This window comes from Pelmatolapia mariae, linkage group LG20 (assembly GCF_036321145.2).
Source record: "Pelmatolapia mariae isolate MD_Pm_ZW linkage group LG20, Pm_UMD_F_2, whole genome shotgun sequence".
Lineage (NCBI taxonomy): Eukaryota > Metazoa > Chordata > Actinopteri > Cichliformes > Cichlidae > Pelmatolapia > Pelmatolapia mariae.
This window is the reverse complement of record NC_086244.1, coordinates 9457041-9568063: the sequence shown is the minus strand read 5'-3', so window position 1 is coordinate 9568063 and position 111023 is coordinate 9457041. Positions and strand designations below refer to the sequence as shown.

The 111023-nt window shown below is 39.5% G+C and overlaps 9 protein-coding genes across 12 annotated transcripts; 6 read left to right on the top strand and 3 right to left on the bottom strand.

Annotated features, from left to right (window-relative positions):
- Positions 1-329: 329 nt before the first annotated feature.
- LOC134618932 (inactive dipeptidyl peptidase 10) lies at positions 330-28088 on the bottom strand. The gene is made up of 25 exons (XM_063464554.1): positions 27966-28088; positions 22365-22479; positions 20935-21030; positions 20661-20755; positions 19053-19124; positions 15107-15159; positions 14446-14527; positions 13863-13983; positions 13608-13762; positions 13211-13308; positions 12917-13040; positions 8014-8055; positions 7829-7933; positions 7111-7202; positions 6245-6292; positions 4311-4429; positions 4171-4218; positions 3775-3873; positions 3424-3490; positions 3093-3287; positions 2939-2993; positions 2745-2844; positions 2577-2635; positions 1757-1829; positions 330-1659 (listed from the first exon to the last, which is right to left on the bottom strand). The coding sequence occupies exons 1-25, from the start codon at positions 28002-28004 to the stop codon at positions 1442-1444; spliced, it is 2370 nt and encodes a 789-aa protein (XP_063320624.1). The 5' UTR covers positions 28005-28088; the 3' UTR covers positions 330-1441.
- A 1627-nt stretch (positions 28089-29715) lies between these two features.
- racgap1 (Rac GTPase activating protein 1) lies at positions 29716-39547 on the top strand. Its single transcript, XM_063465123.1, has 17 exons — positions 29716-29816; positions 30140-30247; positions 30354-30556; positions 30675-30817; positions 31059-31128; positions 32200-32253; positions 32347-32424; positions 32615-32732; positions 33088-33230; positions 33799-33963; positions 34066-34161; positions 35261-35459; positions 35809-35914; positions 37186-37318; positions 38389-38524; positions 38639-38738; positions 38986-39547. The coding sequence occupies exons 2-17, from the start codon at positions 30163-30165 to the stop codon at positions 39059-39061; spliced, it is 1905 nt and encodes a 634-aa protein (XP_063321193.1). The 5' UTR covers positions 29716-29816; positions 30140-30162; the 3' UTR covers positions 39062-39547.
- A 1098-nt stretch (positions 39548-40645) lies between these two features.
- Positions 40646-43454, bottom strand: si:ch211-210c8.6 (uncharacterized). Its single transcript, XM_063465124.1, has 5 exons — positions 43222-43454; positions 41920-42025; positions 41565-41671; positions 41170-41342; positions 40646-41083 (listed from the first exon to the last, which is right to left on the bottom strand). Exons 1-5 carry the CDS (start codon positions 43376-43378, stop codon positions 40805-40807), a joined length of 822 nt encoding a protein of 273 aa, XP_063321194.1. The 5' UTR covers positions 43379-43454; the 3' UTR covers positions 40646-40804.
- Positions 43455-45997: 2543 nt separating this feature from the next.
- On the top strand, positions 45998-48878 carry bin2a (bridging integrator 2a). Its single transcript, XM_063463810.1, has 11 exons — positions 45998-46081; positions 46190-46270; positions 46477-46531; positions 46619-46713; positions 46869-46964; positions 47130-47237; positions 47328-47413; positions 47550-47625; positions 47708-47790; positions 48143-48731; positions 48825-48878. Exons 1-11 carry the CDS (start codon positions 45998-46000, stop codon positions 48876-48878), a joined length of 1407 nt encoding a protein of 468 aa, XP_063319880.1.
- A 2345-nt stretch (positions 48879-51223) lies between these two features.
- On the top strand, positions 51224-56122 carry LOC134618901 (glycophorin-C-like). The gene is made up of 6 exons (XM_063464516.1): positions 51224-51438; positions 51801-51835; positions 52827-52886; positions 53045-53104; positions 55164-55211; positions 55309-56122. Exons 2-6 carry the CDS (start codon positions 51829-51831, stop codon positions 55479-55481), a joined length of 348 nt encoding a protein of 115 aa, XP_063320586.1. The 5' UTR covers positions 51224-51438; positions 51801-51828; the 3' UTR covers positions 55482-56122.
- Positions 56123-57435: 1313 nt separating this feature from the next.
- dazap2 (DAZ associated protein 2) lies at positions 57436-62471 on the bottom strand. The gene is made up of 4 exons (XM_063464685.1): positions 62316-62471; positions 60700-60818; positions 60350-60598; positions 57436-60248 (listed from the first exon to the last, which is right to left on the bottom strand). Exons 1-4 carry the CDS (start codon positions 62326-62328, stop codon positions 60120-60122), a joined length of 510 nt encoding a protein of 169 aa, XP_063320755.1. The 5' UTR covers positions 62329-62471; the 3' UTR covers positions 57436-60119.
- Positions 62472-64402: 1931 nt separating this feature from the next.
- Positions 64403-75088, top strand: pou6f1 (POU class 6 homeobox 1). 4 transcript variants are annotated; one of them, XM_063464919.1, is made up of 12 exons: positions 64403-64761; positions 65431-65530; positions 66033-66112; positions 66448-66640; positions 66808-66944; positions 67499-67724; positions 69112-69371; positions 69458-69586; positions 70304-70537; positions 70679-70814; positions 70898-71066; positions 72552-75088. In XM_063464919.1, exons 2-12 carry the CDS (start codon positions 65470-65472, stop codon positions 72895-72897), a joined length of 1971 nt encoding a protein of 656 aa, XP_063320989.1. In that variant the 5' UTR covers positions 64403-64761; positions 65431-65469; the 3' UTR covers positions 72898-75088. The 4 variants fall into 4 exon arrangements, with proteins under 4 accessions (XP_063320989.1, XP_063320990.1, XP_063320992.1 ...); XM_063464920.1 differs by lacking the exon at positions 66033-66112 and having other exon boundaries at positions 64404-64761; positions 65431-65523; XM_063464921.2 differs by lacking the exon at positions 64403-64761 and having other exon boundaries at positions 65496-65523.
- A 2627-nt stretch (positions 75089-77715) lies between these two features.
- On the top strand, positions 77716-92156 carry tfcp2 (transcription factor CP2). The gene is made up of 16 exons (XM_063463911.1): positions 77716-78067; positions 78374-78570; positions 79521-79672; positions 80009-80085; positions 84103-84208; positions 85521-85627; positions 85903-86055; positions 86193-86303; positions 86811-86899; positions 87053-87104; positions 87575-87668; positions 87949-88039; positions 88158-88264; positions 89004-89146; positions 91812-91863; positions 91999-92156. The coding sequence occupies exons 2-16, from the start codon at positions 78449-78451 to the stop codon at positions 92034-92036; spliced, it is 1494 nt and encodes a 497-aa protein (XP_063319981.1). The 5' UTR covers positions 77716-78067; positions 78374-78448; the 3' UTR covers positions 92037-92156.
- A 1458-nt stretch (positions 92157-93614) lies between these two features.
- csrnp2 (cysteine-serine-rich nuclear protein 2) lies at positions 93615-102546 on the top strand. Its single transcript, XM_063464928.1, has 5 exons — positions 93615-94271; positions 95819-95992; positions 96108-96370; positions 97263-97559; positions 99454-102546. Exons 2-5 carry the CDS (start codon positions 95833-95835, stop codon positions 100381-100383), a joined length of 1650 nt encoding a protein of 549 aa, XP_063320998.1. The 5' UTR covers positions 93615-94271; positions 95819-95832; the 3' UTR covers positions 100384-102546.
- The last annotated feature ends 8477 nt before the right edge of the window (positions 102547-111023 follow it).

Sequence of the window (111023 nt, the reverse complement as noted above, 5' to 3'; positions counted from 1 at the left end):
TCTCATGTCTTCATGGTGTAGCTCATCAGCTTTACCCCTCTGCAGTTAATACTTTACAATACACTACACTACCCATGTTCTTTAAACTCTATACCAGTAGCTATTCTCATTTCCTCCAGGATCCTCTCACTCCCTAACATTCTCTATTAGAAATACTCCACATGATACTAAACAATCTGGTTAAAAGGTCCACTGCCCTCTCTCCTAGTCTTCTTCCATACCCCCCACATGTGTGTAATCTGGAACAACCTGCTTTCCACTCTTCATCCCCTTCACCGCTGCCCTTACTTCCTCATTACTAGCAAAGAAAGCAAAATGTATTTTCACTGTAAAATGGGAAACTTTATTTTCAAGGATTTATGGGGAAAGGAATAGCTGGTTGTCTACAATCAATGGCATTCTTTTCATACCAACTGCATGCATGGTTGACAGACTGATGGTCAGGCCCAGCATCTGTGGACTGTAACATAATGGCTCAACAGTTTGTTTCAAGGAATAATTTAACTGTGCAATACACAAGAAATGGTTAAAATGTATCAAAACAGAAATGTACTGCACTTCCAAATACAGTACACAGGCCTACAGTTGTTTTCATTCTTAAACTGGAGCATTTAGTATAAATACGCTCAGCTGCAAAGTCATTCATAATCACAAAATGCAAACAAAACTAGTGGATAAAGTCCACAAAATGTATTTGGCACACAAAAAATTATCCTTATCTTAGTTTATTTAAGCCGGGAACACGCTACATAAAAAAAGAACTTGAAATAACTGATTTTACAGTGACACCTCAAATACTGTGCAGAGTATGCATAGCTCAGTGACCAGTGGTGACAGCTTGTGTTGTATCTTAACTTTTGTGATGCAGACATCTTGCATCACAGCTGTCCCAAATATTTGGTTTTGTAAGACTGGACTCGTTCAGATGGGGTGATCCAGCAGCTGATTTATTTTAAGCCTTTTAACGGCATTTTATGCAAATCACTAAACATGCAAGGCTGATTCATCTCTTACACTGAGTTTCCTTTAAAGTGCGTCGTGTATTCCCGGCTGTTGGCAGATTTTGCCTTTGCAGGCAAGATTTAAAATCAGCAAAACACCCAAAATGCAATGTAAACTAATCCACATCATGCAGCCATTACGACATGCATGTTTTAAAATCTTTGTAAACTCTCAGCAGAATCATTAGCTGTCTAGTAGTCCACATCTTCTAAAGTGAATTTTGTAAACAAATAGGGCCTCAAACATACATTAAAACAGCAGAAACTGTGCAACACATTATACAGTACATCAATGTTTCCAGAAGTTATAAGAGGTGATCTGATGCGGTTGGTCCCCACTCCTGTGCTCTTGCGCCTGATAATCCGACCCAAGGTAATGCATTAGATGGCATACAATCCTTAGAGTGTCCCTTCAGAAGAAGGAAAGGGGAACGCTGGGCTCAGTCATCTTCCTCCTCCTCATCCTCTATGGGATCTAGGAGGGGCCTGTGCTTCAAGCAGGTCTGGAGGTAGTTCACCACTGTCCGCTGGAAGTGTTTGATGCTGCGGGGCTCTCTTAGGATGTGGCCTTCATCTGGGTATAGCTGCAGAGAGTAGTTGGCCTCCACCTTTACCAGACGGCTCAGGAGCTCAGCGCTATGCTGGAAGTGTACTCTTGCTTTGGATGAATACACACAAACCCACAAATAATGTAAGGAAATTTACCCCCCAAAAATATAGCTGTCACATTTTTCATAAAATGAACACGATCTCACCGTCTGCAGTTCCATGCAGAATGAGGAAGTTCTCATCTTTCAGCTTGTTAACCTCCTCCAGCATGGTGGCAGTCTGAAAAGATTACAAAAGGGGATGAAATATTGGGTACACCTAAGCGAAATAATAGCAGTCTATCACACTGGCTCTGCAGTAAATCCCTCCTTGACAAAAAAAGTTTCAATGTTTAGTATTGGTTTAACTCTCTACCCCTTGAAAGTAGACTAGAAGTAACCCTTAAATGACCTAAGCTCTTTTCTGAACCGAACAATCAGTTTCTGGGTTTCTGTCATATTTCAGGGTTGCTTACATAGCAAAATTACTGTGTTTATATGAGAAGTAAGTGAGGGTGGTCTTGACGGCTATCTTTGAAAAAAAACCCCCCAAAAACCAGTAAAAACTAATCTAATGGTCATCAAATCATGTATTTATTGATACATATCATATACTGAAATGTCAAAACTCATTATTAAGGTTACTGGGGAGGTCGTCAAATGTCGTCTTAATAGAGTAAAAAGTTAAAGGGTGGTGATTCAACTTTGAAATCTTCCATAAGGCTGTGGTTTTTTGTTCAGGACAATTTTATCATCAATGTATTTATAATATTTCGCACCATTCATAAATCAGCGAGGGAACACAGTACAGTTCAACAGCTCTGCAAACTAAAGTCTCCAAAATGACCATAAATTGTTATTAACAACTTGGTAAAATGGTTTAGTTATTAGTGATTAACTTGCAATCAACTTCAAGTTATCTCTCAACCTATCAAAACACACTGAGACACCTGAATGTCTCAGTTCTAGACTAGCTTTAGAATCTCACCAAGTAAGCATGTTCCTCCTTTGCAGGAAGTCCTAGGTACCTCTCCGAGAATGCAGCACCTTCAAACAGTAGAATAATTTTTACTCTGATAAATTAGCAGCCTCTGAGCTGTGACAAAATTTTAGTAGCCCGGTTACATGTATAGTTAATGACAAGAACTCTGCTCACTGTAAAGCCTGAAGTCAGTTATCGGTGCCACAGCAGCTGAGCACTGGAAGAGCTTATCTGTTGCTGCCAACATCTTGAGAGTTAAATAACCACCAAATGCCTGTATTGAGAAAATGAAACGTTTTAACATCAATTATATCTGCGATGAGTTTCATCCAAAGGAAATAAATGTCTAAAATTAAAAGTGCCATAACCTTTCCATAGAGGGCCATCCGGCGATCGTCTATATAAGGCAGCTGCATTAACAACCTGCGGAAATAACATAAAAGACCTTTAGTTTTTCAATTACCAAGATTTATTTTTATATTTAATCTATAAATGCTTCTGTTTTAGCATAACTGGACTGACTCCATAACTGCCAGATAATCTTTGACTCTTATTGAGCCAAGTTTGCGCGGATCCACAGCAGTGGTCTTCTGTCCACGGCCAACCCCGCTCCTGCCATCCACCCAGGCCAAGGCCACGTTGTGCATGCTGGAGAAGACCTGAGGCCAGTCAAGGGCAAACTCCTCCGTTACAGACTGACTGCCAGGAATGCCATCTCTGAGCAACAAGAGGAATAGGATCAGCAAGTGTGGCGAAATCTGTTAGTCTTGGACGAGCGATGAAAAGATTAGGGGTCACAGGTTGCAAAACAAATGGCAGCTGTCATTTATCAAGCTTGTTTAATGATACTTACACAATGATGAGGAGAGGGTGCAGGTTGGCCTCATACCCCTGAGGTAGAGATAGTTTCAGGTGCAGATCTACAGAAAGGAAACAGGGCTTGAAGAAACACATTTGTCTGCAGATTTTTTTTATTTTTTTAGTTACTAATTACATCCCAACCAAAGGAAATTTTTACTATCACTCACAACCAAATAAAATGAATTACTGCTTTGGTCAATACTTAACTACAGTTGTCCCTTCCAGGCTGAGATTCTTGTTCTGCCAGTGCTCCATTGTTTCTACTGATATTAACTGATTGCTTAAGAAGTATACTTCTTCAAACAGAGTTTAACAAATAAGTGCAGCGGTGTCTTTGTGGTACCATGGTTATCTGCTGAGAGTGTCCTGAACAGAGTCTCAGGGAGTCGTTTGTCCTCCAGAGCTTTAGACAGACGGCTGTTATCTTCCAAGACGACATACCCTGTGGAGATTAAAAGACAAACAAAAAAAACCCCAATACTGTCTTAATATTTTTCCCCCATCAAGACAGGCACAGCATGCCACCTGGTTCCATATCATCTTCACATAAATGGCTCTAACTGAGAGCCACAGGCAGAGGGCAGTGTTCACAAGCATGACAGTAATGGATTTACACTTGGGCTCTGCTTGAATGTATTGCTCTCTGTAGGCTGTTTGGGGAAACTGCAGACAGCCGGTGTGTATGTGTATATGTGTGTATTACTTTACCATTACTGAGACAAGAAGATCTAACACTCACTGGAGGGTTCCTTTGTACTGTGAACCGTCACTTTAGGGATTCCCGGGCCTGTGGATTTTTCGAATTGACATTATAAAACCAACTGTCTGAGCAATGAAAGCCTGTATGTGTATAAATATGCGCGTGCGTGGGTGATTTACCCAAACAGTAGAGTGTAAAGTGGGTTTGATTGGGGCTGAAAACGGCTTTATAGAAACGGCATCCATCTATGAGGTTACAGGTAATGCACTGGCGCTGAAAGACTCCATCTAAGTCCACGCTTTGAAAAAAAGAGAAGAGATTATTGATCACACTTCAAAAGAACAGGAAAGTCTAAAGCAGTTTGATTTGCTCCAGGAGTGGGACAAATGACTGGGGCAATATAAAGGAAAATGTCAATGTCAAGAGACAGACTGTTCACAGAGTTGACTTTTCAGAAACAAATGGGGTTCAATAAGGTTAGACATAAAAGTCGTTATACAGATTGCTCTGTTAGGCGGTGTTGAGTCTCTAAATGTCTCTCCACCACAGTGCTTACAAATTTCATACAGTATTAATCATAGACAAAGTTTAAGCAAGCCATCTTCCCTTCTCTATAATGGTGAAGCATCTCCCCAAGCCCGAAGGTATGTAAGCTCATAAAAAAGATATGAAAGCTAGGAGGCTGATGAGGGAACAGACAAGTGGTTTACCATAGGTGAGATCATCTGTCTTAAATGACTCTGGCCCAAGCAGCTGGTGTGGCTCATATACAGTCGATGCAAAAATGTGCAGCTACTCTTTCTTAGCTTTATTTGATAATCTTATAGAAACATTAATGACTCCCATATGATATCCTGCTAACATTCCCCCTAAACACCTCACCACTTTCTTTGGTTTTAAGTAAAGTATCTTGACAGCTATAGCCCGGATTGTCATAAAGTTGGCTTAGACATTTATGTTGCATTTGAGATAAATTAAAATTACTTTGGTCATCCTCTAATTTCTCATTTAGCAACATCCTGAGGCAAAAATAAAAAATTAAGTCTGTTACGGTTTATGGCCAAGTTCCCAGAGCATTAATGACATTTCCACCAGCCTCAGCTGCACTTTGTGTTATCTTCTAATTAGCAAATGTTAGCAAATAAGAACAGCCTCACAGAGCTGCTAACAGAGCAGCAGACTATAGGTCTAATTATATGTTAGAACAAGTAATGTTAATAAGCTAAATATCTAATTACCCTGACTACTGTCACAATGTTGCACAAAATCTGCATCAGGTCAGTGTCTACGACAAGCAATTTTAACACTTAAGTGATACTCCTTTTTGTAGTTTCATTTTATGTATCAATAACTGCATTCCTCCTAATGCAACGTTTAATCTTAAAGGTTCCACAATAACATGACTTGCTATAGAAATATAAAGCACTGTAAAGTAACTTTTATATTTTTGGCTGTATTTTTGATATCCTGAATTAACATTCTGGACCTAGACATAGAAAAACAGGTCTCTGGTCAAGAGTCAGGTACTTCTTTTTAAGCACTTTTAAAAACAACAGAAGTTGACCAATATGCCCTCCAGCTGAAAGAGCAACAGCGATGAATAATAAGAAAAAAGTAAAACAAAGGTCTCATGGGAGGAGGTGCTAATTCATACAGTGATTTTAAAAACAGGCAATAAAATCTTTACATCAATACTAAGATCACCTGTGAGGAAATGCAGAGAGGTGAATATAGTTAATACCTTAAAATGGTTTTTTTTTGCAAAGGATTTATGGTAGCCAAGGTCACCACAAGGCATAAGACAACAAACAATGTTAAAAGCAAGTTATTCAAAACAGCCAGAAGTGAAGCTGCGAAATTTTAGTTGGTTTTGGAGTACATCTCTAATTAGTTGTTTTGCATCTTTGTAGTCGAGCTGAGAGCTACTCTTTGTGTTTTTGGAGTGGTTTTTAATCTTTCATTCATCTTTCAGTGGTTTCAAACATCACTTTAAACAGAGGCTCTGTATCAAGGTCCGCCTACCCTTTGGGTCCCTGGGCCTTTACCCCCATTCAAACCATTATATATCATAATCCATTACAAGCCATAATTACAATTTCAGATCAAACATTACCTGTAAAGGTGTCTGCTCTGTCTGGATTCCTCTGTGCTCAGGAAATAGCTGAGGAGGACAAAAACAAATCAAAGTCATAGCACGTTACTCACAGTATAGTCCTAGCACTGCAGATAACATCTGAGAGCCCCTACTTCATCCTAATTATTCCAGATATTAATAATTCATGACAAAAATCTATTTACAGCTATTTACATACTCCAGCATGTAATAAAAAATCAGCCATATTTATTTTATAAGGCAGAATTAGAAATGATGATTTTTCTCACAGTACAGTATTCCTCATGCTTACCATCCACTCCTGTATAAATGTAATCATAGGATTGTACACTTGTGTCAAATGTAAGTAGAACACTGTAAGTCAGAACTACTTGTCTTCAGGCAGAAAGCAGCTACCTGGGGGCTTTGAGACTGAAAATAACTGCCTTTCTTTGCTTGTCTGCCATGCTCACACCTCAGTCAATCGGTTCATGTGGGGTTTCTGGCCTCAGCAGGATAAAGACAGATTTAAGCAATAATCTGCTCTGGTCCAGTCTAAGTAATCCTTTACGCTCTTCAGATTCAATGCAATGCCTTCCAAAGTCAGAGTTAAAGCTGTTTCCTTTGGGGTATTTAACCGAGATCAATCCTACATGTTAAAATGGCTTTTTAGTTATTTTTAATTACAATCAAGTGTGTTTGGCCTGATAAAAGAGCCTGCTCCCCAGAGGTTGACACATCTAGAACTTATTCTCAGCTCACAGAGCATAATTATGGCCAGTGTTCGACTCTACTATACCCGCTGTCACGTGTGTGTTCATGGTAAGAAGCTGAGCACTGATAAAGCCTTATTCGCCCCAGCACCACACACTGTGGCTCACACATACATTTTTCCAGCCTTCTCGTCTAGGGCGCAGAGCACGGTGACGTCCCAGCTCCCTGATGTCAAGAAGCGAGGAGGGACAGAGGGGATGGCAGGCTGCGTTAGACAGAGACACAGAGATGAAGAAGTAGACACCTTCGCTGACTAAAAATAGGCAGAAGGATACAGCAAGAATGACAGAAGATGACAACAAACACGAAGAAAGGGTCATGAAGTTCAGTCGAGGAAACTGACACAGAGTGAGGAGCAGGCAGAGTACTTATAATTATGTTTTTTGGGGAACTAAAGTTAAAGAGATATAGGAGAGAAACCTCAGAATATGAGCCCAAAAACTACAAAGGTGTTAAATTTGAAAAGATAATTTTCTCCTGCATAGTTTATGTTTCTTATAAAGCATCATTAAACATGTTTAATTACCCTGCTCGAGATGAATGAGCTGTAAAATGGAAATAAACTGCAAAGATAAAAACAGCGAAGGACCAAGAAAATATTAATCTGTAAAATGACTCCAGGGATAAAGACTCAATTGTTTGTATAATTAGGGGGAAAATAAATGCAATCAAATAGCTTTGCCTGTGAAAGAAATGGAGGAGACAGTGAGAAAAACACACTTTAGCTTCTATGCTGCAGAGATTAGCAATCACAGTGGGGGCGTTTATGTGACCTCCCCCCATGGCTGAAATGTTAACAACAGCTTATTTTAAAAACCTCCCAAAACTGACCTGGGCCGCAAGACCAGCAATGTGGCGAAACTCTCCACGAGCACCTTGTTTTGCTGGCAGGATGGTATAGAAAACAGAGCCGTCTGCTGAAAACAGTGGCACATCCTGCCAAGGAAAGGACACAGTCAAAAGAAAGACAGAAGAAGAGGAGTGAACAGATTTCATAGGACAAAAGAACAACATACCTGTCGCTGGTTTTGCATTATGTCCATGGCCATCTTGTGTTTCTGTGAATTTTAATTTCAGATAAGGTAGAAAAACATTAGTTATATGAGTTATAAAGTGCTTTATACCAATAAAAGTGAACTAAAGCAAATGAAAATAACAGCGTAAAAATATAAATTGTTGTGGGTTAGGGTTCAGCTTTTATTCTTTAGACTTTTTAATTGAATAGAGTTACCCGAGGCTCTCAGTGTATTAGAGATAGATAATAGTAGAGGAGAGGGCAATAAACACTGAACAAATATGGATTACATTCTTTCAACTTTTCTCTAATGTTTACTGTTTTTTCTTTAGGCTTCAGGATTAGTCAATTCTGTTAATGTGTTTTTATTATTGGACTCCAGTACAGCGTGCTTTAGCGCAACCTCTGATAACACATCGTCTGACTGTCACACACAAGTCATTCTAGCTCCCTTTCCTTTAAGCCAGCTTTCTTTTGATTGGTTGCCCCTCACAAACACAGGGTCTGAACTGTATGGGCGGGGCTTTTGTGCTCACATAGAAAAAAAAAGTTTGAGAAACCAAGCATTTAGAGCACTCTAGTACGTCAGGATTTGGCTTCCAGGGCTATGCAAAAGTCTTGAGCCACCCCTCAATTCCTCATATTTTTCTGGGAAAATGGGAAATAGATGCAGCAATTTACTGAAACATGCAAACATAAATAGAAATACAGTATATATGTCAAAAACATAATTTGTTCTGGTATTGAACGGTGGATCAAAATCTGTACTTTTCTGTGTTCATAATTCAGTTTCGATAAGATCTCCAACACCCCTGGCTGAAGTGCAGCCCAAAACCATGACAGAGCCTTCACTGTGTTTTATAGCTGCAGACAGTCACTGTTTGATCTCTCACCTTACCCCTTCTATACATACTGATGACAATACAAACCAAACATTTTGAATTTGTCTTCATCAGTCCACAACATGTTCTCACTCCCAAAGCTTAACATTTTACGCTAGGTGACAAATCGTCAATATATTACACTTCTGGCCACCCAACACGTCCCTGGATTATGAGACAGGGACAATGAGGAAACATGAACACCACCTTGAATGAATCTACACATTTACATTTGTTTTACTTAAATGGCTTTGGAAAACACTATCTAACATCGTCATAGGCTAGAATACATGGCTGGAACGTGTATTACCGCGGGAGCGTGTCATATGCCGTGGGAGTGTCTGGTCGGGTGTGGTCCAGGTTCAGGAACCTGGACCACACACATATACACATATACGGACTCAGAGGATGAGCAGCCTACAAAAAAACGGTTTCCCCAGGCCCCTCGAGTGAAAATACCAGGTAATAAAATACTGTCTAGTGTCTGTGTACATATCTGTGTCTGACACAAGGAAACTTTTTTCACAAGTTGTCTGTATTCTTAAATACTTAAAAAATTATCTTTTTCTAAACAGCCCTCATCACTCCGCAGTCTGCCCCCCAGCCCACTGATAGCAACCATCATAATGCCCCACCCAGCTTCCGGCACCTTTCGCCACTCCGGCACACACCGACACAGCTTTGCGATCTCGCCAACATGCAGAGTCTGATGTCTTCCCTATAGATGGTATGCTTTTAAAAAAGCTTTAAAGCTGCATCACAATGTCATTGTACTCTTATCTTCAAACCACCAGTTTATACTCCTGAATGTCATCTTGTTGTGATTTTTTTTTCTGTAGATTCCAGAGACTCTGTGAGGCCACTATTGCAAAGCAAGCCTGAAAATCTTGGAATTTCAGAGTTTACATGGTATAACAAATATATGTGACAGGCAAAAACTAGTAAACACTTTTAGCAGTTACAAGAACTAACAAATGAATATCCAACAAAAGGGAATAGAAATACATTGTACTGCCAATACTTTGGTTTATTCTTTGTATGACTTGAAAATCAGGCTTTAGGGAAAACCAAATGACATGTTTCTATCATCAATTACATGAAGTAAACACACAAGCACTTGCATACACATTTAAGACATGAGACTCGCTAATTCCATCTCATAAAATGTGTCTATAGGTGAGATGCTTTGCGTTGATTGGTGCTGCTGGACCACACTGGAGGTGCAAGTCCGCCGTGTAATGGTTTATGCCATTACAAAGGAGCTGGCCTCTGTACTCAACCGGGCAGGGAAAAAAAACCAAGGACCAGACAAAGCAAAAAAGGGCATTTAAAGAGACAGCGCTGTGCAGATGCATATTTGGTAAGTTTTAACATTTATTGTAGTTTTATGAGCCTAAAGTGAACAATAAAGGGATCAATTGATGTGCTGGGTGCATTTCACATTTCCTATGTCTGTTTTTTGCTATATTACTTTGTCTTTCTTAATAACAAGACTTTCATGTCCGGTTAATCTGGAGATGGAGTCTTTGGTCTTCGGCTTGTTTTGTCCTCGGGTTGTACACTTTGTACAGCCCGAGGACCCCATGTTTTCTTTTTTTTTTTTTTAAAGGATACACGGCACACCATGCTAAGACATATCACATTTTCAGCTTATAGCTCTTTGGGAATCAAATGCGGCAGTTTGCTGATTTCTGCCTGGTGACTTTCATGTTTATTAGCCTAGGAGTTTACATACTTTCTCCCTGCTGAAGACAATTAACAAGAGCTTATTCATGTGCTCTAATTCCCTTTTTTTGTCTTTGTTTTTTTGTGTGTGTGTCTATTTTTGTCCTAGATGGCCTGGCGCAGCAGGTAGGGGCGAACTCTATGTCTGAGTTGGTCTTTGCTCAAGCAGTCCAGAAATGGCTCAGATATGCTCCAGATCGTACGGGTGGCGCGCAGGACGCACATCATCCATCCCCATCCCGGAGTAAATAATAAAAAGTGACGTGAAACATAGAAATGTAAATAGGAAACTTTGTCTTTTAATAAAGTATTTTGCAAATGATACATGTCTATTGACCTTTTTTGTTTTTTTTCAATAAAAAGCAACTGTGCGAAAGAGGTGGAAAATCAACACCATAGCTCAACAGTGTTTCAATATCAGAATCTGACATTGTTTCAATGTCAACAGTGTTAGAAAATATAACATCGAATCAATGTCAGGTTTCAACATTGATTCAACATCAAAACCTGACGTTGTTTCAACATTAAAAATGGGTACAAGAGTGACGTTGGGTCAACGTCAGATCTCAACGTTGGTTCAATGACATCGCCTGATATTGACTCAACATTGTTTCAATGTTTCCTTGCTATCTGGGTGTTGTCCATCCTCTGAGGTGGAGTTGGCCAGCTCATCACCTGCTTCCAATTTCCGGGCCTCCATCTAGAGGGTTTTTAAGCCAGAGCTGCCTGCTACTCCTCGCCAGTTCGTCCTGCTACCATCCGTGATTCATCACCTGTCGTGCTCATCAGCAGCACTGGTTCTGTTTCCATCCCGTTCTCCAGTCTGCCTAGAACCCTAGGACTACACACTCACCTTCTCCTCAGCCTGCCCTCCAGCCCGTACTTCAACTCCCCTGGACACCTTGGAACCTGGACCAGCTTCCCCACACTATCAACCATCCCTGGGACGCTCCCACGGCAACCCCTTCCCTGCCTAATAGCCGGTGTTTTCAAAAGTTCCCGCCCGTGTTCTCCTTGTGTTCAACGTCCATTTCGCCTTCGGGCCTCCCTCAGTTCCTGCAAATAATTTCTGTTAGACCCAGTCTTGTTTAAGTTCCTTTTCCTTTCAATAAATTGTACATAGTTCGAGCAATTGAGTCTGCTCTTGAGTCCACTGCATCCTTGTTTGTGACAGAGCGTCATTCTACTGGATTACATCCATAACTCAGCGCGTAGCCTAAGAATGCGGACGGTCACCTTTCACGTTCCTCAGGAATGCCGCGGGATGTGACAAATCGTCATTATATTACACCTTGGGAGTGAGTCCTTATAACCAGTTACCACTGATTTTCTGCCCATTTCTTCTATAACTATCATACTGTAGTGATGATGATTTGAACCAAAATTTTCAGACGTTTTCTCTTTTTCTGTTTCCTTTCCTTAAGAAAAACTCTTGGCAGTAACCCTTCCACTGAGACCATTTCTGATGAAGCTTCAGTGAGCAGTAGATGGATGAACTGAAGGGTCAGATGGATCTCTTAAGTCCTGTGTCAGGAGTTTGCTGGATTTTTTTCCCACAATTTCCTAAGTACATGACTTTCTGTTCATCTTGTGTAGATGGGAAATGAGAACAAATTGTGCTTCTCGGGACAGGCTGCTAGTAGGAAAGTCCCTAGAGATACAAGTAAATTTGTTTATTTGCTAAGTTGTCTGCTATGTGTAGACACAGCAGTGGTTCATCCCTTGAATTAGATGCCACTTTTATGCTCGAATGATTCATCGTTCTGTGTTACTTGTCTTAAAAAACAAACAGACATTCTTCTGAAAACGGTCAGGTACAAGGATCGAACGGAAAATGAGGGAAAAAGCCGCCAATGTCCAAAGAAAAACTTTAAAAGACATTCACTTTGAAAACCTGGAGAACTGTTGCTCAAGACCTCTTCAAAAAGTTACAAGCGAGTCTGGCGCCTTGGAAGCAAAATGAGGCCTCGCTTAACATTTTTTCACAGTACTGTATATATGACAAGAAGGAAAGATTAAAATAGGTCCCCTTTAATATAATATTTTGGAATATTGAAGTGAGATCTGTGAGGATTTATAGAAGAGCAGCAGGACTAAAATACTGCAGTACAGCACTGAAAATTCTTCTCATGCAGCAAATGACCTTAAATATTAATCCAGTCAGTGGAGATTTGAGAGCTTAAGGAAATCAATCTTAACTCCCAACACTGTGTAAATGAAGCAAAAATTCTATTACAGCTGTATATTGCAGCAGAAGGTGCTCAGATTACTAATGTGGAACAAGTGATGACCGCTCACCTCTGAGCATGCCCCTGTGGTAGCCTCGCAAACACAGAGCACAGATTGGTTCTGTGCACGATTCAGCCAACGAACTGCGAGCCGGGTGCTGCTGATCCAAGTCACCATGGATATGTAGTTGTCTCTGAAGAAGAAAAAAAAAAGGATACATGAAGAAAGTATTAGAAAGTGGTGCAAAGAAATTGAAAGAAAAAGAAAAACAAGCAAGAAAACTTTGGACACGTGTAGTAATTTCAGGTGTGCTTTGAATCCTTTAAGGCCTTTTCTGTTTCAACATTTACAAAGGTGTACTACCTGGCTCTGAGGGAGTCCGGAGGCATCATTTCCAGAGTGTGAGCTGGACCATACAGATTCACCACAAACAGACTGACTGATGGGATACTTGAGCCAGCCTGTGAAGACATCCACATGAAGGAAAAACCCCCAGATCAAATAAACTTAAAAAATGTGAAGTGGATGCTCTTTATAAAAGCAAATCTTTTTAGTCATGCTAACAGCAAGAGACCAACTCCACAATTAGTCAGTCCACTATTTTGGTTCAGGCTGAGGCACAGCTGCTTCAGAAAGACACTTTGTTTTTCCCTTTATAGTTTATTTTATAGTTTTGCAAACTCAACTTCAAATGATGAAACAGTGGCATTTTTCTAAACTGTCTACACTTGGTGACTCCAAAGTGCTTAGCTGTTTTCACCTTGGGGTAAGGGAAGAGCACATTGGACGGGTAGAGACCACCTAAGAAATGAGGTATTTCCATCACAGGTGTAACAGAGTTGTTGATGCTGAGGTATGCAAGGCGGGCACCATCCACAGACCACCAGTGGGCGGCATATTGTAGTAGCACCTCCTCTGTTTTGGAAGAAAGAACTATTGTAATATCAAAGTAAAAGTATGAATCTGCTTTTCATGACTGCTGCCGTGGAGAGTCAGCAGGTGAACTACATTTTACCTTCATAAGTCCAGTCAGAGAGGCCGTTCACCACGTATTGCTCCTGGTCAGTGGATGTAAGACGCAGGGGTTCGCTGGTCACACTCGGTTTGTAGTAGATATCTCCGTCAAACACAAAGGCCTGGCATGAGCAGCACAGACAGAAAGCACCGCCAATCCATTATCAAAGACAGCAAGGTTGCAGACTTCATTGCTGGCTCCATGATTCGAGAAGCGGACACCCTCCAAGAATGAATGAATCATTGGCTAGCACACACACGGGTGGGAGCCAATGCATCTTCACTTGCCAGTTAATAAGCTGCAGATGAGCACTGACATAGCAGCAAAAGCCAATTACATTGCAGGTCAGGTAGATGAATTATATATGTATTATGAACACAAAACCCCATTACAGCGCGACAGCCACTTCAGGTGGAGTTCATTGTATAAGATATTGTACCTTTGACGTTATGATGAATAAAATTATGTCAAATGGAGGATGCATTCAGCATTATTATGGATTTTAAAGGGTGATAAACGCTTCCATCCTACTGACAGTTTTAATTGATGCAGATGACAACACATGAGTAAGGCCCTCACTTACCAGCTGGTTCCCCTGAGGTCCCCAGGAAGCATACTGTAGAGCTGCCTTCTGCCCCTCTGGAGGGCTGAGTTCCAGCAGATCCCTGAAACACACACAAAAACTCAAACATAAGCCCTCCATTAGGGAACACTCTCCTCTTTGAAGCCATCCAAGGTCCATCCAATTCCTGCCCTTGAGGGAGCTACTGCACTGTGAGAACAAAAGGGCAAGATGCAGAGAGGGAAAATGAAACAGAGAACGGGGCTGATTCATGCAAGAGTGCAACATTTTTTTTCTATATTTCTAGCCACAATTTTTTTTTATTTCCTTAGGACAGGCAAACATTTTTCTCCAAGGCATACTCGGGCAATATTGCAGGTCCTCCAGAAATCCTTTTCAGAATAACTTCAGAATCACCCACAGCTACCAAAGAGTTTTTTTTCCCAGAGATAATGCTGAATATGATTCTCAGGCAGTGAAATCTGAAGTACAATACAAACCTTATAGAGCCTGGAAAGAACACTGACAAATGAATGGACGTCTGACAGAAACATGAAATACTGATTCAAATGAAACACGCTTTGGGGAAAGTTTTTTTTTTTTTTCAATCTGCAGGTCTGCTTGCATTGGTAACGCTCATGCCCAGTGCAGCCCATGCATTAGCAGTGATGATTCCACCTACCCATTAGCCACACTGTAGATAGCATAGGAGGCAGTGAAGGACTGAGAGAACACCTGAAAAAGGTAGAGGATATCATGCACAAAGGTGTGCCGCACATAGATGAAAACACATACTTTAGTGCTCACACATGCACCTGTGCATGTACAATTAAGGTTAAATGCAAATGAGACAAATATTATGACAAACAAATTTACAGTTAAGCAATAAGCAACAAGGAGCTGTGTTTGCATCATCTAAGTGCTTCTGAAATCACTGCAAAGACTGAGTCGAGTGGCTTATTACCTGGCAAAAAGGAGCAGCATAATTTTATTCTATGAAATTACAAAGGTAAAGGTTTAGTGAGCCTATAAATATTTCACTGATAATACTTATATTTAATATTATTCTTTCACCTAACCTAGAATAGAAGTGGAAAATTGCCTCGTGCTGTAAGTATTTGCATATGCAATAATTTTTAGTAGATGGTATTTTAACACTCCCCTACTTTTTATTGAGCCAATCACATCTTTACGTCTTAGTGATACGGACTTAATTTGCAGGAGTCATTAAACTACGGGCAGCAATTTCATCTATATTACATCATAACTGAGATCTCAAGTGAATAAGAGAAAGTCGGACCTTTAAGACTGAGCAAAAGAGACAACACCAAAGACATGACATGTGAAAGAAAAGCACAAAAAACGAAGACAGACATTCCTATTAAACAGCATCATTAAAGTTAATATCCTTCACACTGAGCTCTATAGTGGCTGGCAGCTGTGTCGCAAACCTTAGAAAAGCATCAGAAGCTCTGAATAATTAAATTAACACGTGTGTGAATGAATTTGTGCATGCAAGTGTGTCTCTTAACCGCAGCTGATCAAAGCAATAGCTAATGAATTCAAGGCAAAATATTGATTTGCGCACCTCTCTTTTTAAGCAAAGAGTTGGAAGCAGCATTTGCCCACTGGCCACTAAGGGCCCCAGCCACCTGGAAAACCAATCCCTAAAGAAATTAAATGTCACATCCTCTATACAACACACTTAGTGGTGAAATTGGATTTTTTCCCCCTTCTTCAGTGCTGTCTGTTGTTAGAAAATGCATGAATGGAGTGACACAGCGCTAAAGCTGCAGGGATAAGGGAGTGGAAATAAATTTTAAGGCTATCTAAATGAAATCGAAATCTGATTGTAGCATAACGGCTGCGCATGAGGGGCTATGCATTAGGTGGAGCAGAAAAAGAGCTGTTCACAACACAAAACAGGAGAAAGAAAAGGAAGAGGATAACATGAAGTGGTGGACACAAAAGGGAAAGTGAGGGAAGAAGATAGAGCGAAAGAAGCCGCGACAGGACGTTAAAGGGGGGTATCAGTCTTCGAGACCAAAGGGGGCAGCACTGCCGTCAGCACCATACTAAATCAGCTATTTATGATTTGTTTAGAAACCAAAAGATTCTGCTTGTGATTTAACATCACTGGCAGATTCTGTGTTATTGTGTGTTTGTGTGATAAATAGAAAGAGAGAGTGAGAGCATCTGTCATAAAGAGGCAGAGTGAATTCTAATGTGGCTGCCAGTAACATATCATAAATCCTCCAGATCGCACTGCCTATCAGCCTCCCTTTTACTACCCACCCCCTCCATGCTGCCAAATAGGGGGGTATGGGCACAACACATGATTACATTCTCAGAAGATATTGCTGGATAATGTGACAAAGACTGTGTATAGAGATTACAGCACCCTTTGCAGGAGCACAGTTATTAGAAGCTTTTGTACAATGTAAAACTCACAATGCGGAGATAATAGCATCCTTCCTTCTCAACATTGTTCCTGCCTCACATGCATTACTTAGCAGCCCCACAATGCGCTGCCTTTGATACAAGCACCCATCAGGGTTTGCTGCAGAGTGCAGACACAACTCCCTTTGCTTTTTATTTGTCCCGAAACTACACTGTCTTGGCAGGCACCGGTTCATTTGCCTCCGCTCATCAATCCTGGAAACCTCCACCGCCGCTGAACTATTTCAACATCACTCATTTGAAAATATGTACGTCCTCTCTTTTTTGCCTTTCTGCTCTCTCACACACACACACACACACACACACAGAAAGGAAACTCTTAAGGCAAACCTCTTTAATTCAAATAAGCTTTAAGAAAAGATATTTTCCTGTAGGAAATCTGCTTTCTCTTGTTCCTATGTGTGGCAAAATTCCCTAACTGACTTATGCACATACTCTCTTATCAAAATCCATTTATTTTCACTCACGGGGCACAACTCTCCCCTAAAGCCTCTAGAGGTAGTACAAAATCCAAAGAAGCCTTTTAACTTTACACATAGCCTGCACACACATTTCTCTCTCTACTACAGCTCTCCCCTTCTAGTATCTCGGACATTTTTGGGTATTCTTTCTGACTAATTTCAACTGGGCATTGTATCTAAGGGCAAGCAATGCATATCCCATTTGCATACTCCTCCATCGTTACTGCCTTTCCCCACTGCTTTCTGTGTTTTTTCCTCTCATTCCCTACCACTCTCTGCTCTTCTGAACGGCAAAGCCGCTGCCTGGCGCAAACTGCTTCAGTCAGCACAAATCCCCCCAGAGATAGACAGAAAAAAGTGAGTGAGAGTGAGGAAGATGAAGCAGGAGAAAGAAGGAGGCAGCCACAGAAAAGAGGAGCATGGAGGAGGAATAGCCCCCGCGCACACTGACAATATGCCAGCCATGCTAACACAGAAATTCATTTCTAAATAAACAAATGATTCCAGGTGCCATGCCCATTGTCTCTGATTTCTTCGAGTGTGCGCACACTCTGAGCATACAGATTAGACAGGACATTTCCTGCTGATATCAAAGGAAGTATGCTAATGACATAGAGTACGATCAACCAAAGCAACCCACAAACTGGGCACGGATCTGAGCCCTTTCTCTATAGAAATGTGTGAAAGCTGATTGAATCCCCACTAACCGCTCAATAATTTAGTTAGAATGGATGCACTGTGTTTGTGATGATGCTGTAACACAGCAACAGGCTCATTCGTTCCCCCCACACAGAGAAAATATGATATGCAGTGATTAGAGCAAAAGCAGGTCTCTAAAGGAAACCCAGAGAAATGGAAAAGGCTGTGAGGTTGAATAAAGAGGAGACCGAGAAAGCATAAAAATCTGTTTCAAGATTGTAAATAAAAACGTAGGGAAATGTGCTGAGAACCTTCATTTCCTCCTAATTCTGTTTTCTTGCCTCATCGATTACTTGCACATTACACAACTTGCCTTCCCTTTGAAGAAAGATTCACCTATTTATTAACCATGAGGGCATTTAGAGAGCGAGGTGGCTAGTGGGGGGTGGAGACACCGAGCTACGCGGTGTTAAAAGTAAAGTGAGCAAAAGATCTGTGTTTTGTCCACCCCAGCGCTGATCTGAAACCACCTGCAATCGAGATTCTCGTCAGATTCTCATTAAAATTCCCCCCCCGAACAGGCAGAGGTGATTTCATTACTGCAGCTCCAACTTCATCTCCTTGATCTCCCCTTCCCCCATTTGCACTTGTGTGCTAAACTCTTCACGGCAATCACATTCAAAGCTTTCCTCAACTCCCTGCACGTCGTGCCATCAGCCAGTTTAAATATTCAGCCCCTCATATGTTATCCCAGTCATCGAGCAAGTGGTGTTATGGAGCTGAAGATTGCTGCAGTTGCATAAATGAGCTCACTCACACGCTCTTTTCTCCTCACACTCCTTCTGTTCTTGCTCTTCTCCTCGTTTTTTCATTGAGGCTCTGATCAGGATGCATGTCGCAATTGTTTTGCTTGTCACTAGTGGCCTGTCAGACATATGGTGGTCTGTGAGTCATAACAGCTTGTCTTTGATACTAGTGGATAATTCATGACCCTGAATAATTTCTGGGTAAGATTGATGATTCTTTCTGGGGAAGTCTGAGCCCACTTGTCATTCAAAGGCAACTTACCGGTCGAATGTTATATGCCAAGAGGACAAACCTCTTGTCTGCAGACACTTGGAACTGAGTAGTGGTCAGGTCCTACAGAAAAAAAGACAACAACGCTTTATTCAAAAATCTTCTTTTTCATTCCAAAGTGTTTTAGAATATTTAGTATGATTCCACTTTTAACTGCCTTCTATCATTTCAAATAAAGCCTGTGACTGTTATTCGCTGATGTCGAGTTTTTCCTCAAGAATCATGTCTGTCTTGTACTTTCTATAGGTGCTTTACTGGAAACATAAGCAGCCCATTATTATGATGCCGATGATGCATTTATAATTTTGTGAATTCTGCACATCTTGCAAATGCCACATAAAGTCACAGAGGAAAGAATATGATGTAAATAACGTGGAAATAATGTGTATTTCTAAATGACATTGAATAAACTGAGCCACACACGCACATTAAACTTAATAACTGTCATGTATCCTGTAATTTTTGTTTCCTCTGTTGTGTATGGGGTCTCCAGCCTTTCATGTATCCAGAACAAAGCCAAAGACCATCAAATATAAATTACTGCCGACAGAATATCAGTCTTCTTTTCACTATTGTGGTATTCACTGAAGCAAAGATTTCTTCAGTCCTTTTATTCAGTGTGTAACAAGACATACACAGAAAACTCACAAATAACCAAAACTACTGTTTGTTCTTCAGTGCTATAAAAAAGCTACATAGCTTCAAACATCAATCTACTGTTCTCCTTCACATTTCGACAGTTTTAATGTTTTATATTCTAGTTTAAACCAAGTAGCTGTGGGATGATTATCGTTTAGTTTAAAATTCTCGAGGACATTTTCTAGCTAAAACTCCATGTCACACTAATTCTTTCTTCAGATTACTGACTTCCTCCATAATTCATGACTTAATTAAAAATCCCTCTTACAAACCAGTTTTGTGTCATGAGAACATGTGCCATGTGTTTAAGGCTTGTGGTGATCTAGCTTTTGCTTCCCATGTTTTTGCTTTCATTAAAATCTTCATTCACTCGTTCTTCATTGTCTCTTATGCAGGTACGAAACTCTTGGAAATAAAGTTTTACTGATTTAATGTGAAATTTTTATCTTAAGGATAGACACTATATTTAGGTGGCTCTGTCTCAGCGATTCATTTATTTAAGGAAATCCTGTATACTTCTTCATACCAAAAAAAAAAAAAAAAAAATTTCTGGAATTGGAAACAGCAGCAAAGATGAAAAAACGCTCTATCACAAAACCGAGGAGTGACTTCTCAACCTGACAACACAGCCCTGCTTTAAGCTCCTCGGCAATGACCCACATAAGTCTGTCAGTGTCGTGCAGAGGCGGCGTTCAAAATGATGCCCCTGCTTGGGAAATTCTCTTTGAAGGCTCGTATTGAGGGCTCACAGAGCAGCCAGATTGGGGGGGAAAATTAGGCGATGCTGTCACTCTTCCAAATCTTTTTTTGTCTGAAGTGTGGGATGTGGAGCAGTGGGAGATACAGCATACTCCTCTTAATCTGTCTATTGGGCCGTCAGTGTGCCCAGGTCTCTGTGGATATGATCAATTGTGTATACTGAAATCTATTCTCTAAAAGTTTAGTGTTCCTGTTACTCACCAGGGAGCTGTTGTCCAGCAGAGTTGTGGTTAAGTTGCTGGTGAGGCTGAACGACAGGACATGTCCCTCTCTGGTGCGAAGAGCAACTTCGTTTTCTAAAAAAGGATGAGTTCACAGAAGAAGGTCTTGTGTTTTTAGAATGAAAGAACAGAACCAGTGGCTGCTGCTGCAAACCAGTGGCTCAGTCGTAGGTGACCTCATTAAAGAGGCGTCAGACTGTTATGAAGACTTTATCAATGAAGAGTGATTTGTGAGTGAGAATATGGATCCTTACCATTCAGCCATGCCACACAGGGGTTATGAATCTTAAACTCTTCACTCTCGAGGTCCTCCATCGTGAGATGGGAGCGAAGTAACAAGTGAGACTCATCTTTAAAAGCAAAGAGACAGCGATAACTAGCACATCGAAAACTCTCCTTTGTTTACAGAAATGCAAAGTCTGAGGCTTTTCGCAACTTGGCCTACATTCCTGCTTCATCTAGGATTCATATTTTGCATTCTCAAAGTTACTGTTATTAGTTTGCAACACTCAGTGGAATATTTCTTATAATGTAAGGATGAGGGGGAAAAAATACCACTGCGAGCTTGCCTAAAATTATCAGTAGTAAAACAGACATCTCAGTTCTTTAAAGGGACTCAGTATGGCATCAAGCACAGTACAGCTACAGGAGCATTGGTGCATTTAATATTTGTACGTGTCATTACCATATTATGAGCACAGGGCAGATGTCTCATTACCACATAAGTCTCAGTTATGGAGCCATGTTGCTATTTAAATTTAATAATAATTCTCCTCTCTTGAAGAAGAACATTAAGAGTTTCATGAGACTCCAGAGCTGTCCACGCAAACTGTCAGTAGCCCGAAGAAACCACCTCACTCAGTCATTGAATTCAGTATCTGAGTGTGTGAACTAATCTATTATTAACCATCACAAAGTCTGACTTTTAAATCATAGCACGGTGCTTTAAGGGATATTTTGGCATTTGAGTCAACTCATTTTATGATTTCCCATTAAACATTTTCCACGTTGTTAAATACCTACCACTACTAAAATGCAATTTACAACAACGCCCTTTTCCTTTTTTTGGACTCCTTGGATCTGAATTTATATTCACTGAGCAGCCTTGGGGGAACCGCTAACCTGGCCCGACAATAACAATCTACCAGCAGCTCTAATTAACAGAATATATCCTGTTTGTTTAATCTTTACTGAATCTAAAATGTGAACCCAAGAAGTCACTTTTGTAGGTTTTTATGATCGCTCTAGTGTGGCAGGGAGGAGTAGCTTCCTGGATTCGTCCTTGGTTGCCTGGCAACTGCTCAGGGCCAAGAAATTGTCACCTAGATTAAAATCCCATAAACGGTTGTATTTACACTGTGTTTTTTTTGTCAGGATTAAACAAACAGGAGAGACAGCGTTAATTAGTGAGCTTTAGAGGTGCTGGTAGGAGGATGCTGTTACTTCTGGAAAGAAGGGAGCTGGTTTCCTCTGTTTCCAGTCTTTATGCAACTAAGCTAAGCTGCCTGGCTGCTGGCCTCATATATTCCCTGCCCTACTATAGACTTATGAGGAGTGTATGCAATCAGCACTGCATTAGAGGTTCTTCAGTGCTCCTTAAAACATCTCCTCTCTGCTATGATACTTTTAGTTTCCCCAACATCTTTACAACTATTTTAACCTTTTTCTTTGTCCACATTCTTACCAGGTGTGAGGAGGATGACGGAGAGAATGACCAGAGACATAACAGCCAGGATCACCACCATGGCGATCCCTATGCCCTTCCAGTTCCTCGGAGGACCATCTGTACTGCCCAGGTCCTTATGTTGAAGAGTACACAAACACACAAACACTGTGATGAATGCGAGAACAGCTGAGGAGGAGGACATTAGTGCTGCTTCATTTCCACAGTCTCACAGAAATTTCTCCCCGACAGGCATATCAGCACAGTTAGTCTCAGGGGGCTGAGACCAGCCTTCGGCGTTGTAGGGCTCTCACTGAATTACACCAATTTTCCATATGAGAACAGCACAAAATTGCTGCATATGAGAGATATGTCTTTAATTGCGGCACCAATTTTAGCCACGCCATAATTTTTTTTTCATCTCTGCTTCATTTCACCTGTTACATGACTCTGGGCCATGTGGTACAGCTAAAACAGAGGGGGATGAGTTAAAGAGTTGTTGAGAAATGTGTTGTTCTTGTGTGCATTTACAGAAAAAAAGCTATCTCATACTTCACCTCCAAAGAGCTGCTTTGTGTGTCGGGATTTAAACAATAGCACTGGATGAAGTTGTTAAAAAAGGCAATAAAAAGAAGAAGAAGATAATATGATGAGCAACAAACAACAAGCAATTACCAAGAGAAAAAAATTTCAAACTTTAGATTCTAGTCCTTGTGTACTCTCCAAATGCAATCAGGGGGAACTGATAGAATGAGCCTGCATCAGTATCAGTCACAATTAAACACAATTGTGTGTCATTCCCAGGCTGTGCCCTGCTCATAATGAGTTGCTGGCACTGCTGGAGCCACACGCCTGCTGGAGTGTGAAAGTTCAGTCACAAAGCAGCCATAAAACTCAAGCTTCATTATTTCTGTTCACCCCTTTGACTTGGCCCTCAAAACCTTGCTGGTCCTGATCACTTTCCTCCAAGCCGTCAAGAGGAGGGCAGCGGAAGAAGGGCATATGGGGTGCACTGGTCAACAGATTGCCGCTCTTCCGTGCTCCCTGCATGACACCAGATGCCCCAGTTCTGTGCCATACTTTCCTTGACATCAGCCTTTAATACCTTAGCACTTTCTCTCCCCCACACATGTGCCCTTACCTTTCTTCACTGTCTGATTTAAAGCCCTCGATACTTCGTCTATTAAAGTGCTGAATGTACTTACATAACTGGAGTTAAAATGTCTGGAAAAACTCATTTCCATGTGTGTTTCTTTATGGGTCCAACTGCATCGAAATTTTAGTTTTGAGACACATTTTTTACCACTTTCTAAAACATTAGATGTTTTCACACTCAGGGCCTGCCAGCACAAAACTCCTGCCAAGGTCTCATCTTTAATAGATCTGCTTGGCTGCAGTATCGTAACATGTTCAAAATTAAAACCAGTTACACCTGCGGGGACAACTTGTAAGCGATGTTTGAACTTTCTGTGCAGGCCAGAGCTAGGAGATTGATGTCGAAGGCTGTGTATCTCCTGGCTGGTCTAACGCTGTTTTATCGCATTCTCCTGCCCTCTTGGTTAACATTTGCTCAGGGAATCCCCAGTCTGCTTCTATTAGATAAAAAACTTATAGTATGTGAAGACTTTGGTAGAGTACAGTTACTGCATCATATTGCACAGTTAGCACTTTTGGTTAAAAGTTTGAAAAACTGCTATAAAAAAAATTGAAGGTCCATAACAAAACAGTGGATATGCTGTAAAATGCAGTCATTATTAAGCATAAAATAAAACTGCATTGTTATTTCAGTCAAAACAGGCATTTTCAACTAAAGTCTTCACTTAACTGATACCACTACACTGTGTTTTCATTTGCACGTCCTTTCTCTCTTTATATGAGCAATATGAGACCTGGAACATCTGCCTAATGAGATGCACAGCTCTTATTATTCTCCTGAGCACAGACATTAAGCTATACTTCCAATTAAGGTCGCGCCGTTGTTAAGACAGACAGGGAGAATCCCAGATTTTAGTATATAAGGAGTTTTGTCACACTTATAAATGAGGTACAGAGCAGACAGACTGAGCAGAATCCCCAGAGTGAACATTGGCGAAGCTGCTAGTGCCTACTGGCTGCTGGTCACAAAGCATGTGGGAACCTAATGCAGCACAAACTGCTGTCACAGTCGAACAGATGACAAGCTGTATGACAGACCAGGTTTATCTCAGTCAGCACCCTGACGGACAAGCAAAAATATCTCCATGTGGGTTTTCTGCTGAGCCAAACCACAACTGAATCACACATAGACCGTCTTTTTATTCAGCCTGCGTGATCCCACACGAGCTGGAGTGGAATCCGGGATGTGGTGTCAGTCAAACACCAGAGGGTGCAAGATTGCAAATCAAAGGCAATACCTCTGTGGATAACTCATCCTGAAGGCATCCCCGTGAGAGGATTTTTGGCGAACCACGCAGAACTGAATTAGAAGAGAGAGAGAGAGGTCTTACATTTGCCAGCAGAGCCACAGGCTTTTCATTCAGCCAAATCATAGAATCAATAATGTGTACAAGGTCCAAGGGGAAACAATTAACAGTGGGAATACAGCCACTGAGAAAACTTTTAGATAGACACTCTTCGTTAAACACTGTTTCCAGCAATATATGACAGCTCCTAGTGGAAGAACCTCACAAAAACTAAGCCTGTTTTGTGCCTTCTACCATTTTGGCTTAGAAATTACACTAAATAGAAGCAATTGTTTATTTACCTGCACATAAACAGACTCAAACAAACTGGCCCCCTTTCCTCAATGAAGTGCACACAAAATCAGACAATTTGAACTGTATTGATTGAGTTTGCACACTACAAAAGCAAGTCACGCCAAACACAATTACTCAGTCTGCACAGCCATGCACCACAACTGGGTTGCGCAGAATCCAGGCGGCGCTCAGAATTCATAAATTAGGCTCAGGAGACCTCCTTAACTCCATCTTCTGTGTCTTTGAGGCATCCAACAATAAATCACATGCAGGGGAATGAGGAAACCAATGCAGGCTGTTCAGGGATTCTGCTTGTAGATTTGCATACCTCCGGGCACCCACCCCACTCCACCCCATCCCTTAATACTGGCCAGTAATGTTTATTGCACACAAAACATTGGAGAAGGCATCAACGAAATAACTACCAACATATAAAAGGGAGAGATGTATTGGCAGCCACATACAGCCCTTGATATAAACAAAAGCTTCCTGATTTTAATGATTCACAATAACAGGTTGCAAGGGACATCTGCAGATAACCCACATATGCATAATCTTGTCAATATCTCCCCTTCCCTTCATTAAAAATGAAGGTCATCATTAGAGCAGACTGCTAACTTTAGCATAGTTTGAATAAATGGTAACCAAACTGCTGTAGTAATGAGATCAATACTGATTCGTATCTAAGGCTGTCTTTCATGAACTTCAGTGCTCCCACTCACTGCACCAGAATTATGATTTTTAGTTTCTTATCCCCCCCCCCAAAAAAACAAAAAAAAAAAAACCCAAAACAGTAGGTGGTAGGACACCATATGGAACTAACAGGGCAGTTCTTTTTGCCCTCGAGGCTATTACCAGACAATGCAGCAAAAGCCTTAGTGAAATGAAAGGCTGCTTTAGCCTCTACTGCTGCAAGGCTGCCCTATCTTCTTTTCATGCTCCCCATCACACGCACGAAAATTACTGTACAAAAGGTTGCTGTACAAGGGAGCTTTTCCTCAGCGTGTCCAGCCACTCAAAGTGGCCAAGCTCCTGCCTTAGGAAATAAGCAGCATCAGTAAAAACACATGTGGGAGAGCTACGGGTGAGATATAGAGTTACAGTACACAAAAAAACCCCGAACATGCCATTTTTTTTTAGCAAGCTCTAAAGGGATACCAGCAAATGATATACACGTAATAGGTTCAGTGTAAGAGCTCACAGTGTCATGCTGGCACTTAACCAGCGTTAAGGATAAAAAATATTGCTGTCACTGCTAGTTTTATTCCTTAATGGCAGGGATTTACTGAACCACAAACAAAGCGCTATGTTTTTCTGACACAAATATGCTTTATTTTGTTGATGATTGTCACATTAAGTGGAATCCACAATCCACTTTGTACATTCTCTATCTAATATTTTGACACACCAACACACGACACAAGTCATTTTCACTTTTTTCTTTTCTGATCCAAAGGCCAAGAGACAGATGGTGCCTCGTGAGGCTGTAGATTGCAGTCTTGTAATACTAGGCTTTATAGTGTCAATAGTATTTGAACTTCGTTGACTTGAGACAGGTGAGAGTCTATAACCCAGTGAGGCACCAACAAACCCTCTTATTGAAAATGAACAAATATTATTGTCTCATTAATTGCTTCGCATATTGATTGGAGACTGCACTGAGATGCTGTGTCACTTGCAGCTAATGGAATATCTATTAGCCTCACAGCCGTTTGTGGCCCTCTGAAAGAGACAAAAGTGCAGAAGGATTATAATAAAAGATTCTTTTAGACTATGATTTCATTAATACTTCCTCTCATCAGCCTGTAAGTAAAAGACTTAAATATTAGTGTGTCACTTAATGCCAGACATCTCCGTGATCTGTATCACAAATAGGCTACGTACTAATTAGATATCATTGAACTACTCAATCTAGTCTCTTGAACACTTTCACCTTCAGGGCAGCCCTGTTCTAATGACCACTTGATTGAAACCCTTTCCCAAGAAGAGTGACAGTTTGACCTGTTCATTATTTGACTTGCCAAGATTTGAAAATGGACTCTGCTGAAGAGAAACAAAAAGCAGTCAATTAAAATTCCTGAATAATTCAAGATTTATTTTTTAATTTAAGGGTTAAAATCAAAGTTTACAACTGATGCCACCAAACGTGCGAGTATTTTCAATTTTACATTAAACCATTTATAATGTGACCACACTTACGAACCATCGGTGGATGAAAGACAGAAATGAATCTTGCTTGCAGATCACATCCTGTGCAATAACATTTCATGTAAATGCATATCAGTGAGCTCACAAGTTGTTTAGAGGCAAAACTGTCTACTCATGAAAATACATGAATGTTACATTTGAATAGGGAATCTGTATGGAATCAGAATTACAGATATTATGGAGTATGTGCCATAACTAGCAAGGATTTAAAGTGTAAAAAGAAGATATTGGCTCATAATCTTTGCTCATTGACAACACATCTATGCAGCAGAGGGCTGATCAATCATACAGCGCAGCCTGCCTCTTTATCACTGTGCAGGTCCACGCTGGAGGGGACAGTCTCTTAGAACAAATTCTCACGTCTGACTGTTGGAGGAATGGGCATTGTTTCTGGTGCGGATATTTTGCTGAAAAAGTCTGCATGGGACAGAAAGACAATGTAGGAGTGACAAAGACCGGACGTTAGCCCAGCCTGCACCGCAGTGCACAGAGTCAAGCCTGTCCAGGTGATGGATATTAACGAAGAAAAGTGTGAACGGGCGAAAAGGCAAAAACACCAATTCCTCACTGCACATCACAAAACACCCCCTTCTCTCACACACATACACGTGCTCTGAATCTAAAAAGAAAGAAAATAGAAAAAAAAGTGCGGACAAAACAAAAGAAAATGCACACATACCAGCTCCGTGGTCATATTTTGTTGAGTTGTTGCAATCATTGTTATCCGCTGCAAGCTCTGCTCTGCCTCTGTAGCCTCAAAACTCGCCGAGCTGCTGCACTGTTGTCTTGCGGAGCCTTTTCTGTATCCTTTGCTTCTTGCAAGTTTGTCCTCGGTGGGCTGGTGGTCCCCCTCCCCACACTCAACCAACCCACTCCCTCTAAACGTCTCTCTCCGCCTCAGTTTCTCTCTGGTTGGGTGCCTTTCGTTCATTCACATCTGCTTTTAGGCTATTAATCATGATAAAATATTGTTGGGCATGTAAATACAACCGTAGGCGACTCCAGCTGTTCAGTTTTTCCAGTCCCCCTTTAAAATGCGTAATTATAAGACAATAAAACATGTTGGAGGTGATATAAGCCAGATTAACGTAAAAGCACAGGTAAAGGTTAGTGTCATAATTTAATAGCGTTACTATTGCCTCTATAAGTAAATTAAAGCGCAGTGAACGCCTATTTTAATATAAGGAGAACCACAATAGGCAAGGACCTTTCTATAGACACATTTAGCCCATCTGTCATGACTTGACTAGCTCATACACAATTATGAATATAATATGGCCAGATAATAATAATATTGCTTTAAAATTATGATTGGAAAAGTTAAGGATGTGTGTTTTAGGGGGTCGGTGTCAAATACTTTGCCACGCAACGTCCTTCTGAAGTTTGTGTTAACAGAACACATTTAATATGGAAAAAGTGAAACTATTTGCACTCCTGTTGAATAGAAAAATACCCATATTATAAGGTAAAAATAGTTATTTTTATAGGTTTATTAAATTATTTTTTTCAATAATAAATTATGCATAAAAATTAATAAACACCGTCTAAGTGAAAGCCCTTTGGGACGTTATGCTCTAAAAACATTAAAATATCTATTTAATTTTAAGCAAAGCAATAATCAAAAATTGACACGGAAGAGTTTGATATACAGTGTAAAATTCTTAGCTGCCCTGCTGTGATCCTGGTTGTGCAGAAGGGTTCGTCCTGTTAAAAGGGAGTTGTTTTTTTTCTTTAAAGTGCTTGCACATATTGGGCTGCCTGATTTGGGGGATTTTCTCCAGAAAGCTATAGGGTCTTTACTTTACGGTATAAAGCGCCTTGAGGCGACTGTTGTCGCGAACTGGTGCTATATTAAAAACAAAACAAAACTTGAATTGAATTATGACCTCTGTTGGACACAAACAGGTTAAGGATGGTAATTTTAGTTTTTGGTGTATCCGTGGCCCTGCAGATTCTGGCCATATTACTTGCTAGCATGAGCAGTATATGTTTTATAGAGTGTCTGTGTTTTGACAGCCGCATCATAACGGCATTAACAGTCCAAACTCGGAAGTCGTTATTTTTCCACTTACGTGCTCTTGGGAAAAAACACTGGTCTCTATTTTGAAAGATATGACCGGAAGTATTACTTTTTATTCTCATTTCTTCTTTGTTCTAAATTTGTTTGCTTATTTGTTTGCTAAATATTAAATGTATTATCATTAGGGTTAACACTGGATCTATAAACAGTTCTACCCATTCTGGCGCAAATCTACTCGCTTACCTGTGAAGCGACTGGCCGTTACGGGGGTTTTATTTTGAAAATACAAACACGGAAGTTGCATCTTTTTTTGCGTTCACACCCGGGCCGTCTTCGTCTCTCATTGGGTAGCGGTGAAATTTGAAATGCAACCCGCTCAGTGTGGCTGTAGCTGCCGAAGGATGTGGACAAAGGTTCGAAAAGCTAACAGCTAAAAAAAAAGGAAACGGAAAAAGAGCAGGGTGGTGGCTAAATATCACCGAAAGGCTTTTTTGTACAACGCCTCTCCAGGTATGTAGGTAACTGTTGCTTTCTGAAGTTTGCAAATGGAGGAGATACACCACCTAAACTTAGACCCATCGTAATCGCCATGTTGTTTATGCAGTGTGCGGTTAATAGAGCGTTTAGTGTACCTAAGTCTTTCCTGGCGTCAGAAGAAAAGCAAAATAAGCCAGCGTGTTCAACATAACGGCAAACACATATTTGCGTGAGCATACCAATACAGCAAGTTATCTGTTTTGGTTAAAATATTTGCAAAAATGAAAGGCAGCTAGCAAATCTAGATAATCCACGGTATTCTGTGTGGTTGAACTTTAAAATGTATTTCTTATCAGAGGGCCTTAAATTGTAAGACACCATGGAGACTGCGGTGCTGAACCTCCAGAGCTTATATGAAAGGATGAGGTCGCAAGTTGACCTTCTCAGTGAGAACATTGAACCCAGTGAGTATATCATGGCTACAGGTTCTGTTGTCTTTACCTTCTATTAATTCACACAGGCACTTCAGGCCCCTATAGACTATACTAATGCTTCCATTTCCCCCCCTAGACTTTATTCAGATGGCACAAAACTTTGATGACTGCCGTCGCAAATGGCTAAAGACTGAGCATGAACTGGGTTCATGCAAAGAGATGCTGAGAAAAACGGAGACTGAGAGGGGAGCCTTGGAGGTCAAACTGAAGCATGCCCGCAACCAGGTAGACGTGGAGATACGGCGCAGACAAAAGGCTGAGGCTGACTGTGAGACATTGGTAGGAAGGATGACTGGACCCTCATTGCCAACCCTTCTTTGTTGTTGGTGTCAATTTAGGCTACAGTGTGATTTCAATTGACTAATTTTTGTGTCGTGCTTGGATTTCTATGATACAGGACCGTCAAATTCAGTTGATCCGGGACCTCTTGACCTGTGAGGGATCCAGTAACAGCATCCAGTTGAGTGCAGAACAGCGCTCAGCTCTGGCTTTCCTGAACACAAACTGTCAGGCAGCAACCAACCTTAATACCAGCCGAAGGTAAGTAACTCAAGATGTTTTATGTTAAATTCAAGCTGTTTAATGTAAAGCTCTTATTTCTGATCACTGATTGTTTGATTTTAAGGTACTTTCTCTTACACATGGGTACATCTAAACATTTCAGCATTTTTACTGCATTACTACTTAGAGTTTTGAATCAGCCATTAAGTTAGGTGGGACACATGTGAGTAAAAGAACAGCATTAGCTGATCTAATGCATATTTTCTGTTGCTCTTGATAGACTGATGACAATAGATGAATCAGGCTCCATCTTGTCAGATATCAGCTATGACAAAACGGATGACTCTCTTGTAAGTATTTCTCTTTTACATGTTAGAACTTGTATGTATGAAAAAAACCCTTTAATTTTGAAACCTTTTTTTTTTTTTTTACTTTATTTTTATCACTTTGTTTCAAAGGAGCAGACATAACAGAGCAAAATAAAACGGGTCACCAGGGGTAGGTAATACAATAAAGCACACAGTAACTGTGTGCTTTATTGTATTACTGCTTTACTGTGCTATTTTATTGTTTTTTGAACGTTATTTTTATCATTGCGTTTCAAAGAAGCAAACAGATTTCACAAGACAGAGCAGATCAAAACAGGTCACCAGGGGTAATACATGAAGCACACAGTAGCTAGTTAAGTACATGATAGCGATTGTTTTTTGAATTAATCCCAGGGGTCTACCCACGCACCTGTGGAAAATCAACAAAAGAAAATGAATGGAAGTCCAGACTAGTCCATCAAGTCCTTCCAGACCCCAGATGAAGCCAAATGTTCACGCATAAAAAAATCGATTATGAACAGTGCACAATGTTCAAAACTATGGTTACCACAGGAAGAATTGTCTAATATGATATAGTTATTATATAATTATCAGTCCATCTTCTCCTTATCTAAAACTGCTCTTCATATATAACAGCCATTTTAATCAATACTTCTGAAATGTATCTCTACAAACTCTTTTCATTCCTTTTCCATTTCATACATTTCTTTTACAAGGCCAGCCACATTCTCAAATTTAGTGTCTTCAATTTGTGATACTATCTCTGAGCAGTAAGATTGGACTGCTGGACATTTCCAAAATATATGATAGTGGTCAGCCAATTTATAATTACATTGTCAAATCCATGAAAATTCTCTCCACTGGCTACAACTGGAGGCGCTGACATTTATTTCACATATATTTTAGCAATCCTCATTTGTTGGTGTTATATTTGCTTCCTTCTCCCATTTAACTTTGACATATAAGGTGAAGTGTTTCCTGAGAAATTGCATACACTAATACATTGTAGATACCAGATTGTTGTGGATGTTGTCCCTGTAGGTATCAATGAAAATAACTGAAATCTGTTAATGACATGCTCGATCTTGACAGGATTGGGATTCCTCAACTGTGAGGACAGTGCGACTCAAGAAACGAGAAAAAAGGGTGTGTTACTTCTGCTCTTTCAAATTTGAGAAGTGATGACATTGTTTTATATGTAATGGAAATGAGAGTGTTAAAGTTCTGTTTTGATTTTAGCGCTCCTCGAGAAATCATATTGATGGTCCTCCAGTTGCCTCCAAAAGGTCTCGATCAACAGGAAAAACTTCAGAGATGGTAGGTTATTTATTTAGCTCTGGGTATTGCTTTCATATATCATACATGATCTTAATCATTCATCGTTTTTGTTAGCTTTGGCAACCAAATGCTGATGGCAGATTGCAGCCAAGTCTTGCAGCTCATTGTTGTGCCCTTATGTAGTTTGGCTGTATTTGGTTATTCTGACTGTTCTTATGTATTGTGACAGGGAAATGAGGCCATTGTGACAAAGACCACAGTGACTGTTCCTGCAAATGGAGGATCTGTTGAGGCGGTTTCTACCATTGAGACTGTTCCATACTGGACCCGCAGCAGGAGAAAGACTGGTAAGATGTCTGTTATGAGGTAGTATATAGCTAAAATATCTGTGGACCTTAAACGCTGCTTTTATATGTGGCTTATCTATGCTGGAGTTATATTCCAGCCTGCTCAAATGATTGTGCTTAGTTTCATCCAGCTAACTTTGTTCTTCAGTAAGTAAAATCATCTACTCGGCTAACAAGATAACAACATGGGGCTCTGTTGGGTTTTAGCAAAAGTAATAACACATAATTTAATGGAAAAACAATGTTGGATGTGTTGAAAAAAACTTCATTATGCAGTAGGAGTGATTCAGAACTGCATGATGAAGGTTTGTGCTATTTTACAAGCAGGTATTTATTTTCTATCTTTCCTGTTCAGCTGCTATGGAATGGGACTCTGAATCTGTCAAGTCTGAGGATGTCTTCAAGCACCCTGCCAACCCTGAGGGAGAGATGAAAGCTGCGCCTAGTACTCCACAAAGCAATGGAGGCGTTCGCCTTCATGAGTTCGTCTCCAAAACTGTAAGAATGACATTAATGCGAAAGAACAGCACTGACTGAATGTGACTAGAAAAGCACATTTTCCTTTCGGATCAAAGGAGGGTTCTCTTTATCTCCAAATTAAATATGTTTTGCCATTATACAGCAATAGCTGAAAAACTAAAAGGGATATTTACTTATATATTTTAAGAATTGAATATGTTAAATTATTATTATTTTTTATTGACTTAATTTAGTGTCGCTATAGCAAGGGTGCACAATTAATTTCCCCAAGGGGCCACATGAGAGACTGGGGCTATTGTGGGGACCTGCACTAACATGCTTATGAAGAGATAAAATTAATATTGAGCAGAACTGAGTTCAGCTTATTGGTGCCCCCCTCAACAATAGTCCCAGTTTCTCTTGCGACCCCTTAGGAAATAAATTACCCAGCCCTGTGCTTCAAAAAAAATGTTGGCATCCATATTGACAATGTTGTTTGCTCATTTGTATCCCTATTTATGCAGGCCATTAAACAAAGTGTCTCTGCTTCTTTAGCTGCATATATATGGTAGATAACTTCACAGTCTCCTGTGGAATGTCTTTATAGGTCATTAAGCCTGAATCCTGTGTGCCCTGCGGAAAGAGGATCAAGTTTGGCAAGATTTCACTGAAGTGCAGGGACTGCAGGGTGGTCTCGCACCCCGAGTGTCGTGAGCGCTGCCCTCTACCATGCATCCCCAACCTAGGTGGCACACCAGTCAAAATTGGGGAGGTATGTAATAAAATTTTTGCTCTTCATGTGCAGGTGGATCCACTGAAATTTAATCACAGTTCTGGCTGCTTAACCCATATCCTGTCTTTGTTTTTTTTCCAGGGTGTTCTCACGGACTACGTCCCAGACACATCACCCATGATCCCTCCCATTGTGGTCCACTGTATCAGTGAGATCGAGCAAAGGGGACTGCATGAGGTGAGTGCTATTTCACTGTCCTAATATTATGCAGAAATGTGAAGAACAGTAAAGCCTCAAGCCCCAGTAGTTATTTTTAATGTCTTCCCCTTAAGCTGAGACAGAGCTGTAACTAAGATTTTACAATCTGTTACTGGGAGCTTAAATTCGTAATTGGGCTATGGAAAGTCTCCAGATCTGCTGATTGCTGTTTGACTTTGCTGCCATCTCTTCTTTCTGGGTTGTTTATTTAGTACTTGTCTTATTTGCCTTTTTTGTGCATAATTATCAATTTCATGTGAAAATTGTTGACTTTTCCTACCCAAGTCACTTGTGCCTTTTCTGTTTTTATTAGATATCCTTTATCTTAACAAGATGAGTGGTGGACTCATCAAACTCTTATTTGCACAAATTTTGCTAAAATTAATGTGCAAATGGAGCTAAAGTCTGACTGACTGACAGATCTGCTGATACAAGCTGATTAAGCTGTTTTGTTATTGTTCTAATTTAAATGCATTATTATTATTATTATTATTATTATTATTATTATTGCTTGTAGCTACTCTGATGTGCGATTTCATGTGCTATTCTTTGATTATCAGTAAATATTTAGTTGAACCATTTCTATGAAAGGGTGAAAGAGGAAGGCAGAAAATTAAGGAAATCAGAGCTAGCAAATGTCCTGTGGATGTTGGATTTTTTTTTATTCACATAGTACTAAATCACAGCAATAACAGAGTTAAGACACTTTATATTGAAAGATAAAGACCCTACAATAATAGAGAGAAATCCCCAACAATTGGACATTGCCTTATAAATAAGCACTTGGCAACAGTGGGAATGAAAAACTCCCTGAAAGGCTTTTCCTCCCAGCCCTAGGAACCATAACTAAGCCTACAGTATAAGAGTGAAGTGCTCTATTTGGCTTATATGGTACTATGAGGTGTCTAAGATAAGATGGGGCCTTATTTTTCAAGACCTCTTGTTTCTGGATTTTAGTACCTTGCTGCAGAGGTGCCCTTTCATATCAAACAGTACATTACAGATAACAGCTACAGTAATTTTCCCTAGAAACAATATCAGCATAATTCAGATAAAAAATGTTTTTCCCCTTACTCAGGCTGGACTGTACCGTCTTTCTGGTGCTGAGCGCACTGTGAAGGAGCTGAAGGAAAAGTTTCTCCGTAGCAAAACTGTTCCCGTGCTCAGTAAGGTGGATGATATCCATGCCGTCACTGGCCTCCTAAAGGACTTTTTGAGGAACCTCAAGGAGCCTCTTCTCACCTTCCGCCTCAACCGTTCCTTCATGGACGCAGCTGGTAAGCGTGTGTTTACTAGTCTAGGGTTTTGGCACAAAGCAATGTCTACTTGAAATAACTGCAGTGTTGAAAGTTAAGCAATTTATCCAACACATGATTAAATACAGGTTTCATAAGTGCTTTTGTTTTACATTTGTGATTTGTTTTGATGAGTGATGGAAACCTCTGGTGGGAATTTGCCTGGAACAAAAACAAAAGATTGATCTCTAAGTCTTTTAGCCTTTTTAGTGTTTGTTTTCTACTGTAGTCAGATGCATTTTCCTTCTAGCTGCTAATAAATCCACAGAAGTCACAACACCCTATTTCTTGGTCTGTACTGAAAAAATTTGTTTTCCTTGTTTTCCCACAGAGATTTCAGATGACGACAACAGCATAGCTCTGATGTACCAAACCATTGGTGACCTGCCACAGCCCAACAGAGACACGCTGGCTTTCGTAATCCTTCACCTTCAGAGGTTTGCACCTACTCTTCTCTCACCACATAACTGATATACATCATGTAAAAAAAGAAAGTTTATTCTCTAAAAAGAACATAGCAGCGCAGTTTTGGTTTGCGAAGTTGCATCTTAACATCATCTGTCTTTACGGCAGATGAGACCAAAGTTTTTGGCCATAATGCACAGCATCACATTTGGTGAAACCCAAACAGCACAAATTATGTCAGCACAAATACATCATGAAGCACTGTGGGGCAAGTCTGATGATTTAGACTCGTTTTGGGCCCCTTGCCAGCATGGAGTGGACCTCTCTATACCAAAGTTATTCCAGAGTCAAATGTTATGCATTCTGCCCCACAGCTAAAGCTTGGGCCAAATTGATTAATACAACAAAAAAATCTAAAACTGAATGGCTGAAAAAGAAGAATCAAGGTGTTGCAATGTGCCAGTCAAAGTCCAGATTTTAACCGAAATGGTGTGGCATGACGTTGAGAGCTGCAGATAAATGAATGCCCCACAAACCTGAATGAACTGAAGCAGCACCGTAAGAAGTTGGCCAGAATTCCTCCACAACATTGTGAGAGCCTGATAAAAGTTATTACTTCTAAGTTATTGCTGCTAAAAGTGGTTCTACAAGATATTGAATCATGGAGTATACTTAGTATTTCACAGGCTTTCAGAGTCCTGTGGTAAATTTCTTTTTCAAGCGACTGTATTTGTGCTTTGGTAGATATATTTTAACTCTAGTCTCTTTGTACCTCACCTTTATGGAATATCGATATGCATTCTCTAATTGTAATTGGGTCGAGCTACGTCTAGGAAAAAAAGTGCAGAATTGCATAAACAACCTGATATTGAACTTTTTACTTTATATTTATTTCTGCTGTTAAACTTAAAATGAACTTTTTTAAGGATGCTTTTCTTTTTACTTTTTATTATATTTATTCAAAAACATGGTGGATGCTCATTTTTAAAATGTCCAAAATTTCAAATCAGCACATGTACTATGAGCCAAAAGCGCTGTTTGAGTTTTCTAAACTAAGTCAAAAGGCTTAAAGGCAGAGAGGGGCTGCTCCAAGGACTGTATACGATAAATGATTATTTTAAGTGGTGAATGATGCAAAACAACTTTCTGCAGGCACCAAATTAACATTTTGGAGCTGAACAAGGGCATTATAGGCCCTCTTTAAAATATCAGTGTAATCTCTCAGGATTTATTTTCATATATATTTCATATTTCGTTGATTATACATCAGCTGGTCAGTACTGAATCTAATCAATTCTTTCAGAGTTGCTGACAGTTTGGACACCAAGATGGACATCAGTAACCTGTCCCGAGTTTTTGGTCCAACAATTGTGGGACACGCAGTTCCCAATCCTGACCCTATGACAATCCTACAGGATACCAAACGACAGCCTAAGGTAAGCTTGGAAGATGAGACACAGCTTTTGCATACCTGTCCTAGTGTGCACTTGTTGAGCGCCTACTGCAAAAATAAACTAAAGAAGAGCAACTGATGCCTCTCTTTAAGGTGTAGTTGCACACACTTTACAACTGCACAGTTTCCTTTGCCTTAAACTGAAGCAATCTGAAATGCTGAGAACAGCTCTTCATCAAAAAGCTTCCCAGCTCTGCTGCGTCTTTTTCAATTACTCTTGGATTATTTATAACTGATTCTCTGACAAAAGTGACCATAATAAACCAAGTCCGTGGCAAACACAGTTGGCTCATTTTAATGTGTTCGCTGCAGGCATCAACAAAACGTGTAATTTGCCCAGGGGTAGCCAGACTTCTTGCAGCTGTGCCCTTCATTACACTTCTTGTGGTTACAGTCTCCTTCCACATTTGCTGGTTGAATACTTTTAATGTGAAATACCAAGTTGGTGAAAGCACAAATTTATCTCAATGACACAAAATGACACCCAGTTTTCCTGTGAATCCCTGTGAGCTGTTATTATATAGAGATGTACCTCTACAATGTAAAGATTGTTTAATAGTTAGTGCTGGAAAAGAATGCATAAATAATTTTTAAGATGTCTTAAATCTCACAGATTATAAATGCATTATACTTTCACTAGAATTTGCAGCAAAAGCTGCCATGTCTTAAACATTTACTTCTAATATTTATAACATATTAAAGTGTTTTGTTTTTGTTTTGTTTTTTAAATCTAATTCTGATGCATTTTGCTATTTATCAGGATGACAGTGTCTGGTAACAGATTTATATAAATTATGTGGAATGGCTTAATCTAGGAGACTGAGCACACACACAACAGCTGGAGGCCACCAAAAATCTCCTTACAGTGTAATATTGCGCAGAAGAAGAGCATAACACCATTATTTTTTTTTCAATTTTTTTCTTTTTTTAGTAATTCCCCTCGATCTTGCTTAAGGCAAGCCTAACTAGCGTTGCACGGGCGGAAGTGGATTAGGCAATACTCTGAAATAACCCTGATCTTTTTCCATTTTTTACTAATCCCTTTCTGTTCAGGTTGTGGAGCGTCTGTTGGCTCTGCCGGTGGATTTCTGGGCCCAGTTTGTGATGGCAGCAGAAAACGAGCAGCCGAACTTGGAGCATTTGATCATCGAAAATGCAAACTGCTATGCCACCCCTGAGAGAGCTGGAGGTTCGTTAAAACTTTCTTTGTTGTTGCCGTATGAGTGTGGGCGCAGTCGTTTCAACAGCCTGACATTTCATAGGAGGCTGAGATTGTAAATGTTAACTGTTTGTGATATTTCAGTGAGCATACTGGGACCTCTGACCACTCCGGAGCACCAGCTCAATAAAACCCCCTCCTCCAGCTCTCTGTCTCAGCGCATGAAGTACTCTCTGACACCCAGGTAATCACATGAGCACAGTCCTCCCAGCCCTGCTGGCATTATAATCAATGATCTCATGATTAATTGAGAAGATAAAGCTACAAAGTGTTTTCTCTCCTAATTTACATAAATGCTGACTTCTTCTGACTTTCATATAACTTAATCTACTGTGTAATATCTCATTATCATTCATCAGCTCTGTTTTATTGACTATAGCTCCTAATTAATAATTCCATCATGGTTTTTTTATGTATGCTTTTTGTTGCAGATTTGGGTCAAAGAGCAAACCAGCAGTGGGATTTTCTCGCCAAGGAAAGTTCTTTTCTTCTCCGCTCCTCAAATAATAACAAAGCAGCTGCATTTAATCCTTTATTCTTACTGCAATAACAGCGACGAGTTTGTTTTATGAATAACATTTAATTGCGTCTATAAACACCTCCAATGTAGTCTTCCTCTGCATTCTTAAAAATTCTGTTTCTGAATGTTAGTTTTTATTGTTTTGTTTTGTTTTTTACATTCGTAAAATGGGAATTTTTCTTTATTTTATTTTTTTAAAACAACTAGTTTTTTCTGTCTGTGCACACTTTTGTCTTTAGGACTGTTGCTCCTAATAAATGTCCAGTGTGGCATTCTCATTTCAGATGACAACACATGAAAATGCACTGTCTATTCACTCTTAGATAAGTGTGCTCATAGATGAAAATATGTACTGTATATGAACAGTTTTATTGTGACCCGCTTCTAAATGTAATTGTTTCCCTTTAATAGTTTTTCAGCTCATGTGTCACTCAGAAGTTGAGAAACAGATTTTTTTTATTATTATTTTTTGGCAATTCATTCTAGGTTATAGTTGATTGTGTGGCTGATGTTTGTATTTCATTTGTTTTTATTTTAATTGGATTGTCTTCATCCCACAGTATTTTGTTAAGTGAATATAATTTAGAAGTGTGCATACCCTTTCCTTCTTGCTTAATAACAAACTGTAGTAATAAGAACTCAATGAAGACCGTTCAACCAGATCTACTTGGTTATCGTCTGCAAGCTTCACTAGGTGTGGATTGTTTTAGTAAATGTCAATGATCTCATTGTCATTGAAAGGCAACAAAGCTTTTACCAGGAGTTTTGGTCACTGGTTTGTGCTGCAGGCTGTAGCCTCTGCTGCACCAGACCCTTTGGTGTTTATTGATCTGTGTAATATTTGTACTGTGGGAGGTTGCTTATAAGCAGTCCTGCACAAAAGGCAATTACAGTGGGCTATTAGCCTGTCCAATTACTGGGGCATTATTTGATAAACTATAATCACGCAGTTTGAACAAATATACACTATCTGAATTTCATATAAAAATACATTTACAAAAATGTCTCCTGTCCTTTCTGTGAATGTTTTGTGTAGCGTCTTTACATTTTGAAAATTAATCAGTAAAGGAGGGTCCAATCCCATTTAGTCTACTTTAATATCATTATGTGGGATCATCCTGAAAGGAAGGCTAAAGCTGGTTGAGTAGGTGATCCATATTACCGAAAAGCCACTGGAGAGGCTTGTGCTTACATCGTTAGGATGATTAGGTGTACTAAGAGCCCATTTTTTATTATTATTTTTTTTTTAATTTTGTATTGTTGCAAGCAATAATATTGCTGATGTGAGGACTCCATATTTGGATTTTAAGTCTTAAGAGAAACATTGGGAAACCTCAAGAAAAATTCTAACTCCTGTAACTGATACCACCTCCTCTGATGACTGATGGTATTTCCACTTTGATGCCCATTAACATGTTTCACTCTTAATGCCAATAACACCTGAATATCTCAAAATTATTACCAGCACTCAAAGTAGAAACATTGAATGTAAAAACAGAGGTGACTCTATGCTCAACAAAAATGCATATATTCAGATATTGATCAAAGCCCCAACAAAATATTTAACATGACTTTTATGTAAATGGTGTATGTGAAAAATTTACATTTAAAAATTGCAGACACCAAAAGTAAATTACAAAAAACCTCACTCATTTTCAGTGATTTGAACGTGCGTAGCTTCTTTGTGAGAGGTAACTGCTGTTCAGTGTTCAAACATTATAAAAGTGACATCAAAATTTAGGGAGTGGCCACAGAAGGGGGGTATTTTTCACATAGTTCTGGAAGGCTGGGTCAGATCCCCACTTCCTCATGGCCTGCTTTTCTAAGATGGGGATACCGCTGACGTAACGTAGTAGGAACCAGACGAATAGAGGGGAGACCACACTGAGATACTGGGGACCCTGCATCGCTGAGGAGGCTGAGAGCCAGAGACCTGACCACTGCAGGATTTCTCCAAAGTAGTTAGGATGTCTACTGTAAGCCCAGAGTCCACTCTGGATGAACTTTCCCTGGAGGTGAGAAAGTAAATTGGACAGTACAGTTAAAACACTCGGTGAGTGAGACATTAATACAGTTTAGGGTTATCCTAACTTACAGCATTATCTGGGTCACGCTTGAAAACCCATTTCTGCTGGTCAGCAATAGCTTCTGTAGCAAAGCCAAGGCCCCAAATGGTCCAGCCAATGTAGTCCCTCGTTCCCAGAGGCACATTTCGCTTCTCACTGTTCAGCATGAGGGTGGGCAGGAGGGTCATAAATACCCACACAGCTGAAAGAATGGAGGAAAAAATGTATGATTTTCAAACAGCATAACCTTAATACTTCCATGAAATAAATGTAACTGTAACCAACAGCTCTTGCCTAGAATAAATACATATAAAGAGCCAGAAACTAGACAGTGATTTATTTGGGCAAAGTCTCCCTTCACTTGGGTGCAGTTGGTCAAGGACTCTGGTAACAAGAAAGAGGTGTTTACATTACTTCCAAGTACCTTGAACAGTCCAATACACAAAGAATGTCCCTGGGCTGTCTCTAACATTGTTAAACCTGCGATCATGACCGTCCTTCAAGATCCGCATGAAGAGGAATGTCCCCAGCCTGCAGAAAAAACATACTTAAAGTCTTTTCACATTAACCAAGCCATTATTCATTAACTTGAGTTACCTGGCTTTAAAGTCTCACATGCATTAGTTCCTCTGACCTCACCAATGACCCTCTAGGACTAAAATTACACAAAACTCTGATAAAAAAAAACATATAACCTGCTCATATCTCTGTTTAGTTTTCTAGCGTAGCAGAGCGGTCAAGAGGTGTTTGGCACTTGGCATCAATACTGACTGCCTTACCTGAGTCCCCATGCTGTTACCAACCCCGTCTGCACCTTCTGCCGGGTATGACTGGCCCCTCCCCAGATACGACTCAGGTGTGCAAGTAGTATAAATGTGCCAGAGCCTGGAAAATTGTAGAGAGAGACAGAGTTGCAGAGTGAGGGTGGTTTGAAAGTGGGCACGGCTGGTGGCTGTACTTGTTGCAGACTAAGGTGTGTCCGATAAATCTTTTACTCAGGATATACTGCAGACAATTGGTTCCAAAGTTCAAGGGTACAAATACACAGGAGAACAGCGCGGAGTTGGAAAACCAGAAGAAGACGAGTAAAAGAGAAGTGGAAAGGTGATTAATTTGGGATTTCTTTTTTCTAATTCAGTCACTGGCGTGGACAGGTAAGCAACGTCAGTCTATATCTGACAAATGTTTGAGAACTAACTTTAGGCAGACTATGTTCATTTCTATACTTCCTTATTGATTGTGAGCTTACGGTTTTTTAATAGATATCACAGACAGATTCAAAGTCACACCAGGCTGCAACTAACATTTATTTTTTAATAATTTGTACATCTTAGTTATTTTCTCAGTTAAAAAGTTTGTAATGTGTGGTATTGATAATAATATGGGCTACATGATGCTGTATTAACCTGCACAAAACCCAATAACATTCAGTTTTCTTTCAAATAAGATGAAAAAAAACCCCCTAAAATTAGGTAACTATATGTAGAAGTACAAAGTAAAAGCTATTCAATTATCAGAATAAGTGCAGTGAAATTAGCTGTAAACTGGCTTACTGACTCATTGGGTAATTCTGTCAGCTGTGGAGTGCAGTAACAAAATGCAAAAACAATTAAATATGACACTAATACCCCACTACAGCCATATGAAATACTGTTAAGCTTTCTCTAACTTTCTCTCTCTCTTTTAACCACTGCATGATTAAAACTAATTATAAATTGTTTAGTGGGGGCCCTTAAAAAGCGCCCTTTTTGATTCAACCCAGGATAGCTGTGCACGCCCCTGCTGACACATGCGCCTGTTAAGCCGAAGGAGGAGCTCCTTCCGCGCTGTTTCACAACAAAGCTGTTTTAGATAATGCAGGTTTTGTAATGATCAGTCTTTTTCAAGTGCAAAACACGCTTTTACAAATTAAATCAGTCTACACGGATCAGATATATCGACTGTTTCCCCTTTAGATGTATTTCGCTTTCAGTCGAGTTCGACCACTTTTTAGTTGCAGTTCACTGACAGACAAGCAAAGCTGCAAAAGCAGTCAGTACAGGGCCGTAAATTACTGTTTAGGAAACGGGTTTTCAGATTACCTGCCAAGTCATAAAACTTCTCGGTTTTGAAAGCCGCAGCCAAAGCCCAGCCAGCCCACTGGATGCCCAGGTCGGTGATGGCACATTTGGCCAGAACGCTCCCCATGATCATGTCCTGCAGCTCGGCGAGTAGCAAGGGAATCCGCGATTCTGTCATAAGACCACTCCTCCTACGCCAAAAGTAATAAAAACACTCCGGCTAGGCGAAAGTTCACACTGCTGGAAGTGGGTTGCCGCAGGGATCTCTGGGTATTGTCGTTCTAAGAGGTGATGTAAGCAAGTTCCATAAGCTGCTGTCCTATATGGAAGACTCCGAGTGCCAAACGAGTTAAGTGAATGCATTAATAAATAATTAATTACATTTGACATAATAAATTAGTTATATACAAGGTTAATTAGATATCAATTTAATTTATTTAAATCATTTCATAAGTTATTTATTTATTTCTGATTTCAATTAATAATGACGCAGTTATTATGAATTAAATGCATTTATTTAATTCATTTTGTCACTTGAGGCCTTCTATAATCCCCCAGTGGAATCAGGGGCGTTTCCAGGATTTTTTCAAAAGGCCCAGAAAAGTCAAGAGTCCTCAGAGAGCACAACTTCCCCCGAAGGGCAACACTAAACACTAAAACGTTGAGTTTTACAATACAATGATGTCAACTTGTGACGACGCAGGGTGTCAGACTGGAAAAATGCGAAGTGCGTTGTATTCTGTCCATGCCCTTTCATATTCAATACATTTCCTTGAAATTATTTTTCAAGGTCAACTTTGACCTTAAGTGCTAACAATGAAGGTCAAGGTAAAATACTAACCTAGGTACTTATATCACCAAGGCCTAGTATATTGTTGTGAAGTTTGAAGACATTTTAAAAGTTTTTATTCATTTTCACGTTGCTTGTGACCTTGACACAATTTTCACCAACATTAAATCAGCTTGAGCTGTTATTGGTATTTACTGTCACAAAGAATTTAAACATTATATCTTAGAAACTGTGATACATTAATGTGTATGTGACTTAAATGCTGCTGCTGGAGATTATTTTAATGACTTGTTGCTCTGTCTGCTGACACACAGACTCAGCTTTGTGTTTACCACTATTGTTTATTTGCAAAAACTGTTCACACTTTAGCACTGTGGGTTTTTTTTTCCAGTCGTGCACATTGTGACAACCCTGCACTGCCATGTGTACTCAGGGTTAGATTTCTCAGTTGGTTTCCAGCTATTGTCTGTGCTTCCATCCTGCGTTGGTGCCAGCATGCTGCTGCATAAGTAGGAAAGACTTATTAGTCCATGTGCAACAGCTGTCCCAGTCAGCCTCTCCTCTGCAGTGAACCTTGAACTTCCTGCTTCACCTCTCCCCCCACAGCTGAGCCAAAACCAGAACCACACCCTGCCGCCACACTTATATACAGTAACTTTATTTATATGTGGCTCCTACCAGTGCAGCAAGGGTCCTGCAATTTAGTTTTAGGTTGATTTATAGTGCTTAACAAATTTATTCTACCACCCAATGTAAGGTTAATGTCACAGTAATTTACTTGCATCTACTTGATGTAAACTAACAGTATTGGTATTTACCAAAATCCTTTTTAATGCTTCTTTAATGGTTAGACTATTATTATGTGAAAGTTCTTTAATAAAAGTGATATTTAAATAATAATTTTTGACAGATTTCAAAATTTTTTGCATTTGTAGTTATTCAAATTCTAATAAAAAGGCACATGGTCAATGATCTGTTAAAACAAAAAATTGTAGAGGCACATCAGACTTGCACATAAGGCCATAAAAAGGAAGAATACATACAGTAATTTTAAAGAGTAATCTGAAATAACAACAAATAAATGTAAAATAAATGGTATGGAGTACAAAGTACAGAAATAGCACAGAAATATTGAAAAACTGTACTTAAAGTACTCGAGTAAATGCGCTTAGTTACAATCCAAACCTCTCTCTATCAATGTTTTCACTCAGCAGTGTTGTGAGGTTATTCTTTGTTCCAGACACAGTAGTAATTCATGTCCACCAAAAATGTTTGGTGCATTGTAGTGTAGTTTCTCCAGGGAGGTAAACTCACAGAATCTAAAACCCGCCGTCAAGACGTTTCTCGTCCAGTGGGTTTGGTGGGTGTGGGGCAATCACACTTTACAGGGTGTCATTGCCACCCTGTGCCGTCCCTTTAGAGGCAACTCTGCCTCCTACATTTTCAGAAACTCCCACAATATTCTTGGGTCTACCTTTCTACAGTGAAGTCAAGTGCCAAATAACAGAAGACAATGCATGAATGTATAACTAATTGTCCCACACAATATAGAATCTTGTGTCTTTGTTCCACATTTAGTCTGTTGGTTTCTTGTTACTAATGCAAGTGTCATCAAATGTTGCCTACAAATACAGCTAGGAATTAAATGTATCCTGTATCATTCTATTAACTGTAGTTATGCACATTTTAAACCTGATTTTACCTATTTTATTCTCTTATATTACTAGTATATTGGTGTGCATTAATATTCCAACCTGTGATTTCCGTCTTGTGTGTTTCCATCACTTGTAATCACTTGAATTGCATTTAATTTGTATGGAAGGTGCAACAAATTGAAATTAATACTGTGATATAACAGCCACAAAGGTAACAATGCTCTCAGGCAAAATATATTTGAACCAGACATTCTGCAGAAGCACACCTAGTAATTGTGATGTTACAGGACAGTGTTGTGATATATATTTTTTTCTCTCTTCCTCTTAGGAATAAACACAGACAAGACAAAATATGGCAGACAAGACAAGTCCGAGAGGCAATTCTGGTGACTTTGCTAAAAAAGTCCAAAGACAGCTGAGCAGAGGCAAAGAAAAGGTACATAGTCTGCAAGTTCCTGTTTCCCCTATGGCAAGAAAGAGAAATTTATTGCCATTTAATTGCTGTTTCTTTGAGATTTATCTTTTTTCTGTGCTTTATGTGCAGGTAATGCAAAGGCTGGGAAAGTCAATGGAGACCAGAGATGACCTTTTTGAACATTGTCTCCAAAACTTTAATGACCAGCAGGTAATCATCCCCCAGCATTGTTTTTATTATGGGAGCTGAAAAAAAATTGAAAAAGACTTTGAGCAGAAAATTTCTCATATCTGTCTTAACACATTTTGTAGTATATGCAAACACAGGGTTATTGAGTAAAAGCAGTGAATCAAACATCATAAAAGTTAATAAAGGTAAGCAAGATAATCATGTGTATACCTATGTTTTATTTGCAGACTGATGGGAACCGAATATACAAGGACTTGAGGGTCTACGTTAATGCAGTTAGAGGTGAAAATAGTCTTTGTTTGAAGATGCTGTAGAATTGTGGATTTGTGCCCTCTGCAGGTCTCAAATTGTCTATTCTGCTTCATACAGACATGCGTGAAGCTTCAAGACGCCTTTCCCAGTCTCTGTTTGATGTTTATGAATCTGACTGGGCTGGAGAGGAAGATTTAGGAGCCATTGTTGAGGTCAGTGGTACTAAAAAAAAGACCTATTGCAGCACATTTTAATTCCACAAGTGCAAAAACAGCGAAATGCATGCATCGCCAGGGGAACAAGACCCCACATTTTTCCCCTTGTTATGCATAATTAATGCAATATTTATGCTGTACTTGTGATGCAGGGGGAGGACCTCCTGTGGAATGACTACGAGGTGAAGCTATTAGACCAGGCCGTGCGCACCATGGAGTCCTACGTGAGCCAATTCCCTGATGTCAGGGTAAGGCAAACAAGTATGCAAGCAAACACAAGTTAATATGCAGACAGACAAAGAGCCTGAGAGCAAATGCACAAAACTAAGTTAAGACAAACATGTACTATAATTCACTTACATATACATAGACAATACGTATGACTCTGTTTTGCTCCATTGTAAAAACTGTAGGACAAAATTGCCAAGAGGGGAAGAAAGCTGGTTGACTACGACTCCTCCCTTCACCAGCTAGAGGCACTGCAGACTGCGAAAAAGAGAGATGATATCAAGATAAGCAAGGTAATTAGAATAACGTCAATATCTCTTTGTAATCAACCCTAATTTGTTATAACATATGCATTGAAATGGACTTGCTTTTTCATTCTGCAGGCAAAAGAAGAGATGAATAATGCCAAAGTTATCTATGAGGGGATCAATAACGATCTGAAAGAGGAGCTCCCAGTTCTCTTTGACAGGTCTGACAGTATATATTTATTCTGTCAGAATAAATATGAAGATTATTCAGTATTGGATATTATTCAAATATTAACTGAATTTGCAACAATTTATCTTTTTTTAAACACATTACTTGTCAATGTTTGTCTCCTTTAGTCGTATTGGATGCTACGTAGCTGTCTTCTCAGCTGTGTCAAATTTACGAGACATCTTCTACAAGGAAATGAGTACGGTATGTTTGCTCTCTTATGTGTGACCCAATATTGATTGTTCTGATTTTTTTGTTTTTTTTAACCATCCATCTTCTATTTTAGCTCAATCAAGATCTACAAAATGTGATAAAGGAGCTGCAGGCTCAGCATCCAGACAACACATTTGCTGTAAAGGGATTGTCCCGGTGAGAGTTTTTTTAATTCTTAACTTTAAAGCTTGAAGGCAATTTCCAAATGAAAAACATTTTTAATTTCTCATTACAGTTTCAGAAAAATGTGGAAATTACCCGCCATAGTCACATCTGTGTCTCCTCCTAGAGTAATAATACATGCAGCATTTTCTTTTAATTATTACTTTTGCAATCAGAAAGCATTTAATTGTGCTTTATGGCTAAATGCACTGTTGTTATAAAGCTTTATTCATTTGTGAATTGTTCCACCATATTCTGGCAATACTCCACAGTACTGAACAGAATTCTTATCTCCATGATTTGATCTTTCTCTATCTCACTCCCTCTCTCTCACTATATATTCCAGGTATGGCTCACTGAAAAGACGAAGTCTGATCTCTCCAAAGGCTTGGAAGGCCAGCTTTTCTGAGGTTCACAGGAGCTTCAGTCCTAGAACGAGCCAGCGGTTTAGTTTCAGATCCCCAGAAAAACCTCGACACAGCACCTTGTCCAGAGAAGGCAGCATGCTTAGAGGGTCTTTAGTCGAGTCCAGGGAACTGGATATAGGGTCGTACCAAAGTGAGGTCCACAGCCCTTCTGCACAGGAAGATGCTGGAGAGAGTGCATCAGGAAGTGAGCTGAAGTCGGGAGACAACAACAATCAAGTTGAAGGAGAAAAGGCTGTGAAAGAAGAAGAGCCTAAGCCGCCTGTAGAATCGGAAAATAAAGGAGATGGAAAAAAAGATCTACCAAGTGCAAGCAGCTCTGAACAAAATAACTCCTATGAATCAGATAGCTTGGAGCTCCAGCTGTCTGCAGCAGACAATGGCCCACTGCACATTGAAGAGACGGACGACAGCCCGGTAACCCTTGAAACTCCAAAACTGAACAGACTGGAGAATGGTGATGCTTCTGGCTTGAATTCTGACGCCAAGGATCTGAGCATTCCTCAGAAGGTTTGTCACTCGAGTAGCACACATGTGGTGCAGCTGTCCTTTTTTTATGCATATTGTGTCATAACTCTCTTTTTTTTGGGGTGTGCTATGTAGGACGTCCCTGCAGAGAAAGAGATATCCTCGAACTCAAAAAACACAATGGTTTAAAGTTTTCATAATAAAACAAAAGGTTTGTGTGTTTCATTTTGTTCTACAAAATGCCATATTATTATTTCTCTTCTTTCTTTGTCTGTGTTTCTTCATTTGACTTACTTTATCATCAACCTTTGAATTCCAGAACCAAACAGCGCTGAACTGACTGAAGTCAGCAGCTGCAGAAGAAAGAAAAAAAAGACAGGGAGACAGTCGCAACTGACAAGTTCAACTGTGATTTCACGACTGACGAACTGTTGCTGTTAGTTTTCTTATTTATCTTTTAAGGAAATCAACTTTACATACATATTGGTGTCTTTGGGAAAAGCTATATTTTCATAAACTCACTCACTGCATTATTAAAGCAAATACATTTTAAAATGAGGGATTTATACGACTAATGCTAGCAAAGACAGAAGCTCTACATAGGTTTACACTGCTAAAAAGATACTGACCACAGAATAGTTAATCTACACAGATATGATATGTTTCTGTCTCTGTGTAAACGTGAAGAGAATGCCACTCCACTCTTATTTTAGAACCAACGAGGAGGCGTTTTAATTATTTTAGTCCTTTAGTCTGTTTTATTATTTCTTTTTATTTGTTTTTGATTAGATTTTATTAATTATGCCTGCAGTGTGAGGACAAACTTTGTAATTCTGAAAAATAAATATAGTTCAAATTTTGTTTATACTAAAGCTAAATTTCTGACTTTTTAATTTTTTGGTTATTTGATGTATATGTGCACAGGATATAAGAACATTGTGTAAACGGCAATAAAAACTGGGTAATGTCACCATTTTGTCTCTTTGCTAGTAGATGTTTAAGATGATGGGGTGGAAAATGGTGAGCGCTCACTCAGCCTGGACTTCAGTACTCATCAGATGTATACAACATTGCTTGCTTAATGATTTGACTGTCATGACAAATTATCTGTGAAATAACATAATTGATTAGACAATATTGGAAAGGTTTGATTATATATACACACGTTTTAGCTTATGTTTCTTTTATTATAACGAAACAACATGAAGGGACAGCTTCCTGAAATTTCTTGTGGTCATCTGAGCCCAATGTGTGTCTCACTTCTTGATGTGGAACGACAAGCAGTTTTGTTTTCAGTCAGACAGCTGCTAACTTACTTACTGGATTTTACTGGTGACCGTTACACATGACAAATGAATGCTTACGTGTAAGAACGCTTACCAAGCGCAACTACATCTACAGAGGTTGCAATCTGGCTATTTCGGCTTAAAATTGTTCCTGCTGTATGTGCAAACAATGTGAACTTTGTCACATATTTAAATAATCTGTCATGACTCAGTCCCCCATATTTATGCATAATGTAAAATAAAATAGCTTTAAGGAGATACACCTACACCTATGTAATAAAGAACCCCAGACATAACTAGGATTCTGTATTACATAGATTTCTACACTAGGGCCAGCTAACCAGGGCCATCTTTGTCACAAGTAAAATTATGTTCAGGATTAGTAAAATATTTTTAGAATACATGTTGTCATAAGATTTTTTTTTTTTTACCTCACTTAATCTGATGTATGTTCTGGCATTTTTTAAGAATTAAAACAATGTTAAATCATCATCATCATCATCATCATAATAATAACCCAAATGTATTTCAACAGGTAACAGTTTATAATACCATTGTAATAATTAAATAGGTAAATTGATAATTTCACCTATTAGTTATTTTGTGATTGTTGGCTATGTACTAGAACACTGTCTGCAAAGTTAAAACACTTGATAATGTCATAGTGTGTCATTTATAAAGTCTTTGTAAATGATTAATACATACCGTAATGCAGCCATAAACATTACAGGCGTAGCTAGCTGTTAAGTTGAAACTAATGCTCATAAATCTTGTTTGCATGGAGTGTGAAGTAGGCAGGTGGGGAGGCGACTGAAGCTGCAAATCAAACACGTAAACCTGGAGAGCTGGTTTGTGTCCTGTCCTACTCACTGTTTACTCTGTTTTCACTTACTCTTTGGTTGGGTTAGCAAAGGATTGTGATTTACGTTCAAATACCACGAGTCAACGCTAACGGCACCTAACTCCGAGACGTACACTAAACCAAATATCTTGTCATCTGTGACACCATACACAAAACTAGGCTGTATATAATTCATAACTAATGACATATGTAACCCATTGCATAAGTAATTATTATTAAACCATAGTAATTAGTCATCAATATCATCGGTTTACCCTTATTAAAGGTGGGTATGTTAAAACAGAAGGGTTCGCGGTGGGAGTGATACATCTTGATGAGAGACGATCTTTGACATGGAGGAAAGGGAGGGGAGGCGGAAACTGAGCGCGTGTGCTTTATGACTCACGAGTGCTGGAAGGAAAACTGTGACTAGTTAACTGTATTCAACAAACGCAGATTCAGACCCCTTACCAGAGCCGCACGCCGGTTAGATTATCAGACTTAAAAAAGGCAGTGGGCGTTAGTTTTCTCCACCATAAAAGCTGTCCCAGGAGGGGGGGTGAAACTCAGTGAATTTGTCCGGTTTTGTGACACGCTCCTCCGCTGCGCTGCGCCCAGACAGGTAAGCTCACTCAACAGCTGCGATGAACAATGCCTGATTGATCAGCTCGAGTTTGAGAAGTGTAAAAACTTCTTCTGGAAGTGTGTTACTCACTCGTCGCTTTTTGCCCCGGGCTTCAGGTGGATTTGTACCAAATAAGTACATTTTCAGTTGAGGGCTCCTTAAAAAATAGTCAGATGGTTGACTGTGATAAAAAAAGACAGCTGGGCTGCGAAACGCGTTGGTAACAAAGCCGAGGAACGAGGTGTTGACCGGTTTGAGAAAACATGTGTGACAGATTCACATCAACATGTTGGAAAAGCTCTGAGCGGAAATCACCATGAGCTCGTTGTCTGTTTTTACAGTTTGTGTTTTTCTTTCAGGTATAACCGGTGAGAACAATAACCAACCATGAATCGTAAGCTCTTTCTTTTTTGCTTTTTGTACTATATAGACTTTTATTGTTTTCTTCCTGTTTTGTTACAGGTGTCCTCTGACAGTTTGATACATTGTTGCGTTTTGGAGAAGTAAAGTTTCAATCTACTTTTACTCGAGTAGTTCATGCTGGATAACATTTCAACTTGACCATCGTAGAGCTTCCACTCTGGTCGATTAACCGATCACTTCAGTGAAAGTTAGTTGGCAGCTATTTTGTAAATTGATTATTTAAGTAAATAAATACAAGATTGCTTTCCTTTTCCTGGTCTTATATTACACTATATTGTAAATCCTTTGTGTTCAGTTTTGACTTGTTGAATGAAACAAACCATGTGTAATGGGAATTTAAAAAGTCTTCTTTAAATGTGAAAATATTATTGAAATAACTATATAGTAAAGCTGCATTTAATAGTTTCTTTGTATTTTCTTTTTTACAAGATATAAAAATCCATATATGTCTGTTTTATGTTTTTATTACTGACCTATCTCACAAGTACTATAAACTTTTATTGATTAAAGCTGCCTATAAGTCTGTAATAACATAGAACCCAAAATGACATCTTTATTTGTCTTGTTTTGTCCGGCCAGTAATCCTTAAACCACAAAATTTAAATTTGCTGCAATGCAAAGCTCAGAAAGGGGAAAAAAAAGGCCCAAAGCGATGGCATTTTTGTTGTTTCTGTTAAATCTGTGATTATTGCAGCTCTGAGTTTTTATATTACAGTTACTAGTAATGTGTTTCTCTTTTCCTTGCTCTGACTAATACCATTGCATCACAGCTATTCAGAAAAATAGGAGTTGGACAGGTTTGTTTCAGTTCCAGCCCTTAATAATAATCAGATTACTGTGTCTCAACAGTGAATATTCCCTCCTCAGCCAGCAGCTGTGGTGTTACACAAGCCACTCTCAGCAGACTGGGAGCTGAAGATAGAGCGCTGTGACATTTTTAACATGCTTTTTTTATCTTCCAGATACAGATAGCGAGAATTTGACAACAGCCTTTACCACCACACATAAAAGCAATACAGTGTGTAAGTACATTTTTGTCTTTTAGAACCATTATGATTGTTTTTACTTTGCTTAGACACAACCAACAAATGTTCTGATATTGTGACCTTTAGTTATAGTTTTTCTTATTTTAATAAATAATGTTTATATTGTTTTTTTTTCTTCCCCCGTTTTTGTTCAGCCACAGATGTGGGACTTGGTGAATCACTTTCCACACAAGCAGAATCCACTACCATTCAGGGTATGCTCAAAAGCTTTTTGTTTTGTTTTCCTTTACTGGCTGTCTCTTTCTGGACTCACAGCATTACAAATGGCAACCTTTACTCAAAGTAGAAGTATATCCTGGTGATGCACGTCTACTTAGTTCTTGTTGTATGACTTTTTTCTTCCACTAAATACTTCAAAATCAAGAATCGAACTGTTCAGTAGTACAAATCATTTTGAAAGTTCCCTAGGTTCCTTGTCTGCTAATTTGATGCCTTCAGCATGAAATTATTGCACAGTTTGATTCCCTCCCAACCTTTCAACAACACACTAAAAAAGCTGTCCAATTCTGCTTCTTTCAAATAAAAATCTACTCTCTCAAAACCGAAGGGGAAAAATAAAATCCCAAGGAAAAAAAAAATCTCCTTGGCTCTCTGTATACTTTAGAATTGGTTTTAGGATTTTACTGATCCTTTTTAACATATGTCTCTTATTGGTCCCAAAATACATAGATTTTACTCTGTATTAGCTAGTTTTGGACCTTAGGTCCTCCAATATGGCTTTACTGGCTGTTCCAAAATTGATGAAGACAATGCAGCTTAATTAACTGATCATCAGCAAGTCTAGACACATATATAAACACAGATGTTTTGGTAGCTTGCTGGTCTGGAGCATTCAGGTGTGTGTACAAGTGTGTGCGTGTTAACACAAAGCCAAGGAGGAACGATATTAGCAATGATCTTAACGGAGCAGTTATTGCTGCCTGCAAATTAGGGAAGGGTTGTAAGGCAGTTTTCAAGCAATTTGAATGCCATTATTCTACAATGAGAAAGGTTATTCACAAGTGGGAAACATTCAAGACAGCTGCCAATCTTCTCAGGAGTTGACATCCCACCAAATTCATACTGTGCAATGGTTAAAGAACCTACAGAAAACCCCAGAGTTACATTTCAGATTCTACAGGCCCCAGTTAGCACCTTAAAGTTAATGAAAGTAAAATTAAAAAAAGACTGAACAAGTATGACTTCTTTGAAAGTTTTGCCAGGAGAAAGCCTCTTTTCTCTAAACAAACATGGCAGCACAGCTTAGGTTTGCAAAGTTGTATCTCAACAAACCCCATATCATTTTGAAACTGTATCCTTTAGATAGACAAGACCACGCTGAGTATGTTTGACCATAATGCAGAGCACCATGTTTGGTGAAAACTAAACACAGTATATCAGCACAAACACCTCATACCAACTGTAAACCACGGTGGTGGAGGGGTGATGATTTGGTTTTGTTACGCAGCCACAGGATCTGGGCACCAAAGTAGTGTGAGACCATCTGTCCGACAGCTAAAGTTTGGCCAAAAATGGGCCATGCGACAGGACAATAATCCTAAGCACAGGAGCAAATCTACAAAAGAAATAGCTGAAAGAGAAAAGATTCAAGGTGTTGCAGTGGCCCAGTCAAAGTCCAGACCTCGACCCAAATGAAACGCTATGGTGGGACCCTAAGAGACCCCCAACACTGAACTGAAGCAACACTATGCCAAAAGTGAGATAATGACAGTGAAACAAAAAATCATTACTTCAACTTATTGTTGCCAAAGTTTGTTCCACAAACTGATGAATCATGCATGGCATATAATTAGTTCTTCCACATACTGCTTCTGCATTTTGGCTCAGTTTATGTTAAATGCTGACACGGTGTAACATGTAATGTGTTGTTCTGCACAGGTTGTTTTTAAAGATCTTCTAAGGACTACATAGTGTTTCATGTACTGATTCGTAAATCCTTAGAAATGAAAGCAGATGTAACTTATTACATACTTGCTTATTTTTTTTATTTTTGACGGTGCTTTAGGGGTCTCTTGACTTCTTAAATCACTTCTGAAAATACATTTTTGTAGACTTTGTGTGGCAGCTTTTTATAACACTTCTTTAAGCATTTGTTCATCCTTTTTTTCAAGTTTTGTGTATTTCTGTTGTACTTTTATTCCTTTAGTAGCATTAATTTGTTGAATTGTATTTATTTTGGTATTTACTATTGTACATTTGATTTTCAGAGTACTTGGTAAACTCTTTTTAAATGTTCTATTTTCTTTCCCTCAGTGTTAACCACAGTTGCTCCCACAAGTTCAGACTCTGCAGTTATTGCAGGTAACTGTTTGCACTTTATCTTGAGATTTATTTCTTCTTCTTTTTCTTTTTTTGCTGCAGTTCAAAGTGTCTTCTAAACCTGCCTTTCCCCCCCCAGTTGTTGTTATTCTCATTCTGCTGACACTGGCTGCTTTGGGCTTTGTGCTCTGCCGGTATCTGTACCACAACAGAGGGGACTACAGGACGACAGGGGAGCTGGCTCCAGGAGAGGACCCTGATGAAGAGGACAATAACAAGCCTGCGCCCGAAAAGAAGGAATACTTTATATGAACCTGGTGGAAGACTTACAGCGAGTTAGTTGAGCTTAAGAAAATGATCTGTGGAAGTGTGATAAGAAGGAAAACTATTTCCTTGCGTGTGTGTTTTGAGGGAAACCCGTTACTGGCAGCACACTGTGCAGAGAAAAAAAAAGCCTTGTTGAAGATATTTTTCTTTAAAAATGCAAGTGAAACCAAAGAAAAGAGTACCACTGTGGGGGTGAATGTTGATTGGCTGAAGGAGGTGAAAGCTGAAGTTGTGCACAGGTTAGCAGAGCTAAGCACAAAATAGTTACATGATCAGTAAATGCAAAACAGTCAAATCAAAGGAGCGCCTTGAATGTAATATTTATCATCCACATTTAAATTTCTCTTTATTTGCCATTTCAGTTAGATTTACCGTACTTTTCCCAAACTAACCATGTTTAAGATGATTTCTGGTGCTATTATGGGCTGTTACTTTCATATTCATTTGCTTTTAAGAAATACTTTTTTAATGCAATTCTTTTATAAGCTGGTCAAAGAAAATGGTCTTCTTTTAATAGAACAGGACATCTACACAATATTTCTTGTTCTTGGTTGTGTTTTGTATACCTGAAATGGTTGCTGGTTACTTCCTTATTTATGATAAACGTGGAAGTCAATTAAACTTGTTTTTGGACGAGTGTTATTACCGTGTGACGGTGTGTGAATGTTTTAATGCATTGCTGCCCCCAGTCTGACATTGCAGACAATGCACTAGCACACTGCACATTAGACTGAATAGGTACACTTGGCTACATCCAATTAATGTGAAACCTGCTCAAACCAACATGTTGTGATGCTGTTTAGTCTTGAAAGAAATTCCTTAATTTACAAGCCATCTATGTCCACTGTGAGCGACCATCTTTGAACAGAGAGGGTGGTTTACGACACCAACTGTCTGCCACCTGTAATCCAGTTTTGACATCCCTTCCCAGACGCCTTAACGCCCACTCACATCCTGGGCCTTTTGACCTCAGGAAATCACATGATAGGGTAGGGCTAGGTTTCACAGCGGGTTCACCGGAAACCTTGGGTGATTGTGACCTACACCCGTTTTCTTGTCTCGTGTGATTAGGCAGAGGATCAACAGGGCATCCATGTCCTTCTTGGGGGACACTCCCATAGGGCTTAAATCTGGGGCTCTCCACCATTTGACTTTAGAACTGAAGAATTTTCTCAGATGAGAGGTAAAACGTCTTCAAGCAACTTAAAGTAGTCCAGACGCTTTTCTTTCTAAGCTCCTTAGACGACGTTGACCTGGATGACTGAGAACCTTCACAGACGTATTTCTTAATTTACAATAACCAGAATCGCAATATTTTCCATTCTTATAGGGCAGTACAGAAATAATTACTTGGCCTGATGTAGTAATGCTTCATAAATGTGAAAGAACAATTAACTGAAAACAGTGGATTTGCTTCATTTTGGTTGGGAGTTTAAGTATTCTGGGATCTTGTTAGTGTGTAATGTAAAATGGAGCATGAGATGGACAGGTGGATCAGTGCAGCATCAGCAGTAATGCAGGCAGTACACCATACCATTATGGTGAGGACAGCTCAGCCTATGGCCATTAGCTCTGGGTATCAAAAGAAGGAATGAGGTTGTGGACACATGGCTGAATCAAATATAAATATGCAGGGTGCCTGGTCCTGGACATAAGATCAGAAGCTCAGACATCCAAACTTATACTAGAGGAGCGAGTTGATCGCAACACCTAATTGGATGCTTCCTGGGCACCTTGCTTTGGAGGATTTCCTGGTACGTCCAGCTGGCGGGAGACCCACTAGAGAGAAAATACATCTCACCTGATCTGGGAACGTGTTGGGATCTCTCAAGATGAAGTGAAAAATGTTGCGGGGAGAAGAACATCTGGAATGCTCTGCTTAGCCTGCTTCGATTCAGAAAATGGAGTGACTGATGCACAAAAGGAAGACTTCACTATGTTTCAAATTTCCAAAATAACCTTTATTCTAAACTTACATTTTAAATTTTAAGTTTAGTATAAAAAAGTTAAGTGCACCTAAGTTCTTTTTTCAAAGTATTCCATCTTTGACATGTCTCAGCAAACTGTAGTGACACTCATCTCCTTTAGTAATCTTAAAAGATAGAATGTGTACCAAAGTCCATCACATCACTTTAGTACATACATCTATTTTAGAAAATATTGTAAAGAGAATCCCTGAACTATAAATGTCCATAATCCTTCAACAAAGAGTGCTCCTTTTGCTGGCTGTGGTTGGCATAGCATCTACTGGTCAGCTGTAAATTACAGTACTTCATATTGCTGGGCAAAGCCACCGTTATGCTGCTTTACAAATAATCAGAGCATAGATGGGAAAAAAAGATAACGTTTGTACAGTTTCTAAGTTTTGATAGCTGTGGCCTCCTTTTCCAATGAAGCTGTATGAAATGACAGCATGAGCGGGTAAATAAATGGACATGGAGATGACTGTCACATCTGGTGCTGCAGCTTTATGTATGAGCTGCGGAGGAGAGGTTTATTAGATGAGTGATGCAGGTTTCCAGACAGATGATTCTTCTGACTTAAATAACACTGAAAACACTAAATGTTGGTTGACAAGAAAACAGGTTTTGTTTTCTGGCGGCCACAGCTGTTAAAACTTGATATGCTATGTCGGATACCCAGTGACAGTTGACACAAATGAACAAGTCTACAAATATTAGCTGATGGTATCCATACAGGCAACTTGCCTATGTTTAGCAGTCTTCTTTCAGTTTGCCAGATTATGTAATATGTAACGACCCTAAGGAAACGAGTTTAAACAGCATAAACAAAAAAAATAAAAATCCTGGAAATTAAACATTATGCCGACAGTCATTTAGCCTCTTTGCAAAAGGTTTGCATACACGTGCAGGCAACTGAACAATGTGACATGTCAAAAGTTTTAAAATTGTTTAGACTGGATGAATTTTAAAATGTGAAAAGTGCTAAAAAAAACTAAAACAAAAAACCACCCACACAAAAAAAAAAAAAAAAAAATCCCCAAAACATCACAGCTTTCTTAAAAAAGCATGAAAACTGATTATTATTTTTTTTTTTTTTAGAAAAGAAGAGCCCCTTGTCTGCAACTCCTCCAGTTTGCTTAGCAGTGCATTTCAGATAAAAAGTACTTTAATCTAACTTGTACATAGCAAAGGTGCAAAAGTATGCAGCAACTTAAAGATGCAGTTTACCCACATTAACTAACAATTGCAGTCACATCAGACCAAAGGTTCCAATGGCCAACAGTGTCACAAATTCTTGTCCAAGGATAAGTTTGCTTTTAAATTGTGACATTTCAAATATGACGTCACAACCAAACATAAGTGCATTGTAGACCAGATCTTTGGTACAACCAGCTCATTGGTTATACTAACAAATTTATTAGCCTAACTACTTGTGTAAGTCACTTAAATGTGGAAAAGTAAAGAAACACTGAAATATAAGTCTCACCAACTTTGCCGAAAATGTTACCTAGAAATGAATGCCATCACAAAAGGTGACATTTTTCTGTGGAGAATAAATACTTGATGATCTAAGATATACTGCGTGAAAAGGAAACAATGAAAGGTAGTTTAAATCTGTACAATAAAACATTTAGTGTATAAACTCTGGGTATCCGACTGTGAAATAGAAACAAGAGACAAAAAAGCTAAAATGTTACACCAACCACCCCTTCCCATCCATCTTACTATTTGGATTTACTTTAATTTTTCTTTCCTTTAAGTTTACTGAAGTTAATTTGCTTAAATTTAGGGCTATCCCCAGTGCTCTTTGGCACTTGACTATGTTCATCTACAAGTTGCCCAACAAGGTACAGTAAACCACTTTCATATTGCAGTAAATCTTTTGATTTTTTTAATTCTTTTTGCTTTAATTTCTTTAATTTACATGTGATTTAAATAGAACAATCTCTCAGAAAGTTCACTGTGCAACAAATTTTCCGTGGTATTTTGGATACTGTGCAAAAGACAAGACATTTCTAGCTAAAAGCATCCAGGATGCTGACTTTTTTTCTTTTTTTTTTAATAGTTGAGATGTAATTTCTCATAATCATACTGGTATTTACATGGAACTACTAGACACCTATTAATTGAACTACACTAAAAGTTTCAAAAAAAGACAAGTGGAGGTTTTTTTTTCTTTTTTACTGCAACTTTGTAACTGCGTTTCACTTTCACCATAAAGCAGCTAAACTATATTTATGCGGGTCTGATATTTCAATATTTCATTAAAGTATTTTTACAGGAGTACAAGAACATCTCAGTGTAATTTGCAACCATTCAATCAAAGAAGAGAAGATCTTGTTGACAAATAAAGATGCCTGAAAGAGGTCAGATCTGGAATGACCAAAGAGGTTAGACCCAATGAAGAACTATGGAATGGATTCTGTAACATTACGATTTTCACTTGTCCTCTTCAGGCAATGGAGTTTATCATTTCATCTCTAGGTCAGAAGTGGAGTACTGTACCTTTCACAAGGGCTCTAAAATATTACATTCCGTTAGGTGATATCAGTATTGTGGCATGGCCAAGCAGCCTGAAGAGGGAGGCATATGGGATGGGGAAGAACTGGGGCATCATCAGGGATGGGGACATGGTTTAGGCATGAAGAAGGAGCTGCTGTTACCAGATGGTATAACCTCCACTGGATCCACCCAGGAAGAAGTTATTCTTGCGCTGTGTCATTACAACATTGGCACCTTGCATGGCAGCCAGCTGAGCGGCATTAGGGGGGTGTCCAGGAGGTGGGGGCTAGCAAAGCAAAGAAACAAGCACAAACACAGTTAAAGAGTTCCTCATTTTAAAGTGCATCTCATCTAAGGTGGCTATGCCTTCTTGGGATGGACACTCACTGGGATGGAAACACTGCTGCCGGCCGTGAAGCGAGCACCAGCATCATAGCCGCTCTCCACCATCACAGTTGAACCATGCGGGTAGACTGCTCCCATTGGATAATAAGCCATGGGGACATTCTGGCCCACTGGCCCAACTGGCATATGTGGCTGCATGGGCATATACACCTGAGCACCAGGATAGGGAGAGGACATCTGAGGCACCTGACCAGGCACCTGAGGTGGAAGCACATATCTGGGCTGGTATATCTGGAGACACAGAGAACGGAAAACAGATTTTTTTTTTGTTTATAAATGTAAGTGCGAGTTTTAACTCTGCTCATCATTTGACTTAAATACGGATTGGTTACCTCAGAATATGCAGGTGGTGTGTCTGTGTAAGGAGGTGCCTGAGGAGACATTTGCATAGCAGGAGGGTATACAGGTGCAGTGCTCTGCTGAGGGTACACAGCCTGCTGTGGATATGATCCTGCAATAAAAGATTTTACATTAAAGGAAATAATTAAGAAAGAACAAAACTCTTAGGGACCAAACATTCCTCTGTCATGTCTAGCGGTATTAATACATTTTCTGCTGTAATAAAAATGTCATTTTGTTTAAATGTGGACAATAGAGGAATGCAACACATTCAATTTTGCTTATGGGGTCAATGTCCATTGTCCAGTGAACTTGAAGATGGCTTCTGAGAGCCTATTAGTAAGATGTAAATTTCCTCAAATATTTTTTTTCCAATAGTTACATATTCATAATCACAGAAAACCACAAAAAACAAAACAAACCCCCCACAAACTGTTTCTTCGGGAGCAGATTATAACAACTCACAGTACACCGGAGAAAAATGAACATATAAAAAATAAGATTCAGGGTTTCTTGGCTACACACAAGTTATGTGGTCTGCAAGTAAAATTTGTTTTTTTATTACTATTATAAATAAAGGAAAAAAATAACCCCATTTTTTAAAAAAAAAGGGGGGGGGACACTACAAGTGATCAATTAGTAAATCAATAGAGAATTAATTAATTCTGATATGCAAAATAATATTTAAAAGTAAGAACGGCACTTCTCCAGTTTTAACTTAACAAGTGTGAATGGTGGATAATTTTTTCATACTTACTGCTCTTCTTAAACCGAAAGTGTAACTAAGGCAATAATAGGCAAATTAAAAATACTTTATGTATGTCTGTTGTGAAACTCTAGGCCAATACAAACGCAGACACGGAAAATAAAAACCTGTCTGACTGGAATTTATTTATTTATTTAGCTTTTATCGTTGTTGTTGTTGTTATTTTTATGTAACTTTTCGGGACAAAGAAAAAAAAGAAGAAATCCTCCTATCCCCCGATGTCGATATCGTTTTCCTCTTAAATTACACAATTACATATTATTTCCTCGATACAGATGGCCGATACATCTTTTTAGTCAACTACAATCATAATCAGCAAAAAGCTAAAGAGTTAAAATGTACAGATACGAACGAAGCTGGGGACAAAAGAAATGAGTGTGTTTAAATAAAATAGCCAAATAATATATGAGGATATAATACGTAAATTGACAACAAAAGAAAACAAATATTACTAAAATGAGTCTCACAGATTATATTTGTATGATGGGTCCTACAAAAGAGAAGGAAAGAGTCACGTCAGCTGTGCCTTTAAAATGTGCCTGTCTACAGAGATATTAGCTGCCTAGAAAACATGTGACCTCCCCACTAATGGTATACGAATATAGAAAGACAGTAAATGTAAGATTTCACTGTAAACAGCTTCACTACTAACAATATAGCCGCCTTGGTTCAGAGTAGCAGCCACACTGTTACCCAGGAAGCGTCGGGTTATTGTTATGTACGTGGCTAAACGTGAAGTCCGCTTCGGAAAGCCATAACGGCAGCTCTTCGTCTCTAGTTAATCACGTCAGCGTCGTATAGCGAACAGCTGACTAATTACCGAAACGAGGTCTGGAAAAATACCTTTGTTGTTCATTGTCGTGTTATGATCCAGAGGCTGAGGAATATCAGGTTAAACGGAGCTCTGCGTATCTTCTCACGGCCTTAGTTCAGGTCACGGCTTCACACAATCGTCCACTTCCTTGTTTTTCAGCTTCTTGTTGTTGTGGAAGTGGTGACGTCACCCGTTCTCTATCTATCTGCGGTTGCACGCACGGTTTTACGTGCACGCCCGCGCCCCCTACTGGTAGAAATGGAGCAGAGGTTAGCCGCCAGCTGGAAGGAAAAGAGGATTGTCTTGGTTTTAAGGCAGAGGGCGTCAAATTTACTTTTAATAACGCCCACACTGATAAAGTTGGGCTCACATCAAGGATCATGCATACCTAGTTGCTTCTTCTTCTTTTTCATCTTCGGGCTACTCGATGTACGAGCTGGACACCACCTTATCTGCCCCCATCTCACCATGTCCCTGCCATCCTCCTCTGTTACACCAACCCTCTGAATGTCCTGCTTCACTACATCTATGACTCTCCGCTGTGGTCTTCCTCTTTTCCTCCTGCTTGGCAGCTTACAAACCACCCACTCCACCCTACCTGCACTCTTTTCTTCACCTCTGCACTGCACTGCATTGTTTTGGATGGTTGACTCAAGGTATTTAAACACATGAACCATTTTCCCTGATACATCCCTGATGTAATCCTACCTTGACCTTGAACCCATCTGTCACTCTTGCATACAATCAATCCTACCATAAAATTATCCTGGATAATGCTGGTGCATGTCCCATACAGTAATATCACACACAATTCGTCCGCATGAAGGCCTCAAAAAATCAGCAGAATTTCATGCTATTTACCTTGTTTTTATATTGTTTAATGAATCACAACAATAATAAAAATAAAAAGATCTTTGGGGAGTTCACATGTACCACATGTAAACTGCCTTCTAATAAGAAAACATTTATGCAGGTTAACCTACATTTATTGCTGGGCACAATTTGCAAAGGGCCCTGGACCTTGGGTTTGACATGTACTTTAGGGCCAGTAAAATATAACAGAAATATACAATATTATAACACCATCATTGCTATTTTCTTGCTTGTCCTTAATATACTCTTGCACGTCCTATACAGCATCCTCATATACAATTTGGTCCAGATGAAGACATCAACAAATCCACAAAAATTAATAAATCAATTATGTTAAGGTTATTTCAGCTATTCATGTTCATAAACATTAACATGAATTGCTCATAAACATGAAACACTCTACACAAGAATAGCTCTCTTGTGTAGAGTGTTTACTAAAACTTGCTTACTAATTAACTCTTATCAGTTATATCCTGTTTTACCTTTATACTTAGTTGTATTTTAGGTGTTATTTTAAGTTTTATTTCCTCCCCTGTCTAGTGATCTTGATTATCTGCACCCCTAGCTTGTTTTCCCCAGGAGTCTCCACTCTGTCCCGATTAGCCTTCTGAGTATGTGTGCATGTATACAATTAATCTCAGTCAGTAAAACCCCCGAAAATCATTGGGATGGCAAACCAAGACGATAAAAAAAAATATCAATGTTTGGCATTTGTTTTTCCTGATGGATTACCTAAAAAATTCACAGTATTAAAATGGTTAGTTTTGTGTGAGTCAACTAATTTATTCATCAACTAAATGATGACCTTTGATTTCGGAACTACACATTCATTCCTTATGTATCAAATTAAGAATTAACACAGGATTATTCAAAATAGCACGACTGTCTACACGATGATCAAAGGTTATATATTATCTTCCCATTTAGAAAATATGTTATGACAATCATCAGTCAGAAATGTTTTAATCCAGTGAGAAACACATATAGAGCAACCACAAAAAAAACATATCTACATCATTTTAAGAAGAAAGTCCACAAGTCTCCATAATTATTTCTGCTGCATTAAATCATTTAATTCTCGTTCACATAAACGCAAAAACGATGCGAATATCGTGATATTACAGACAAACAGCCGTGTTGGGAAATTGAAACGTATCGGCACAGTGTTTCATGAAAGCGTCTCCAGTGCTCGTCTTTGTGTGCGCTACTTCCCCTTTAAGAGAACCATGGCACCTCTCAAGTCGAGGCAGACATTTTTCAATGCAAGATTTTTTCTTGCATAAATTATGTTCATGACGTAGTGCAAAAGGCCAATTTTGTAGCAATTTTGTCCGACTTTACAGCTCAAATAGGATTCTGTGAGACACCTCAAGGATTTTTGATTATCTGAACTGTTGCAGAAAGGGCATCGTCATTAAATATTAAGAGACAGGAGATCCTAACATTGCAAGCCTCCTTATCAATGCAAATACCTCTTTTGTGTGCAGTCACAGCGCCTGTCTGGGAGCTGAGATGAATTTTTAATTATGTGTGACTGAAACAAACTGTGACAAGGACCTTTTTAAGAGCCGGGGATTACAGGAAATAAGCTGCATATACGCGGTAAGTTGAATATAATAACCGGACCGTATTCTGGCTTGCTCTTCGCGCATAGCAGCGAAATGGCGAGAGGAAATGAGTTTTGGTTAATATGCAATGTTCGTAATTAGCATAATTTATATATTTATGATAAAGAGAGGGAAATACATAATATTCGGTCTCTTGGCACGGATCGAGAGGATTTCCGTCGCCTGTGCTCCGTGCTTGCTGCTTGTCCTCAAAAGTGGCCGACGCGGCGAGACTTTTATTGGCCAGGATGGGGGTGGGGAGCCCATCAACACCCGCTGAAGTTTTTGACAGATCCTTATATCTAACGGGGCATTGCAGCAGGAAACGCGCCGTCTCGAGTCTTTTTGTGATCCGTGGTGGACGCGTAACCACTTAACGTCCACGACCAGCGTGTTTGATCACGTTTTCTGCAGCTTAAGTGCAAAACAGTATGGCCTGTTTACAGGCCCCTTCCAAATAGTCTACTCGTGCAATGACTATAATAGCAATGAATTGAAAAGAAAGAAAAAAACCCCCTGTCCTCTGCATTTGGTTCTGTTTAAGCTGGGTTTGTCATTAAAGTGCAGACACTGTGGGCTTATCCGGGAAACTTGATACATATTTTAATTTCTAAAATGGTTCTACATTTTTTAAATCACTTTTTTTTCTTTTTTGTTAACTCAGAATGCCAGGAAGACAGTGATTGTGGTGGTGCAGCAAGCCATGAACTCCCAGGATCTGCCTGCCAAAGATGCCCCACTTACTGTCAATGAGCAGGTAACAGGTAATGTGTTTGTTAGGGAGCAGTGGACCCCCCCCCCCCCAAGCTACTCTTGCAGTGAGCTTAACTAAACATAACTTTGCCTTCGACTTGTTTGCTGCTGTTTGCTCCTGTCACCCTCCATGCGCCAGCGTGCCACTTCATAATGGAATGATTAACAGTCACACAGCAGACCACTGAGATCCCGATGCACTTTTGTGTTTTATAGACTAATAATACCTATGCTTGTGTTGGAAACAGTCTTTGAATTGCCATGCTTAATAATTAATTGTGGTTTTTCTCTCTCTAGTAACATTGTGTCTAGACATAGTCAGCAAACAAAAGCAATGCTCTTCACGGAAGCACAAAGGCGACCTTGAAGAAAGCATTGCTTGAGCTGCTTGTTGGCTGATGCTCTTATCATTGTTTATGTGTACTCATGCTCTTTTCATTTATGTCTCTTTTTTTTTGTTTTTGTTTGGTTCATTTTGTCCTAACATGTGCTCGGCTTCTCTGTTCTCCTTAGCCATTCACTGTCTGACTGCAGAAGTCTTTTTTCAGCCATTTAAATCCTGCACTTTGAAATTCCCTGCCAAAGACAACCAGGTATGCATCCTCCTCTCTCTTCCTGCATTGTCTCTCTGCACCTTGTCCTCCAGCCCAGGTTGTCTTGCTGCCCCTCCGCTAGGTCTGTCATTATTGCATACCATGAGTCATCAGCTAAGTTCTTCCAGAGGGAATTGACAAGGTGGAGAAATACTGAATTTACAGAATTTTTTTTACACTCCTCTGGTGCTAGGTCAGATGAGAATTATCTCCTGTTGTTTCATAAAATAATTACACATAACCAGTTTATTAAATTTTTAATACAAACTCAAACAAAAGCAGAGGCCTTCTTTGCATTTGAGTCCTCTTAGATTTAAATCCTGATCGCTGTGCAGGTCATTGTGATGTCTGGCCATGAAACCATTCGAGTGCTAGAAGTAGAAGTCGATGCATCTTCAGCCTCTTCAGCAGCTGATGGGAAGAGCGAATGCAAAACTGATGAGGGAGTGGCTGAAGCTGGAGAGCAACCTGATGCCAGCAGCACCCAGGACAGCCCCACAGTGCCCCAGAGCACAGGGGGTGGTGTAGGTAAATCATTGTCATCCTTGATAATGCTGGATAGAAGAGAACTCACTTTTCATCTATCCACACTTGTAGTGAATTTCTAATAACATCTGTGTGATTTAAAAAACAAACAAACAAAAAAAACCAACTTAAAATGTAATTAATAACCATCTCTGGCTGTGCTCCTGCAGTGCTGGGTGAGCAGCAGGTGGTGTCTGTGGAGCCTCAAGCTCCTACGGTCCAAACTCTGACCCCTGCTGTTCCCATCAGCGTGTCTCTGCCCCAGCACCAGGCCGCCATGCCCATCACTGTGCAAGGCTGTCCACAGGTCTGACTTTTTGAGATGCACACACACTGCACCTCATATTCATATTTAACCATCAGAGAAACAAAGTAGTTTTGCTGTCTGATTTTAAAGGTCGGTAGAAAGAGCTTAGAGTGGGTGGGAAAGCCATTTGGATTTTTCTCATTTTACATATTATTCTTGTAGAATACGAATGCACCAGAGAGCCAAGTGTCAGTATTATTACATAAAAAAAAATCATTGTAGGTGATTTAGTGAGGTTATATACCGATGCCATTGTGCACTGTGAAAGTAAAAAGGATGAGCAAAGTTTAATCCAAGCTGCTGAACACATACACTGAGGCTATTAGCACAACATTTTCAGCAATTTCAGCAGTAAAAAGTAAAACCCCTAACATGCTTTTTTAAAAAAAAGCTTAATAGTGGAGTTTTCAGTCCACACACAGTAACCGAAGTATGACTATTTAGTTTCACTGTGTAAAAACACAACAGCAAAAATAATAAGGAGACAAAATAGTCCACTGAAAGCACATTGAATACCTCGCAGGCATAAATGTTGATGGAATTTTTTTCACTAGGTGCTGACCCAGGAAAGTCTGGCCACTCTGATGACAGGTATGATGGCACAGACGGGGTCACTGGGTCAGCCGCTGCTCATTCCTCTCAGTATGCCGGGCTCCATCGGCGGCCAGGGCGGTTTGGCTGTTCTCACTCTTCCTACCACCAATGTAGCTACTCTCCCTGGTTTCACAGCGGCTAACCCAGCTGGAAGTCTCCTCAAACTGCCCTTTGCTGGCTTTCAAGGTAAAACAATGTGAATGTCTGCTTTTATTTGACCTCCTATATCTTCAATATGTCTGCATTTGTGTTGACAAGATTACAATTAAAAAAATTAACAACAAATGCAGACATCATTATCTTGACCAGCTTTTTTTATTGAATCTTATGACCTTTTGTACATTTGATTGTGATATGAGAATAATAGTGCTTGCTTAAAGGGAATTGTTGAGTTTCAGCTCAATGAAATATGCTCTGTAATGACCTATACTGTGATTTCAGCCTCTTTGAATGAAATAAAATGAAATTACTAAGTTAATATATCTGATGAAGTAAACTGTCTAAACGGCATAAACATCTATGTCCTCCTATTATACTTGTAAATGTGTAATTGATGTTTCAGGTCAGATTTTCCATCAGCTATTATAAATTGGTGTGGTAAACACTAAACAATGAACGATAAAATGTAAACCACAACAAGTAAAAATGTTACTGCGAGCTACTGTAGACTGTATATAGAAAATGGACACCTGTTTGTCAGTGTAGTGTCATTGTGAAGTATCAAGCTGAAAGTTTTCTTTTCCTCAAGCGTAGCTTTTTTTTAAAGTAGTCATCACAAATACAGATAAGATGCAAACCAGTGGAAACTGCATGCTCATTGGTTAACTACTTGTCAGTGATACAGTTAAGCATACTTTGCTCTATCCTCCTTTTTGACTCTATTTTGGAATGTCATCTATAAAATGATAATCTTGCTGTGTTCAGACAGACTTGTATCTGGTGATCGAGGCCATAAACTTATCAGGAAAGTCTAAACCAAGGCCATAGATCATGACAGGACTGTTTTCCCATAAAATCCTATGCAACTACACGCATTTTTGCAAGCACAGTCGCCCTCTGTTGACCACTAGAAAGACTGCAGATTTAAAGGCAATTTTGCATTGGCTTCACTTTCCAAGACTAGCTGCTACATTGGACTGTACTAAGTACACAGAGCTGCTAGTATAGCTGTAGACTTGCCAACATACTGTATATGTAAAAAAGTACTGCACTACCTACACACCTACACATGCACTACCTGCCATGGATGCTCCAAGCGCACAGTTTCTATGCTGATGTTAATGTCAGAGGAAGTTTGGAGTTCTTCAGTTACTGAGTCAGCAAAGAGCCAAAGAGCTGGCTACCTGGCTTCAGCACTCTGTAGCTTTACCTTGTCTACAACTTTGTGCTGAGCTGCTGTGGTTCTCAGTCTTTGCAGTTATACCACTTGCAGATAATCATGGAATATAGGTGGGCAGAAATGCCACAAACTTACTTGTGTGTATATATATGTATATATATATATATATATATATATACATATGCAATATACTTCATTGCAGAACAGTAGAATGTTGCATAATATCTTTCTCAGCTGCAACCGTCCTGAACTCAGTCCAGCCTCAGCTGCAAGCCAATGCACAGGCGGTGTTCCAGTCTCAGTCAGCACCCATTCAGCAGGTGCAAGCAGCCATGCAGCAGGTGACACCTCAGGCACCGCAGGTAACCAGTGCACAGATTACTGTTGCTCAGGTGGGAACAGCCCAGACGACCACTGCCACCAACACCATCTCTCCGTCCAACTTGTCAGTGGCAGCACTTCAGACTGCAGGACTCTCCATTAACCCCGCTATTGTAAGAAATCTCTTCCTTTGTTCATACCATTCTTCATTTGTCATCTTTCAAATACACAATGAACATGTTATGATCTTTGTGCCTAGATCAATGCTGCTTCCTTGGGAGCGCAACCGCAGTTCCTCAGTTCCCTTACATCCACTCCCATCATTAACAGTGCCATGTCCAGCATGGCTGGAATCACCAGTCAGATCATCACAAATGCCCAGGGACAGGTGAGTGCCATAAAATACTGCTGCTGTAATAATATTATGTCAGTGAGCTTAGATTTGAGTAATGACCTTGTCCTGTTCTCATCCTGTTACCCGCCTTTCTTCTCTCTACTTGATTGTTTCAGCTAACAGGAAAATGCCTTAATAAAATGAAAGCAATCCTGGCAGCAACACCATTGTCCTTGCAGTAGGAGCTAGACAAAACGCAGACTAGAGCACATATTGGACGCCATTAAAAAGAGAAATGAGACGAATAAGGAATTGACAGACAGTGTTGTTTACTTTCTTAATGTGGCTCACACTTTTGCAAAACTTTTAAAATGATGCATAGTGAACTATAATCATTCCAAAGACAATTATATTGTTTTCATGCATGTCTGTTATGGAAAAATTGCCTCCAGCCTCCAGTTTACATTAGTTCACAGTGCTATTTCAAGGCAGTAGAGCATAAGACAATTTCAACTGAAACTGCTTGACCTCTAAATGGTTTCATTACTCACTCCCACCATTATTGCAGCCTTTTGGACTTTTGTAGTGTTTAATATTGAAAAATACAAGGCTTCTGTGACAGAACCTCTAATAGGATGTACTTATTCCCCAGTAGCAAAAACACCACCATATCAGGATACTGAATGTCCTAAAAGCGGATTTAAGTGAAAATCAGCTGAGAAGTTTATATTTAAATGTTTGTTTGGATTTCATTTTTAACAATGTTTTTAGGTCATAGGGACACTCCCACTTTTAGTAAACCCAGCCTCTCTGGCTGGAGGAGCTGCAACTCCCACGCTTCCGCTCCAGGGTCTCCAGGTCCAGACTGTGGCCCCACAGCTGCTTTTTAACACACAGGGACAAATCATCGCCACTGTAGGGAATGGTCCTGCTGCAGTCGCAACTTCTGCAGCAGTTCTGCCTAAAACCACAGCTCCTCCAACACTTACCAAACCTAGCACACAGGTAGGAAATAATAAAAAGTACTGTTTGAGGTTATGACAAATTAAAATATTGTTGAACATTTAAATATTGGGGATTTGTTTTTGTAAAATTGGATTATAACACATTGAATCTAACAATTATTTTTATTAAAAATCCTCCCAGGCTTCAGTAACAACTGTCACCCAGTCACCGGTTGTTATTGCCCCACAGCCAACTGTACTAAAGACCGCCACCACACTCTCCCCCTCAGTTCCCATCACCTGTGGAGACACAGCAAAAGTGGGCCAGCTTGTCAGCAGTATGTACACCTGCTTCTCCTTCCCAGCCACTGATCTGTTTTAAGTAAGTAGATATTTTTAACCAGATTCTTCTGAATTGTAGAACCCCAGCAGGCAGTCAGCACAGAGGAGGGCATTAATCTGGAGGAAATTCGAGAGTTTGCCAAGAATTTCAAGATCCGTCGGCTGTCCTTGGGGCTTACTCAGACACAAGTAGGGCAGGCTCTCACTGCAACTGAGGGTCCAGCTTACAGCCAGTCTGCCATTTGCAGGTATTACCCTCCTGTTTTTGTTGCTCTCCATGCAGATGCTTTTTTTCTTCTACTTTTTTGTAATTCTTGTGATTGTAATTCATCTGTAGCCTTCATTTTATACAGCTCACTCGTCTGTCTTTTATGTAAGAGAAATGAAAATGTAACTACAAGGGAAAAGCAAAGACACTTAATAAAATTAGTCCTGATATTCTAACTACATACAAGCAGTTTGTTTTTAATATATATGCTCACACATTATTGTTTAGAAAGTTGCAAGTATATCTGTCAACGTGCTTTTCAACAGTCATTAAATAAGAAAAACAATAGTAATAAAATAATTTGGTATTATAATTATTGTTATAGAAATAAGGAAAACTAATTATATTAATGGAGAGTCCTGCAGTCTGATATATCTATTATATTCTGATATAATAGAACAGGACATTACAACGTTACAACTCACACTCATTTTTCTTGGTTTTCTTTTTACACTCGTATTGTCTGTTTGCACATGTTTAAATCAATTTAAAATCTTCCATTTTACTAACAAAATATAAAGAAATGAGGGTAGATAAAGACTTTAACACTACTGTACATATAGTCAACCAAGGTTATCAAGAACCTAGTAAATTTGTCTGGTTGCAGTCTGCAATAAATAGCCAGCTTTGCTAAGAGGTACACAGTATATTATGCATTACGTTTATTCAGTTCTCAGCGTCAGTTACAACTCTTTCTTCAGCCATGATTGAGTAATGGCTTTTTGCTTGCAGTTGGCATTATCCTACACATAAATTTGTCTCCAGGGCTTTTAAGTCTTTTGTTAATTTGTCCTCAAATATATTACCTTTGGATTTTACCCCTGTAGAGTACTGTAATAATACTTTATTTCACCTTATATCACTGCTGAATCAATGACAGGGATCATTCACACAGCAAGATTAACCGCTCCAATGTGACATGAATAATAACAAACCTACAAACACCCTGCAAATCTTAAAGCCATTATTACAGGTAACTGAATTATACCTGTGCATTTGCTTCGGCACAGGTCTGTTTGTGCATAAATTGGACTTATGCACAGCTCATTGAGCATGCATCCAGGTTTACTGTGGAGCTGCGTAACATACCACGTATTCCCATTACTGATGTGATGATCACAGTAATTAATTTGTGTATTGGATAAAAATTAACATTCTCAATAACAGCAGATGGGTTGCAGGGGGTTGATATAATACATAATTAATGATGATGGCTCCATTTATTTTCATTTGAAACCAGCCAAACGTCTTTGAAATGTTACTGTATCATCAGGCTTACATATATATCCCACTGAGAAATAATGGCGATGCATGTTAGGGCCTCTAATTTGGAGATACTAATTAGTTTGGGCATGTGCAGTTTAGTGGTTTGTTTGTGCATGCACATTCAGATGATGTCTGAGCCATTTCTTGCATCCCTAATCCCTCTGAAAAAGTTCAGATTGAACTTTCTTTTCTTTTGCAGGTTTGAAAAGCTGGATATCACCCCTAAAAGCGCTCAGAAGCTAAAGCCTGTGTTGGAAAAGTGGCTGGCTGAAGCCGAGCACTGGAACCAGAAAGGCCAGCAAAATCTGATGGAGTTTGTCGGTGGGGAACCTTCCAAAAAACGCAAGAGGCGTACTAGTTTCACACCTCAGGCAATAGAAGTGCTCAACTCCTACTTTGAGAAGAATGCTCTGCCAACAGGGCAGGAGATTACAGAGATTGCAAGAGAGCTAAACTATGACCGAGAGGTTGTGCGTGTATGGTTCTGCAACCGGAGACAGACACTGAAAAACACAAGCAAGATCAACGTTTTCCAGGTTCAGTAGTGACCTCATTCTGGGAGATTTTCTAACTGATCTTTTATCCTTTTGGGAATTTGAACATGTAATTCAGCAGCACAGAAGTGAATTGTGTTGTAAATATGACTCCATGAAGGTTGAAAGAATAGCAACTTTTTGAGAAAATGAAGAAATTACAAAGATCTTTTGAAAGAGTGCTAAAACTGAAGTATAATTGTGTTCTACTTGTTTACACTACTTTTGTGTGGTGCATACTAAGTCAAACTGCATGGTCCTCTTACCTTATACAGTGATATTAACATGTTATATTTAAAACAGTTCATGAACTTTTATACAAGTGGTTTTATAGGCTATCCCTCTGACTTATGTTAAGTGGTTATGTATTAAGTCACATTGAGTTTAGTTACATGTATGTCACGCTGCGACAATGGCTTGATATTTGAATACAAATATGCTTGGGTCAGAATGGATAATGTGAAATTTCTAGCTGCTTTAATTTATATCCAGAAAGTATTTGTCCTGCATGAGCAGCTCTGCGAACATAAATGCAATGTTGACTGACTGACATAGGACTCTGCAGGCTGTGGCTCTGCAGAGTAGTGGTTTACACATTTGCCTAACAGGAGAAAGATCCTGAGTCCTCACAAGGAGGACACACAAATCTCTTTGGGGTTGCATTGGGAGGGCATCCAGCATGAAAAATCCAAATCAAACAGGTGGAGCTACCTGCTTAGGTGACCTCCTGTGAGTAAAGGAGAGGCTGAAAGTAGCTTCTTTTTCTATAAGACTTTACAGACTATATTAACATTCATTTCATCAGATTTATTAGGTCCAATAAGCCCTAAAAGTCACAGACTCCTGATTGTGTTTTGGGACAATCATAACTTTGATATATTTAGTTGCTCATCATGAAGGTGAGCTTAAAATCTGTGCTCATCCTGTCTTTAATGGATGTAAGTTTTTTTTTCTTTTTTCTTTTTTGCACCTGTGTGAAATGTGTGACACTGCTCAGTGTCCATGGGTAACAAGTTAAGTTATCAAACTAGCATTATAGCAGTCATCTATGGTGCCACAAGTGAAAACGTCTTTTTTTTCATGACGCTTTGTTTGTTTGTGACTAACTGATTGTGCAAATGCTCATAACATTTCTATGTGAATTCACGATCGTCTGACCTATTTTTAAACTTTTTTTTTCTTTACTCTTTTTTTCATTCTGCTTTTAGGTGCTCATATTACTCTGAGAGTGTCTTTTGCTTTCTCTTTGCTCATTGCTTTGACTGTTACATTTTTCATCTTGAGTTTGATTAAGTATATTTGGAAAATTGGAGCTTAATTGGTCTATTATGAAGTCGATTTAAAGCGGTGTCATGCCGTTTGAAACATTAGTAGCATTTTTGGGCACTCTTAATAAGCCTAATATCAATCAAATTGATTTAGTAAATTTAAAAAAAGTGTGTAATTAACTGTTCAGTGAAGGAAAGCAGTTTGTGGTTTGGTGTGTTATGATATTCAGCCTAAGCGCTTAGTGAACACTTTGCACATGCAGTATAAAGCTACTTTCTGATTGGAATAAAACAAAAAAACAGTTGGCGTCTTCTTTACCGATGTTTCAAGGATTCTTTGCACTTTAGTGACAGTGAAAGGGTTATGAATGGTTAATCTACAGTCGAGGTTTCAGTTTTGATTTTGAAAGAATTCTGTCTTTGCTTTTTAATGTGCTTGAACAGTAGGAAGCTTTGCAACATGTAGCAGTACTGGCAACAGTGCAGCCATCAACCTGACAAGCAACATCTATTATTAAGATTCGCTTCCTTTTTATGCAGATAAAATGTCAAATTCTGCAAAGTATAAAAGCTATTATTCTATTATGAGTTTGTGAAACAAATAATACATTTTATGTTCCAGTTAATATTTACCTTTTGAATGACGGCCTTTGTTGTGGTGGACATGTACCTAACCATAAAGTAATAAATATTACAAAGGTTTTGTTTGCCTTGGTGATCAAAAAGGGAAGGCAATATATCATATTGATTAATATAAGTTGTCCAATAAGATAAATTAGATTAATAATATGAAAGTTATATTAATTTGATTCAACAACAAACATAAAGCTTTGTGTTTTTGGAGGATAAGGGAAAAAGAAAATTGAAGCTGTTGTTGTTTTTTTTTTTTTTTTATATATAATTTTTTTGTCAAATAAATAAACCCATCTTTATTACTTACTGATTGTTGTCTGTTGATATACATGACTCAAAAAAGGATCTTCCAAGAACTGCCCACGCACTCTGGTCACAGAAGGCTGAGCATTGTCCTGCACCCGAAGGAGCCCGAGGCCCACTCCACCAGCAAAAGGTCTGACAGTGAGCCTGAGGATTTCATCCTGATACCACAATTCATGACATTCAGTACAGTGTCGCCAGTCTTTATTATGTGTGTTATATGTGGTCAGTGTGAATTTGCTCTAAATTATAACGACAACAGGGCACCAGTGGCGGACCTGTGAGTTTTGATGTTCTCGAGTGAATGCCAGTTAAGCTGCATGGTGCTAGGCTGATAGCACAGGTTCTCACTGAAGGATATTGGGCCTCTGTGCCATACTCAGTGTGTTTTTGACAGTTTGCTTAGAAAAATACATCTTAGTACCCTGCTGGAGGTCATTTTGTAGGGCTCTGGCAGTTCTCCTCCTGTCCCCCCTCACCCAAAGGAACAGATACCAGTCCTGCTACTGGGTTGATGTGCTTATTCAGCCCTGAGCTGTCCTTGTGAAGTGGCCCGTTTCCAGGTATGTCCTCCACACTCTTCAGACTATGATGGGAAACAACAAACTTTCCTATGGTGGTACAGATGGCTGTGTCATCCTAAAGGAGCTGGACTACCTGTGTAACTTGAATAGGCTGCAGAAACAAGACAGTACCCACAGGACACTGACAAAAAGCAAAATTAAACAAAAATCAGTGGGGCACTGGTCAGATCACCTGTTAAACCATTTATTTTCTGGGGAGTTGGTTTGTTGTTGTCTGTCCAGAGGACCTGTTGTGACTTTCTTTTGGTGAAACTGATTCACGGTGGTTTTTACTCTCTTGACAGACTTATATGGCTGAAATGTAACTGAATTTGTGTTATACTGTGAAAATGACGTGTTCCCTTATTTTTTTTCAGCAGTGCATATTCTTTCTAGGTAGTTGAACGTGAATGATGAAATGTGCTTTTCAACAGAGATACAATTTTTTAAAAGGTTGTCTTTGGATCCCTGTGACACAGACTGAACAATAGAAAATGGATAGTTACAGTAGATGTTACAGTCTATCAGTTTATGTATTCATTTTAGTTTTTTGGGTATAACATGGATGCTATGAACAAAGGGCAAAATTTAGGAAGTTTAGATTACATGTTACAATAGAAGCTTAATTCTCTGTGAAGGTTTTGTTCACAGCCTCAAAAAACATATTCTTGCTGTGTTGGACAAGTTGACAAACTGAATGTGACCACCTTTATTCCCGCTTTTAAAAATAATTTTGTTGATTAGTTTAATTAATTATTAATTAATTATTTTTGTTTTAAAGCTTGCTTGGTTGGAGACCTTTCTTTATGGAAAAAGAAATGAGGCGCATAGTAGAAAAGGATCCTTGGGGATTTTGTGACAGAATTTATTGGTGTGGTTGGTCAAGTAAAATGATTTTTAATTTGGTGAGTGATTTTAAATATGGAGAAAAAAAAAGAAAACAAAAACTTGTGATGGGTATCCTGCAGAGCTAAAAAAAAAAAAAAAATCAAAACAAAAGGATATCCAAGGAGATGAGAGATGAGTGGAGGAGGTGGTTGATCTCTCTCAGAAAACTTCCGGTGACAGCTACTTTGCCTTGGAGTTGTTATGTGACAGCTAAAAAGCGTGCTATAGTGCCATATTTGCAGTGAAGAGGAATCACAACAGCATATTTTATTGGACTGTTTCAGAGTTCAGGACAACAATGTGAGACTTTGGTGTAAGATTCCACCTGAATTATAAATCTGTAAATTATGGTTTGTTGGATAACAACTTACCAGCACCTTTTCAATTGATAATGTGTGTTGTATGTTTTAAATTAAAGAAAACTACACAAGCCACTGGATTAAATCAGGTCGTTTATGACAGTGCTATGGTAATTAAACAGATTCTTTTTTTTTTTTTTTTTTTTTTTTTTCTTTTTTTAACCTGTCCCGTTTGGTTCTTTTGCCATCAGAATTATTGTCTAAAGGCGAAGAAAGATGCCCAACGGATTTACTTTACCAAATGGACCATCCCAGCCTTGCCGTAATGGTCCATTTGATTCAACTTTTTATTGTTTATTTTATTTTCACTTGCTGAATACGGGACAGACTTGACTGGAGGAGAGAATGTGGAGAAAGAAAGAGGGAAAGAAAAAAACCTGAGAAGAGGGACGGGGAAAAAGGGCAAAAAACAAAAACCAACAGAATAAGCAGACAAAAAATACATATATCGATCACCTGGATCACCTGTTGAGAAAGAAAAAAGAATTAAACAGATTCTTGGTGAAAGGAAAATCTTTAGACCATAAAGATGGATGAAATGCCCTGTGGATATTTGTCATTTAGGAATCCAGCTGGGTGGAATGGTCTTGTGTGGTAAATGACATTTTGTTTTATTCTGGTTGTTGTATATGGTTTATTTTAAGGAAAATGCCCCAGTAAAGGGAGCTGCCGAAAAAAAGTAAAAGAAGAAAAGCATTATTTGTCGTCACTGACACGTTATAAGCAACAGTCATTGGTTATTTCAGCCATGACCTCAGCGGAGGGTGGCGGTAATGAGTCACAACGGTGTTTGCTAGCACTCTGAGACGATACAAAGAAGGAGACGGAACGGAAATTACGGCAGCTCCTTTTCCCGAGGAAGCTAGATAAACAAACAAAAGCAAGACATTATAATACATATATTTAAGCATCTCCTGCGATTTTGACCACTTTTTACGTATAGATATGCTAACCACAAATAAACCGAGCCACAGAATAAGCTAGAGAAGGGCTAGCATCCCGGGACGTTTTAATGATTTCTAGCATCCTGCTAGCTGAACGAACTGGCAGGCTACGCAGCTAAGGTGTTAGCTCGACATGTTTATTTTAGCGCTTGGGCGAAGGAGCGCGACATGATGGCATAAAACTTGCAGTGTTATTAGCAAATAGTCATACTTCCCACCTAAAGGTAAGCTTTGCAGTTCCAACGACTTACGTTACTATGTGAATAAAAAAAAAAGTAAAGACATAAAGTGTATTTTAGCGTGACACAAGTTAGTGTGTGTAAGCAATACACAGTTACATAAAACGTGTGTTAACGACTACCGTTATCGTTAACCACGGGAACGCTGCTTTCCTTAATGACACCTGACTGGTTCGTGTTTTTAACAGGTTTGGGGGGATGTCCTGCTAATGAACACAGAAATATCCACTGTTTTTTAAATATCACAGCCACACTCACGCATATTTTACTTTCTCTTCTAAATCTTGAAAGGCTGTGAGAAACTGATAACGTTTGCCTCGAGTTTCAACCGGAACTGCACTCCGTTAAAATCTCCACACCATCACCATGGCGTGGGCTCTCAAACTGCCTCTCACGGATGAAGTGATTGAGTCCGGACTGGTCCAGGACTTTGATGCCAGTCTGTCCGGCATTGGCCAGGAACTCGGTGCGGGGGCGTACAGTATGAGGTACAGTATGAGTTTTGGACGGGTAAGGCCTTTTACTGAATGCTGCCAGTGCTACATTTATAATGACCAATACGGGCCATATGGTAATTTATTAGATTAAACAGTGTTGAACAGTGTTTTGGTTTATTTTTTTTTTAAAGATGTAAGCTGTCTTGTAGTTTGTCTTCAGACAGCTGCTCATGTCAAATTCATTTGGACATTTTGCGTAATTTAAAGATGAGTGATCAGGTGCATCCATTATGTGCAGTGTTTCCCATTTTCTGACTGCTACGTGGGCAGTTTGAGCGGAAAAATCTCTTCATGCTGGCAGACGTGCGAATTAAATGCCATGTGCAGATAAAGTGAGAAGCCAAAACACTACTTGGAGAATATTAACTGGAGTCTAATAGTCTTTGAAGAAAATAGTCCCCTGGGGCATTTGATCTATCTTATCACTCTGTAGCATATCCTGAATTCATTAGTGTAATTATCTGCAGACACTTCTGTGCTTTTTCATTTGCTGTAGCTTATCTAAAAGTTTAAAGAAAATATTTTTTGCTGATTGAAGTACTTTGCACCCACCCCCATCTCTTTTTGTGTGCTTTTCTGGCTCATTAAAACTGTGGAAAGTGGTGGCTTGTTTCAGAAATTCTTGTGTGGAGAGGAACAGTGACATGTAGACTGGATACCTTGGTATTTGGTAGTGTTGCCTCCATTATAGTTACTGAGCTGTGAAGCTAGAGAACACCCTAATTCTCCAGCCAGTTTTAAGTGTTGTCTAGTAATGACAGGGAGACCTTTTGTATCATGAGGCTGAAGGTCGTATTGGATCAGTAAGTATAAGTGTTTAGACTGGTTTTCTGTAAACTCTTTGAAAGAAGCCCTGTTTTAATAAAAGATGTTCTGTATTGCATAATGAAGTGATAAGAATTTGGCAGCTTACCGAGTTTGTTTTTCTTCTGTCTCTGCAGCGATGTACTTGCCCTTCCCATTTTCAAACAGGAGGAGTCCAACCTCCCACCGGACAGTGACAACAAGATCCTACCCTTTCAGTATGTTCTGTGTGCACCTACCTCGCCAGCCGTTAAACTGCATGATGAAACACTCACCTACCTCAACCAAGGTCAGCATCAGGATCCCAGCCACCATGTACTTTTCAACTTTGTGCAAATTTAATGATATCTAAGAGTTCAAAGTCAAAAGCTGCTGAGAGAAAATTCAGCTGCCTTTGACCTAGTAGGCAGAAAGGCTAACAGTCGGACCCTAATCCTAACCCTAGTCACGTATTTTTGAACTCTAGAACAAAACTATTTTGCCATATCAGGATTAGTTAGCAGTGACTGTGGTATTGCAGAATGGGCCACTGTGATAATGTTATAGTGTAACATATAGTGTGATGGAAATAAACAAATATCAATGAACATATATATTTATTTTTTATGTGGACTTGTCATTGCAGGGCAATCCTATGAAATTAGAATGCTTGACAATCGGAAAATTGGGGAACTTCCAGAAATCACTGGCAAAATGGTGAAGGTAAGAAAATCTTTAAAAATATATTTGCATCAAAAGAAATAAATTCAATTTTCAAATCATTTTATCAAGATTTGTATACCTCTGCTGGTGTACTTAATGAGGGGGAGGTGAAGACATTTTTTTCAGGTCTACAATTACCTACTCTTTCTGAGGAACAAAAAACGAGACTGGATGCGCCTATAACTGAAGAAGAGGTCAGAGCTGCGATCTCATCAATGAAAAATGGGAAATCGCCAGGCTTGGATGGCTTCCCGATTGAGTATTATAAGAAATATATTGATATTTTAGCTCCAGTCTTGCATAAAGTTTATCTTGAGGCACTAGAAATAGGCTCCTTACCGAGTACATTTAATGAGGCACTAATCTCCCTGTTGGGTCTGTTCCCACAAACCCGGCTAGTTCTAGAGACTTATTCATCATGAAAGAAAACAAGGCAACAGCGTTCGATCGATTACTTGCGCAAGGGAGGCCTCATCTGTGTCCAGCACGAAAATGACCCCAACGATGGCCTCCTCTCGCTGCCTTTTATTGAGAGACAGTTCACACAAAACACAGCGAAGCAACGCCCACATGGTTCTAAGGCATTGTATGTATATGTGTGAACTTCTGTATGTAAGTAAGTGTGTGTGTGTGTGTGTGTGTGTGGCCTCCTGCTGGGCAGGAAGCTTGCATCTAAAGACCTTCACAAGGATGTTGCCTGTAATAAAAGACTACAGCCCCCCACCCAGAACCTCGAGAATTTAGGGAGGAGAGGACAGAAAGAATTCCTTTCCTCACACAGTTAAACAATGTAGATGGTAAGCATAAAAATGAAAAACATTTAACAATTCACTCTAACACTCCCTTATTCCTATAAAGGATAGGGATCAATCGGACCCATCAAATTACCGGCTAGTAAGCCTTTTAGGCGTCGATTGCAAAATTTTGACAAAGGTTTTGGCCTTCCGCTTGGATCAAATATTACCAGATATCATTAATGGTGATCAGGTTGGTTTTATTAAGAATAGGTCTTCAGGTGATAACATTAGAAGACTTCTTCATCTCATGCACAAAAGCAAATCTAGTCTAGCTCCGGTTGCGGCCTTCTCGCTGGATGCTGAGAAGGCTTTTGATCGGGTAGAATGGGGCTTCCTTATGGCAACCCTGGAAAGGTTCGGGTTTGGGCCTGGATTTTGTAACTGGGTCAAAACTGTATATGCAAGTCCAAGGGCAGCAGTTTTGACAAATGGATTGGTGTCAGAGTTTTTCCATCTCACTCGCGGGACCCGGCAGGGGTGTTCTTTGTCCCCGCTGCTTTTCACAATATTTCTGGAACCACTGGCCTTAACTATTCGAGCTAACAGGGATATCAGAGGTGTTCATGCAGGGGGTATGGAGCACAAGTTATTTCTATATGCTGATGACATATTAGCAGTATTAACGGATCCCATGCAGTCTCTACCAGCGCTACTCACATGTGTTGAGTCATTTTCAAGGTTGTCAGGTTATAAGATAAACTGGTACAAATCAGAAGGCGTGCCACTATCAGCATCATGTCATTCTAGATGCATTACTCCATTCAATTTTAAGTATTTAACTTCAGGTATGAAGTATTTAGGAATATTATTAAACCCCAAACTGGAGGATATTATGCTTTCAAATATGGAACCTCTCCTCCTAAAGATAAAAACAAATCTGGATAAATGGGGTAAATTGAATCTTACACTATGGGGTAAAATTAATGTGGTTAAAATGATGGTGGCCCCACAGTTCAATTATGTTTCCATGATGTTACCTGTAAGAATTCATTTACACATATTTAGTCAATTTGAGAAGCTAATTAAAGATTTTTTGTGGAATAACAAGAAGCCAAAAGTGAATATAAAGAAAATGTGGGCCTCTAAAGACATTGGGGGAATGGCCCTCCCAAATGTGAAGTTGTATAATTTAGCTTTTGAAATGTCAAGACTGGCCAAGCGCTGGACAGGTTCGGACTCTGAGCTGAGCTGGATGAAGATCGAACAGGAACTAGTGAGCCCTTTTACACCCTTGGATGTTCTCTCACAGGGCTCAGCATTTAATGGACAAGACTTTCATAATAACCCAGTGCTCGGGTATTCTAAAGCTGTCTGGGTAGAGGTGCACAAGATGTGTGGAGCATCTCATTTAAGACAACCTTATACCTCGCTATGGAACAACACTGCTGTACAGATTGGGGGAAAAAAACGGTGTTCTGGAAGGAGTGGCTTGTCAAAGGCATACACAGGATAAGTGATCTTTACTCAGGGGGAGTGTTTATGTCATTTGCTGAAATAACCCAAAAATATGGTTTGTAAGAGAAAATAATTTTTGGAAATATTTACAAATAAGGGATTGTATTACCAAAGGAAAATTTACTCAAAGCACAAATATGGTGGTGGAGTTTTTAGAATTGTCCAGTACAGCACATAGAGCAGCTGTTTTCTACAAACTGTTTAACAATCCAAAAAAAGAGATATGTGAAAACTTGAGGATTATATGGCAGAGAGATTTGAGTTGTGCAATTTCTAAAGAAGATTGGTGTAGAATTTTGTCATTCTCTGATAAATATATAAGAGAGGCCAGGGGTAAATTTACTCAGTACAAATTAATACACAGATGGTACTTCACTCCGTCCAAACTTTATAGAATGGGAATCAATCCCAGTAATATATGCTGGAAATGCAGTTCAGATCCAGGGACATTTATGCATGCTATTTGGGAATGTGGGAAAGTTTATCCCTTTTGGCAAAAAGTATTGGACAAAATAGGAAGGTGGATTGGTTTGATAATACCCTTGTCACCAAGACTGTGCTTATTAGGGGATTGGTCGGTGTTACCTGGGGTTTCAAAATATGACTTTGTGGTTATAAAGGTGGGGGTGATTGCAGCGGCCCGAGTTATTCTCGGTGTATGGAAGGAACCATCTCCTCCAGAATATAATAGGTGGAAAGAAAATATGCTGAAAATGGTGTCGTATGAAAAATTCTTGGCTAGGATTAATGATGATAGGGAGGGTTTTGACAAATCATGGGGACGTGTTTTTGGCTGAGATGGTTGGAATTTATTTGGTCAGGGCAATTATCTTTAGTTAAATTTTATGCTTGCTGCGTTGTATGTTTGTGTAGGCACTCAGTAACGGAATAACTTAAGAATTTGATTTTATTGTCCTTTTTTGTGTGTGTACCGATAGTTAGTAAGTATTGAAAATAGACCCAAAATGCAAAGGTGAAATAACCATGGGATTTGAAGCTGTCTTTTTTTTTTTCTGTTGTTGTTTTGTTTGTTGTTTTTATGTGGTTAAATGTTAAAAACAAATAAAGACTTCAATTACAAAAAAAATATATATATATATATATTTGCATAATCCAGTAGCTGCTAGTGTAAACCTGTATAAATATTATTGGAAAAGCTCCAGCCAACGGCTCATCTTACATCCAGCCATGCTTCACAAAATCCCAGGGGGCTGCGAGTAGAATGGAATAAGTAACTCCAGGGTTAGATGAAATTAATGGATGATTCATTTTTGTGTGATTACATTTCTTATATTCAGTGCAATATGAATTTTAATCAACTTTTACTTTGAAGGTATCTTCAGTGTGTCAGAAGCATCTCTTCAGTGGTGTAAAATACAGATTTTGTGTGTCTCAGCCAACTTCTCAGCCAGTTGTCTGTAGTCTCAAAAGTCTCAAAAGCATTTTCTTAGCATTAAAACTATACCTAGAGATTAAAAACAGTCTAACAGCTAAGATCTGTTTTATTGTTTATTGCTGAAGTGTTTATGGGGAATGAAATGGCCACTAGGAAAAGGTTTTGGGACAAAGACCACATCTAGATGAATCTCCTTCACACCAGCCTTTTGTAAATTGCTTAGAATCTTATATTGTTGAGTAGTTAGGCAAGCTAATCACATCGCTTTATTGCAAAGGCTGAACTAAGCCCTTGTGCTGGGGTACCAGGGTAACGATAGTGTATGTTCTCTTTAATCCTTCAGTAAAAATTACTTTCTCTGAATTTCAGAGCATAATTCGTGTGGTGTTTCATGACCGACGACTTCAATACACAGAGCACCAGCAGCTGGAAGGCTGGCGCTGGAACAGGCCAGGGGATCGCATTCTCGACCTGGGTGAGCATTAAAAAATATTTTTAAAAAGCTAACAGAAAGATCAGGTATTTATTTATTATTATAATAATAATAATAATAATACATTTTATTTAAAAATAGCGCCTTTCAGAGCACCCAAGGACACTGTACAACAAATACACAATATACACAATAATAAGAGTAACAGATAAAAGTTAAAAGCATGCAGAGGTTTAAACATAAGCAATTTTAAACAGGTGAGTTTTGAGGGTGGACTTAAAAAGAGGGAATGAAGTAATGTTTCTGAGGTCAGGGGGTAAGGAATTCCAAAGTCGAGGGGCAGAGCAACTAAAAGCCCTGCCCCCCATTGTAATCAGACGAGTGGAAGGAACAGAGAGAGAAAGAGAAGATGAAGATCTGAGGCACCGGGATGGGAAGTTCATCTGTACTAAATCAGAAAGGTATGGTGGAGAGAGAGAATGAATAGCTTAAATGTATAAAGGATTATTTTAAAATGAATGCGAAATTTAACCGGGAGCCAGTGAAGCTGCTTTAGGATTGGGGAGATGTGGTGGGTAGAGGAAGTCCTAGTAATAATACGGGCAGCAGAGTTCTGGACATGTTGGAGCTTGTTAATGGATTTTTGTGTAAGGCCAAATAATAGTGAATTACAGTAATCAATTCGAGAGATAACAAGATTATGGACGAGAATGGCAGTGGCATGAGGAGTGAGGAAAGGGCGGAAGCGATTGATGTTACGGAGTTGAAAATATGCTGCACGTGTGACATTATTGATATGTGAATTAAAGGATAATGTGCTGTCGAGAATGACACCCAAGCTTTTCACAGAGGGAGAGATAGGAACCAACGAATTATTGATAGTGAGAGGAAAATCGTTAATTTTGGATAGCGATAGTTTAGTGCCGACCAGGAGAAGTTCTGATTTATTGCTGTTGAGTTTAAGGAAGTTGGAGGAGAACCAGGAATTGAGTTCAGCTAAGCAGAGGGTAAGGGAGGGTGGAGGAAGAGTAGAATTGGGTTTGGTAGAGAGGTAAAGCTGGGTGTCATCGGCATAGCAGTGGAACTGAATGTTATATTTACGAAAAATCTGTCTGAGTGGAAGAAGGTAAATGATGAAAAGGAGGGGCCCGAGGACAGAATTTGTGCTTTGAAAGGTGGTTGGTGTGTAGCCCTATATGTATGCTAACAATGAAATAGTTTTTGCAGAAAGTAAATTCAGGATACCAACTGTTAACCAAAACCGGAAATTCATACTCATGGTTGCAATAACGAGAAGATGGTGTATATTAAAAGCATCTTTGATAACTGCTTGTTTTGCTTTGATCCATTGCAGATATCCCGATGTCAGTGGGGATAATTGACCCCAGGGCTAACCCCACTCAGCTTAACACGGTGGAGTTCCTTTGGGATCCATCAAAAAGAACCTCAGTTTTTATCCAGGTAGCTTGATGGGCAACACATAGTAATGATTGTGTCATTAATTCTTATTCTCTGTATTATTAAATTAAAATGAACAATAGTGATATGAGGCAGTTTAGAGTGCTTTGGCGTGACGGAGATGAGCCTATTTACATTTGGTTTACTCATTTATTGTACAAGTAAACTGAATGTCAGTCTGCACTTACTAATGTAACACTTTTGGCATGATTTGTTGATATTACAGTTAGGTCATCAGTCTTGTGTAGATTTTGTTTTCATATTCCTTTCCTTTTTAGGTTCACTGCATTAGCACAGAATTCACCATGCGGAAGCATGGCGGAGAAAAGGGTGTGCCTTTCCGCATCCAGATTGACACGTTTAAGGAGAATGAGAATGGAGAGTACACAGAACATCTTCACTCTGCCTCCTGTCAGGTCAAAGTCTTCAAGGTCAGAGGAATGACATGGAAAAAGAGAAAATCTGAAATAAAATCTTTAATGCACCCCAGTGCAAATGTTGTATTTGGTCCCTGTGGCAGTACTGTCCATATTCACCATCTTTATTTCCTCCACTTGACGTGTTCTAGCCTAAAGGTGCAGACAGAAAGCAGAAGACGGACAGGGAGAAGATGGAGAAGAGGGCGCCACAGGAAAAGGAAAAGTACCAGCCTTCCTATGAAACCACAATCCTGACAGAGGTAAGCATATAAGAGCTCAAAGCAGTAATCACTGCTTGGATAAAAGTAGTTTAAAGGAAATCAAAATGAATTTTAACTTAATATAATTAACTAGACTGCTGATGTTAGCCTACTGTCAAAGTATATTATGTACTTATTTTAAAAAAGTAACAAAACATTTTTTCTAAGCATAACCAGAGAATGTTTTTGTGATAAATCGGTTATCAAAAGAAATAACTCTTAGTTTTTTTTCTTGAAGTGACTAATGAGCTTGTCATTTTAACCTCAGAATTTAAAAAAGTATTTACTAGGAAATAACAGGTGATTTGACACTTGCGGAAGAGACACAGACACAGCGAGACACAAATGATGTGGAATCATCCATCTTTTAAATCCGTTTTCCTAAGCACTTAAGGAGTTTGGTTCAAATTCAATTTAATTGAAACCTAAGATCAAATCTGCTGGCAGCAAAAAATACTGGTGATGTATGTAGACGCTACAGTAACACAAATGTTGGGTCTTTTATAGTGCTCTCCCTGGCCTGAGGTCACATATGTCAACAACTCCCCATCTCCTGGCTTCAATAGCACCCACAACAGCTTTCCAGTGGCTGAAGGGTATGCTGCCTGGATTACTTTAAAAATCACTATGAAATCCATGTAGTGGCCTTATTTGTTTAGTAAGGGAAACACATGAGGTCTACGTTTTTCTTAATGTGGAGTTTGTTGTTATTGCTTCTTTCTAACTGGTAAATTTTTCATCCTTTGTAGAAACGGGTCACCAAACCACCAGCCTCCTGAGCCTGTTGTTCAGGTGGCAGATGTAAGTTCATTTTTAGTTTGTGGATTTATTTGGATTTATTTTACCGCCTGCTTACCTCCTGCCACACCAAGCAACTGCATTTTAATAAGCTCAAATGCAAAGCTGACATCTGGGTGTTAAACTTCTGCCTGGGATGAGATTCATTAGCAAGTATAAAATATGACTCAGTGTGTAACTAGAAAGCATTTGATATATATCTGACTTGAGTCATATATATGTCAGATTCAGATATAATGTAGCTCATCGTGCTTATATCTAAATAGTTTTTGAAATGAGTTTTACCTGTCTCTAAAATCCTGCCTTTTAAGGTAAAATCCAGCAGCTCTTGATAATCTTCATTGATGTGTTTACAATTTTAATTTTTTTATGTTTTACAAATTTAGGACTTGATGGGGTAACCATGGTGACACGGTCTCTGACACGGTTGCATATGTCAGAGTATTTTGATGAATTATTTTTTTTCTTTTCAGAATTTGTTACCAACAGCAACACCACAGGATGCACAACAGTGGCTTCATAGAAACCGCTTCTCCCCTTTCTGTCGACTCTTCACTAACTTCTCAGGTAATATGGTTACCTCGTTGGCCATATCATAAGATAAAAGGCTGCACTTTAATGTGAAACTAGAAAGATATTTTCTGGAAATGTACTCATTTATTTGAATAGCACCTTGTTATATCCAGAGGTTATTCAGAGTGCTTTACTGAAGGAGACATGAGAATTAAAATCAGGTAAAAGATGACAAGACAAATTTGAATCATAATTCATAGATTTAAAAACTAATTATGTAAAAGCAACAGCGTGTTTGTAGAGACTGAGAATAGGATCTGCTTTTGTGTACCAGGGGTAGACCTGTTGAAGCTGACCAGGGAGGATGTTATTCAGATCTGTGGGCCAGCTGATGGTATAAGACTCTTCAATGCACTTAAAGGACGGTGGGTTATATTAAATTTTCCTACCTTCTTAGGATATATAATTTACCTAATTTATAAAAAAAAGAGTATGAATGTTTTTAGGCATCTGCATTTTAGTTATTTCTCTCTTTGAATTCAGGGTGGTACGTCCAAGACTCACCATCTATGTTTGCCAGGAGTCTCAGCAGGCACGGGAACAGCATCCGAAACATGAAAATGGAGATGCTGCTGCCAGCGCTTTCTTTGGTCAGTGTATGTTCAGGGTCAAATTTAATCATTATCTTTGTTGACGTGCAAACTTTTTTTTAATCTAATGAATTCCCCTTTGGGATTAATAAAGTTTTTCTTTTTCTCTTTTTTTTTCTATTTTGAGGGGCCTCAGTCACACTAGAGTAAAGCTAGGATTGCAACCTCCTCGTAAACAGGAAAAACTGGTGGTTGGCGAGTGATTGCATTAAAAAAAATTTTATGTCTGGGACTGTTGCAAGTAACTGTTGACCACTTTAATTCAAGGCAAATGGATATGTTGCCAGGTGGGAGGAACCCTTCTTCCAAACCATCTTTGTCAGACTCATACTGACTGGAGTCAGTCTCAAAAGATTGGCAAGGATGTGCAAAAAATTGTTGTCTAAATTTTAAATGCAGACAGAATGCTAACACAATGATCTCAAACCTGGTGCGTCTGTTCAAAATGACCATTTCCATAAGCAGGCTGATAACAAGTTGATTGCACGTGGTGACAAAACTTTTGGTCATGTAGCAGTCTGTCCACTGTGATTCCTAGTCTACTGTAGTGACTGTAGCCTAATATTAAGGATCTAAACCATTCACAGGTGCCCAGCCAGGAAATAGCCCCGCACTATTATTCTTCTGAAGTCTAAGCAACAATTATGATTTAGTTTTGCTATAATTGAGCATGCCTAATATCTAGTGAGCGTCCTTTGTTGTTTAGCTTGTGTTAACCTTTCTGTTCCTCTCTCTGCAGTATATCACGCCATTTACCTGGAGGAACTCACGGTTACAGAACTGACAGAGAAAATTGCTCATCTGTTCAGCATCTCACCCAGGCAGATCAATCAGATCTTTAAACAAGGCCCTACTGGCATCCATGTGCTGGTTAGTGATGAGGTAAGGCAATCCCCCTCTTATGATCTTACTGTGAGTTGAAGACTTGCACTTTTTGAATCAGTAGAGACTTGCTGTTATTATATATGAATTCAAGCACAGGGTTTCCCCAGGAAAACTGGTAGATCTTGCGCCTGGGTTGGGTTGGGTGGATTGATTTGGTAAAATTAAATGTTGCACTCGATCCATGTAGCTAACTCTGATGTTAATTGCTAATAGTGCAGTTGCACAGACAGAATAGTGGAGCTGTGTAAATGTACCTATATTCACAGGAGAGAGGAACAGGAGGATGCAGGAGTTTTCCTGCATGAAAATATATACACACACACACCATTAGGAGAGCAACAAATCACATTTAGTCTACCTTAATTAGTGGATCGATATCAACAGGACAGGCAAATGTTTTTAAAAAAGTAGAAAAGAACCAGAAGATAATAACACGACTTGTTAACTTCTTTAAAGTTTTTGTTCTCATACTTTTATACAGTTTTTTTTTTTTTTTTTTTTTTTTTTTTAAATGCTGCCTGGCTCAAACGACAGTCATTTGTGAGTTTCAACATGGGGTTATTTAACCCATGTTAGAAGACATCCTGTTGTTATGGAAAGATGTTAGGAAAGGTTGGATCACGTTATTGGCAAACAAAGAAAACAACCAAGGATACTGCTTAAACTACTAAAAGTGGGTTAAAACCTGTCAAACGCTTTGTTAAAAACTGGAAGTATAGTGGTAAACCACCATCTTGGAGAAAGAAGTGTTGTTGGAATAAATAAATTAGTAGGGCTGCAACTAAAGATTATTTTGGTAGTCGACTAATCTGCCAATTTCTTTGATTAGTCAATTAGCCAATGATTATAACTCTTATCTCCACTAAACTAAACTAAAATTGGCTTCAGTCTATAAGTTCAAATAAAGCTTCGAATTAAATTCAAAAGTTTGTTTTCCAGTCCAAAAAAACAGTTTCCAAAGTTTACAGATGATTCGGTTCATGAATTCATGATTGCAGTGGACATGATCTGGAGTGAGGCTTGGTCTTGTTTTTGAGATGATGTTCTCAGCTGCAGCTGATACCATGCGGCCATTTGAGAGGTGCATGAGCCTCTTTTAAGGACAAACTCATCTATACGCCTGTGCTTAATACTAGTAAAACAGAATTAGAAAAGACTGTTATATCATAGTTTTTCAGATGGTGTAGTACTCAATGCCAATGAACCTGTTTAACTGATTATAAATATAGTTATTTAATGATATAGTCCAACCCACAGATTAACTACCTAACGTTAGGTGGAAGAGGTTTACTATAATATTAATGTGAGGAAAAAAACTAGGAAGTAGTTTAGCTACTCCTGTTTAATGGTTTACTATCAGATTGAACTCAATAGCTAACAAAACTAAAATGTTGTTTGCTTAGAAAGTATCATCCAAAGACGTTTCTGACAACTAAGCATAAAAAAACCCCATTACTGTACAAACACTAACATAAACAACGTATCAACGCACTAACTTAACTCTCTAAAACTGTCAAACGCCAGCTCCAGGGCGCCAGCGTTTTAAATGCTTGTGCACTGCAGTAGTGCTGTCTGCTTTGCACCATCTGCATTCAACTTTGTTTGTTTTCTGTGAAATGATTTCACATTAAAAAAAAAGTTTCCATTTTCTTCTATCCTCCTGTTTTGCTGTTTGCGCTACGTTCTTCTTTGTTAGTGTTGAGTGCAGCCTTGGAAGACAATATAAGTGATAGTGCCCCCATAGCTTCCTGTAGTCTATTGCAGTTACAAAAACACATTTACTTGACATTAGTATATAACACGTGGAAAATTGAATTCCACATCAGTTTACAAGGAAACATAAAGATGGGACTCTGGAGCAATAAAAAAAAAAAAGATCATGTGGTCCGCTGAGTACAGATTTACCCTGTTCCAGAGCGAAGCGTGCCTTAGGGTAGGAAGACATGTGGATGAAGTGATGCACTGATCAAGACTAGTGCCTACATTACAAGCTTGTGGATTCAGGATTTAGGTCTAGATTCAGCAAGACTGTGTGTCCATAAAATGAGGTCAGCTGACTACCTGAATCTATTGAATGACTAGATTTTTTTTTCATCAGCGGATTTTGTTTTTTCATCTCTCTGATAGTACAGCATATTCTGAGATGACAATGCCAGTATTCATGAGGCTCAAATTGTGAAAGAGTGGTTCAGGCAGCGTGACACATCATTTTCACACTCATCCACGTCTTAACCCGAGTGAGAATCTTTGGGATATGCTGGGGAAGACTTCACACAGCGGTCCGACTCTCTCATCATCCATACAAGTTAAAAAAATGAATGCAACTCTGGACAAAACTAAATGTTGCATTACGTAACCCGATCGAAATAATACCACAGTAAATATGTGTCGTTATAAAAGCTAAGAGTTGCCCAATTCATTTTTAGACTATGACTTTTCCCCCCCTTTTTGTGAGGGAGCCAGGCAGTACATATGTAAAAACAGCCAATTGAAACAGTTGGCTAACGACTTATCAGTTGTAGCTTTTTGTTTGTCTTAAAAGATTTTCAAAGAAAGACAGAAATATGGTCAACTTATGGTCTCAAGAGCTTACACAAGCATAAACCTGCAAACGATATTGTCTTTTTCCCACCTGCATAATCATTTCCTCTCCTCTCAACAGATGATTCAGAATTTCCAAGATGAAGTTTGTTTTGTTTTGGACACGATGAAAGGTATGACTATGGCAGCAAAAAATTATAGTTTATCTCTATCTGTATTTACCGTTATAGTCTTGCTGCAAGTTTATCTTAGTGTGTTTCCCTGATATTTTTTATTTTTATTTTGATTCCTATTCCTTTCTTTTTCAGATGACACAAGTGACGGCTACCACATAATCTTAAAGTGAATCCCAGGCAGGAGAGTTGTTGAGTCCTTCTCTCTTGTTTAGTCCTGGTTCAGTCAGCCCCTCTAGAGCTTTGTACTTTTTGCTGTTCCTTTATGGAGATGGCCCCCCCCCCCCCCCCCCCCCCCCAAAAAAAAAAACCCCCAAAACAAAAACCTTGTGAGGCAGCTAGGAGGAAGATGCGACTGAAGCAGTTGCCCCTCTTTTAACTTTACCTTATCGTCTGACTTTTGAGGGAGTGACTCTGGTTCCACAGTGAAGTCTCACCCTGCCATTTGCTCACTTAAATGGTTGCATTTCCCTCTGTTGGTTACATCTCAAGAAGGAGGTTAATGGCACTACATCTGCTGTTGTTTGTTACCTGACCATCTGACGTGCCAAGACTCTTTGCTTCGAGTTCAGCCGTTTGTTCTCTCTTTTAAAAAACAAAAGAAATGATGACAGTTAAGATGACAGTACTTGACTTTCAGCCTGCAATTCAGCATGAGTCCTCCTCTTCATGCGCGGTTGCCTTATCGAATCCAAGCCAGTCTGCAAGAAACACAACCACTCAGTTGAATCATAGTACAACAGGTATTAAAATTAACAACTGGACAATTAAGGGAAACCGTTAGAATCCAGCTGCCCTTCCAAATATCCGAGGTTCCTTTGAAAGCTAACAATGTCTGCCTGTTACTTCTGTGGAAAAAAGGCTACTAAACACTGTTAGATTGTCACAGTTTGTTTAGAATGCTTACTGGCACATGTGATTGTTACTTAATCGTCTTAAAAGATGATAAGCACTGTCTGTGTTAGTGATCTCCGTGGTAACACCAGCAAATTGTCTCCATCTGCTTCCTGTATCTATGAGCTTGTTTAGCACACCAGCGTTTTATTGTTTGTTTTTTGGTCATTTCCATCATAATTTTGAAATAGATCATTGTTTTAAAATAATTTAAAATAATGAATCATGTTTTTTTGACATTTAAAAAAATCTTTTTTACGTACTTACATCTACTCTGCTTCCTTTTTTTGGATGTTACAAATGCTAATAAATAAGTTTTGGGGCAGGACAGAGCTTCATGTGAATAATGTTTTATGTTGAGTATTTTGTAAATGGAATTGATGGCTCGATATCCGTATTTGCCCCTCATCTCATTGGCATTATTAAACTTAACCATGTACTGGCTGCTATTTGCTGTCTTTCTTTAAAAAATATGAAATAGTGTTTAACAAAATGTTAAACTAAATGTTTTGAAGCTTTCCTAAAAAAGGAGACATGATATTTTATTGGCACTATCTAGCACAGGCTCCACATCTGTCCCTTTGGTGTACAGATGTGGATGCCTAGTCACTTACATTTGACTAGACTTTAGCATGTCATATACTGTTAACCAAATTAAGCTTAAATGCAGGTTAATTTAGCGCACTACGGTGTCGTGCTTTGCACATCTGCTTCTGCACAATATGAACAAAGAAACAGGAAAAAAAACTGAATAGATACTTCATTTCCCAGCATACCCCGGCGCAGGACATGCCCGTGATGTCACAATAAGTATATATACTGCTACAGGGAAGAATTTCTACCTCCATTGTTACATTGTAACAAACGGGGCCGGGGCGAAGCGGGGAGAAAGGCGTCTTCTCGCTAGAAAACCTGCAAGATTTTGACACCAAACGATAAACAGCAGAGCGCACCGTTATTGCGAGAAGACGGCGAAGTAAGCCCAGACGACTGAACCCGCCCCGGCGAGAAGAAAAGGATAAACGAACACAGATGTCAGCGGATTTCTCCATTACACCCATTTAAAGGCTTACATCAGGAAGACAAGACACTGAGGGTCTTACATTATTCATGCTGCACCGAAAAATGTTGGAGAATAAAGCGCAGCTAACCCTATGACGCCCCTTCTTCCTATCGTCTGTCCTTTAAATAGATAGGAATGCATCATTTAAATAAAACCCGCCGGTCTTGCACAGCTCCCGTTTTCTTCGTCATCTTTCAGTGTGCAGAACAATGAGCATGAAGCCTAAGTAGCCTGAAATAGCCAAATATAAGTGTTGCAAATTGACAATCACGCAAGCTTTCATCCAGATTACTTCGGCTCCACGGTTGCAGTCTGGATACTCGGTTCAGGGATCTCGGTTTTGGCATAAAAGAGCGTCTCATAGGGCGTTGAAAGATTGATGTGCAGCTCCTATTGGAAACAGAAACGACCTACGAGTTGGTTGGAATAAGGGTCCCTGTTTCTGCCCCAGGTAAGTGGGTTTAGTGTTTCATTAACCGGGCGGTTTGCCATTGTGTCTCTGTGTGGCTCTTTTTCCTCTGTGTGTGTGGCTCTTTTTCCTCTGTGTGTGTGTATGTGTGTGAAATGGAAAGAGAGAGAGAGAGAGACAGATAGAAAGAGAGAGCCTTGCCTTGTCAGACTGGCAATATCTAACCTCCCCCAACACAGTCAGTCGGTATGTCCACATTTAAACAAATAGCTCCTCTAAACTGCGTGTCCCTGACGGGTAATATACCGTGAAGTCACACCTGTCGGTAAACATCCTGTAACATGCCAAAGGCAAACTTAAGTCCTGAAAGAAAAGCCTTAAATTCTTAAACTGAAATAAACATTTAATGTCAGACGTGTTACTCTGGTTTTTAAAAAAGGGCACACATTTGGTGTTATAACCACAGCTGCATCTTTACAGGTTAGGCCCTGTCCCTTACAGCCTGTCAAGGTGGGTCATTTTGTTGAAATTAGGTCAAGGTATTAGTCTTTAATGCTCATAATTATTATTAGGACATAGATTAGATAATTTTGGACTTTCCCCCCCCTCAGAAGTAGTTCCAGGAAAGATCACATAGACTGCATTTGAGCAGCTTCTTGGTGTCAGCACATCCCTTTTTCTCTTTTTAACTGAAGGACAAATTTAATTGTGCAGTTATTACATAAATTATGCTATAAATGTACATGTCAGTTTGAACATTCTCCTGCAAGGACTTAAAAAAACTGAATGAAAAACTACAGAATGGGAGTTGCTCCATTTTGGTATGACATTACAATATGTTGCAGGCAGTAGCATGCTGCATAGTAAAATATGAATTACCTTGAGAAGTAGCTGGTTCACACTATAGGATGTATGGTAGTAATATGGTAGGTTTAAGGTAGATGGATATAGTGTCTCTATGGGATATAATCATCTGTGTTAATATTGATGTATAATTATTTGGAATGTATCTGTGTGAATGCAGATGCCTATGTAATGCACTGAACATAACACAGTGTAACATCAGACATGTATTTAGCTGCTTTCATTCACCTTGTTTGACCTCTCCTACAAATGCAAGTGATCAGCTCCCTCCTTCAAATTCACCCATATCGATCCCTCCCCCTACACTCAGTTTATTGCAGATTTTCTTTAGGGGTAAAAACAGATTGTGAAGCCACAGACATTATTTGCTTCAAGGCTGCTTGCATAAACTGTGCTTGCCTAGTTGCCATGGTTACATTTTCAGACTTGATAATTTCAAAGTCGGATTTCATGTGAGATGGGAGCCACACAGACGAAATGATGGAGCTGGAATACAGATGAAAGGAGGCAGGAGCGAACAGATGTCACCTTTTTGTTCTGTTTTTGTTGTCAAGGGCTGACCTTACACAGGAACAGTTTGATAAAAAAAATTAGCTCATTCTCTAAGTGATAACAGGAGCATTTTGTTTCTGTGGTAGTAAATCACAATGTGTCATGTGTTCACATCTTTTGAAACACATTTACTGGTGCCGGGTATTTTTTTTTGTGCTCCTCTGTGCCCCTAGATACTTAAGTTTCCATGGAGGCAGGTTCGTCCCTCAGCCTCAAACGAAGATATGAAGAGGTGGACAACAGCTCTCCATTCTCTACACCTAAGGACTCTGACGATGACATCTCCAGCAGTGACAGTGCTGACAGCTGTGACAGCCTCAACCCTCCCTCCAGCACTGCATTTACCCGTAAGAATCTCATTAAAGGAAGTCAAAAGAAACTGAACAGTTAATCAACGCAAGTATTTAGTATTTGGTGTGTAAGACTGTACTGAAAATCTTTCTCCCTTTTTCCCCGCTTTAGCCACCTCTATCCTCAGGCAGCACAAGCCGTCACCAGGGGGGAAACGGGTACGTTTTGATTTGGTGACGGTGTATTACTTCCCCCGGCGGCAGGGCTTCACCAGCGTGCCCAGCCAAGGGGGCAGCTCCCTGGGTATGGCCCGTCACCACTCCTCCATCAGACACTACACACTGGGGGAGTTTGCACGCGAACAGGAAACCAGTCACCGGCACACTTTGCGACAGCACCTGCGCCAGGAGAAGCTGAATGCCCGCAAGATGAAGGTAGATTAGATGTATCAGTCATGCCCCAAGAGGGTCAAAATTCAAGGCACAGTAGTATCTTCCAGCTGTGGGCACTTTGCCACGTCTCCACTTGCAGTAGTGACTCAGTACATGTACTTCCGCTCTGTCCTTCAAGACTTTACAGAACTTTCTGCTTTGTGACCCCGTACAAAAACAGTCTAGCTGGGGCCCCTTTCCACAGTTCCCATGCCTGTGAGTTGCTAGGTGTCCTGCTGAAGAGTAATTACCCCCATTAAACTCCTGAAACAATTTTACTTCAATAACTGTTTGAGGCCAGAGAGGTAAAAGTCACTGATGTTTCAAACAAATTCACACAGATTAAAGAGCGGTACAAAAGATGCATATGTGTTTATTTAGTGAAACTTAGTTTTTTGTTCTTTCCTCCCCCATAAATCAAGTCATAATCCCCTCAGATTTATCTTGTGACCCATTGGAGGGCTCCGGCCTCCAGGCTGGGAACCAGTGAACCAAACTACCAAAATAGAAAGTATTTAAAAGGAGTTCAGTTTGGACCAGCTGTAAAATGACGCTTACATACAAGCTAATGTGTATATAACACTTAACCAACGTAATACAGCAAAAAGTTACTAATTTTCTCATGATAGCTTATGTTCATTAAATCATATCTGGGTTTGTGTCCTTTAATTTATGCAGGAGTTTTAGTTTTTTGAGGCCTTTTCTTAAATAAAGATCGCAGTACTTCCTTCACCATTCTCCATTTGAAAACCCTTTGTTCAAAATGCTAAATCAGCTGCAAATATAATTGTTTTTGAAGTATCACTCTTCAGGATACTTATCTACCACTTGAGCTTAAAATAGGCAATCAGTTCCTTTTTCACCTCAGCTCACAGTTCCACGCTGTCGTCCACAGCTGACAAGGAATGGCACAGTGGAGTGCGCTCAGGCAGAGCTGCTGACTCTGGACGATGTGTCGGATGAGGATCTCGACGTGGACGGCGTGGAAGTGGACGACTGTTTCTTCCTTCAGCCTCTGCCCACCAAACGGCGTCGAGCCCTCCTGCGAGCCTCCGGCATCACCCGCATCGATGCGCGTGAGAAAGCTGAGCTCCGAGCTATCCGCCTCTCTCGGGAGGAATGTGGCTGCGACTGCCGTTTGTACTGTGACCCTCGCCATTGTGGCTGCAGTCAGGCTGGTATTAAGTGCCAGGTAAGAGCTGTTGAAAGCGAGTTGGGTGCATTTGCAGAAAGAGGAGAGCTTCTTTGCAGTTTGCTGAGACTAACAACTTCAAAAACACATTTACAGTATTTGAATTGTCTTTTATTTGAATTGAACTCTTGAATTGAACTCTGAGTGACATTTTGCTGCTTGTACGCTAAGAGGGAAGTTTCACTGCAAATCAAGCCAAAGTTGCTCTGAGTGATCCTGAAACATTTCTATCCTGAGAGAAGTGGTCTCCTCCATGATTACAATGGCCCCCTTTGAGTTCAATTACACGCTGTTGCCATTGCAGCCTACAGATCTCAACCCAGCTGAAGACCTGTGGGACATTTTGGTCAGATGTGTTGCAGAGCTTCTCCACCATCATCATCATTATGACACCAAATGAGGGAATATCTTTTTTGAAGAATGGCGTTCATTCCCTCAGGAGAGTTCAGTTGCACTGATGCATGTAGTTGCCCAACAACTGACTAAAACAGTTTATGCTGGTTTTCAGTGTTTCTCCCTAAGATAAAATAAATAACAATAAATACATGAAAATAACGAAACCAAAATATTTGGTTGTTCCGTAACAGTGTCTCCCCTCATTTACGGCCACGCTAGTTCCTGTCATCCTGTTTCTCTGTCGGCAGACTTCAGCCTATGTCTGTCAGAGAAGAACATGTAGCGCAGTAGCAGAAGAGAAGATTGTGACAACTTGTTAGCCTGCAGCACACACTTCCCCACAAAAAAGCAAAAGACAGGGCATCAGAAGACTTCAACCTCCTTTGCTTTCAATTTGTTTTTCACTCACTTGTAGGTGTTTTGACATTTCACAGGGAGAGGGAAGCGCATCGGTAAATAAATAATAGAAACAAATGATGACTGACTCCTGTTTTGTTGCTCCTGTTTAAGTGTGCTGGTTTTGTGCAAGGCTACATGCCGGCTCGCTGTCACATTGTCATGGCGTTCTGGGGCTCTCGAGCATAACAGAGCCATTGTTAATATTATTAATAACACTGGTGCTCTCCCTACGATAGCTTAAAATGTCTGCTATGAAAAAAGCCTATTCATCTGATTTTATGTGTTTTTTTCTCTCTCTTTTCTCGGCTAAGGCGAGTGCTGAGGCGGAGAGATGTGATCAGAGCTGTTTTTTTCTCTTAAATTTTCTCTTCTTTTCAGCATGATCATGAAAAAAACAACCAAAAACAAAATACAAAGCCAGTTTCTAGCACTTTTCATGAAATCTGGTGGTTAGATGGAACGCGGGGAAAGGAAGGTCCCATTTAATTGTGGAGCAGATATATGTCAGCTAAATAAACCAGTTCAGTGATTCTAATAAGAATATCTTTATTCTTTGGTCATTTTTAAGCAGCAAGTTAAACAGTGTCACCTCAAAAGCGTGAATGCATAGGCAAGCTGTGTTGAGTAACTTTGTTAAAGTTTTGAGAATTTACTCGATGTGTTTTATAGAGGCAGATGCTTTATTCTGCTCGCTCTGTTATCTCTTTCCTCACTATTACAATGCTGTTATCTGATCCAGAACCGGCTGCACGCTTTTATTGATCAGTGCAGTGAAATCAGAATTCATAAAACATTGGAATGAAGCGGTAAATCAGACATTGTGTTATCATTTATTTATACACCTGGTGTATAAATAATAACCTGAATCTTTTGTCTCATTTGCTTATATTTTTACCTGTTAGGAGGAAGTACATCTCTGTCTCAGCCTGACTTGTTGCACAGTAACCAGATTATCTCTTGATTGCCATGATTTCCTAGATTTTCCTAGATCTCCTGAACAACCGTAAACACTTTCATAACTTATGTAAATTTAATCAGTATTTAAGCATTTTACTTTCAAGATGAAATGAGAGTAAATTACCTCTGCCTTATTCTTCAGGTGGATCGAATGTCTTTCCCGTGTGGCTGCTCTAGGGATGGCTGCGGCAACGTAGCAGGTCGTATCGAATTCAACCCTCTACGCGTCAGAACTCACTACCTGCACACCATCATGAAGCTGGACGTGGAGAAGAGGAGGATGCTCATACAAGGAACAGGAGACCAGTATGCTGAATCAGACCCACTGTCTTCCCCCTCCTCCACGTGTCCCACTTCACCGGACCTTTCTTCAGTTGCTGGCCTGGACTCGGAGCTGGAGGAGAGCGAGGTGCAGTCGGTCGTGGAGGTTCAGGATCTTCTGGCGGAGCAGGATATACTGGAGAGGGAGAACGAGACAGCCGTGCTGCACCTGCAGAGCGCAGAAGAGCAGGAGAGGAGGGAGAGGGAGGAAGCTGAAGGGGAAGCAGTGCAGCCAGAGCTTAGTGCTGATGGGCTCACAGAGCAGCCTCTTTGCCTCCTACCCAGTGCCTTGGGAGGGGAGCTGCCTGAGCAGCCAGAGGTTCCAGGTGTTGAGCAGGTCCTCCTGCAGGGGCCTTTCCCTACAGGGGCTACGGTCTTGTGCATCACTGACAACCAGGAGGAGAGCCCCTCTGACCTCCTCAAAGACTCCTCTTCCCTGCTCTACTATCAACTCAGTCCCATAGAGCCTGGAGCCTTTGAGACGCTGCCCAGAACAGAGGAAGCTGAACAGGAGAGAGAACAAGATGCAAGAGAAGATGAGTTTGCAGAAAGGAAACAAGAAGGAGGAGAGGAGCTGAAGGAAGATAAGCATGAAGACAAGCCTTTGACCGATGTTATTCTGTGCTCAGAGGAATGCGTGGCAGCAGTGGAGGAGAGGCCTGCGAGTCCTCAGCAGAAGATCCCGGAAGAACAGTGCCAAGAGCAGTCGTGCATGAAGAAAGAAGTAGATCTACTGCCTCCTGAAGTTTAGTACTAGCGTCTCTGCAGATAATTTGCACAATAGCTTCATCTAAGATGAGTAAATTACACATTTTACATGTATTACTGCTATTATCATAAATAACTACAGGTCTCCTATAGTGACTGTCAATAAAATATGTGAAGAATGAGCTTGAGTGTTACACAAAGGAGGAGAGATGCTGAAAGCACATACAGATCACTCCCCAGAAGTAATATGGATGCAGTTCAAAGACAACATTGTAGGTAATTCTGTTGGGGGTGATGAATGCGGCCTTAATGGAAAAAAACACGGAAACACTTGTGCGTAGGAGTCGATTAGGAGTACAGCGAGTAGTGTTTTGTTAATTTCCAGCGCAGCAAACAGAAAATACAGTGTGTGAATGCTGACATAAGCCTTTTGTTTTGTGATGTATAAAGGTGTCAACGCTAAACACAAATTGTTTTTCTGCGCGCAGGAAGCTGGTGTATTTTGATACTTTACCGGCTCACTTTCCATTACAGCAATCTCACACTGTAGTCAAGCCAAATGAAGGCCTCCGATCCAACCTTCCCCTGAAAATAGACCTAATAATCCTGGAAATACTTGTTTTTGTGTACTGTATATGCATTTGCAATGTGCAGGACAGAGATGAAGTTTCTTTGATCTGTATGCACATTGCGAAATGAGGGCAGCAAACGTCGTGGCTCTGTCGCATTGAGAGGAGGAGGAAAAATAATTTTAAAAAAGAGCAGAAATTAGCACTGGCTGTAGTTGTTACTCACTTCGGACTGCTCGTACAAATGCAGTCGATTTGTCAAACAAAAAAAAAAGTTTACTTGTAGTTGCAATGCCTATGACATTATTTCTCCGAGTAATGTGTCATTTGTGGATACTATACTATTGGTTTTGAAGTTGAAGTCGTTGCAGTTCGTTTTCTTTGGGAATGAAAGGAAATGTAATTTTTTTTCATACTGCTACATTATAATGTCATGTTATGATGAGTTGCCAGAATAGCGCTTCCTAGTCTTTTTTTAATTGATGTTCTATAAGAAAGCGAGGATTTTGAATCAAGTCAAATTTCTCAAGAAGAAAACAGCAGTAAGAGTCAAAGTCAAACTGAGGCCTGTGCTGTTGGAAGTAGTTATATGAAACAATGTGATGCTAGTAATTTATGGATCAGATTGACATCGACCTGAATTTGCGTGTTTTATGTTCCGTCTGTATGTGTGCGAGTGTGTGTACACCTACTTTACATTTGTACGTCTGAGTGAGGGAGGAGGGTATGTACTGTATTAGAGATTGGGAGGTGCTGGCGAGGACACGCATTTCATTCATGACAGGTGCTGATGTTACAGATTTACAGTTTACAGGATCTCCTCCCCATTACCACGAGAAACAATGTTTCTCCACTCGATTGATGTAAGAAGTACCAGAGAGCCTCTCGTAGGAACGCAATAGCTACTGCACTGCAAAAATCATTAATGTGGTGATTATGGAATGAGGTGTCTCATGATTATGTAAATGCAATCGTATCGCATTTCTGCTCTTTCATTGTCTTTTTTTCTAATCTCGGTCTGATTAGTACTGATCTGCGTAAGCGTGCCGACTCTTCTTACACAAAATCAGTCCTTTGTTTTGTTGCCTATAATTACAGCTGTTGCTTTGTGTAACTGCTCGCCTAACACAGGATGTGCTGCTGTGTATGAGATGTCTGATGTGTTTCTTTGCCTTTTTTGTTCTGGAATTGTCTTAATCTAAATCTGCTTACAAGTTGCACCAAAGCAGTGGTTTCAAACCTAATTAAATGATGCTTTCATCCATCAGATTCTAACAAAGCAGTCTCCTCTAGTTATTGTGAGGCTGCAGATTTATTGTGGCTCTTTGTGTTTGCGTGACTTGCCTTGATATAGTACCATCGTTGAAGTGATGATGATTACAAGCTGCCTATTGTTGAGCTTTTGTCCTCGGCTTTCTACTAATAGACTTAGGTTTGGGACCACTGCACTGAATTAACTCCAGTACACTATGTGATTGTGTGTTTTCTCTGCGTGAATGGGGTGTGTGATTGTTGAGAAGACTGATAAGTTTAGACTTCATCTAACAGCTGTGAGAACTACTCTCATGCTAACTGTTGCCTAAAGTGGACACAAAAGATTTTATACAAAAGTAAAAACAATAAATTACTCATTGCAAAAAGGATCAATGTTTCTGTGTGTTTTTTAAATAAAGAATAATAAGTCTCCTATCATTCCTGAGTATTTGTAATCGCAGTAATTTAGACAGATTATGTAGAATCGATTAGTATAAAAATATTACACAATGAAAGGTTTGATATTATCAGCACGCAATTATGTATCGATTTAGTTCACAAAAATACATTTTTATTTATTTTTTTAAATACTTAATTTTTGTTGCATGCACATAAAACACAGACATGACTGTAAAAACAGAAATACACAACTGAGTGTAACACATTTTTCTTAATAGTTTGAGCTGAAACAATCTACAGTGCAATGAAACACAGTTCATTCATTGTTTTCCAATGCAAAATTGAGTGATTTCATTATTAGTGCCTATTTTAATTTTTTTGCCTTTACCATTGTTATATTTTTTAAAAAATTGACTGAAGAATGCGTGAAAATTGCAGGTAATATGTCGTAATATGTATTTTTGAAAAAGAAGTAGAAGTAAAAAACGAAAAGCCTTTCTTCTCATTTAGTTCAGTGTTACGACTTATGGGTGTCCACGGTGCAATATGATGTGTCACCGCTAGATGGCGGCATAAAATCAGTACAGTATCTGTGATACGGCTTCCATTCTCTGCAGTTAGCGTTAAGAAATCTAAGGCGCCACATGTTAACTATGGCTCCGAATTGTAGTTTTAAACGACTTAACAGATATTTAAAAATTAATATGTATAATAAGTATGCCAGCTAGGTTAACGGATTTCCTCTTTTATAATCATTGTTTTATTTTTTTTATTTTATTTTAAATGTCATTGATACGGGTTTAAGTATTCAAACTGACCATTTCAGCATTGCCCTGCCTATGCCTCTTGACGTTTTCTTACATTTACAGTTCAGTGGATGTACCAGCCAATTGTGGAACAAAAAATATTTGCCCTTTCCTATCTGTAGTTGCAGGAAACTGTGAACTAGATAAGCTATCGCCTCTGTTTTCCATTGGCTGCTAATATAATAAGCTCATCTAAGGGATACAAGTGTAAGTAAGTGTACAGCTCTGAGGTCTTTGCTCTCGGATCCAGGATGCCACTGCACTGACATTCGCTTTCTGGCAAACAGCTCTGCAAGCCAGTCACTGGTAACTCTGGTGCAGACAGAAATCATACAGTGACTATGTGAGTCTCTCAAAGATTGCTATTATGTAATTATATATTAAACAGCTCCATTTTTAGACATGAACTTCATTTTCAAGTTGAGTTTACTCCTCAGCTTGTGAAAACAGCAGGTCTACAAGAGGTGTGTCCAGTCTATGAAAGTAACCCTAACTTCCAAGACTAACATTATGTGACCATAGTGATAAAACTTTAAAACGTAGCCTGCAATTAAATGTGTACGTCTACAGCAAGATATTACTTATAATTACTTCATAAGTAATTATAAGTAGTGCTAGATTAAATCGTGATTCTAAATCGGCTATTGGTGTGCATGTGAGCGAGAATGCTTGTCTGTCTGTGTGTTGGCCCTGAAATAGACTGGCAGCATGTCCAGGGTTAAACCTCTATGACCCTGAAATGAATAATCAGTTCAGAAAATGGACAGATTTACAAAGTTACTGTTAATAAATGTATTTATTTTTCATTATTTTGCAACACCCAATCATAAAAACTTTGGGTTGGGTTGCAGAGAGGGTTGCAGATGCCACAACTGTGAGCAGGCTAAAGCAACTTGAATAGCTGGATGCATTAAAGAGAACCTGCTAAGCCTTTATTTAATGTGGGCTGGAACTAATATGAGGTGATTTGCTGAGGTCTGCTAGAATCAGTGGTATGCTCAATTTATCTGAAATAAATTCCCCTCTTTTTGTGCCTGTCACTGTGTGTTTGTGTATTTATGTGTAGAATCCAGGATTGAGACTAAAACAACAAGCATATTACATCGGGAACAATTGTGGCAGTGGTCCATGGCTCTGAGAGCTATACATCATCTGTTTAGCCTTTCCGGCCTCTGGCTTTGCATTGTTGAACTTCTCCAGTGGCCGGAAGAACTGATAGCTTTCAGGATGATGATGGAGTCCATCATGAGCCTGTGGAAAAACTTAAAGAAAACAGTTAAAAAAACATTGTAATCAGAGAGAATCACTCCCACAGTCATCTCAGAGCGTGTTGACATATGTGCTAAATCACCAGCTTTATCTAGGCTTTAATTTTACTGTTGTGACTGGACAGATCCATGAAGAGCAGCTGGGTGTTATGAGTGACGTATGTGACATGGAAAATTGCCACACCATCTCACTCCAGCCTCCCAGTCTGAAAGTGCTGCTCCAGCGCCTGGAAAGAATGCTCTCTGTCCCGTCCCCCCCCCTCCGTCTGTGACGCCAGCGCTATGGCATCATTAGTCCTTCACCGAAACCGGTCCATTTTAAATGGAACTATTCATAAAACTGGCTCATGTTATTTTCACTAGTCTGCTGGCTGAACTGAAGAGGGAAATCCAGACCCTCTTGTGCAAAGTTCATTCTGTGTACTCGGGAGAGAAGATCGCAATAACCTTCTGAAGGCAGGAAGAAGGAAACAATGGGGGCAGTGAAGGTAAAAACAATACTGTGGCTGCTCAAACTTTCCCTCTTTGCCCACTGGTGAAAATACAATATATCTTCCTGAACTTGTCGTACATTTTATGCCCATGTGTTAGAAACTCCAGTCTCTATACTTACCATTATACATATATTTATATATTTTGTTAAGCTCTTATTAAACGTAAGTTTGCCTAAAGGTAACAAAATCCCCCCAAAAGCAAGGAATCTGAAAATTACTGGGACATATAGCAACGACTTCAATTTTTAAACACCTTATTTTTTTAAACCTAAAGGTACTGATAGCTGATATGTTACTTTTGCAGGAACCAGAGTGTAATCCTGTGTTTCTGATACGATGCAAACGCAACAATAAATGAAAGATAATAAATGATACATTTGTATTGTAACCTTTTAAATTTAGCAAGGCAGTTGACATGCAGTTAGAAATAATAATAAAAAAAATTTATACATTACTTTATAATTCTGTTGTTCTTTTTGTAAAAAGATTGTGTTTTAATCATTTCTGGTAATTGACTTTGTCGTATTGAAAATGTGCAAGAACACACAGCAGCCCAAAGCGGAAGATTTCTATTATGTCATGTAGCTCTGGGTATGGGATGGCACTGACAGAACAAGCAGATAAAAACAAAACAATGCAAGTCGACGAAAGCCAAACGACTCTCACTAGAACCAGAAAAACAGCTGTGGACACACAGCTGTGTGAAATATGGTGTGTCTTGCACTGACTGCTGGTCCCCAAGGACATGTTCGTCATAGCTATCCAACTTCCCTAACAACAGCCCTAAAACACCACACATTGTGGAAGTAAGTTAAAAAAATAGCAGCATGTAGTTTCAGTGTTGTGCATGTTTCCCTTTGTTTTTTCTTAAATGTTCCATGTTCTTCCTTCCTTTCAGTCTTATAATAAAAACCATCCCATTAGCTAAGCACCTGGCGGCATGCCCAGCTTCCCTCGAGGTGGAATAAATATCTATATGCTTACAAAGTCTCTTAACAAAAGCCAGTATGGATAACCTCATTTGAATGTTTTCTATTTTACCCAATGAGGAATAAGAGGTGACTTCATATCAGAGGCATCTGGAGGAAGAGGAATCTCTTGGCTTGACCTTTGCAGCTGTCAGGATGCGTTCAATTTGTGTAAACAAAAAAGGGGCCTTTAAATTGCCTGTTGTTAATTGGTCGGTAAAAGTGGTGCTCAATTTTGGTGGTTAGTGTCTTTGCTTGCTTAGACTTCTCTTCATGTTTATTTCAAGTCTCGAGAGGCAGCTGAGTGGTCGCAGTGGTTGATGTTAATGAGAGAAACGCAAGTTTCAGGGAATGTCTGGTGAATGATGACATCGTCTTTGTGTGTGATAATATGTCATTAAAATAAGGTTCTGACCCGTCAAACCACATTTTAGCCACATCTCCACCGTGGCTCTGGGGATGGGAGTGTTAGTCGGCCCATAACGCTGTTCCACGTTGAAATATATCAGCACTAATTTGATGGATTGCATGAAACATCGCAAATATGAATGTGTCACAAAGCCAGGCGTCCTTTTTGTTATAAATAGTTTGTCATGTTGGAAAAATCTTTTTTTTAAAAGAAAATTACAGCTTCGCTCTGAGAGTTAAATGTAATGTAACACACGAGAGGCCCAAAATTATGCCGTGTTGTGCATGAAAAAAAAGTTAAGCTTTTCTAAGCATGCATTTTTTTTTTAATCAGTACTGTTGTGGCTCCGTTCATCTGTTGATTGCTGCTGATATGTGTCCAAACTTTGAAACATTGCCAATGATTAGGGAAGCAAACTCAAAAAGCTCTTTAAGACATGCTTCTTTAATCTTAAAGTACTTACTTAATAATGACAACTGATTTTAGTTGCACTGTACAGCTGTACTAACTGGTAGATTAAGCCACATTTAGTAATCTAGGTAGATACATGTCTTCTTTATGTCTTCCTGTTATTTCAGTGTTCTTCATAACTTCTTCTTCTCTTTCTCTCTGTTTTGTCTGGTTTTATATTTGTTGTTTTACTTTTTTGTCTCTTTTAATACACAACTTTCCCTGTTTTTAGTTATTTTTATGCACATGAAGCCCTTTGAACCTTTACATTTGCTACTGGCGTAACAAATAAAACTGACTGGACTTGACACAATCTGCTGGGGTGGTCCTTGTTTCATAGAGGTGGTGGGAACAGGAGATAACTGTGCTTTCAGAAATCTGGGAAAGGATACAGAGTCACTTCCTGTCCATGTGCCCTACTCCCTAATGGACAATTAAGTGAATCATGTAAAAGTCCCCACTTGTGGCAAATGTCTAACCCCCATTACAGCGGCCAAGTCACTTAGCTTAATTAAAACCATGCCCCAACTTCATATTTTTTGTGTTTCTCCCATTCTCATAAAAAAACTAGCAATGATAGTCATCCTCAGCAGGGGCCAGGCTGTGCTGACTTTTATAGCAGCTCAGTTTTCAGTAGTGGTATTGTACATTGATGCTTTATTCGACTGACCTCATTTCCTGTAACAAAGGGGTTCACTGGCCTACCTGTAAAAACAGTGCGCTGCCCTGCTGCCTCTGCGGGTAAGACTTTCCATACTGTGTGTGCTGAGCTATGTATGTGCAGTGTGGAGGGCAGTGATGCTGGTTGGACTGAGGGTGATTTCCAATGTGGAATAATCTGCAAGGTTGCAGGAAACATATTGTATTAAGGGGGTTGCAGGTACAGTTGAGTTTGAAGCTGATAAGAAATTTTATGTTTTATATGATTGTTTTTTTTTTTAGTTTTTTTTTTCAACACACTTATTGGAGGGATTCTGTTAGGGGCTATATTCAGCTAATGCAGTGCCTGTTTGAGTAGCGTGCAGCACATGCTACAATTTACAAGTGTTTCCTAAATGCATCACTGGAGGCATTCATTAAGTTCCTATATTACAAAAGGATAGCTCTAGGGATTCACTCAGTGAATGCATGTATTTAACTGTTTTTTTAAGTCTTGGTTTTAAGCGTTAAAGTTAGATTTGGTTAGGAAAATAATTTGGTCCTTAGTTCTGTTGGTTAAACTTAAAAGGCTTTAAAGACTTGGGGAGCTTGTAGTAATGTCAATGAATGTCCTTATAAAGACAGCCAAATAAACATGCCTGTGTATATTTATGCCCCATCACACAGAAAATCCTATCCATGACTCAACACCTTATCACAGTGGAGGCATTTTTGTACCTCAGTGATTCTAGGATCTATGTTGCTGAGGGCAATTTACCCCTTCTTTCAAGGCAAGTTCTAGGCGAAGGGCCAGACTATGTGCGACAGTGGTTGTACATTCTGGACAGTCAAATGGTGAGAAGAGCAGAACTGCAAACTAATCACCACCTGGAGGTGAGTTGGATTAGGTAGTGGGCAGAGAGTGCTGGACAGGCTTGGCGTACTCAAACATACAGTGTTTGCAGCATAGTTTGAACAGCATTCCTCAAAAAAGAGCTTTGGCCTGTTTTTGTGAACTATCGGGTCCATGTACAGATCTTGCCAGAGCTTGGTCTGCAGTGCAGCAAGTCAGATTTGTTCTTGGTTGGTGTTGGACTCTGTCAGGTTGTCTGTCATGGCGAAGAGCTGGAAGAAGTGGCTGAGGATCGGCAGGTCTGCGTGTCTTTACTTAGACTGCTGCCCCCACGACCCACACCTGGATAAGTAGGAGAAGATGGATGGTTGGATGGATGGACACAGAGTGGAGCAGGCAGCAGTCATTCTGGGGGAAACACTGCTCATCTAACTTGAAAATCAGCAATGCATTTTATGCTTTCTAGCTGACAAAAAAAACCAAAACAAAAAAACCCAAAACAGACACAGAATGAGTTGGAGACATAGAAAGCATAAAAAGATGGACATAATCACCACGACATCGTTCATTGGTTTTGGACTCTGCATTTAATGCTTCAAACTCTGCAGACATCATTTTGCTTTTTGGAAACAGTAGTTACCTTTATGCATGAAAGGGTGGAAAACTCATTTTTCAGCTAACACTTTTAGCTTTGTTAAGAAGCTGAATTCCCAATTTATGTGAGTGCATCATACAGACACACATAAGTAATAAGTAATAAGTAAAGGACTTTTAAAATACCAAAACTGAAGCACAAAGTTTTTTGATGGTCTGTGTCACACAACAAGCCATACAGTATATTAGTAAGCTAATCCATTAAAATTCTCCCAAAGGCACCAACAGTCTAGACACAGTAGAAGGTCCAGTTTAATGACTCAAAATAGTGGATGAGGCCTAGCAGAGTAACTTCAGCTGTCTGTCAGGATTCATGTCAGTCAGTTCGACCACGCCCCCAACTCGGTTATCCAGTTGGATAAGTTATTAAAAAAAATACTCAAAGATGTTCGCAGTGGAAACAATCCACAGGAGATCAAATCATTTTGTGATCCATTGGTTCATTTTTAAGCTCTGGAGATTGCCCATAGGAGTAAAAAGAAATTGTTATGCTGATTAAAGTTATTACTGGTTACATTGATGCAATGTGGAGTTATTTTGCCAGGGTGGTCTAGGTTACAGCATTAGTTACGGCGTAGAGTTACAGAAAGGTTTGGCATTACAACACACCTATGGTGTAGATTTAATACAGAAGTATAAATCCAAAATTACTCAGGTCCTTGGCAATACACATGCACAGACTTGTCAAGACAGTGACTGGACTGAGAGACCTTTTAGATTGTTAGTATGATATTAATTGTGAACACCACTTGCTTTTTTGTTGCTTTGTTACTGCTTTAAAAAAATTGGGACAAAGAAAAAAAACATTTCCTTTCCTAAATATAAAAATATGTACTTTTTTTTTTATATATATATAAACCTCCTGTCTTACTGGTGCCCCAGAGTGTGTTGGGAATAGAGACTTGGTCTCAAGTTACAGCTGGGAAAACAAGTGTAGTATGAGTCCAACAGGTGATGGGCTTGATGGAGAGGCTTGTCATAACACTGCAGTGCTCCACCACTGCAGGCCTTCTCCTGGAAATTAATTACACATCAGGGGTGACTTCAGATGATTATTTATAGCCCATCTTGGGGGGTTTAGTGGAAAGGGGAGCTGCTCAGAAAGAATGGAAGTATCAGAGAACTGCTCCACTGGACACTGAGTGACATCCCTTTGACTTGTGGGCTAAACAAAGTAATGCAAGGTCATTCAAAGTTTGACTCTTTAAAGACCTGCTCTGCATCTGTGAACTGCTGTCAAATTTTAAATGTTGGCAATCAGTAACAGATAACAGATCAGTTCAACCAAATGAACACGAGGTTAAGCTGGCTAATGCTCTGGAATGTGGAGTGGGTTTTGTTTACTCTGTCCTACCTTCCTTTTGGATTATTTTTAGTTCATGTTCATTCAAGTTCATGTTCCATATAAATCACTGAGAAGCAAGACAGGCAGAATAAATGCATTTAACCTAGGATTCAGATTCAAAAGACTTCAGTTAAGCATGCTGCGTCACCTGAGCTGTGTTAGCTGTGCAAAGATGTGCAAAGATAGAAGACGATGCACCATCAAGAGGGTAGACTAAGAAGGTCACAATAGTGCTGAATGTCAATTTGATCTCCTGCTTCTCTCTTTAATGACCAGACACTCCCAGCTGCTCCCGGAGAAAATGTTATGGTTCAGCACTTCCATGAGATGTGATGGCTTTCCCAACAGTCCCCCTGAAGGGAATCACAAAGAAATCAGATTAACTGGGATCTTCATCTGTCTGGGTTTGTAAGAGTTAACAGAGACCGATGAGGCGTTCCTAAAAAACATCAGAGGACCCTTCTGTGATCTTGGTACAGATTTACTCCACTCCCATGTCAGACAGCATCCTGGGAGCTGATAAAATATTTCAGTAGAAACCCAGAACGCCTTTCCCTGAGATTAAACTCCAGGGA

Coding starts and splice junctions, on each gene's coding strand:
- LOC134618932 (XM_063464554.1), bottom strand. CDS start 28,004: ATGATTGCAACAACTCAACAAAATATGACCACGGAGCTG. Junction 2,994..3,092: donor GATTATCTGGCAGTTATGGA/GTCAGTCCAGTT, acceptor TTATTTCCGCAG/GTTGTTAATGCAGCTGCCTT. Junction 2,636..2,744: donor AACTGACTTCAGGCTTTACA/GTGAGCAGAGTT, acceptor TACTGTTTGAAG/GTGCTGCATTCTCGGAGAGG.
- racgap1 (XM_063465123.1), top strand. CDS start 30,163: ATGGAGACTGCGGTGCTGAACCTCCAGAGCTTATATGAAAGGATGAGG. Junction 37,319..38,388: donor ATACCAAACGACAGCCTAAG/GTAAGCTTGGAA, acceptor CTTTCTGTTCAG/GTTGTGGAGCGTCTGTTGGC. Junction 38,739..38,985: donor AAGTACTCTCTGACACCCAG/GTAATCACATGA, acceptor TTTTTGTTGCAG/ATTTGGGTCAAAGAGCAAAC.
- si:ch211-210c8.6 (XM_063465124.1), bottom strand. CDS start 43,378: ATGACAGAATCGCGGATTCCCTTGCTACTCGCCGAGCTGCAGGACATG. Junction 42,026..43,221: donor GAAGTTTTATGACTTGGCAG/GTAATCTGAAAA, acceptor ACAATTTTCCAG/GCTCTGGCACATTTATACTA. Junction 41,084..41,169: donor AGCGTGACCCAGATAATGCT/GTAAGTTAGGAT, acceptor TCTCACCTCCAG/GGAAAGTTCATCCAGAGTGG.
- bin2a (XM_063463810.1), top strand. CDS start 45,998: ATGGCAGACAAGACAAGTCCGAGAGGCAATTCTGGTGACTTTGCTAAA. Junction 46,082..46,189: donor TGAGCAGAGGCAAAGAAAAG/GTACATAGTCTG, acceptor CTTTATGTGCAG/GTAATGCAAAGGCTGGGAAA. Junction 47,626..47,707: donor TCTACAAGGAAATGAGTACG/GTATGTTTGCTC, acceptor CTTCTATTTTAG/CTCAATCAAGATCTACAAAA.
- LOC134618901 (XM_063464516.1), top strand. Junction 53,105..55,163: donor AGAATCCACTACCATTCAGG/GTATGCTCAAAA, acceptor TCTTTCCCTCAG/TGTTAACCACAGTTGCTCCC. Junction 55,212..55,308: donor AGACTCTGCAGTTATTGCAG/GTAACTGTTTGC, acceptor TTCCCCCCCCAG/TTGTTGTTATTCTCATTCTG.
- dazap2 (XM_063464685.1), bottom strand. Junction 60,599..60,699: donor CACCACCTGCATATTCTGAG/GTAACCAATCCG, acceptor CTGTGTCTCCAG/ATATACCAGCCCAGATATGT. Junction 60,249..60,349: donor GCAGCAGTGTTTCCATCCCA/GTGAGTGTCCAT, acceptor TTGCTTTGCTAG/CCCCCACCTCCTGGACACCC.
- pou6f1 (XM_063464919.1), top strand. CDS start 65,470: ATGAACTCCCAGGATCTGCCTGCCAAAGATGCCCCACTTACTGTCAAT. Junction 70,538..70,678: donor TTACCAAACCTAGCACACAG/GTAGGAAATAAT, acceptor AAATCCTCCCAG/GCTTCAGTAACAACTGTCAC. Junction 71,067..72,551: donor AGCCAGTCTGCCATTTGCAG/GTATTACCCTCC, acceptor TTTCTTTTGCAG/GTTTGAAAAGCTGGATATCA.
- tfcp2 (XM_063463911.1), top strand. CDS start 78,449: ATGGCGTGGGCTCTCAAACTGCCTCTCACGGATGAAGTGATTGAGTCC. Junction 85,628..85,902: donor GAACCTCAGTTTTTATCCAG/GTAGCTTGATGG, acceptor TTTCCTTTTTAG/GTTCACTGCATTAGCACAGA. Junction 88,040..88,157: donor TTCAATGCACTTAAAGGACG/GTGGGTTATATT, acceptor CTTTGAATTCAG/GGTGGTACGTCCAAGACTCA.
- csrnp2 (XM_063464928.1), top strand. CDS start 95,833: ATGGAGGCAGGTTCGTCCCTCAGCCTCAAACGAAGATATGAAGAGGTG. Junction 95,993..96,107: donor CTCCAGCACTGCATTTACCC/GTAAGAATCTCA, acceptor TCCCCGCTTTAG/CCACCTCTATCCTCAGGCAG. Junction 96,371..97,262: donor TGAATGCCCGCAAGATGAAG/GTAGATTAGATG, acceptor TGTCGTCCACAG/CTGACAAGGAATGGCACAGT.